This window comes from Pseudonaja textilis, chromosome 3, assembly GCF_049901715.1.
Source record: "Pseudonaja textilis isolate UNSWEBS1 chromosome 3, rPseTex1.2, whole genome shotgun sequence".
NCBI lineage: Eukaryota > Metazoa > Chordata > Lepidosauria > Squamata > Elapidae > Pseudonaja > Pseudonaja textilis.
The window spans coordinates 82,477,350-82,599,245 of NC_141992.1; the positions used below are offsets into that span (position 1 = coordinate 82,477,350).

Consider the following 121,896-nt stretch of genomic DNA (forward strand, 5'->3'; position numbering starts at 1 on the left):
GCACACTGGTGACACTTTGCCGACTCTGCCTTCCCAGGCAGACCCCGGACGGACAGACGATGTTCCAGAGCTACGCTGTTCCGGGCGCCAACATAAACCTCCTGCCTACCTCAAAGACTATGCATGTTCGCATCTGGGGGGAAGGGGTGTTATGTCCTGAGAACTCTAGGAGTTCTCACTCAGGTCCACTCACTTTGAGTGGGCGTTCTTCCCCCTTTCCTCATTGGCTGGTTCTCCCCAGCAGCCAGCTATAAAAGCAGGCTGCGGGGTCCAACCAGTCGCTGATTGCTGCGAGCCAGTTCCTGGCGTGGCAAGCACGGTCAGCCCTTTATTGTTATAATAAAGTATTGTTGCACTCATGCTCTGGTTCAGCCTCTCATTGCTCAAACTTAACAACCACCCTTCTTTTTGCTGGATGTTTCTGCAATTCTATCTGGTCTTTGAATCTGAAATCTTGGGATTTGCAAGCAGCTATCACTAACTGAATCATCCAGCTATGTTTCTATGAAGCAGAGTGCTGCTCAGTTGGAAAAGTGTAAGTCAGGGGTCTCCAAGCTTGGCCTCTTTAAGACTTGTGGACTTCAACTCCCAGAATTAAACTGGCTGAGGAATTCTGGGAGTTGAAGTCCACAAGTCTTAAAGTGGCCAAGGTTGGAGACCCCTGGCTGCTCCTATAGGAGCTATGCATCTATGTTATTTACAAGTGAGCAAAGATTAGTTAAATACAGTGAGGGGAAATTTTCTTACCCCATGCTTTCTGAGTCTTTGTAAAATGCTTTTTCACTTGTCCCTCCTTCTCCTTCTCTTGCTTCTCTTCTGCCTCTTTCTAATTGCTGTGCCAAGAAAGATAACTGCCATTCCCTCAATCAGAATTTCCTCCACACTTGAAAGGAAGAGAGGAATAGACCCAGAAAGCTGCTTATTATTTAAAGTCCACTGTCTGGTATTCAAAATCTGATCTCTTGAGTATGAAATTTGCAGAGCCACAGAAAAAAAATACCAGAATTATTAGAGAGCATATTGTAATATTGTAATAATGTACTGTATATTGTAAAAATGCATATCCAATATCATCAACAATAGTCATATCTCAGAGGCTTTAGGATTATGGCATGGTATTATTACCATAAAAGCTGGTTTTATTTTAAGGGGCTATAAATTAAGTGGGGAAAATGTGTTTTTCAGTTGCATTATCAGATGTGTATATATGTCCACATGTGTACAATCTATGCTGCTGTAATTGTATAAGGAAGATATTATAAGCTACAAAGAAATACATAAAATACAGAGGATTTTAATATAGTTTGGGAAACGATAAGAGAAAAAAGTTCAACAAAAAGCTTTAATAGAATTATTACTGCACTCCTTCTTATTCCTTTTATTCTTTTATTTATTATTCAGTTGTGTAATTATACTTCTGTTATTCGTACAATTATATATTCTAATACTTTCCTTATTAACCATGCTAATAAACTACTTATACATTTGTATATAGTTATTTGGCATTTTATTCTGATCCTTTTGTCTGATGTTGCCAGATATATTCAAGCTAATTTTTGCATTAACTTAAATTTAATTGGAAAATCAACTTGGTGTAGTGATTTAAGGCATCAGGCTAGAAACCAGAAGACCATGAATTTTAGTCCTGTCCTAGGCACGAAGCCAGCTAGGTGACTTTAGGCCAGCCCTTCCTCTCAGCCCTAGGAAGGAATCAATGGCTAAACCATTTCCGAAAACCCTTGCCAAGAATACTGCTGGGATTAGTCCAGGTAGTTACCATGAGTCAAAAACTGACTGGAAGTTACATTTTAGAGCACAAACAAAGGTTATACTTGGAAATAAACCTCAGAATTTTTCCACCTTGCAATTGATATGCCAGATGTGTTTTAAATCAAATCAAATCTTAAAGCTGTTAATAATTTAGTGGGTTTTTTTTTTAAGTTCTGTATCCAGATTAGTGAGTTTACAGATAAGTTCCTTCAGTTATTTAAAATGGATATGCTTTAGTGGCAAATAAAATATGGGCATAGCCAATGGTTACCATTCACAGTCAATGTTTGTTAACAAATGTTATATATATATATATATATATATATATATATATATATATATATATATATATATATATATATGTGGATCTTTGGTTGTTCGGTTTTCTCCGCGTAAGATTCGAAGTATCTAGGCAAGCGTTTCGATGAAGTCTCATTCATCATCTTCAGGCTTCTGTCTCCGGCTCTGTGCTTCTCAGAGTAATGTGAGATTGCAGCTGCTTCCTCCTTTTAACTGCCAGTGGGGGTGGGACTTGATTGGGTGGGGGCTTGGCTGTGTTCTGATTGGGTGGGGTGTGTTCTCATTGGTAGGGGTTTGGCTGTGTTATGATTGGTTGGGGGGTTAGCCGTGTTCTGATTGGTTGAGGCGTGTTCTGTTCAGGTGGGGGCTTGGCTGTGCTCCGGTTAGTCTTAGTTGCTGGGGATTTGAGCTGGTGAGTTGTGATCTTGCTGTTTGGCTTCTAGTTCGTGGTCCTGTTGCATCTTCATAGTGGGTGTCGGTTTGCTTCATGTATGGCTCGGAGGGTTTGAAGTGGGTAGTGATGCAGCTGTAGTGCAGCTTCTGGTCCATGGTCGTGTCTCATCTTCTGAGTGGGTGAGAGTCTGTTTTCTACATGGAAGTGTGGTGGTGGCATCTTGTGTGGCTCTCATGGGTGTGGGTCTGGTGTCCTTCTTCATGTTAGGTACTGCGTCTGTTCATGAGGCGGGTTTCCAAATGGCTGGAAGGCGGGAGGTGTCATCTCGTTTGTTCATGCTGTGTGGGCGTTTTTCTATCTCTATGGCTTCTCTGATTATTCTGCTGTTGAAGTGTTCGGTTTTGGCGATAGTTCTGGTATTTTTAAAATCAATTTCATGTCCTGTGGCTTTGAGGTGTTGGACCAGGGAAGAGGTCGTTTCTTCTTTTTTGATTGAGTTCTTATGTTCTTCAATGCGTGCATTTATTCTTCTGTTAGTTTGTCCAATGTATGTGGTAGGGCAGGCAGTGCAGGGGATTTCGTATACTCCTTGGTTTTCTAATTCGATCCTAGATCTAATTCGATCCTAGATCTAACCAACCACTGCCTATCCAATACATACTTCACCTACAATGGACAAAAATACAAACAAATAGAAGGAGCACCCATGGGATCACCCCTCTCACCTGTCATCGCTAACCTCTACATGGAACACTTTGAAACACAAGCTCTAGAAAAATACGACCACAAACCCAAACTCTGGCTCAGATACGTAGATGACACCTTCATAATCTGGCCACATGGGAAAGAAAAACTGAACAACTTCCTCACACACCTCAACAGCCTACACCCCAAAATACAATTCACCATGGAAACAGAAGCCAACAACCAACTTCCCTTCCTAGATGTCTTGGTATACAAAAGATCCAATGGCTCCCTAGGACACACCATCTACCAGAAGAAAACACACACTAACCGCTATCTACATGCACTCTCACACCACCACCCAGCACAGATCAATTCCGTAGCCAAGACACTCATCTCCAGAACAAAATGCTTAGCCGATGAACAACACCAAAAAACCGAACTACACACTCTCACCAACGTACTTACAGCCAATGGATTCCAAAGAAAGAAGATTACCCACCTAATCCAAAAAGAAACCCCAACCAAAATCCAAGACAGAGAACAAGAAATCGGCAAAGCCCTCCTCCCATATATAAAAGGCACTACAGACAAAATCAGCAAGATCCTCCAAAAACACAACATCAAAACAGCATTCTGCACAAACAGAAAAATATCCACCATCCTAAGAAACCCCAAAGACAAAATCGAATTAGAAAACCAAGGAGTATACGAAATCCCCTGCACTGCCTGCCCTACCACATACATTGGACAAACTAACAGAAGAATAAATGCACGCATTGAAGAACATAAGAACTCAATCAAAAAGAAGAAACGACCTCTTCCCTGGTCCAACACCTCAAAGCCACAGGACATGAAATTGATTTTAAAAATACCAGAACTATCGCCAAAACCGAACACTTCAACAGCAGAATAATCAGAGAAGCCATAGAGATAGAAAAACGCCCACACAGCATGAACAAACGAGATGACACCTCCCGCCTTCCAGCCATTTGGAAACCCGCCCTCATGAACAGACGAGTACCTAACATGAAGAAGGACACCAGACCCACACCCATGAGAGCCACACAAGATGCCACCACCACACTTCCATGTAGAAAACAGACTCTCACCCACTCAGAAGATGAGACACGACCATGGACCAGAAGCTGCACTACAGCTGCATCACTACCCACTTCAAACCCCTCCGAGCCATACATGAAGCAAACCGACACCCACTATGAAGATGCAACAGGACCACGAACTAGAAGCCAAACAGCAAGATCACAACTCACCAGCTCAAATCCCCAGCAACTAAGACTAACCTGAGCACAACCAAGCCCCCACCTGAACAGAACACGCCTCCAACCAATCAGAACACGGCTAACCCCCAACCAATCATAACACAGCCAAACCCCTACCAATGAGAACACACCCCCACCCAATCAGAACACAGCCAAGCCCCCACCCAATCAAGTCCCACCCCCACTGGCAGTTAAAAGGAGGAAGCAGCTGCAATCTCACATTACTCTGAGAAGCACAGAGCCGGAGACAGAAGCCTGAAGATGATGAATGAGACTTCATCGAAACGTTGCCTAGATACTTCGAATCTTACGGGGAGAAAACCCGAACAACCAAAGATCCACATATAAATACCCGAGAACCTCAGAAAACAAATATTGCACCTCTACGGGAGGAAACCCACCATCTGACCAGGACTTATGAAAAACTTGAAGTCCAAAGAGCCTCCATTTTATGTGACCTTGCATTCCTATGCAACTGCCGAGATCAAAATTTAATTCCCACAAGCTTCCAATTGAAATTCCACACCAACACAGCAGCCACCAAACGCATCCTTAAAAGAACAGAACTGGCCCTAATTAGAAATGAACTTCACACGAAAAGGTTTCTCCTAGACCAAATCAACAAAGATCTCCTCACACTCCACCTCAGACTCAGCAACAAGATTCACCCTCTACTTTGGGACAAATCCAAACAACTTGCTGTCTGGAGAGCCGAAACACAGACCACCCTCAAGACAGATACTCACACCAACAAACTCAGGAAACTACAACAATGCCAGAAACCAACCCCCCTCCCCACAGCCACACATGAAACAAACATTGCACAACATCTCAGACAAGATCCTCACTGAAGCTGAAACCAAGGTCCTTTCAAAAGGATTCAACTTTGCTGTCGCTCCCAAACACATCCCCACAGAAACCATCATATGTGGAGTTGAAACCAGCCTGACCAAAACCAACCCTGATGATGCTAACAAAATCAGACTCGAAATCACCAACATCCTCTGCACTAGCAAACCACCCAAAAGCAACTTATCCAAAGAAGAACAAACTGCACTACTTAACCTGAAAGAAGACACCAGCATAATAATCCTACCAGCAGACAAGGGCAATGCGACAGTGGTTATGAACACATCTGACTACCAAACCAAGCTAACCAACCTACTCCAAGACCCCACATACAAACCCCTAAAGACAGACCCCACCACCTACCTAGAAAAAACTACCAAATCCAAAATAAAAGCCTCCCCATCAGTGAAGAAATCCAGCAAGGAATCATACCCAGAGAAAAATCATCCAGATGCCCCAAGCTTTATGGTCTCCCAAAATACACAAAGAAGGAACCCCACTCAGACCAATAGTCAGCTCCATAGGCTCACCTCTACAAAACCTAGCCAAATTTCTCGCCAAACAACTACAACCTTATGCAGAATCCATCAACTCACACGTAAGAAACTCATTCCAGTTCATCGAGATCATAAAGAAACAAAACTTACAACCTAGCGACCTACTAGTAAGCTTCGATGTCATATCCTCTTCACCCAAGTGCCAATAAAAGAAGCCTTGACAGCCATCCAAAACAAATACAACCCCCAAGCACATCCTAGATCTAACCAACCACTGCCTATCCAATACATACTTCACCTACAATGGACAAAAATACAAACAAATAGAAGGAGCACCCATGGGATCACCCCTCTCACCTGTCATGCGCTAACCTCTACATGGAACACTTTGAAACACAAGCTCTAGAAAAATACGACCACAAACCCAAACTCTGGCTCAGATACGTAGATGACACCTTCATAATCTGGCCACATGGGAAAGAAAAACTGAACAACTTCCTCACACACCTCAACAGCCTACACCCCAAAATACAATTCACCATGGAAACAGAAGCCAACAACCAACTTCCCTTCCTAGATGTCTTGGTATACAAAAGATCCAATGGCTCCCTAGGACACACCATCTACCAGAAGAAAACACACACTAACCGCTATCTACATGCACTCTCACACCACCACCCAGCACAGATCAATTCCGTAGCCAAGACACTCATCTCCAGAACAAAATGCTTAGCCGATGAACAACACCAAAAAACCGAACTACACACTCTCACCAACGTACTTACAGCCAATGGATTCCAAAGAAAGAAGATTACCCACCTAATCCAAAAAGAAACCCCAACCAAAATCCAAGACAGAGAACAAGAAACGGCAAAGCCCTCCTCCCATATATAAAAGGCACTACAGACAAAATCAGCAAGATCCTCCAAAAACACAACATCAAAACAGCATTCTGCACAAACAGAAAAATATCCACCATCCTAAGAAACCCCAAAGACAAAATCGAATTAGAAAACCAAGGAGTATCACGAAATCCCTGCACTGCCTGCCCTACCACATACATTGGACAAACTAACAGAAGAATAAATGCACGCATTGAAGAACATAAGAACTCAATCAAAAAAGAAGAAACGACCTCTTCCCTGGTCCAACACCTCAAAGCCACAGGACATGAAATTGATTTTAAAAATACCAGAACTATCACAAAACCGAACACTTCAACAGCAGAATAATCAGAGAAGCCATAGAGATAGAAAAACGCCCACACAGCATGAACAAACGAGATGACACCTCCCGCCTTCCAGCCATTTGGAAACCCGCCCTCATGAACAGACAAGTACCTAACATGAAGAAGGACACCAGACCCACACCCATGAGAGCCACACAAGATGCCACCACCACACTTCCATGTAGAAAACAGACTCTCACCCACTCAGAAGATGAGACACGACCATGGACCAGAAGCTGCACTACAGCTGCATCACTACCCACTTCAAACCCCTCCGAGCCATACATGAAGCAAACCGACACCCACTATGAAGATGCAACAGGACCACGAACTAGAAGCCAAACAGCAAGATCACAACTCACCAGCTCAAATCCCCAGCAACTAAGACTAACCTGAGCACAACCAAGCCCCCACCTGAACAGAACACGCCTCCAACCAATCAGAACACGGCTAACCCCCAACCAATCATAACACAGCCAAACCCCCTACCAATGAGAACACATCCCCACCCAATCAGAACACAGCCAAGCCCCCACCCAATCAAGTCCCACCCCACTGGCAGTTAAAAGGAGGAAGCAGCTGCAATCTCACATTACTCTGAGAAGCACAGAGCCGGAGACAGAAGCCTGAAGATGATGAATGAGACTTCATCGAAACGTTGCCTAGATACTTCGAATCTTACGCGGGAGAAAACCCGAACAACCAAAGATCCACATATAAATACCCGCGAGAACCTCAGAAAACAAATATATATATATATATATATATATAAAACAAATATTTTATAAAATATAAAATAATATTATATATTATATGTATGTATGTATATGTGTGTGTGTGTGTGTGTGTGTGTGTGTGTGTGTGTGTATAATTTTATTTTTTCTTAAGTTTTCGCGGGTACTTACATGTATGGCATTCAGCTTTGTTCGGGTCCTGCCCTACATAAGAGGTACTACAGACAAAATCAGTAAGATACTACACAGGCATCACAGCAAAGACTGCCTTCAAAACAGACAGAAAAATAGCAGCCATCCTAAGAAACCCCAAAGATAAAATTGACCTGGAAAACCAAGGCATATATGAATCCCCTGCGCATCATGCCCTGCCACATACATTGGACAGACCAATAGAAGAATAAGTACCCGCCTGGATGAACACAAAAATGCAATAAAAAAGCTGGAACATACTTCCTCACTAGTCCAACACATGAAAGCCACAGGTCATAGCATCAACTTCAATGGCACCAAAACCGTAGCCACTATAGAAAACCCCAGCTACAGAATTATCAGAGAAGCCATAGAGATTGAAAAAAGACCTGAAAGCATGAATAGAAGAGATGACTCCATCAGATTGTCAATTATCTGGAAGCCTGCACTCACAAAAATATCTCCACACCACAAGCCAAGCAAACACCTGCGCACACAGACCCCCTTGATACCTCCAGCCTGAACACACCCCAGCCAGCCACCCAGATAAAACCTAGCTTCCTAATAAATGATAGCCAGCCATTCACTCAAAGCCAAGCCGCGCTAAAAGCTCCCAATACACGAAACACAATGTTGCCAGCTAATCAAGACAGAAAAACCACTACAAAATAGACAGAAGATATTAGAAACACCAATCAAGCAGGACACAGCAAACTCCAAGACCAATAAACACAGACCAAGACTCCCAACCAATTCAGGATGAAGAAAAAAACCATTCTAACACAGCAGTAGGCTAGCACCAAATTTAAAACAGAAACAGCTGTGAAAGCCTGACTCACAGACGAACACAATACAGAAGCTTGATGATGGCAGATGAGATTCTGCCGAAACGTTGCTACAACTGTAAAAGCACAACTATAATGACGTGGGAAAATACCTGAACAAAGCTGAATACCATATGTACGTACATACATACATACATACATACATACATACATTTCAGCAAATATTGGGTTGGTCACCATCAGAGGGCAGCAAAGGTTTGGCATTTTCTATATTTCTTTGTTACAATTTAGTGGGCACCTAGATTTTTGTCACCTGGAACACATTGCTCCATTCAGAGTGAAACTCTGGAGCAATAAAGATAACCTAAAGATAAAGATATAATTCCAAAATGATCCCTCTTACTGCATGGATGTTACTTTTTCTTCTTTGCCTAACCCTTCTGTCAATTTGAACAGAACTCAGACATGGTGAGAGCAAGAGCATATTTTTGGTGTTTTTTAGATTAAATTCACAGTTGTTAGCGGTAGTTGCAGACCAGAAATAAGACTAAACACTAAATATAGTTTCTATTTTTTTGCTGAGAAATACCAATATTCTTCCTGCACTCAGGACTTTCCTGAAAAAGAATAACAGTCCTTCTAGTACCAGTAGATCATTATCTGATCTTAACAGAGTGTTTTTATCAATACTATGGTCAAATAAGCATTTTTGGAGAAAAACCGCTGATGTTGTAACAGCCCAGGTTTTCACTTTTATGAAAAACCTTGGACATTTATCAAGATCCTATGTACGAGTGACATGAAGGGTTAAGGTTTTTGTAAAACCTATATTGTGGGGATCAGGCTGCATCTGTTAAAAAGGCAGGAGGCTGACAATTCCTTGAACCTTAAACAAACAAAATAGACTGCCAATATTACAACATCAAGCAAAGGTTTCCTTAATAAACAGGATTTTTAGTTCCTGGAAATTATAACTGCATACACTGTGTTCTCTTCCTTCTTCCTTCTTCCATAGTTATTGCCAGTAATGAGTTTCTGTAGCATCTTCTTTAACTGTTGCACATTGTAAAATATATCTTTTATTTTTCTTCAGAAGTCAGTTTTGTATCTGTCTCTTATCAGGGGCTCACAGTTGACACAATTTTCCTGTCTCCGTTTTCCCGAACATGTTACCTCCTTAGCAATTTCTACAATAAGCACGATCTTCGGTCAAGCAAATTATGGCAAGGGAGTCTCTATAAACAGAACATGGTTAGTGCAGTGCTGCACAGATTATTCTGCGCAAACCCTGCTGAAAGGAATGGTTGCAGAAAACTAAGGATTGTTATAGCATATTTTTTTAAGTGAAGGGTGGGAGTAAGGAATTGGAGAACTTCTTGGACTATTGGCCTATAAATTGTAAGTCATGAAATCTTGCAGATGTAATCTGCAGATAGGGGTTTGCTGATCTACTAAAATCAATCCGTTTTACAATCTGTGTTAGTATGAGATCTAGTCTGCTTCATTTAAAAAAACATATTTTTCTTTAAAACTCTATAATCTGTTTTCTTTCACACTATTTGGTAATATGTATATAAGCATATGTAATTTGTATATGAACTTTTTCTAATCCAGCTATCCATAAATGTAAATTCCCCAAAAGAGCCCTGTTTTTAAAAATGCAGATTTCTCTGATATCCTTAATAATGCAATTTTATCACTGAAATTTCTTCTTTACCCTTTTTTGTTCCCAATTTACAGTGACATAGATTCTTTTTCAGTAGCTCACAAATTGGGGAGGAGTTATTTTTTAACCAAACAATGATGGTTACATTCAATGTTGCCATTGGACTGAGGTGGGGGTACATTTTGGCAAAACTGCTGCATATAAAGTAAGGAACACTTTGTTTAGCTTGATCAGCTGAGGTTAGGGGTCTCCAAACATGGCAACTTTAAGACTTGTGGATTTCAACTTCAACTTCAGTTGGCTGGGGAATTCTGGGAGTTGAAGTCTACCAGTCCTAAAGATGTCAAACTTGAAGACCCCTGACGTAGGCCAAGAATCATATAAGCGGAGTTTTTCTTTATTGGTTCTGAGTTTCAGGGCATTTCTTTAAGTTTATGCACTAGTGACGTGATGGCAAACCTATAGCACAAGTGCCACAAGTGGCACGCAGAGCCATTTGTGCAGGCATGTGAGCCCCAGCCAAACTTAACTGCACTGCACATGCACGTACCTCCCAGCTGGTTTTCGGCCCATTTGAGGCATTTTTTGGCCTCCCAGAGGCTCGAGGGAGGCCTTTGCCGCCTTAGGAGGCTGAAATATGGGCCTGTTTTTCAGCTCCCAAAGGCTCCAGAGGCTCCCCCAAGCCCCTGGGAGGGCAAAAATGGCCTCCCCTGGGCTCCAGAGGCCCTCCAGAGCCTGAAAATGGGCACTTCTGGTATTTCCAAAAGGCCCATTTTTCGGCCTCCCGAGGTTGCAGAGGCTTCCCTCGAGTCTCTGGGAGGCCAAAAATCAGCTGGGAGGTGTGCGCATGCGCAGTGCAGGGAAGGGGGTGAGGGGGTGTTGTGCGCACATGCGCAGGGGTGTGTGTGGCGCATTGCATTGTGGGTGCCAGTATGCGTGTGTGCACTATTGCGTGCACACACGCTTTCGGCACACCATAACAAAAAGGTTCGCCCTCACTGCACTAGTGTATGCTCATTTCCCTTGTACAGAATCTGATAAGTGCTTTTTATAATACTACGCAAATTAACTTCATAATATACTATTTTATGTACATGTTTCCATAATGTATAATTTTTAAATTTGAAAACTTCAATATAAAGCTTGAAAAAGCATTAGTTTTGTCATATAGCATTTATTTAATTCATTGAGTTCCAGGAGTCCTAATTACACAAAATTACATCTTACTTTAAATATGCATCTAATAAATTTCTCTGCCTCACTTCTATTCATCTATGCTTATGCTCTTAAAAAAGAGGATTTTTTTTTCTTTTTTGAAATGGGGAATTTTAAAATATTTTTACATTTTTCAAAAATTCTAAAATTCCAGGGAAAGCCTTTATCAAAAAGGCATCTTAGAAATACTTAGTAATAAATGATGCATTCCCTCTCCCATGACGTGGGAAAACCCTTAGTTCAAAGTGAAAGTCTCTTTCACTTAGATACTTAATTTTCCTTTTGTTGTCTTTGTTCTCACCACTTTAATCTTTGGAGGGATTTCCTCTGAAATATAATTGCCAAAAAGGATGCAGCTTGTTTAATAAAATAGTTAAGAAACCATCCTGTCATCCATGACTGAATCTCCTGTCTAAATACCTTTCTATATAAGGAATTTTATGAGTAAAAAGAAATTTAAAAATATCCAAGGCGGCAAATTTGACCCCACAACAGCTTATTTATTTATTTTTTCAAATATTAAAAGAAACAGTTATTCCCTATCCATCTGTTAAATCCATCTGTTAAAATACTGAAGTTTGCAGATGACACAACAGTGATTGGTCTCATTCGAGTCAACGACAAATCCGCATACAGACAGGAAGTTGTACAACTTGTCTCGTGGTATAATCGGAACAATCTGGAACTGAACACACTCAAAACCATAGAAATGGTGTATTCCCGCAAGTGCAGGGGTCCACTTTTCGGATCATCGAACACCACTTTGCACAGTCAGCTGAGTCTCTAGGGTGCAGGCCTGAAGCTTGCATATTTTTGTTGATGGTGTCTTGCCATTTCTGTTTTGGATGCCCGCAAGGTCAGCGGCCATTGACTTCTAGTTGGTAGGCAGTCTTGGCAACAGTGCTGCTCTTAGGACATGTCCATACCAAAGGAGCCGGCCTTCTCTCATCTTCTTTATAATTGATGCCACACCACAATGTTGTCAAATGGTGTCATTTGTGATGTGGTCAAGATTTAAGTATTGATTTAAGCATATCCTGGTCATTTACATTTCTCCTTTGCTGGGCCTTCGTTTTCTTTCCATAAACAAAGAAGAGATGAGAGCACTACAATAAATGTCAGAGAACAACATTACATAAGAAATATGTGTGGCTAATTGCAAGTAAAATAATGATAGATCAAACAAAAGAAACAAATAAAATAACCATTGTGCAATAACTTAGGCACCAATAATACACTCATGTGATGGGCCTGGAGAAATGCTGACAGACAGGAGAAGGTCTACTTCAAAAGAAGACAGCCCTGGTGATTAAGACCAATTAAGTAGGACTTGTTAAAATTACTGTTAGAGGTGAGCATACTTTTAATTCTTATTGCTTCCCACTCTTAAAAGTTGGTTTGGGGGCCTGACAAATTACAGATTAGCCCAGGAGAGTAACATAGATTATTTTCTCCAAGAGCTGGTATTTCTGCTGTGCTTTGGGATCAGAATGCAAAAAACAATATTGATAGGATGATGGGAAAGGCATTTGTGGCTCATTAATCTTGTAATTAAGAAACTTGTTTCTTGTTCTACTTATCCTTCTGTTTCAGTAAACTGACTATTTGGGAATACTGCAATAAAATCTTTTTCTACATTATAAAAATAAAAGATAAATGGTAATGAATAGAACATTTGGGTAACTTTCAGGGGTAGGATTCAAATTTCTTAACAACTGGTTCTGTGGGCATGGCCTAATTTGTGGGTGTGGCTTGGTGGTCATGTGACTGGCTGGGCGTGACTTGTATGTAAATATTGTAAATATATATGTAAAGATTGATTTTTTTTTAAAAAAAGAGCAACTTTTACCCAAAATCAGGCAAAGAAGGCAGGCAGATTAAGCTGCTAGCAGGCAGATTAAGCTGCTAGCAGAATCACAGCTTCACTTGCAGATCTACCTTTCTGCAATCTGCTGCCTGAGTCTGCACTGAAAAATAGAAGCTTCAATCCTAAGGAAGGTTTAGCTCTGCTCTCAGGCCGCTTCTCCCTCCCCCAACCTCCTGAATACCACCCCTGACTGGACCTCAGGGAAGCCTCCTGGGTGGGGTGGGGTGGGGAGGGAGGGGCCAGCCAGTGCCGGTTCTCCGAACTGCACAGAATTGTAGCAACTGGTTCTATAGAACTGGTCCGAACTGGTAGAATCCCACTCCCAGTAACTTTATATAAGCTATTCTTTTAGGGGGATAAAACAATTTGTCAAGCAGAAACTCTGAGCTTCCCCATTTTGACTGTCTACTAATTAAGAACATTGAAGCCAACTTTCTTGTCAAGTGCTTTAAAGCAAAGGGTGCCGTCATAATTATCTTTTTAAAAAATCTTCCGTAAAGAGAATTCATTTATTGGGTATAAACTGCATTCATTTTAGCTTCAACTGCAAAAAGTACCTCTCAGCCCTCATTATATTCAGAAAGAGAATGAAACGGAACTTAGTATGAATCAAGCAGCTGCACGTTTTAGAACATGATGGCATATTTTTATATGCAATTAAGTAAAGAAAGAAAGTTGAAAGTTTTCTTTTTACAGTAAGCAACAGTAAGATCAAGAGGCAAAAAAACTAGGAGTGTTGAAAGCAAATTTCTAATCATTTGTTTCTGTTTCTGCTGGTACTTACACTAATAGACAAAAGTAGCTGATACTTCTGACAATAAGAACATTCTTTCTCTAAAGAGAAAACACATTTCAAATTACTTTTGAAGCCCTCAAATACTAATCTGACATGAAATCTGATTTTAGATTTTAACTACGGGTAGTCCTCAATCTATGACCATTTGTTCAGCGATGGTTCAAAATTACGTTGGCGCTGAAGAAAGGGATCTAAGCTCCCTCAAAACACACAGAGAACGCTCAATGAATGGTAGACACTTGCCTAAGAACCTGGTGAGTTGAACTGTGGCTGCTTCAAAAATTGACAGTCACTTCTGGGATCATGTGATATATACAGTCCAGGAACAGAGTGGCCTGCTGTCCATCTTTAACTCTGGAGATCTTCGAAAGGTAAGTGTACAATGGGTGATGTGGGATGAGGAGGAGGGTGTGAGGCCCAGTGAGGTGGGAAGTATGCCCAAGCATGTGGTGACCCTATGTGTGGCAATGAGAGGATGAGAGAGGCCACTGCAATGTCCATGCAGTCAGTCATAAGGGCAAACAGCTATAGCTTGGCCATCACTTTGAAACAGGGTTTCAAATGGCTTATGGGGATAAGGGATCTGTCATGACCTGGACTGATTGGAGATGGGCTCAGTGTTATACAATTTTTGTTACACGGTGGGTGAAAATGTTTGATCTGCTACTGACACACTTTGGTCCTGCCAATTAACAGCTGTCAGCATGTTTTTAAAGGAGCCATGCCTTCTTCTGAGTTCATACATTGGCCATGGGCCCAGGAACTAAGGAGGTGCTGCAGGGTGTGGTGCCATGTGACTCCACTCTATTGCCCCCTCCTCCCCTGATCTTGAAAAGATCTGGTTGGTTTGATCAACCTTGTCCCCTAGAAAAATATCTTACTTTGGGGAGTAATAAAAAGCCTACTGCTTTCATCAGAAAAGGAGTGATCTGCATCAAAACATTTACATGAGCAAGCTACATTGTTAGGAGAAATTGCAGAAAGCAGAGGTTGGCAACTTTAAACACTCAAGGAGCCACAATTTCCTAACCGGAAGCCCCCCGTTCAATTCTGCAGTCGACCAGAAGTCTGGTTCCCCCACCATAGCCTCTTCCTAGCACAGCGTCCTTTTTCCTCTATTTGTCCTAACCAAAAGCCCTATCAATTGTGGAGCTGACCGGCGACAGGGAGCTACAGCAGAAGGATGAAAGAGCCACATGCAGCTCCAGAGCCGCAGGTTGCTGACCCTTGGCATAAAGCAAGCTGTTAAGAGACATGGACGACTGGATGTGAATTTTAATTCAGTCTAAAAAGAAAATAATACATTAATGCAGATAGTCACTTCTTCCTTGTAACTTCAAATCCCATCAGGCTTAGACCCGGATGACTAGAGCATTCTTAAAGGAGCCAAATAAAATTTCACATGCAAAATAAATGTTATATAATATCTGATAGAAATTGAACTACCTTTAAATGGTTCAGCAAAGAACCTAGTCTCTTAAAATTTGCTGGGGTTTTCCCCCCTCCAGTAAACTGATTAATAAGTATGATATTTAGCACATTTTCTGCAGTGAGGCAAGCATGAACATGTCTGCTTAGCAATAACAGCAGTCAGGCAGTAGAATCACTTCACTACAAGTGTTAAAGCAGAAACTGGATGACCATCTGTCAGGAATGCTTTAATTTGGATTCTCTCCTGAGCAGGGAATAGCATTAAAAGGCCTTCTGGCTCCGTAGGTCTGTGCTTCAGGTTACATTGATCAGAATTTTCCTTTTTGGAAGGTCATTGTAACAACTGGAAAACAACAACTTAATAACAATGGCATATTTTAGATAATTCTGTTTCTACATTTGTTGATTATTTTTAAAAGGAAAAAGAAAAATGGCTACAAGTCAGTTTTTAAAACTTAATAATCGTGGGAAATGGGGCACTGTTATGTGTAAAAAGCAATGCATTTCAAATAAACAGAATATTCCTCCTTGGGTGTGTTGCACTGTTGCAGCAGGAAACTAGCTCAAAAATATGTATGCATTATATACTTCTGCCATGGTTTCCTTGATCCTCTACTGGTTTTCTGTTCCTCCCCAGATCCTGCTTAGGGTCTCCTCTAAACCTTAAGTGCTGGGTCTCCAAGGGAATCATTCTCTCGTTTGCACCAAGACTGCTGAGTGCAAAATCATTCTCTCTTTGCCTCTGCCTCTCCCCCTCCTTCTCTCTTTTGAATGGTTTTGTCAGCACTTCCTCAACGTGCTGGGTCTTCCGTTTATTTTGCTGGAAGGGTGTATAAAAATTGTATCTTCTTGCCCCCCCCCCTCTTTCTTCCCACACTCTTAGAAGAAAGTCACAGGTCTAATCTGGAAGAGAATCGCTGTGCTGAACCATTGAAAAGTGCAGGTGGTGGTCATTTACCCTCTTCCTGCTTTCCCGGGTCTTTGATTGGGGGTTTCCTCTGCAGCAAAGCAGAGAGCCTCTTCCAGTGAAGATTTCTCTGTGTCTTCTAATTTTTTTCCAGAGCAGAACAAAAAAGCCTCTTCCTGTGAAGGCTTTTCCAGTTCTTTATTCTGATTTTCTCCAGGAGCAAAATAAAGCATTTTCCAGTGAAGCCTTCCCTGTGTGTTTATTCTGATTTTCTCCTGGACTGGAGCAAAATTATCTGGTGGCAGGCTTTCAGTAACAATCCCACACTTATTTTACTCCGTGCGTGGCCCACCCACTGTTTAATTTATACTTCTGTTTGTGCTTCTTGCCCAAACTGTATACTTTTCTCCCCCCCCTTCCTCCCCCTTCTCTCTCTCTCTCTCTCTCTCGCACACAGAGGTCCATGGTAAAATTATCTTCCATGAAACCAGTCCCTGGTGCCAGAAAGGTTGGGGACTTCTGAATTAGACTATGCAGGAGAGCCCTTTTAAGGATTATGTATTAATAGAAAAGTAACTAACTCAGCTCTGATCCTAAACCAGGGGTCCCCAAACTTGGCAACTTTAAGACTTGTGGACTTCAACTCAAGCAGAGCTGGCTGAGGAATTCTGGGAGTTGAAGTCCACAAATCTTAAAGTTGCCAAATTTGGAGACCTCTGTCCTAAACGCTAAAGCTGCTTCATAAAAAAAAAACAGAGGAACTCTGATTACTATCACAGCCACATTTTGGATCTGAGTGGAGTTCCTGGGAAAAGGTCAGAATAACACTTAGAAGGGATCTTGGGGGGGGGAACCCTATACCACTTCAGAGAAATGGCTGTCCAGTCTTTTCTTTAAAATCTCCAGTGTTGGAGCACCCAGAACTTCTGGAGACAAGCAGGTCCACTGGTTAATTGTTCTTACAGTACATTGTTTCTCTCTTTGTTCAGTTGCCATCCATTGCTTCTTGTTTTGCCTTCTGCTTCTTTGGAAAATACATTGCCCCCTTCTTCTTTCTGGCAGCCCTTTAAAAGCCTGTTGCCTATCACACTCTTGGGCAAAGCATATGAGCCATTTCCTCCTTTCAGTGGTCCATGAAAGTACATCTATAGTACGTAGATAATAAAGTCAAAAAAAGGTGAAAGATAAGTTGAGGCTGGGAGGGGCCAGGCGAGGCACCCCTTGATGTGAGTGACATTGAGTTGGTCATGCCCAGCCAGTCATGTGACCACCAATCCATACCCAGCCAGTCACGTGACCACCAAGCTAGGCCCACAAATCAAGCCAGGACCACCAAGCCAGGCCCACAGAACCGGTTGTTAAGAAATTTGAATCCCACCCCTGCTAGGAAGAGAGTTTAAAGGAGAACCAGTGGGAGGGATGTTTGTCGGGAACGAATGTTGAGTTTATCTTGTGTTGGCTTGTGTTATGAGTTTCTGGCATCCTCCCAACTGGTTTGATTTTCTGTCTTGTTACTTCATTTCTGGAACTCCGAATCCTGCTCTGCTGGATTTATTACCTTATTTTGCCTTGTTGGATTTATGGTTTAAAGTTTTCAGTTTACAATGTTTAGACTGGAATATCTGCAGCCAAAGGCTGGTGCAGGTTCATGGGAGAGTTTTTCTCCAGATCGGAAGGTAGCCAGGTAAATGGGGGCAAAGTTGGAGCTAATAAACTGCTCAGAGTTGCTGGGATTTGGACAGTATATACATTTAATAAATTATTATTATGGCAGGTGTCGTATCTCTCATACGAACAAAGGACGCGAGTCGGTGACTTGGTTCAGCTCATTTATTGGGGTAAAAACACAAGTGGGGGAATGGGGAAAGAGATGCGGCTTAAAAGCACTTTTCGCCGGGCGCTGCGGCCAATCGGGTCGTTTTGAATCGCCCGCGATCGGCTCAGCCAATCGCGGCCGATTCCTAACGACCAATCAGTGTTGCGCACTCAGCCAATCCGGTGGCCGTGCGCTTTGGCCAATCCGGGCTGCCGGATTTCGAGTATGCAAATGTTCGTACAGAACACCCCTCCCCTCTTGGATCGGTCCTACGTGACGTAGTCCCGTAAGTAGGCGGGGCTCCGTACTTCCCGACTGGACCTGCGCAGGTCAGTTGTTTCTTGCTTGTCAGTTGGTTCGGTTGGGCTTCCTGTCGCTCTCCGCCTCGTTGATGGAACCGCCTGGAAGGGTGAGTCAGGCCTCTCGCCGCGGCTCCCTCCTGGTCTCCCCGGGTTGGTCGAGCTGCTGGCTTCGCTGCTCCCGCTCGGGCTTTCCGGGCTGGTTGAGCTGGCTTGGCTGCTCCCGCTCGGGCTTCCGGGGCCGGTTGAGCTGGCTCGGCTGCTCCTTCCAGGTGAGGCTTCGAGTGGGTCGCTCTCCGGTTCTTCAGGTGGTGAGTACTGCTGGTTTCTTTTTGGGTGGGTTTGTTCTTTTTGTTCTTTGGGGTCTTCCCTCCCCTCTTGGTTGGTGTTTTGCCGGTTCCCTTCTGTACCTGGTGTTTGCGTGTCGGTTGTATTTCCCGCGGTGGTCCTTGATCTCAGTTGGTTGATGTGGCGTTTCCACGCTCGTCCGTCAGTTGTTTGAAGGCGGTACGAGTGTGGGCCTGTTGCTTGGGTGATCGTTGCTGGTATCCAGAGGGGGTCCCCGGTAAGGTTTCTTGCATAGACCCTGTCTCCTGGTGCGAATGTTCTGCGTTTGCTGGTGGAGTCAGGGGGTCTTTCTGGGTTGTATGTGGGGTGCAGGCGGTCGAGCGGTGATCGCAGTTTCCTCCCCATTAGTAGCTCCGCTGGGCTCTTGTTCGTCGTAGTGCTCGGGGTTATGTGCTGAATTAGCAGCATCCGGTTTATCTTGTCTTGTATGTCCCCGGTTTCGATCTTTTGAATGGTCTTCTTTGTGAATTGGACCATTTTCTCCGCCCTTCCGTTCGCCGCCGGGTGCGCCGGTGCCGTTAATGCGTGCCGGATCCCTCGTTCTGCCAAGAATTTCTCGAAGGGTAGCGCGGTGAACTGGGGCCCGTTGTCTGACACGATGACATCGGGAAGGCCGTGGGTTGCGAAGAGCTTACTGAGTTCTCTGATGACGGCGTCTGTGGTAGTTGTCTTCATGTTGCTTACCTCCAACCAGTTGGAGTAAGCGTCTACGGTTACCAGGAAGGTGTGTCCTCTGATTGGTCCCGCGAAATCTACGTGGATTCGGGACCATGGCCCCCTGGGGGTTTCCCATTCTAGGATTGGGGCGGCGGGGGGGTTTGGTCTTGATTCCTGGCACTGCTTGCAGGAGGCCACCCAGGCTTTGATCTTCTTGTCCATCCCTGGCCACCAGGCGTGACTTCTGGCCAGGGCTTTTGTCCTAACGATGCCGGGGTGCCCTTCGTGCAGCATGCTCAGGACTTTTTTTTGCAATTTTTCTGGAACTATGACTCTGTCCCCCCACAGTAGACAGCCTTTTTGCGTTGATAGCTCTGTTTGTCGGCTCCGGTAAGCTCTGAACTCGTTGTCCACGTCCCCTTCTGGCCACCCTTTTCCCACCCATCTTAGGACCTGCGCCAGACGTTTGTCTTTATTGGTTGCTAGGGCAATGTCTGACGCGGTCAGGGGTAGGTTGGGTAAAGTCTCGATGCTCAGGGTAGATGTGGTGGGTGCTGGGTCAGCGTCCAGGGTTGGCAATGGTGTGCGGCTGAGGGCATCCGCGTGCGGGATTGACTTACCGGGGCGGTGGATTAGCCGGTAATTGTAGGCGGCGAGAAATTCGGACCACCTTGTCATCCTTGGGGAGAGGATGATTGGGGTGGCCCGGTCTCCTGCCAGTATTCCCAGCAGCGGTTTGTGGTCCGTGATAATGAGAAAGTCCTGCCGTAAAGGTATTCGTGGAATTTCTTTACGGCTGCGACGATTGCTAGAGCCTCTTTGTCCAATTGGCTGTAGTTTCTTTCGGGTTTTGAAAGGGTCCTCGAGAAAAAGGCGATGGGTGCTTCTTTTCCGTCGGTGAGAGTGTGGCTGAGGACGGCTCCTACGCCGAAGGGTGATGCATCGCACGTTACCGTGATGGGGAGTGTCTTGCTGTACTGGATGAGGACAGCGTCCGATGTGAGAAGGTCCTTGGTTTTGTTGAACGCATCCTCTTCTCGTCTCCCCCACGTCCAGGTGGCTGCCTTGTCGAGCAGCCTATGCAACGGTTCCGCCACGGTTGCCTTTTGGGGCAGGAAAACATTGTAGAAATTAATCAACCCCAGGAACGCTTGTAACTCAGTTTTGTTTCTGGGTCTCGGGCTTCCTTGACGGCTTTTATTTTGCCCTCGGTGGGGTGGATTCCGTGCTGATCTAGTAGGTACCCCAGGAATTCGACCCGTGCTGTGCGCAGTTGGCATTTCTCCCTCTTAACTTTTAGCCCTGCACTTTGGAATCTTTGCAGTACCTCCCTTAGGCGGCCCTCCAATTGTTTCTGGTCGGCCGCGGCTACCAACACGTCGTCAAAATAGGGTACTACCCCTTTTATGCCCCGGAGGAGCCTCTCCATTAGGCTTTGAAACACCCCTGGGGCTACGCTGACTCCGAATTGGAGTCTCTTGCAGCGGAATGCCCCTCGGTGTGTGACTATGGTCTGCGCTTCTGCGGTTGCCTCGTCGACCAGCAGTTGCTGATAGGCTTGGGCCAGGTCGAGTTTGGCAAAAACCCTGCCCCCCCCCCAGTGAGTGTAGGAGGTGTTGCACTACTGGGACGGGGTAGGCGCTTTGTTGTAGCGCACGGTTCAGGGTGGCCTTATAGTCCCCACAGATTCTCACCGACCCATCTGGCTTTATCGGGGTGACTATAGGGGTCTCCCATCGGGCATGGTCCATTGGCTCGAGAACTCCCTGCTCGATGAGCTTATTTAATTGCTCATCGATTTTGGGGCGGAGGGCAAAAGGCACTCGCCGGGGTTTGAGGCGGATAGGGGCAATGGTGGGGTCAAGGCTGAACGATATTGGGGGCCCCCGGTACTTGCCTAGGTTGACGTCGAAGACCTCTTGGAACTCGCGCATGAGCTGCTCCTCCCAGTCTGCCTCGGCGACGTGGTTGGTGCCGGTCACTTCTATTCCCAGCGGCGCGAACCATTGAAGTCCCAGGAGGCTGGGGCGGTCTCGTTCGACGATGGTTAGGGGAAGTATTTCGGTGCGCCCTTTAAATGCGACCTTGAAGTGCCCGGTCCCTACCACGGGGATGCGATTCCCCTGGTAGTCCTTGAGGATGAGCTTCTGGCTCTCCAGCTCGTGCCGCTTCATGGAGGGTACTAGCCGCTTAATTTCCCACCACGCGACCATGGATAGGTAGGATCCGGAGTCGACTTCCATCTTGCAGGGGCGGTCTTCGATGGCGACCTCCACGTGGACCTTCCGGCCATCCCAGTTGGAGGAATGGCCAACGATGATCGTCTGGTGCGTTTCCTCGCGCTGGCGGTTTTTGTTGAAACGGCGGCTCTTCGCTTCCCGGCTCCAACGGCTTTCGCTATCCCGATCGCGGTTCCTCGGGCGGGTGTTGTCGCGTCTGGCGTTGTCGCGTCTCCGTGGGCTGCCGTCTCGGTGGCGGGGGCTGTGGTTTTGTTTGAAACGGCAGACCTTGGCGATGTGGCCCCGCTTGTCGCAATGCCGGCATATTGCATCAAAGAACCGGCATTCCGACCGCGGGTGTTCGCCGCCGCAGCCGGCGCACTGGAACTTTGATTTTCGGTTCCGTGGCTCGCGCCGGTCGCGTCCCGTCTGCAGCCGGTGGATGTCCTCCTTGTCATCTTCTGAGTCGGAGGGGGATTCGAGATCGCCGTGGTGCGTGGAGGCAGCTGCTCGATGGTCGAATCCGGGCTGGTTCTCGGGGGTCGCGGTCGCCTCGGTCGTGGCGGGTCGCTCCGCGGTGCTGGCTTGCCGCAACTGGGCCGCTGATCTCCGGGTTGCCTCTGGTGCGGTGGCTTCGGCAAGAGCGTCGGCGAGGGAGATGTCGCCCTTTGCCATGATCCAGCTCTGTAGGACGGGGTCCCGGAGACCGAGGACGACGCGGTCCCGCAGGGCTTCATCGAGATCGGTGAACCCGCACAGGCCCCCGAGGTCCCTGAGGTCGGCCACAAAGTTGCTGACGCTCTCACCTTGCTTCTGGTCGCGGCGGTAGAACTCGTGCCGGCGGATGAGGGTGGGCACGGCGGGTGCGTAGTGGCTCCTCAGCAGCGGTTCGAGATCGGCCCAGTCCATGGCCTTTACGTCGAGCGGCTTGGCGAGGGCTTTTGCCATTTTAAACACTGCGGGCCCGCAGTGTGTGAAAGCGGCCCGTTTCCTCTGCCCATTCGCGTCCTTGAGGTTGCTACTCTCCAGGAACATGAGGAATCGGTCTATGTACGATTCCCAGTCCTCCGTAGCTTGGTTGAAGGGGGCGGGTGGCACGTTGCCGCTGGCCATGCTGCCGGTTGCGGTTCCGTGGGCCACGTGCGGTGTGGGACTTGTTTTAAGATCCCACCCTCGTCGCCAGTGTCGTATCTCTCATACGAACAAAGGACGCGAGTCGGTGACTTGGTTCAGCTCATTTATTGGGGTAAAACACAAGTGGGGGAATGGGGAAAGAGATGCGGCTTAAAAGCACTTTTCGCCGGGCGCTGCGGCCAATCGGGTCGTTTTGAATCGCCCGCGATCGGCTCAGCCAATCGCGGCCGATTCCTAACGACCAATCAGTGTTGCGCACTCAGCCAATCCGGTGGCCGTGCGCTTTGGCCAATCCGGGCTGCCGGATTTCGAGTATGCAAATGTTCGTACAGAACAGCAGGTCACACCATCAGCCAGATGTTTAACTGGATTTGACATTTTTGCATCTATTGCCTACTTCCTAATGACCTAGTATTATTATGTGCAGGTAATCTATAGCCAATTTCAAAGTCCAAGAGTTGTGGAAACAACAATTCAAGTCCAGACTAAGCATCTGAGAATTATGAAGGTAGTGTTTTGAGGATATAAGTAGTTCCAAGCAACTTTTTAAAACTTTTTTAACTTTTTTTTTTAAACTTTTTTTTTAAAAAATTAGGGTTGTCTGGTTCAATAAATTCAATATTTCCAAATATCAAGGGAATCCTTTAGATCAAGGGTTGCCAACCTTTTGGACCTCAGGGACCACCAAACTCATAATTTTAAATCCTGTGGACCAGAGACCCTGGGAAAATCCCAAACAGTCTGCAGGAAAATTCCCCACCCCGTTGTCCTACTGATCAATCATTCTTTATTTGGGATCACAGGATACTGTCTCCAACTCTGTTCTCTGGGGAGAGTGGGGCAGACTTTTGGCTTCATGCAAGGAAAGCAGCAGAAATCTTTCTTTCTCTCCCCCAAACTCTGCCAAAAATGAGTCTTTGTGAGACTTGTCACCCGGCGCAGCCTCTTGCAGCAGGATGCTTTGCAGGGTCCCAAAGACTCATTTCTGGTGGAGTTTGGGGGAGAGAAAGAAAGACTTTTGTTGTTTTCCTTGTGTGCAGCCAAAAGCAGCAGAAGAAAGAAGCGGGAAAAAGCAGCCCAGTGGCCAGACAAAGCACGTGGGGTGAGTGGGGCAAGTTCCCCCCTCTGCCCTTCCCCCCTCCGCTCAACTACAATGCAAGCAATGCAATCCTTGTGTTCCCGTGGGCCATGTGGGTGGGGCAGCCTTGTGTTCCCGCGCAGCCTGGATTAATTGTTTTGGGGGGTGCTTGGGGGGTGATATTTCTCTGTGGACCACCAAAATTTTCTCGTGGACCACCAGTGGTCCCCTGCCCACAGGTTGGCGACCACTGCTTTTGATATTGCTCTGACAACTCCAATCACTCTTATTATTACAGCAGATTTCTTTTTCCGTAAGAGTTCAATTTCGATCCGAAAGTCCCAATATTTTTCAATTTTTTCAGATTGATTTTACTCAGTCTTAGCATCTCCCAGTATCAGAACATCAATGAACTTTTCAATGTGTGTTATACCTGGCTGCGCCCACCTGCCAGAGCTCAGCTGGCCACGTCCACCCAATCACATCCACCTGGCTGCTGTGAGTCATCATAGACCTGTTATATCAAGCATGTTATGATGCCTCTCTGTTTGGATTTTAAGCTCTTAACCTTCCCATTTTCCAAAACCTTCTGAATTTGATGGTCCCTGTTCTTGCTACATTCAAATCCAAACCTCTGGCAAAGCTTCCAATGAATAATTCTGGCAACTCAGTCATGAGACTGCTAATAGTCAGTTTGTGAAATTGTGCAGCAGCCCCTAATTAAATGGCCATTTTTAAAATGCTTTTCACTACAAATTATTGTTATTATTATAATATAGACAAAAATGTGAAACCACAGCTTCCAGTTCTTTAGCTAGAGGGGTTAGCCTCCATACAAATCGAGTTCTTTCCAAGAACCTAAGAGGTTGTAATGTATTGGTGTAGAATATCCAAGTAGTGTAGCCTTTTGCCATTGACATATGGACATTTTATCAATGTGCAAATTTTTAAGTGCTGTCCAAGTACTCCTAGTATTGCCACATCACTTTATTCTTTTTAATCCTAATTAAATCTGGTAGTTATAGCCAAGATTTTATAAGTTCATATTCGGAAATCCTACAGTAGTTTCACCTGCTTATTTTTTACCACTTTTCCAACATATTCCCAACAATATTTCATTACTGGCACATGATAACTTTTACAGATGTTCCAATGAATCATTTTGACAACTGTGTTATGTCATGGCTTACAAGCAGCTTTGTGCGGTCTTCTGGCATGAGCACATAATTTACTGTTTCTTCAGCTTCTTTATGCAATCTGAATATTCTGATTATTATTTTTTTCAATTCGGGCCCCGATTGCATTAGTTTGAATAGCTTGCTCTTGCTCTCAAGACTGTATATTTTTAGATTGCTTATCCATGTGTGCATAGCTAGTGCTTTAGCGGGAAGGAAAAATAGACCCTCAAGTATGAATGCTAACAGCATGATAAGGAACATGGACAATCAAATCTTGTAGACAAGCCAAGTGAATTGTGACATGAACTGCTATCAGTGTGTTTCCCTTTCAAGAGGGATGTTGTCTGAGCATCAAAGATGACCGCCCTGGAATTCAGATGTACATATTTGAGGGAAAATGCTTGGCATGGCAGCATCACCCTCTATCAGAAAGCAGGTATTCTTTGGAGACAAAGAAACAAATAGAAACAGATGTGATGTGCGTCTAGAACTGCTTGTATACATAAATTTGGGAGGACTGTGTATATGCAAAATGATTTTGAAGGAGATTCAAAATAGCAGATTGCTATATTTCTCCTTGAAGGCTATGCGGTTCATTTGGAAATTCTTCCAAAGAATTGGCAATGCCATGATTTGAGGCCAATTATATACTTTTGAGCAAAATAACAATCTTTGTGTTAATTTTTCAAAAGTGAAATAATTTTGGACAAGTATTTGTCAGAAAACTGGCCCTTCTTTTCTTATTGAGGTCCAAATTTGCTACTGTTTGAAGGTAGAGAGACTAAGACCTTGGAAAAATTAAAGAAAAAAATTCCATCAGGCCCAAAAGGTATATGTTGAACTAATGATTTTTCATATCATCCATTGATAGCTGAAATAAGAGAAAACCTGTGCTTATTACTATTATTGGCACAACAAAATATAATTGTTTTAGAAGATGCCATAAATCGTTGAAGGGGAAATAAGACATTAAATAAGAATGAGTTAGAATTCCAGTGAACCAAGGACACTTCCTATTATTGAATGTATTGAATCGTCCTTTTCAAAATTGTTACCAAGACTTGGTTGAAAACATTTTCAAAGCATCAGAATTTGTGTTCTCTTTTCCAAGATGGTGAACAAGGTAATTGCTTTTTTTTCTGAGTCTTCATATCTGTTCAACCATCTGAAAATCTTTTATCATCCAGCTTAATGAAACTGCAAATTATGATCTAATAAACAAGCAACAACATACAGTCAGTAAATTGAAAGAGGCAATTTAATGTATGAAGACTAAAAAGCTCTGTTTAGTCAAGAATCTTAATTAATCACCCCAGGCAGATGTAGCTACAACAGACTGCTTGTCATATTAACTATACAATAATTACTTATATTATATCTTCCATTATCTTTTTCAAAAAATAGAATAATCAACCCAGGAATACTCCCATTTATAACTTTACTTTTGTTTCCTATATGAAGAAATCTCCACTTGCCTCTGTTAATTTAACCTATCAAGACAGTTTTGAATGATGTTTCCACATTTTAGAATATTAGCTATCCTATCCAGTTTTGTATTACCTGCAAATAAGAGAAACGCTGCCTTCACCACTTTATTAAGAAAACAAAAATGACTAGAAGACCCAGGACTGATCTTTGTGGTATCCTCTCTCAGATTTGATAAAGAACATTTTCCAAATATGATTTTGAAACCAGCTATGTCTCCACTTAATGTCATGCCATCCTGCTTATACTTAACTAGTTTGCTGATCTGTATATCATGGGATTCTTGGTTAAATGTTTTCCTGGAGGTGTTATATTTGATCCTAAAGGCATTCCCACGCTCTACTAAGGAAGTTATCCAATGAAAGTATGAGTCACGTTAGCCTTGCAAAATTTTCATGTTTCTAATCTGTCCTGTCATCTGGTCAATATTCCCTTGTTGCAGGATGAGTATAAATCAATGCTTATTAAAAAAAAGGTTGATCTTACCAATCAAATAATCTTGGAAAGATTAATCTTATCAGTTTTCAGTGTCAAACAGAATTGTTCTGCAGTTTATTTTTCTCAAGGCACCCTGTCCTTCACCAGAGGAAGTACAGGTACTCCTCAACTTGGGACCACAATTGAGCCCAAAATTTCTATTGCTAACTGAGACATTTGTTAAGTGAGTTTTGCCCTATTACACGACTTTTCTTGCCTCAATTGTTAAGTGAATCACTGCAGTCATTAAATTAGTAACATAGTTGTAAAGTGAATCTGGATTCCCCCTTGACTTTGCTTGTCAGAAGGTCACAAAAGGTGATCATATAACCCCCAAGACACTGCAAGCGTCATAAATATGAGTCAGTTGCCAAATGTCTGAATTCTGATCACATGACCACGAGTATGCAGCAATGGTCATAAATATGAGAAACAGTCATAAGTCACTTTTTAAAGTGCTGTTGTAACTTTTAACGGTCATTCAGTGTACTGTTGTAAGTCATGGATTACCTGTACAGGATTTCTCTAAGACAGGGGTGTCAAACTCAAGGCCCACAGGCTGGATCCCGCCCACAGGGTGCTTAGATCTAGTCCACAGGAAACAGTGAAGGACCAGCCTGCGGTGTCTCTGCCAGCAAAAATGGACCTCGGGGGGCCACGCAATGGCCTCTTGCCAGAAAATTCTGTTTTCGTTGGCAGAGTGCTTGGGCCTCCATAGGCATCCCCCAACACGAATGACGTTGAGCTGGCCACTCCCACCCTTCCCCACCCCCTGAATTCCACAAATGAAATTCACCTGGCCCCGGAGATGTAATTGGATGGTTGTCAACTCATAAAATATTTCTATGGTCTTTTTAAAGTTGCCAACAGAAAGGGAGGGGGTGGAGCAGTGGGCAGCTTGCGTTCCATAAATGTTTTCAAAGATAGTTTCTAGGTGACCGAAGTTTATGCTGTGCAAAATTCTAATTGGAGAGTATGTTTGATGACTCTTGGCGATGGAGGCATCCCATTGGAGAATATGAATTGTGATACACCCAAGGGGTGGGGGAAAACCAGGGTCAAGAGTGACAATGAATGATGTGTCTCAGAGTCGGCTACACCCAGGCACCGCCGGCATGTTTACTCCTAATAAATCTTCTTTAAGTTTTGGAAGTTGGGCTAGAGACTCATGATTAAAATGGGGGTAACTGTCGGAGCCCTGACAGTGGTTTCAAATAAGAGCAGGCCAGTGATCAGCCTTTGTGACTTTCTGCATTTCCTCCTCATTTGACAGCACCTATATCCTCTTTTACGTGAGAAATCCCACTGTAAGATAGTGAGCAATTGCATGTACATTTCCCCCCCACAAGGCAAACGTGTTTCGGTTTCCAGGTGGCTTTATAAAATCCCCTGACTTTCGCAGAATGTGAGGCGCTGGTTATAATAACACAGGATGATGGATGATGTTTTGCTAAGGTTGCTGTTTGGACATAGCAGGACAGTTAGATCTTGAAAATAAAGTATTATTTGGGAGAAAAAGTTCTCAACAAAGCACTTAGGCAGCCTTTGAAAATAAATAGATGAGAAAAGAGCTTGTTTTCAAAACTGAAATATGGTATATGAAAACAATAACAACCCACTGTTCTGGAAAGTAAAATCCTTCAGAAGAGGCCATATTTTTGCCCAACCATCTAAACCCCACATTCCTAGTGCCTCATGACTAATGCTCCATCTTTTAAAATTGATTGAACTTCAGTCAAACAATTACATTATTTATGTTAATGACATTATAAACATTGCTTTGCAGGCCCTAGTCTTCTTTCCTTCCCCCAAACCTCATTCTCCGCTTCTTTCCATATTATATTATATACTGTTTCCTCCTTCTTGTAATAACCGATTACGATCATGTTTCATTAAAGGGAATACTGTAGTCCTTGACTTACAACCACAATTTATGTTGCTAAGTGAGACATTTGCTAAGTGAGTTTCTCCCCATTTTACGACCTTTCTTGCCAAACTCGTTAAGGGAACCACTGCAGTTGTTAGTAACCTGATTGTTAAGTGAATCTGGCTTCCCCATTGACTTTGCTTGGCAGAAGGTTACAGAAAGTGGTTGTTAGGGATACACCCTAGCAGAATCTGCATGGGAGTCAGGCAGGCAGGCAACATATGTGAGATAAACGTTTTTGTAGCTTACACTCAGTAAAACAGATACACTGTGCTAGTTAAATAGTTTATTCCAGTAATAGTTTTAGCATAGTTAAACAGTCCATATATCATTCACTAATTCAGTCCGTCCGGGGATTATTCAGTTGCAAAGTCCAGTGTCGAAAAAGAGGTCAGTAAACTTACAAATATCAGTCCAGTAATATATCTCCTCGCAGTAGAGATATGAAAAGTCAGACCTCCTTTCTTCCTTCAGCAGCAGGGAACACGCAGTTAGCAAACCATCAATCAGGCAAAACAGCAAGCGTCAGCAGCGTCAGGTTCTCTTGCTCCCTCTTATGGCGGTTTCACACCGCACCCAAAATTACATGCTTTGCAGTTTAAAGTGACACACACTTAAACTTACTATCATAGTTTATATGTATTATTTTACCCAAACTTGTTATTCCTAACAGTGGTCACATGACCCCAGGACACTGCAACCGTCATAAATACGAGTCAGCTGTCAAGCATCTGAATTCCAGTCACATGACCATGGGGATGCTGCAGTGTTTGTAAATCTGAAAAACAATCATAAGTCACTTTTTTTTCAGTTCCATTGTAACTTCAAACTGTCACTAAATGAACTGTTGTAAGTTAAGGACTATCTGTACTTTCCGATTACACCACTCCCCATTCCATCCTCTGAGGATCTCACCCAACCATCCAGGGAACCCATGTATTTCATAGCTATGCACTTAAGACTGCTCACCAGCTAGGCATGAGATCTCTGGAAAGGGATGGTTTTCTACTTAGAGAACTTTCCTGATCTGAATGCCCAAGGCTAGTTTAACAAAAAAAAGTGTTGCATAACATAGTTTTGTCATGGATGGAAAGCAACAGTCCTGAAGATATAGGATAACAGATAATCAGAGCTGGAAGAAACCTTGTAGATCATCTAGTCCAACCCCCTGCCCAAGCGGGAGACCCTACACCATTGCTGACAAATGGCAGTCCAATCTCTTCTTGAAAGTCTCAAGTGATGGCGCTCCCACAACTTTCGAGGGCAAGCTGTTCCATTGGTTGATCGTTCTCACTGTCAGAAAGTTTCTCCTTATTTCCAGGTTAAATTTCTCCTTGTTCAGTTTCCATCCATTATTCCTTGTCTGGCCTACAGGCACTTTAGAAAATAGCTTGACCCCTTACCTCCCTGTGGCAGCCCCTCAAATATTGGAAGACTGCTATCATGTCTCCCCTGGTCTTCTCTTTACTAGACTAATCAAGCCCAGTTCCTGCAACTGTTCATTGTATGATTTAGTCTTCAGTCCCCTAATCATCCTGGTTGCTCCTCTCTGAACTTTTTCTAGAGTCTCAACATCTTTTTATAGTGTTTTTTTAGTGTCTTTTTTATATCACTTGCTGTCTTGCTCCACCTAATGGTAGCACTGGCCCTTTTTCACTGGCAAGCAGGAATATGGAAAGACAGCAAATGCTTTTAGGAGGAAAAACATACTTGAGTGAGGTGATACAGAATGTGTGCTTTGTGGTTCTGCCTTCTCTGTTTTAATTTATTTATTTCTCAAATTTATTTTTTTATATAAGTTTTTATTTTTCAGTTTCAAAAATACATACATTCCATTTCTTTCCTCAAGCAGTGTGTCATCCAGGCACAAGCTCCTTTGTGCTACATTTTCACCATTTACAACTTCTTCACGTTCACATTAAAGTTATTTCTCTAAACTTAGAATTAAGATACATCAAACGGCTAAATGTGCACTTATACATGCCTCTTACAGACCTCTTAGGAATGGGGTGAGGTCAATAGTGGATAGTTTAAGGTTAAAGGAGTGGGGGGTTGGAGGATGTAACAACAAAGTCAGGTAGTGCAGGGGTCCCCAACCACCGGTCCCTGGACCGATACCGGTCCGTGGAACAATTTCTACCGGGCTGCTGGTTTGCTGGGCACCGCCATCTTGTTTTGATGAAAAAGTGCTTCCGGTGAGCTTTTCCAGGTAGAAAGCGGCGTTTGGGTGCTGAAAGAATCCTCGCGCCTTAGTTTCATTGGGGGCGGCGAACAAAACTAAGGCACGAGGATTCTTTCAGCACGCATGGCAAGGCGAGCCGAGCGACCGTCCCGAAGCCGTCGCGAAGCCCATCGACACAGGTACAAAGGAGTTGAAGGTGGCGGGGAGAAGTGGGGGACGGCTGGCTGGCTGGTCGCTCGGCTCACCTTGCCATGCGTGCTGATGCCGGTACCGGGCCGCGGGTGATTTTGTGATGCCGGTACTGGGCTGCGGCACAAAAAAGGTTGGGGACCACTGAGGTAGTGCATTCCAGGCATTGACCACTCTGTTGCTGAAGTCTTACTTTCTGCAATCAAGTTTGGAGCGGTTAACATTGAGTTTGTATCTGTGGTGTGCTCTTGTATTGTTGCGGTTGAAGCTGAAGTAGTCATTAACTGGTAGGACATTGTAGCAGATAATTTTGTGTACCACGCTTAAGTCCAACCGTAGGCGGCGTAGTTCAAGGTTGTCCAAGCCCAAAATTTCATGCCTGGTGATATAGGATATTCTGTTGCAAGCAGAGGAGTGTAGTACTCTTCTCGTGAAATACTTCTGGACTTGCTCAGTTGTATCAATGTCAGAGGTGGTATTCAGCATGTTCTGACCAGTTCTGGAGAAATTTTGAGTAGTTCAGAGAACCGGTGGTAACCTTCCACCTGGAGTGGGGAGGGAATGGAGATTTTACAGTATCCTTCCCCTGCCACGCCCACCAAGCCACGCCCATAGAACCGGTAGTAAAAATGTTTGAATCTCACCACTGATTAATGTCCTAACCTTAATATGATATTCTGGCTCTTAAGTAGCTGGGATATCCTTGGCCTGTGTGAAACAGTGAGTTTCAAAAGATATTAATTGGATTCTTCAGTGAGACCATTGTAATGTTACAGTATAATTCCTCCCTCCCCCATGCTCCACATCATATTCATATATACCCTGTACAGATCGTCCTTGACTTACAACAGTCCATTTAATGACCGTTCAAAGTTACAAAGGCGCTGAAAAAAGTCATTTATGATGTTTTTCCCCACACTTACCACCATTGCAGCATCCATGTGGGTCACATGATCAAAATTCAGATGTTTGGCACCTGACTCATATTTAAGACAGTTGCGGTATTTTGTGGTCATATGGTCACCTTTTGTGACCTTCTCACAAGCAAAGTCAAGGGAAATCCAAGTTCACTTAATAGCCATGTTACTAACTTAACAACTGCAGTAATTCACTTAACAGCTGTCAAGTGCAAGAAAGATCTAAAATGGTCAAAACTCCCTTAACAATTGTCTCGCTTAGCAACAGAAATTTTGAGATCAATAGTGGTCGCAAGTCGAGGACTCCGTATAACCTGCAGTCATCAAAGAGTGTACAGAATGAATACGAATATGAATGCCATTGTGCCCATAATTAAAATATGACCAGTATCCTTTGCAATACTAAGGGCTATAATCCAAATGTTTAAAATGGACAGGGCTTTTTCTAAGTGAAAAGGTGACAAATCACTAGAACAACACCTGAAGAGGGTTCAAATGTGTTTATTATCTTTATCAAATAATATAACAAATATAATTGCTTTCTGCCCTGCGCTACAAGCTACAAATGCTAATAGGGTTGATTTTCTTCTTAATGAAAGAACAGAAACAGCTTTATTATCCTCTTCTGCTCCTGAGCCTATTCTACAAGGCTCTGTAGCTTAAATGGGCCTTCTTTTTGATTTATGCTATTGACTTCACTTAGTAGATCGTGACTATGTCAGTATAATGCATGATTACTTCTGATTGATTGGATGGGGTCAATAGTAATTTAGTATATAACCATCCTGGCTTGTTTAGAACAGCACAGGTACGTTTGAGCTCTGATTGCACTTATGGGATCATAATATGTCAAAAGAGGTATGGCTGTAATTAAGATGGTCAATGCTGTTTATTCTTTATCTTATGTAAATGCCTCAACTGATCAAAGCTGTAATAGGCAGGAAAAATTAAATATTCATGAACCTACTTGCTGACTTGGAGTATGGAATATAAAAGGAATAAATGATAAAGAGCATGAATTAATAAAGTTAACTAAATTAGATTCTTCATGTGTTTGTAAAATTAAGAGAAAAGGGAAGGAATTAATAGATCTGAACACGTTTGCCTGATTTTACGGAGTTCAGCTAATGCATGTGTGCAAGAAAAGGAAGGTGTAGGTTTAATCATGAATGAAAGGCTGAAATGTCTACCAGAAAGAATGAATTAAATCTCATGATGTAGGTCATTCTAAGAGTGTAAGAATTCCTAGAAAGGTAACAGTTGTGATTTCTGGTTAAGGTTCCATGATTAAGTAGATATCTCTGAAGGCACGGGGATGGCATTGTGGCAGAGATTGATGACCTGGAAAGAAACGTGAGATTGCCCACCTACACTCCGGACAGTTGCTCCTCAGGAGGAGACCACAGAAACAAGAAGAGAAAGGATCAAGAGTGAATGGGGGCTGAGAAAATCTGAATAGAAGAGTGAGTAAGCAGTATGAAAAAAGTGTATTGAGATGGTTTTGCCATACAAACACAATGAACGTTGCTGAACGATTTTACGAAAGAAGAGTTAATGGAAGGAAAAATGAGAAGTTTGGCATTTAAAGAACAAAAGTCTGTACGGATGGTTTGCAAAGATGGAAAGCTATGGAGAGGTATAATGAACAGTGCTACTTCTACAAAACTACGTTTAATTAGAGTTCAATTTTCTTTTATCTCCTGCCTTTAATTTCTTCTGCTTATTACTTCCTACTCTTTGCACATTAAATAGAGCTGCTTGTCCTGAAAGTGCACAGCTTATGAGTACGGATGAGTGTCGGACCTCACTTAAAATAAAGCAGAAGGCAAATGCTTTGCTTTCACCATTGATTTAACAAAATTTAGATTTTTGTGTTGAACAAGTGTCCTACTCTCTTAAATGTAATGCTTCGTGTTTTCTTTTCCAAACGTTCTCTTATCGCATAATCTTTGGTAATGTTCCATTGTTCCTTTGAAGTTGGGCTATGCTCTTCACTCCACTTGCCCTGAGATGAGAGAAAATGAAGTTTTCATTACTACTTGTCAAACGCATATTATATAATGCTGTGTGGTTTGTCCAAAACAGGTACTTTCTATATTTACCTTTTTGCATGCATGTTTTACTATTAGCTTAAATTTAAGAGATGAGGCAATGGACGCTTCTCTCCTTTAGGACATAAAAATGCAAGTATTTTTTAACATTTACTGATATGCTTGAAACCACTCTCTGAAGCTTAGGATTGTTCCTCTCTATCAAATGCCACATTCACAATGAAATATTGGCACTATTTTGGCAAATATTTATATTTTTCCACAGTCAAGAAGGATCAGTAATCTTATAGCATTATCCCATGCATGTCTACACCAATGTTTGTGCTTATAGGAACAACTATCTTTTGTAAAATGCTTCTTGCATTGCAACAAATTGCAAAACTTTTATGGGGAGGTACTATTTAAACTCTAGTTTAAATGCAGTAAATTTAGTATTGAAGAGAAATTCAAATTGAATTTTACACTTCACAGGGTGATTTATTGTCCAGGGACCATTGGGTAATATTTCTCTCTTTCTTGATTAAATTTAGGGCTAGCTTTCCTTTACAACAGGTAGTCCTCAACATAGGACCATAATTGAGCCCAAAATTTCTGTTGCTAAGTGTTAATGTTGCTAATTTGTTTATGAGTTTTTGCCCCATTTTACAGCTTTTCTTGCCACTTTTGTTAGGCGAATCACTTCAATGGCTAGTAACACGGTTGTTTAAGTATGGATCAGTTGCCAAGCATCTGAATGTAAATTACATGACCATGGGGATGCTACAACAGTTATAAGTGTGAAAAATGGTCATAAGTCATTTTTTTCAGTGCTGTTGTAACTTCGAACGGTCACTAAATGAACCATTGTAAGTTGAGGATTACCTGTATTTTGACTAGCAGATATTATGTAGCAGGAAATATTTGGAATGCTATCATTTCTCACCTTGGTTCGTATATTTAATGGTGTTCTATGGGACTTTTTATTTTACCTTAATATATAATGAGATGGATATAATGAAATGGATCTGAATCATAGATAGTCTCATTTGCTTCTGGGCTCTAATATATATATTTTAAATAGAACTGCTAAGTTTTTTTAATTAAGACATTTGAATTAAGATCCTGATACATTGAGCAAATTGGATTAACTTGTATAGGAGATACATTTATCAGACTGTTTCTATCTATCTATCTATCTATCTATCTATCTATCTATCTATCTATCTATCTATCTATCATCTATCTATCTATCTATCTATCATCTATCTATCTATTATCTATATATATCCCAGAAAAAGATCATGTATTTAAATTTTGTTTTATTCGATTGATATGGTTGTAAGATTAATCAATTAATAAACTATAATGTATTATACTGTACCATATTATACCACAATATACCATACCATACTGCTGTGACTGTACATAGTTCATCAGACATAAATTTTATTTTTTTCTTGATTATTTACTAAAGAGGTTTTAATCTTTTCTTTCTCTTCACTATGGAAGTTTTTAAAATGTAATGGCTGAAATTTGTATATTTGTTTAAAATAGCACCATAATTACGTTACTATAGTGCACAATCTAAGTTTTTTTTCCCACAGCGATATGCAGTATAAATGTTTGGAAATTTAATTTGACACAGGTATAAAAACAAGAAGAACAGCATCATGTTATATATAAATCATGTTTAAAATAAAGTTTTTTTTTATTTTTTATGAGTAATTCTGTAGAAGTGCACCTTAGTGTTAAAGAAATTCAGGTATGTCATTAAATATAACAAAATAGGACATGGATGATACCCAGCATGCCTGCATCTGAGGTCCTGAACCCATTTACTGCAGAAGAAAATCTTACTGAATTCGAAAAATTCTGAAGAAATATTATAGGACTATACTTCATAGTATTTTCTTCTAATGTTCCTTTTCAAAGTTACAAAAGAAAATTAGTATGGCCTTCCTCATCTTGGTACTTCTGAGAATTAGGGAATTATAATTCCAGCAGCCAAGTAGGGATAGCATACATCAAGATTCTCAATCAGTACTTCAAGTCTGTGCTGGTATATGCAGTGAAAATCCGAATTAATGGTTTATATAGGAACTACAACCGGATGCCCTGCAGATGTGATGAGACCACTTCTACCTTTACAAGTTATGAGGTTAATGAACACTTGATTGGGGAAAGTGCATTGATGCTATTCTATTCTCTTCTTCACATATTTTTCCTTCATGGAAGTTTCAGTTCTGACATTTACCTGAGCCATGAAGACAGACACCTTTATTTTCTATGATCTTTAACTAGCAGACAATCAACATTATTGTTTCAAAAGTATTACAAGAATGGCTGCAGCAAAGAGCTCCCACAGTCCACAACCAAAATATGGCATTTCTCATCACATAATATAGCAATGGTGCCCAGCTTGGACAGATACAAAAGTGTTCTTAATACGAATTAATGAAGTATAAAACTAGTAAAGCTTCCTGGTATAGATGGCTATATATTACCTCTAGCAAATGGTGGCAGGAGGTTTCTCATTACCAGTTGCTAGGAAACCAAGGTGGGATAGTGTATTGTGCTCATATCTCACTTATTGACTTTCTACAAATACCTTGTTGATTAGTGAGAGAAAGAATCAACAGGGCTTTGATCTGACCAGCAGATCAGTATTTTTGACACTAAAATTGCTGTAAAATATAATCATTAGGAGGATATGATTTCATGTAGGTGTTTAGACATCCCCAGGTCAAATTGTACATCTCAACAAAGAAAGTTACTGACACAAAATGAAACACAAAACACATATAATTTTGCAAATATAAATGCATGCATATTATTTATGTGCATCTATTTACAGAATTGGAATAAGGAAACAATGACGATGATGTATTTGGTTGCTCTTTGAATTGCTTCCCTGTGACTTTTTTCTGTCTTTTTAATGTGAACGGAATGGTCCTAAAAGTTGAGTGATTTGTTAGGTCTATTGTTAGGACTTAATTCTTACAAACAGAGAAGAAGTGATAGAGGGAGTTGAAACTGCAGGAACCTTGGGTGAGAGTGACCATGTCATACTAGAATTCAACATAACACAAACACAAGCAATAGAACATAATGACACCAGAGTCTTGGATTTTAAAAGAGCTGATTTTAATAAACTCAGAGAGAACTTGGGAAAGATTCTATGGATGAAAATCCTAAAGTGGAAAACAACTCAAGAATCTTGGGAAACTCTGAAATGTATGATCATAGAAGCCCAGACCAGCGTAATACCACTGAGAAAGAAAAACAAGAAATCCAAGAAGAAACCAGCATGGCTGCACAAAGATCTCTCTGGCAAATTGAAAGAAAAAAAGGACAAGTACAAAAAATGGAAAGAAGGACATACAACTAAGACAGAATATCAGCAGATAGCCGGAATCTGCAAAGATGAAGTCAGGATAGCAAAGGCTCAGAACGAACAAAGACTTGCAACAAAAATCAAAGATAATAAAAAACTATAATAAAAAATGTTTCTTCCAACATATAAATAACAAGAAAAAAATCAAGGAAACAGTTGGTCCACTATAGAGAGAATATGTCAAGGAAGTAACAGGCAACAGAGAGAAAGCAGAACTGCTTAACTCATTCTTTGCACCCATCTTCACGCAAAAAGAAACTATAGCTCAACCCACCAAAAACATAACTGTAAAAGACAGACCAGAAATAAAAGTTAAAATAAGCAAAAAACATAGTAAGAGAACACCTGTCTGATCTTGATGAAAACAAAACACCGGGGCCTGATGGATTACATCCCAGAGTTTTAAAGGAGCTGGCAGAGGTAATCTCAGAACCACTACACCATATCTTTCAAAAATCCTGGAGCACCATGGAACTACCAGAGGACTGGAAAAGAGCAGATGTGGTTCCCATCTTCAAAAAAGGAAAAAGAAAACAGATCCAGGAAACTATAGACCAATCAGCCTAACATCAATACCCAGGAAGATACTGGAAAAGATCATTTAAAAAAAAAACCAGCTCTGCCAACATCAAGAAACAAGTAAAGTAATAGCTAGCAGTCATCACGGGTTTGTTAAGAACAGATCATACCAAACCAATCTTATTTCATTCTTCAACAAAGTAACTAAATTAGTAGACCAGCAAACTACTCTTGACATAATATATTTAGACTTCAGTAAGGCATTCGACAAGGTAGACAGACCACAACCTACTTCTTAGTAAGCTAGAAAAAAGTGGGATAGCACCACCACTAGATGGACTGGCAACTGGCTGACAAACTATACTCAACGAGTAGTACTTAATGGGTCTAATGGGTCATGGAGGGAAGTAAGCAGTGGGGTGCCACAAGGGTCTGTCTTAGGTCCTGTACTCTTCAATATCTTCATTAACGACTTAGATGAGGGAATAGAAGGGGAACTTACCAAATTTGCAGATGATACTAAGCTGGCAGGAATAGCTAACACCCAAGAAGATAGTCTCAAGATCCAGATGGATCTTGACAGACTAGAACACTGGGCCGTATCTAACAAAATGAAATTCAATGTAGACAAAAGTAAAGTCCTACACTTAGGCAAGAAAAACCAAAAGTACACATATAGACTGGGTGAAACCAGGCTCACTAGCAGTAACTGTGAAAGGGATCTTGGAGTCCTAGTGGACAACCAGCTAAATATGAGCCAGCAGTGTGCAGCAGCAGCCAAAAAAAGCTAATGCAATCCTAAGCTGCATTAACAGAGGGATACAATCAAGGTCAAGGGAGGTACTAATACCACTCTATAACGCCTTAGTAAGACCACACCTAGAGTACTGCATCCAGTTTTGGTCACCACATTATAAAAAAGATGTTGAGACTCTAGAAAAAGTATAGAGAAGAGCAACCAGGATGATTAAGGGACCGGAGGCTAAAACATACAACAAACAATTACAGGAATTGGGCTTGGCTAGTCTAGCAGAGAGAAGGACCAGGGGAGACATGATAGCAGCCTTCCAATATTTGAGGGGCTGCCACAGAGAGAAAGGGGTCAAGCTACTTTTCTAAAGTGCCTGTAGGCCAGACAAGGAATAATGGATAGAAACTGAACAAGGAGAGATTTAACCTGGAAATAAGGAGAAACTTTCTGACAGTGAGAACAATCAACCAATGGAACAGCTTTCCCTCAGAAGTTATGGGAGCACCATCACTTGAGACTTTCGAGAAGAGATTGGACTGCCATTTGTCAGCAATGGTGTAGGGTCTCCCATTTGGGTGGGCAGTTGGACTAGATGACCTACAAGGTCCCTTCCAACTCTGATTATCTGTTATCTATTCAATAGCAGTTCTATAGATGAATAATCCCTCTGAACCACCTAACCTGTCTAATTGTGATTGTTAATTTACTTTCAACAAATATGGGTTCCTCTACATCAGGGGTGTCAAACTCACAACCGGGTGCATCACATTTTGGCCAACCCCACCCCCTTTTTAGTGAAAGGGGGAAAAGTCACAATACATCACGTGATGTTGTGAGATTGACAACCCTGCTCTACATATTTGAAAATGAAGATCATTCATTCATGTAAAATAAATCTGAACGCTTTCAGTTACCAATTTTAATAGTGATAAACTCAAGAAATCTGTGCTTCAACTGCCCCCAAACTGGTTAAATCTGCAAAGCAACTCATTGCAAAAGACCTTGAAAAATCCACAGGTCCAACCAACAATGTTGCTTAGACAACAGTGAGTGAACTATGTGGGAGAAATGACAGGTAAGATCTTGTTTTTCTAACCTCGTCCTTTAAAATCTATCAAAGAAAACTTTGATAAGCCTGAAACAATGTTTTGGATTCACTGTTTTTATCCTGAAACTAAAAATGGCAGCCCATAAATAGTAAACATGCATTCATATTCTCATAAGGCTGCTTGTGTTTTCTACTAATTAGAGGTTGAATCAGAACATGTTTATCTAGAATTTCATTTAAACCAGTGTTTCCCAATGTTGTCCCCCTTAAGATATTTGGACTTCAACTATCCAGAATTCCCTAGACCTCCAGAGTTGAAGTCCAAATATCCTCAAGTGATCAGAAACACTGATTTAAATATACAATTTAATCAGAGGTGCCTAAACGTTTGCATGCAATTGAAGGAGACATTTGTTACCTATTTTGGAAGAATCATGAAAATGACGTTTGTAAGTTAACATATATGGAAACTTTAGGCTTTCTCAACTAAGACTGTACCATAAGCTAGAAGGAAAGAAAGGATTTTATGGATCATGTCTATCCTTTGAATTAAAAAAAAAAGCTTGAATATCAATAAAATACAGTAGCAGCAATAAAAGGTGTTTGGCATGCAAGTTTGCCTGTGAAAATGACCTGCTGGAACCCATCAGGGGTAAATGTTACTGACAGAAGCTTTAGGGACAATACACCTGGGAGGGAGAATTAAGTGTTCCCTCCTTTGCTGAACTTTGTGTAATACAAATGGCCCCATCATAAGAACCTTGGCAACTGAATATAGACTGCAGTAAGATGCTGAGATATGGCAGAAACAAAGCATATCATTTCCCCTGAATATATAATGAACACACGGTCAAAGATAATTATGAAAGGAAAGAGTGGAAGGAAATAAGCTGTGCAATGATGTTTTTGCATTCCAAACTGAACTGCAGCAAAGCTAGGCAAACATACCTGGAATTCCAAAAACTTCCAGAAACACTGGATGGCAGCAAAGAGACAAGGAAAAGTTAACTCTTTCTGGCCATTTTCTTAGTCACCTGGATTTTTGCAGCCTAGATCTGGCAGCTTTTAGCAAAGATATTTTATGCCTGAGAATTTGACTCCACCGGTGACCCATACATCTATTTCTGTTAACAGGAGAGACTTATTACTTATGCCAAAGAAATTCCTGGATATATATTTGCCTAAGAAGTTTTTAGATTTCCTTGTTTGAGGCCTGAACTTCCTTTCCTACCGTGTTTCTCATATAATAAGGCCGGGTCTTTCTTTTTTTTTTTTGAGCCCCGAAAAAACGGCTAGGCCGTCTTTTCGGGGGTGACTTAATTCCCGCCCCTTGCATCCTCGGGCAGGCGGGCGGGACAGCTTGGATGTTGACCTCGGCGTTGGTGGGGCACTTTGTATCAGGAGACCTTCCACGACCGTTGCTTTCCCTTCTCCCCATGCTGCCGCGGCATTTAGAGCAACACTGTGGTGCTTGGCGCAGCCACGCAGCATTTGGCGCAGCCATGCGGGGCCGGCCAGGGGTCCTTCCTGCAAATGGAGCCCAGCGGAGACACTCGGCTTCAGGCGCTCCTGTCACCGCCTTCCTGGGCATCGTTCGAAGGCAAAGCCCATCCTTTTAAAAACAACATCCTACTATCGGTACGACAAAGCCTGCCATGCCCAAGAGGGCAGCCCAACCCCACATGGGGAGGCAAATCTCCTGGGGCCACAGTGCAGGATCAGCCCACCCCGGGAGAAGCGCCCAGCCGCCATCCCTGCCTGGCACCGTGCAGAGCACGAAGAGCTTTGCCTGAGGCGCCCAGTGCAGCTGGCAGGTGGGCCCTCCTGCCTGGCGGCGGAGCTCTGGCCAAAGCAGCGAGCGCCTCTCCACCGGACCCTCCACTTATCCCACCAGGGCCGCATCAGAGCCGGGTGGGGTTGGCAGAGCCGGGAAAGTGAGCCACTGGTGCGCACCTGCCTGCCAAGCGAAAGAACCAGGCTGACTTGAGCTTGGCTTCCTTCCCAAGTCCCTCCAGCCTGACCCGGAAGGGGCCACTGGGAGAGGCTACCTGAGGCAGTGATAGCGCTCACCCATCCGTGAACAGGGAGGCAAGGCGACAGCCCGTGCCACGTCCTCCTCCAAGCTGAGCCCCGCCGAGTGAGTGCCTCTGCCTGATGCTCATGCCGCTGCAGCATTTGGAGCTGCCAGTGAGTTGGGAGATGCATGGGGACAGGGAAGGGCTGGGTGAGGGGTGGAAAGGATGGGCGGCTTCGGGCTCTCTCCGCTGGACCTGCCGGCCAGGGAAGCAGCACCTGAAGCCGAGTGTCTCCACCAGGCTCCGGTTGCAGGGAGGAGCCCTGGCTGGCTGCGCGTGGCTGCGCCAAACGCCGCGTGGCTGCGCCAAACACCGCGGCGTTGCTCCAAACACTGTGGCAACCCCCCCGCCATTCCCCCCCATTTCACATGTTTTAATATAAGCCTTAATTTGGGGGGAGGGGCTTAATTTCATTTGATGCCAAGAAAACATGCTGGGACTTCCTATTGGGGGAGGCCGTATTGTTGGAGAAATAGGGTAATAGCTGCATTACCCTTGTTGGGATTCTGACCGTAGCTCTCCATTATCAGCATGCAGCACCTCTCAGTTTGTATCAAAGCCTCTCTTGCCATTCAGCCCAGCTGGAACTGTCCTATATTCTTTCACAGGTTCCTGAGCAAGTTATAAGCAAAAATTTAAGGAGCAGAAGCCTATGGGAAGCCTGGGCTCTGATTTTATTTTTAGTGGGATTGTGTTTGGCTATGGCTGTCTGTTGAGGAATTTTTAAGACAATTTTGAGGCCTTTCCTATAGAAAGTGTTCAAGAATGCCTCTTGCATTTCCGAATATATTTCTTTCTCTTTCTGAACCCTTAAAAACATTTACTTGATAAACTACAATTTTAGGGTTTTCATCTTATTGTTGCAGTTTACTGTTGCAAGTACAAATGGCATTGTCATAAAGGAGATTGCAGTATAAGTAGGGATTCCTTTATTATTTTAGAAAATTGTAATACAAGGCTTCTGAGGTTCTTAATAATAGATTCAGCTGCCATTGCTTCTAATTACATTAAAAAACTGGTGTGGAAAGTTAAGGTTGCCCAAAACTTTTATCCTCAACCATTATTTCCATATACACATACGGTACATTTTCAAGCTGTACGTTTTGTTTAAAACAATTACTAAATTGTACTGGGAAAAAAACTTCATAGTCATTAAATAATTTTCCTTTTGGATCTTTGACAATCACAGAAAAGAAATATGTAAGACAGGGGTTACAGTAATTCATAGCATGTCCCACAAGAGGCTTAATTCTGCAGCCTACTTTCTGTCAAGTATTCCTTGTCTTCTATTCTGGGGGAGGAAAATGATCAGGCAAGATAGAACATTTGAAGTAAGGAAAGAAGAAAAGCAGATGTAGGAGATTTATGCCTACAAAAATAGTATACTCTAATTATTTAAGGGTTGATTTGCTGAATCATAGGATGAAAGGAATCAACCAGGTGGTCAATCCAAGGAATGACTTGTCATCTTTAGATCCACATTCTAGACCTGGGCTACAGATCTAGATTCAAAAGCCATCTCTTGCTCCATATGGTGAATGAGAAACAAAAAGTATATTTGTCACACAATTCCACCTCCTGAGGGTTCTATAGAAAAGTCATAAGTGTAACTTTCCTTTTCTTTCTATCTCTTTCTTTCCTCCCTCCCTCCCTCCCTCCCTCCCTCCCTCCCTCCCTCCCTTCCTTCCTTCCTTCCTTCCTTTTTCTTCTAGTTCTATTTCTGGGATGCTATGTGGAAATGATAGGCGTTTATCTCTGTATCCTTTTCATTATTGTCTATAAGCATTATCTCAATGCAAGAGTAATTCCTTCGTTTCACTTTAGTACTTTGGAGGATTGTTAACCAAGAAAGGAACACAAATATTTTCCAGCTAAGACAAAACACACATGCGTACACACACATATATCCCCAGACCCCATACTTGCTTCTAGTTCAGACATTTATTAGCAATTTAAGTGGCACATGATGCTTGCTTTAGGTTGTATACAATGAGTGAGCGCCTGCAAAATTGCAAAGTAATGTACTTTGTTATAAATATTTATGCTTTTCCCTGCAGTGACAAGCCTATCTAAAGGAGAAATAAAAAAACCTTCTCCTTAAGGAGTTGAAGACTTCCTTTCAAATGAGTCATTTCCAATTGCAACATCCTTCTAGTACTCTTTCATTCAGGCATGCTATAGGTTTTCTTTGGTGATTGCTGAAGTTTTAAGCTCCCTCCACTTTCTAACTTGGTGCTGACCTGTAGTCCTCAGGTTGGAGGAGACACTGTTGGAAGAGTTGTAGAGACTTCTGCTGCAGCTACTGCTACAGTTGTACTTTCTCTTCCACGTAGTATTAGGCGCAGGCAACGCCGAAATTCTTCATTCTTCCAAGTATAGAGCAGTGGGTTGAAGGCAGAGAGAGAACACAGAAGGAGACAGCTGGATAACTGCAGCTCCCGGGGGGCAGGATGAAAGAAAAAGTTCAGGAGGCTTACCCACACCAATGGTTGGGTTGTCAGGAAGAATGTCAGACACAGGAGCAACGCAGAGATGCTGCTCAAATGGCGCTGGGACCGACGGGAAGCTTGGCCAGTAGTATGGAGAAAGGGCAGCTGTTGCAGAAGATGGAAGTCAAGGACACTGACCCGTTTGACACTGCCTTGAACGTGCCTTACAATCCTCATGTAGCAATGGAGCAGGAGAACGGTCTGGCTGAGAATAGCAAGGGCTATTCCTAGGCTTGCATAGTTAGAGCTGTTGTTACTGGTGGCATTTTCAGACTCTTGCTGGATTGATTGCCAGGTTTCCAGTCCTGGTTGGACCAAGGCAAGGAGAAGAGCAAATATCCAGGTCAAACATATCATCCAAGTAGAATGCTTCCTCTGATAAACAGCCTGGTAGACAATGTGTGGCTTGGTAATGATCACGTACCGGTTGAAGGCCACCAAGAGGTGGGAAAGTAATGAAACAAACAGCCCAAGAACAAGAAGACTACTCTGGAATAAGTGGTAACCTTCTGAATGAGCTGTAGGGGAACCAGAAGGTAGCAATCCCTGCATTGCTTCTTGTGGCATCCAAAAACCACACACACTCAGGTCAGCGATACAACCATTCACAATGAAAGCATTGCTGGTGATACGCAGCTTTCTGGAAGTGAAGACCATATAAATAACCATGAAGTTGGATAAAGTTCCAGAGATAGCCAACAACAAATAGAGTAGAGACAAAGGCAACCTAGTTCCTAGGGAGTCTTCACGACAAAGGAACAATTGTAGGGGTCTGGAGCTCCAGGAAGAAGAGAAGGAAGAAGTGTTGACCATCTTGTTGCACAGAAGTTAAACTTTCTCACACCTCCAAACAAACGTATTCGCTGCTTGATTCTAAGTGATGAAGCCCTTCCGAAATTAAGACATGTCTACAGGACTACACACAACAGACAGCCAAAGACAGATGGTTGGAAAAGTTGAAGGCATCCCCGAGAATGCAGATAATATTTAAGAGAATCAGACAAACTGGATTCTACAGAAGTCCATAAAACTCCCTGATCATTCCAGATTCAGTGTCAGCTATAAGCAATTTTTTTTTAAAAAAAAGCATAGATGGGATTCAGAAAATAAAGTGAAGATGCAGTGTTGTTTGAACCGGCGATGAGTTCCCAAAAAGTGCATGTGAAGTGTGGCAATTGCGAATAAGCAAAACATAAAAAAAACAAAAAACAAATCCAGAGCAAAAATAATAATTCAACCATATAGGTCCCCTTTTAGATGCCCAAGACCTCCTAAGGTAGCAATGAGTACCCTAAGATAGGAAAATGAGGAGCATTCCTCCAAGAAGGAAAAGGAATACCCCAAAATCCTAGGAAGTGTCTTAGCAGTGCATCTGAAGATGTGGCACGTTCTCTTGAGCTTTCCAAAATGCTTGCTGTATCTATCAGCGCTAGAATGTGATGCTTCTGCGTCTGATCTTTATGAATTATTCAGAGATTATAGGAGGGAGAAGGGGAGGGAGAAGAAAATGTCACTTGCTCTAAAAAGGCAGCTATTGCAGAAATGGATATTTCTCCCTCTCCCTCTCCCTCCACCCACTGTGGTTCCTGAGTCACATTTTGTTTGAGATGGTAGTTCTGTTCATTGCTCTTTTTGGCCTTCTCCTACCACTGATGTTCATTCATCCCAAGCTGCTGCTTGGGATCCCAAACGCCTGCTTCCACATATTCTTCTCAACTCTAGGTTTGTGTTACGGTGAGAAAAGTTTTGATGCTTCTCCCAGTTTCAAATCATATGACCTAATTTTATCGTAATTGCAACATTCAAACCCTCCCTTAATTACATACCTTCCTGCTCCTTGGCAACAAGAATTGTTATATTTCTGAGTTGGCCTTCTAATATAATCCCATCTATGTTATGTAAAGTTGTAAAATTAATACGTTACATAACCTTTCAACTTGGGTGTTTGAAATTTTGTGTAATGTATTAATTTGCGCAAAATATTTGCCACTTTTGAAACCTGTATGGAAATGAAACAAATAGAAACTACATATATAGAAATGAGTAACTGAGATGGATCAATATATCTTCCACTTCCTGTAATCTGTTCCATCATTTTCAAGGGGAAAAAAAAAAACAAGGAAAGTAACTGTAGTGAAAACTGGCTGACAGCAGTACTAGATATGGGTGAAGGGTCTAACTCAGAGGTGGGGAACTATGGCCATTTTGTGACTTGTGGAATTCTGGGAGTTGAAGCCCACAACTCACAAAAGGGCCATAGTTCCTCACCCCTGGTCTAATTGGATATGGGACTTTTCCTAGATGAACTCAGGTTTTGGACAACAGTTGGGACTGCTACTGTCGTACTACCCTCCCTTCTGCACAACCTCTTTCCTGATGGAACTGCTGGATTCATTACTGCATTGGTGGTGGACTTCCTGAGGATAGTAGTTCTCAGGGATTTTAATATGCCTCCAAGGGATGTTGAGTCCATGGCAGCTTAGGGCTCATGACCACCCTGACAATCATGCATTTCTTCCAAGTAATCAAAGGCTTGACATATACCAGGAGTTACACTCTTCATCTATTTTGTTTTACACAGCAGTTATGATGTGATGTGTCATTGAAGAATATTATCATTAGTCCATTCCTGCAGACCAGGGGTGTCAAATTCATGGCCTGCGGGCCGGATGCATCACGTGCTGTCCCCTCCCCCGCTCGATTTAGCAAAGGGGAAAAAAGTCCCATTATGTCACATGATGCCGCCATGACACCATGAGTTTGACACCCCTGCTGTAAGCAGAACTCTTCCAATTTGATGTCACCAACCCTCTGGAGAAGGCGGTCATGCTAGGTTGGTCCATCCCAGAAAACTAAAAGACCAATTTGGATTCTAGATAGAACTTGGGATTTTCCCTGAGGATCCGGTGAACAATGTTGCAGCTTTGGCTGCAGCCTGGAATAGGGATGGGATAGAGCAGGAGTGCCAAACTCACGGCTTGTGGACCAGATACATCATGCGCTGGCCACACGCACGGCCAGTTTAGCAAAGGGGGAAAAAGTCATGATACATCACGTGATGATGCCGTGACGATGTGAGTTTGACACTTCTGGGATAAAGGCCATGGACTACAGGTGGTCCTTCTTTAATGACCACACATTCAGTGATCATTCAAACTTATGATGGCACTGTACTAGTTATGACTGGTCCTTGTACTTATGGCTATGGCAACATTCCCACGGTCAAGAGATTGCAATTTGTGGCTTTCCTTGCTCGTTTTCCACAAGCAAAGTCAATGAGGAAGTCAGCAGGATGGTGCAAGTCATGGTCACATGAGATACTTGCTTAACTACCTGCATAGTGCTCACTTAACAAAGGCACCAGGAGTTGACAGAACTGCCATTACTAACCAGTAGAATCAATTTTTTTTGACATAACCATATTGCTTATTGACAGAGTTTCTGGTCACAATTAGTGTCATTAAGCAATGACTATCTGTACACTATTCCTATGTGGCCTCTTGTGGAACAGCAATTCTGGGACAGCATCCCCCTGGAGATATGCACAGCTTGCACTTTGCAAGTGTACCACAAGTCTTTGAAAGTTGGTTTTGCTCCCAGACCTGGGGTTACGTTGTTGCCTGATGATTTTTTTTGAAATGTAATGACTGATTTTGTCCGGGTATTACATGTCTTTTTCTCTTTTAATCGTTTTAATGATTTATTTCCTTTGTAACTACATAGAAACATAGAAAACTGATGGCAGAAAAAGGACCTAGTGGTCCATTAAGTCTGTTTGTTTTTGTTTAATTATTGTTTACCATGTTTCTCTGAAAATAAGACCCTGTCTTATAATTATTTTGCCACCAAAGGTACCAGGTCTTATTTTGGGCGGATGTCATCCACTCACCTCACTTGCGTGCATCACCCCTGGCTTCCTTTTTGCTGTCAGAGGCCTTCATGAACTTCTTTTGTGGCCGGCAAGGCTTGGCAGCCTTTGTTATCAGCTAGAGGCCTTCAGGAAACCCTTGCCAGCACAGAAAAAATGGGTCGGCAAGGCAGGTGTCAGGGTATGTGAGGCCTGGCTATAACTGTCCAAAGTTAAGTAGAAGGGCAGCTCCACACCCCCATCCCCAGTCTAGTTTAATTTTTACCTATGCACTCTGGAGTGGGCGGGATCTTAATTAGGGCTTATTTTGGGGGGTAGGACTTATATTGGGCACATGTGTAAAAATCAAGCTTGGACTTACTTTTAGGGTAGGTCATATTTTCAGGGAAATGGTATATTTATTTCGATTTTATGTTTTAATTTTCATTGGACGATGGGCATGTGTTTATTCCAAGTATGTTTACATTCAGTTTCTAATGATTGATCCACTACCTCCAATGGAAGTGGTTCCAAGTTTCAGTTACTCTTTCTGTGAACACTTTCCAACATTACTTTTGAACTTCCCTCTGGTCAGTTTAAGGTTATGCCCCATGTTCTTGATTTTTGCTTAATATCTTGATTTTTGCTTAATAGCATAATTTATAAACTGCCTAGAGGCACTGGAAGTTGGACAGCTTTCAAAACTAACTAAATAATAATTATGAAATAACACATGCCACTTTGAGTTCCTAAACAAAAGATAGTATATAAAACTAACAAATAATATTTCCCATTGTCACTATTACTGATCCTAGCATAGGACAGAAATAAAAAAACTAATTTTTGTTTCTCTAAGTATTAAGTATTGCAGACAACATATTATTGATTTGGGATGGCAGTATAGACATAGCTTTAGAGAAATAATTAGATAAAGATTTTAAATGCTACTTTAATCTTATCCATTTTTTAAAAAATGATTTCATAGGAACTCAACTTACAAATTGCTGTGTAGAGAATGGCAACAACATATTTGAAGAACAGAAAAGAAGTAAATTTTTATTACTCTGATATAAAAATAAACATTAATAATTCCAAATGTTTTATAAGAAAGTGGTAAAAATTGCAATTCATGAGACAATATAAAATGGATTCTTTAAATAAAATATAGATAGCATACTTCAGAGAATATACACTGAAATAAGAAAGCATAGTTAATATTGCTTACCAATTAAATCATTTAATTTTTTTTAAACTAAATTTTATGTTCAAATATAGATTACAGTTGATTTCCCCCTATAATCTGCATTACTTTCAACATTTCTTCCAATTCAAAGAGCCACTTTGTATGCTTTGCTTATCCACTCTAATGCTGTTCTCTATAAGGAAACATATTCAAAATGCTCAAAATTATTCCTATTATAGATACAAAAATTACAGAAGAGACCAAGAAGGTTCATGGTTGTAGCATGTCAATAATGAGACAACAAATGGCTGGTATTAACAATAGTATTGTATTTCATAATTTCTGCTTAAAATAAAGAATAAATCTATGTATAATTTTGACATTCATTAGCATTTATATTTCTACATTGGAAAAATAATACATCTGTCTCATAAGTAGTCTAATAACAAAATACATCTCAAATTTTAGAGGTAGAAATTACCTTAGAATTTGCCTATTACTCACTCATACATATAGTACATTTGATGTACATGTGGTAAAATATTGCATTCACTAATTAAAGCAGCAGATAATAAACACAAAACACAAAACAATGCAGCCATCATAATTGGAACTATTTCCCTCGCCTATTTAAATACCCAATCCTTGTTAGCTGATATGAAATGATCTACCAATCTTTGATCTCCCCTTGACATAATTCATCAAATTAACAAACTTCCAGTTAACTGGAATTGTGCATTTTGTTCTAACTTGAAAGCCGAAGTTGCCAGATTCAGAGCAAACCATTAACCATATTTAAAATGAGACTATATTTTATCCTAACTAATCTATTCTAAAGCAATGAATGATAATTTTCTTTTTTAGATTAAATAAGAGTATTTTGACTAACCAGGAGGATCTGTGGTTTTTATTGTTTGCCCAAGGAAGGAAAGACTGAAATGGTTGCATAATATGTATTTTTTTAAAAAGTGTTTTTTCCTTGGTAGCCATTAATAGGGGAGCTTTCTTTTGATCATAATACAAATGGTATGTGAATGTTACCAATTAGTGCACCCAGAATGGCACTAAATTAGTAGTACAGACCCAAGACAAAGCTGTTTCAAAAATAATTGTGAATGGAGGCAGAGGAGGTTTTGCAGTCAGAGCGCTGTACTTCAATTTTCATTATATTTTGCTGTATTAGAACCTCAAGGTCACTTAGCCAGTAACATAGTAAGATCATTAGAACAAATAAAGTCCACTTTTATCCTTTATGAGAATGAAACTAAGGAACAAGAAAGAAGTGCTACACCTTACAAAAAGCTTGATGGACATGTTCTGTTCCTTATTTCACAAACTAACAGCCCCGCCCAGAAAAGTTAATTAGTTGAAAATTGGCATTTTACTCTCAAACTGTAAAAAAATGTTCTAGGGGAACAAAAATGGGACTGGGGGCTATTCGCAGCTCATGGTCATCTGCGTTAAGGTGAACTGAGAACTAAATGTTCAAGATTACATTAGCCCCTAGCTACACAGCATTTGCAAAGAATAATATGGATAATATGATTGACTGTATAAAAATTGTGGAAAATAAGGAGCTATGTACAGCTTTAAAAACATTCCTGCAAACTGTAATTAAAATGTGATTAAAAGACTTCCTGCCTCTTGGTCTCAGTTTATAATAAAAAGAAATGTCGTCTGACTTATTTCACTGAATAACCCAATGAAAATCAGATACCATTGTAGTCTTACAAATTCAATCAGTATATTAGATCTTCCCTGCTATGACAACCTTTTTCCAAAGTTCTAATATTATACAACTTGTAGACAAGGCTATATACAGAAAGGAAAACACAGGAAACCTTTTGACATACAAATTATAGAGCACAATTGTTAAGAAATACAGATGTAATTAAAATTAGTTTCTCTTTGTAATTAAAGATGCTAGGGCAAGTCTATGTCACAGACTTCCTTAAGACCTTTAAAATGTGAACATTTCAAACATTAGCATCTGAAATTAAAAAGGGTCCGACCAATATAATTTTTCCACTAGTAAAATTCTAAAAACCTAAAGCAACAGTGATCGATACAATAAAGACAACAGGTAGCCGGACTGGTATGGCCAAGATCAAGAGATGTACAATTTTGTTTCCAAATCTGCAGACATAATTGAGCAGATCGTTGGGGTTTCTGGAGTCTTAACTCACAAGGTGTGTAGTACTAGCAGCCATGCTGCCCCAGTAAGTCTGCAGATGGACAGGTTTCTCTGGATCTTGGCTCATGTTTGAAGTATAAAACAATAATTGAAAAATACACATTTTTGGTAAAAAACAAACAAACCCCACCCTGAATTCTAAACCAAAATATACTATATTTTTATATAATATACATATTTTTGTGTACACCTGGACACACAACATCTTTTACTCAATACATATACATTATAATACTGAACCCAGAACCATCATTAAAAACTATTGCTACAGTTCATTTGAAGTATTCTCAATATTAAAATCTTGATCTGTACACAAAATTGTAATATTCAGAAGTTCAATTACAACACATTTGTAGTAGTCACTACTGAAGTCCCTGATTATGCAAAGATTTGGGGTTTAAGTTCTAATCATGTATGAAGAAGTATTTCTCCAGTGAAGTGTCTCCTTCAACATTCTTCCTCTTTGAAGAAAAATGATTTTTAAGAGATGTCCAGCTTTCACCGAAGCAGTAAGGCTTTAGTACTGAACATATTCAGACTGAAGGGACTGTGTAGGTAAAAACAAAAGCTGGTATTAAGATTCAGTTAGAAGGACTTCAATTTCAATCATATGAACATTTTTTTTTAGTATCAGACCTTTGCTGCACAAACAAAAAACAGTTTTAAAGGATTTAACACATATATCTTCCAAATGTACTCTTCTTATACCATAAAAAACACACGACAGCCCAGAAGCTGTGAAATACTTATCTGAAGCTAATCCCAAGCCACAGTTTAAAACTGTAGCTATAGTACATACATTATTCGGTGTATCATTCTTTTGTAAGGCCTTTCTCCCTTCCTATTAGAGGTAAGCCTGGTGTACTGATGTAACCTTCTCTTCAGATAGCAGAAACATCAGTAAGAGCTGCAAAGAAGGACATCTTGGCTCTTGATCTTTTCATTAAGAAATTTATTTCTTAACAGAATTAACAATTCCTGTTCATTTTACCTCCAGGTTTAGAAAGCAACCTGCAACTATTGGGAAGTATTGTCATAAGCTCTTTTTCTGTGTCATGAAAATTCAAATAAAAAATATATGGAAAAGAACAGAACATTTGGGTAACCTTATAAAAACTGTTCTTTTAAGGCGATAAGACTGTTCCTGCACAGAAACTGGGCATTCAATAGATCTTTAAATTTTGTCTTCATTAATTAAGAACATTCCAGCTGCCTTTTCTTTCAAGTGCTTTGAAACAAAGGGCACAGCCTTAATTATCTCTAACATTCACTTCTGTACAGAAAATCTGCCTATTGTATCTTAATTATATTCATTTCAGCTTCAACAAGGAAAGCATTCTTCAGTTTCATTTTGTTCAAATATGAATCAAGCAGGAATACATCTTAAACGTTAGTGACATGCTTTGTATACGTTTGAGAGAAGAAAAAGGAAGAAATAAAAATGAATACACAGTTAATGTAAGCAACAATAAGAGGGACAGGCAGAAAATTAGCAGAGTTTAAAGCTTGCCATGAAATCTAATTTCTAATAATTTGAGTTTTTTTCTGCTGATATCTGTAACAAATATTGATTGGTTCAACTGCTGATACTTTGTCTGCAAAGGAAAAGTAAATTTCCACTTAACTTTTGTCGCTCTAATAGTAGTGTGACATGGAATTGAAATGATTTCAGTATTTTTAAATAAGCTCATTTACCTGGTAATAACTTCCAGTAAAGACAACTGTTAAAGAAACTGGAAGAAACTCCTCTATCATATATACCAGCAAATGATAGATTTCACTAGATTGCCTGGGTGACCTTACAAAGCCAGTATACATGCAAAAAATAGTACGCAAATTAGTCTAGTTGTATAACAGAATTAGCTTAATGAAGTAAAACTTCAATTGTGAATACTCAAGTATATTTCATCAGTATTGCCTATTTTCTCTTTCTATTGCTCCAACTTTTCAAACATTCAGGATGTTTCCTGGATTTCTCTTACTGTGTGATATTCCAAACAAAACAACTGTGAACTAAATTCTGAAGGACTTTCTATTTTCAACATGCTCTTACCTTCCAAAACAACTTACATTTTATGTACTATGCTGCAGAAATGTATCATAAAAACTATCGGAATGGGACAGCTCTCCAAGCAGAAAGATATAAACAAGGACAAAACTGGTCACATGGTGCCTCCTGGTGGTCAAGGTAACTGAGAACACCACATAGGATACACACTGCATAAAAGTAGATCAATTTTCCCCTCCCCCCAAGCGGGATTATGTCATATACAATCCCATGCTTGGGGCCACGACATAATGTAACAACTGTTTTGTTCTGCTCTAAAAGTTTAAGGGTAGATAGATTATATGTATACCATTCGGATAACTTCTGAGTATTCCTTCCTACAACCACTGAATTGCAGGGCCTGGATAGCTCCTAAAGCTAAAACAATGCATGAGGTCATCCAAAAGATCCAGAGTTCAATTCCCAGCAGAGGATTTGAACTCCAAAGAATAAAAACCTGGCTCCCCACATCTGAAGCATCCCAGTAAGGATGACAACGATCATGTGTTGCTTTTCTGGTAGTCAATGTAACTAATTATAAAAATAAGTTCTCGGGTGTGGAAAATATACTTTTTGTTGTTGTTGTTTTTAGTAGCGACTGGAACGGACTTATTTTAAAACATGTAAAATAATTTAGTTTCAAATTTGTGCAATATATTATTTTGCCAGAAAAAATATTTGCAAGAATTCTTTTTAAAACAAAGTAACCTATTTGCCAGATACTCTCAACGAAAGATCTCATACTGACCAATAAAACAAATACAATTTATAAAAGCCTTAGTTCTTTTATTTTTAGTATTTCCATGCTATATTCAAAAGATGATGTAAGAGATAAATCTTACAAGTTCAAGTAGGTAGACAACAGCTAAAATTCAGAATGCTACAATTTCTTGCTGTTGCCACAAAGGCTTTTCTATATTCTATGTAGAGGAGATAATAGTCCCTGCACAAATGGCTTAAACTGCATCTTAGGACATTGGGTTTTTGGGGTATTTCCCTTCCAAAAGTTATGTAAAATGGTGATGCTACTTGTTTTATCCATTTCATTCACACAGAGGACATATACTAAAAGAAAACATAAGGCTAAATTTAGACTGAGAACTAATACTGATTTTCCCCCACTTTTTCTTTATTATTTTACAGATAATCATCACCTCACGACAATAATTTGAACTGGAATTTTCATCACTAAGTGATGCAGTCATTAAGTGGAACGTGCTGAGATCAGATTGCGTAGTGATGGCACCTGCGGCAGTTCTCACTGCTAGTTAAATAAAAAATGTGGGTCACTAAGCAAGGACCTCACGTGATTGTGACTTCCGGCCAGCTTCCCACAAGCAGAGTCACTGGGGAAGCTGGCTGGAAGTCATGAGTCCTGGGTGGCTTGCAAAGAAACCAGTGGGCAGATGCACAGTATGGAATGAGTTGAGGAATTGCAGCAATGAGTACATGTAGGTTAGGTGAAGGTTCCTGCAGCACTGTGTGAGTGTGTGGGGGCTAGGGAGGGGATGTTGAAGTACAAGTGCACTGTGCGGTATAAGATCTCTTGGATCTCACATTCTGTAGGTGACTCCACAGGAGAAAAGGTTGCAGGAGCAACTTGCAACCTTCCCTGCAGGCTTCCCCAGTGACTTTGCTTATAGGAAGCCAGAAGGGAAGGTAATCACAGGATAGCAGGATGCTGCAACCATCATGTAAACTGGTTGCCAAATGTTTGTTTTGCAACCCTGGACTATAGGGGTGCTATAATAGCTGGAACTTTGAATTTTGAGGACTGACTGTAAGTACCACTTGTTCAGCACTGCCACAACCTCGAACACTCCCTGAATGAGTGGTTATCAACCAAACATTACCTTTATAAATGTAATTAATTCTTCTAACTTAGACAATTCAAAACCCTACTGAATCTCTCCATGCTCTTTGTATGTATCTTTAAAAATGTAAAAAGAAAACCTGGTACCGACATGAACATCTGACACTTTCAGTGTTTCATTACAATGAATTAAAAAGGATATAAAAAGAAAGGTGCGCTCACGGAAAACATTACAAAAATTAGGAAGCCAAACAATTATCGTTCTTTCCCGTAGTGTCAAAAAAAACACACAACAAAAAGTAGCTGACTGGTTTTGGTTGAGATAATAAAGATACAAGTTGCGCAAGAAGAAGAGATCATGAAATGAGAAAAAGACCAGAAAGGAAGGTCTAAGAATTGTTAGAAACTTTGGAGAAAGCTCTGATTGAAGGGAAGTTCTACAAGGTCTCTGAAAGGGCTGCTGAACTGTGAACTTACAGGAATCGATCGACTCAGGTATCTTGCTGAAGAAGCAGCGAGCCCCGTAAAAGATCTGAAGGTGTTGTACTCCTCTGCCAGGACGTTGGAAGAATTGACATAGTTGTTGAGGTTGGTAGTGCTATTGCCTCTCCTGTTGTACAGGTTGTTGTTCAGCTCATGATAATTTCCGGCAGGCAACAGTGCACTGCCATTCAAATGACTGGAGAGTTGGCTTACAGAATAACCTGTCCTAGAGGATGATAATGTCAGTTTGCTCTCAGCATCATCTGAAGCAGCATGCAGGTTCCCTAGAGAATTGGCTAACCTGGAGTTTATGGAAAAGCTGAATGGAAAACACATGTGGGGTAAAAATACACACAAAATGTATGCACAGGTGATGATCAATGCAAGACATGCTTTAAAAGGCACTTGGAGGAGGAAAAAAAATCACTTTCTCAATATTAAATGATGGCAACATACAGCTTAATTCTTTCGGTAAATTATGGGGAAACCATTTTAGGATAAAGAACAATTGCAAAATCATTGCAGTGCTTTGAAGAAATACATAGGTGTAATCTCCAGTGATCCTGGAACTTGATGCAATGTTTTTCTAGCATTTGTTATTTAAAGGTGGTTTCCTTTTGGTTTCTAATCAGCTGGAATAGGCCAATATGGGATAAATTATTTTGAAAAATATTGTGGCATGTAATTTTTTAAATATGAAATCAATGGGATGATATAAATGTAATTTTATAAGTGCTCATAGCCAAACTATGATTACTATACAATTATTCCTATAGTCAAACTAAGTTATCAGAAGCAAGTTGGTAAAGTTACATCAAAGGCATTCAGAATACCTTAGATTTCTTACACAAGAAATCCCAATTGCAAATGAAAAATAAAGTATTTTGTCCCTATACTCCCTCTTCCCAAAAGATAAAAGACATAGCAGAGTAAAAAATACCTTTTAAAATTTGGAACTGAGGATGGAGCATGCCTATTTATTCTCTTTGCTGTGGGTGATGCCGAAACGATAACTTTGGTGGCCTTCAAAGGAGACATGGATCCTTGGGAGAGAGCTGCTGTATTCAATCTGAAAGTACACCAATAGGAAGCAAAAGTATGTTCACACAATTGGTACAACATTTATTTTTCTATCCATTTAGTTTTCATACCAGGATCTCTGAATATACATCATTATATAAATAAAAAACATTAAAACATTCTCAGGGTTTTCATGTGATGAATTATATCTTCTACAACTGGGATCTAAAGATGTCTGGACACAATCAAATCTTATGGAGGAACAGGACAATAATTTATTCCGCAGGTGTATTTTATTCTATGGGTGAATCACAACATCGTGCCAAAGGATCTCCCATCCTTTGGGTACTTTTCAGAGGTCATGTTTGGTCTTGGACTGCAAATGAAATGTTGACGTAATTCGGGAGCATCTCTAAAGAAGAATATGACTGAAAAAGTCTTTCATGTTTGAAGAAAACTACATATGAACCCTTGGGTAGAAATTTCAAGCAGTGAACAGCATGGAGGTTTATTGCATAAGTATGCTTCCCATCCCCCAATTGTTGTTTTGAACATTAGTCATTTAAAATTGCTTACATAGTAAAACATTCCTAAAATATAAGCACATATGTAATTATTTTTCAGTACTGAATGCAAATTTTGATTCCAATGTTTTGATTTTTCCTAATTACTTTTATATATATATATATATATATATATATATATATATATATATATATATATATATATATATATATTTTTAAGCCACCCCCTCCTCCCAAATCAGAATGTTAACAGATACATCCCTGAATATCCATTTAAAAAGTGACAACTAATGGATTACATTCATGTTTGAAATTTAGCGCCAAATGATCAATTTCTTAATTTCTGCTTGTTTGCTGGTCCACTAAGGCACTGCTGCTCCATATTTTTGCCTCTGTAAAGAGACCCTTTTAATCATCTCTGCCATTTAGGTTCTGAATGAAATCATTTAAAGAGGTGGGAGAAAGTACCATTAATATGCTGATAATCTCTCTCCCTCCCTCCCTCCCTCTCTTCTCCATTTTGTAATGAATTCTTTGGAAAGTAGTGGAAACCTTAACATAGTGTAAATGCCAGTTGAATTAGGATGAACAAACTGAAACCTATGATCCTCAAAATGGATGAGTAATGGATTGAATTATAGGCTGTGTGTAGAACCTGGGTTGTTTTTTTTTTTTAAAGACTTAAATCCATAATTTGGGCATGCTTTTTCAATTCTGTAGTAATGGAATTTAATAATAATAAAATAAAATTTACTATTAAATTTAATAATTTAATAGAGAAAGTGGTTAGAAACATATTTTATATTTCTAGTTAGCCAACTGCATCTCTTCCTAAAAAAGATGGTCTGAAAATCATTCAGAGATTCGGAGCAAACTACCATAATGCAGTTTGCATGAAAGCACCTTTGACTGAAAGAAAGAATCTGTTATTGGATTCATCAGGCTTGTTCTGAATATCTAATTCCAAATCCATAACTTCAGTAGACAATTGAGAAAGCTGATTTATATACCTTTAAACTGCATTGCATCCTTAAGGTTCCTTAATGCTGTCATTTCTATGTCAGCTCAAAGCAGGCATTTAAAGTGGCGCCTCCCACACAACGTTTACTTTTAAAATTGCTGCCAATAGTTTTCAGGAAAAGAGCTCTAAGGGACTGCAGGCAAATGACAGACCATGCAAATCTGCTTCCTCTGAAGCACTTTTTTGGAATTGAATCCAAAACAGAGGTGGTATTCAGCAGGTTCTGACCAGTTCTGGAGAACCAGTAATGGAAGTTTTGAGTAGTTCGTGTTAGGAATCTGTCCACCAATTAGTTGGGTTGGCAATATATAAACCAACAATGTATGTTTGTAGCTTTAACATAAAATCACCATATTGATTCCGATTGATAGATTGTATTGTGAATTGCCGTAAGAGGGAGCTAGAGATCATGGCTTGCTCTCTCTGACATTCTGTATCTCTGACATTCTGTTGCTATCAAAGGTTCTCTGTTGTGCTTATATTTTGATATCTTTGTTTCCTGTAAATGACAAAGGCAACCGGTAAGAAGACTTTGTAATTGGATATTCTTTGGACTGTTAAATGTATATGACCTGGACTGTTTATTGTACTGTGCTATTTCTTAAAGTAAACTTTAACTCAATTTAGTGTACGTATGTATGGCTGGATAATTATTCATAACTATTCTCATAAATGTTTCCATGTGCATATCCTTGTTACTCAAGGGTTATTCTGTACATATCATAACAGTTCGGAGAACTGGTAGTGGAAATTTTGAGTAGTTCAGAATACCACCTCTGAATGGCCCTGCCCCCATCTATTCTCTGTCTCCTGAGTCCCAGCTGATCGGCTGAGCCTTCTTTTGTTGCCCCGCACAGGAGAACGGAGCCTGAAAGCAGGTTAGTGGAGTGGGGAGAGAATGGGGATTTTACAGTATCCTTCCCCTGCAAAGCCCACCAAGCCACGCCCACCAAGCCACATCACGCCTACCAAGCCACACCCACAGAATGGTAGTAATTTTTTTAAATCCCACCACTGATCCAAAGTCCCATACATCTTCAAAAGATAACTTGCCCCATGGACATGTGTCAGTGCGACTATACTGCAATAGTGAATCAGGCTTTAATGAGATAGATCAATTTGCTTTAAATATTAGTATGGTTATATCTAGGAAGAATTACATATCAAGCTATGAAACCAAAGGCTAAGCAGCTTTCCAAACTTTAATTTTTGCCCACTGAAGTTTCAAAGAACAATAAATAACAGATATGTGTCCTTGCATGCTATATGTGTATGGACCCAGTTTATCTATAAGCAAGGTTGCATGGGATCTTGGATGTCAATGTTTGCTATTTCACAACCTTATTATTAAATGAACTACAAAACCATTCTTTGATCTACAGCTTTAACATGGAGAACAGCTTGTACATTCTATCACAGCACTGTTACTATTAGTAACATTTAGTAATTATTAGTAATACTATGTATGTAATTACAATTACAACAGCAATTCAGAAGATAAAGGTTCCACTCGCACATATGTGCTAGTTGTTTCTGGCTCTAGGGGGCAGTGCTCATCTCCATTACAAAGCTGAAGAGCCAGCGCTGTCCGAAGACGTCTCTGTGGTTATGTGGCCGGCATGACTAAACGCTGAAGGCGCATGGAACACTGTTACCTTCCCACTAAAGTGGTCCCTATTTTTCTATTTGCATTTTTACATGCTCTCAAACTGCTAGGTTGGCAGAAGCTGAGACAAGTAATGGGAGCTCACTCTGTTACACGGTGCTAGGGATTTGAACCACCGAACTGCCGATCTTTCTGATCGACAAGCTCAGCGTCTTCTTTCTAAACATTCAAAACAAATACCTGAAAGGCTGGGATATGGATCTGACATGTGTTTTCATATCTTCTAACCTGAAAAGGCAATAATATTTTACATAAGAAGCATTGAACTGAAAAGGTTATATATTACCGAATTTATATAGCCAATATTTACTCTTCCAACAATCTAATATACTAAATTAAACACATATCCCACAAATTCAGAAAAGCAGTTAAGCAAGCAACCAAGCAGGTAGGCAGGCAAATCAGTAAATGTATCAATGAATATATACATAAATAACATAAATAAATACTGGAACGTTGCTCAGATCCCCCTCCCTGAATCTAGCAGATGTCTTCCTTGAAAGGAAATTATTTCTACCATTGTTCATGAAGACTGGATGTTGGCTGAATCCATCTCTCTGTAGAAGGAACTGGCAAGCTATGTGCCATCGACAAAAAATCATCAGGTTTGTGCTCGCATACTGTCCTTTACATAGCCTGGTACTGAAAATAGGATTCTCTTCAATGACCCTAACACGAAGAAGGTCATACGTGCAACTAAATTACAATTCCCATCTTCCCATAATTTTATTTTGCCGGCTAGTACAGTAGAGTTCAGAGTTCAACACATTAGCCATTTCTAGGATATGTGATAGGAGTAGGATAGGCTAGGATAACAAGTCAAGAGTACAGCACACAAGGTCTTCATGGACAGGTTCAATCACTAACACCTTCACATAAACAAAATGAGGGACATATAGTAAACTTTGGTTAGGATTTAAGGTTTTAAGAAAGGATTGGGTATGTCTAGTTTAATGAAAAGTAGGACGAGGGGTGACATGATAGCAGTATTTGAGTATTTGAGGGGCTGCCACAAAAAAGAGGGAGTCAAACTTCTTTTCCAAAGCCCCAGAAGGCAAGCCAAGAAACAATGGATGGAAACTAATCAAGGAGAGAAGCAACCTAGAACTAAAGAGAAATTTCCTAAAAGTGAGGATAATTAACCAGTGGAACTGCTTGCTTTCAGATTTTTAGATGTTCCATCACTGGAGGTTCTTAAGAAGAGACTGGACAATCACTTGTCTGAAAGGGTATAAGGTCTCCTGTTTGAGCAGGGAGTTGGACTAGCAGACCTCCCAAGGTCCCTTCCAACTCTAGTCTGTTTGATTGACTGATAGTACTTCACAGGCCAATGTATTGCAACATTCAATAAATTTCATAAGGATTTAAATGATCAATTGGCAATAGAGGCCTGATAATCTTAGGGACAAATACATCCCTTTTTGACATTACAGGCAGTCCTCGACTTACAGTCACAATTGGGATCACTAAGCGCTGTGTTTAAGTGAGTCACACCCAATCCTTTTCCCCATTGACTTTCTTCTGTCCGTCCCCGCTGCCCCCCCACACCAGGAATATTGTAAATAGTCTTCAGATGACCCCAGGATGTTGCAAGCATCATAAATACATGCCAATTGTCAATTGCCCAAACTAGATCATGTGATAAGTCACTTCTTAAAGCATGTCATGATTTCAAAGAGTCATTAAATGGTCATAAATCAAGCACTACTTATATAGCAAGCAGTAGCCACTTCTAGTATGCTTTAGCAGCTGGTCAAATTTATAAAAGTACTGTGGAAGGATGCTATAACCATACACTAGACCAGGGCTGTCAAATTCGCAGCCTGCGGGCTAGATGCGTCACACGTTGGCCAAGCCCACGCCTGCTTTAGCGAAGTGGGGGAAGTTGTGATAGATCAGGTGACACCGCCATGAGGATGCAAGTTTGACACTCCTGCCTGAGACCATTAGAAAAGTAAAAATGTCGGTGTGATTTTTTTTTTTAAAATCAATATTAGAACAGAATCTGAATAACTCACCTAAGAGCTCCTGTTGTAGCTGAACGTGGCTGCCTCTGAAGTTTTAAGGCACAAAGTTGATCTCCCTGGGTCATGTCATTCTTAGCTTCTGAATCTTCTTCCAAACCATTCTGGAAAACAATAATTTAATTAAAAAAAAATGTTTTGAGAACAAATCTGTGACACAGGAATCACTTTAGATGTCAGGATTCCGACAGTTTCTATGGTCTTTTTAGAGTTGCCAATAGGTTTTTCTTCTCCTCCCTCACATTTATCCCTTTAAAAATGTTTTAAGCACAAAAGGAATAATATAATAAAAGCAAACTTAACTGTAAATGTGTACACAATATACTGAAAGGAAATATAGGTAGTCCTCCACTTACAACAGTTCATTTAGTGATCGTTCAGTTACGGCACTGAAAAAAGTGACTTATGACTGTTTTTCAGTTACAACCTTTGCAGCACCCCCATGATCATGTGATCAAAATTCAGAGGGTTGGCAACTGGTTCATATTTATGACCATTTGTGTGCCCCAAAAGGTCTGTGATCCCCTCTTGAGACCTTCTGACTAGCAAAGTCAATGGGGAAGCCAGATTCATTTAACAACTGGGTTACTAACTTATCAACTGCAGTGATTCCCTTAAGAACTGTGGCAAAAAAAAAAAAAGTTGTAAAAGGGGGCAAAACTCACTTAACAATAGAGATTTTAGGCTCCATTGTGGCCGTTAAGTCACAAACTTTAATAATAAAATACTGGACATGGAAGCAGCGAGGAGTTTAACTTGGACGAAGGTGAATAAAACACAATGTAGTGTGAGCACATACACACTTTCCTTCTTCTAACAAGTTGGCCAGGTCTCTATAGTTAAAGTGCTGACTACAAGTGAAAAAAAAAAAAACCAACTGCAAGTCCTCAGCTGATCACAAGAATTCTGGATGACCATGGCTCAATCACTTTCTCTTAATCCAAGCTACCCCACTGTTTGTATGCCATCTTAAACTTCAGAGAAATGGTGATAAATTTCAGAGAAATATAAAATAAATTTACTAAATAATCACACAGGCTCTTTCCAGACCTCTAAGGTTTGCCTCTAATAAGAGGCAAACTTTTAATATTTTTCTCTTCTATTTCAGGGGTGTCAAACTCGTGGTCCACAGGCCGGATGTGTCAGGCATTGGCCTTGCCCACCGTTTTTGTGAAGGGGGGGAAAAGTTGCGATACATCACGTGACGATGCGTCATCGCGAGTTTGACACCCCTGATCTACTTCCTCATCTTGCTCCTTAGAGTGAAACTTTTGCCTTAAATTAAACCAAAGTTATATTAGATCAGAACCAGAAATCAAATTACAAAGGAGAAAAATAAGTCATGATTGATGCAATGATTCTAATTAATTTTCTTAGGAAACATAACCCCTAAAACACTTATTTTAGACAATAGTTTTGGCAAAGAGCTATTGAACCCATCATATATCTACATGGGATTCCATTGCATTCCATCTTGGCCATTATTCTTCCTTGGCCCAGCCGTGTAATTTCCAATATTCCAATAATCATACTGACCTCTTTTACTATAAGCATTACAACACAAGTAATACTACATATATATCAAACATTTTGAATATATTACGCTGCTATTTAAACTTTAAATATTTTATTTCTGAAATTATTGACATATTCTTCAAGTGTGGTTGGAGATTATTCCAGTGCAACTTTACCTCTATGTATTTATCCAAATTGTCAATTCTATTTGAAGTTCCACTGATAGAAATGTCATCAAAGTCCGATAAAACTTTGCTGAAACTATCTTCTTCTACTTCTTTTGTTTTCTGTTTCGTTCGGAATATGTCTCCATGGACCCACAATATTGACTGTTTTCTGTTCAATAGTACCAAAAATAAAATTAGTATCAGTGGCATTGTACAAATGAGGTGTGGCCTTCTTTTAAAATATCTGCCTTTCAAATCTTTAAATCTATACAATTTCACACAATTATTGGATGATCTAGTTAGACTCCAATTGGTCCTTATAATTAAAATATTTATTGCTAAGAGAATATTTGTAGCTCAGGGTTGAAATAAGAATTACCATTCTCTGAGCTTGGTTGTTTTCTTGCAGATATTTTATTACCCAAACTAGGTGACATCATCAGATACAACAATACGATCAGGCTCCAAGAGAACCAAGAACTTCAGTGCACCCTGGCATATAGTCATGCCAACCACATGATCATGGAAGCATCTTTGGACAATGCTGACTCTCTTAGCTAGGAAACGGAGATGAGCATCGTCCTCTAGAATTGGACACGAATGGCAGGGCAAATGTTTACCTTTTTGTTTTATTCTTATAGAATTAAATATATCAGTAATAACTTTTTTCTTTCATTTTTTCCCCTTGTCTTCTTATATGTATGTGCTAAATTTTGCTACTCTCATTCATAATCAATCCTTCCCATCAATTTTACCTAACTGGATAATTAAATATAACAGCTGCAGCAATAGGCAGAAATAAACAAAGTCGCCCATATATTTCAATTCAGACAAAAATTCCTGTTGGGAGATTAATGACTATGGAATAGAACACTGAAAACAGTATCCATGCAAGGAAGCTAACGTGGAATATAATTAAATGAGGCAAGCTCCTAGAAAAAATTGCTGACTTGAGTATCATAAACACATAAATCAGGAAAAAAAAAAGTCCTTGCAAGAATCAGTGAAGTTTATGCTTGCTTAGAATGGTGGATGGAGACACCTCTTTCAAAGTTAGGTTGGAGAGATTATTGTTAAGATGACTTCAAAGAACAATTACATAGTTGTTAATCCAGAGCAATATCACTTAATGAGGAGCAGTATCACTGTTTTAATTGCAAAGTATCATACGCCTCAGTCCAATTTTTTTTTTAAAAAAACACTCATCTTCCTTAATTATTCTTTAAAACCTCTTTGATAACTATCACCAATAACAAAACAAGGTGCCAAGGTACTCAATTTCAGAAAATTAGAGAATTAAAGACATAGGCAGACTGAAGTAGCATAGCAAGGAATACAGAAACTTCAATGCAAAAACCCAAACCATTTCAGGTTCATATATGACAAAAACAAGAAGTACGCAGTGTTTCAATAATTATTTTGAATATAGGATTTTCACTACCCTGTTAAGCATGAAATAACAGGAAGCAACACTTGAATAGTTTTGAGGCATTCTGCCCAGATCATGGTTCACTTTGTACAATTCCTAGTGATTCACTACAAATGTATTTTTGGGACATTATACAGAATAGCTGGGTAATATAGAGCTACGGTACTGATATAAAATCAGAAATCCTTATGCAAAATGTCATCCTTGTATTTATAGCATCTATGTGCACCCAAGTCCCACTGTGGGGAGGATTCTGTATTTTATTGACCTACTAAATCATTTTTTTATCACTAAGAGCTAACAACCAGATGTTCATTGCCACTGTCATAAATCCCATAGTGAAAACCAGATGGCTTGATCTAATCTTTTCGACAACTTTAGCTACTTTTAGTAGTAGAAATGGATACATTTTCCCCTACTCTCCATTATATGATTAATGTAGTTCTCATACTTACTCTTCAAGGAAGTGTTGCTGGGGTCCAATAATAGAACCTGGCCGACACATTCGTATCCAGGCAATGGCTTCAGAATGGGTGAATTTATAGTGTTTGATTATGTAACAAGCTATTAGTGTTCCTGTTCTTCCTAGACCAGCTACATTAATGAAAAAAAAGACATAAACACTGAGTTTTAAGAGATCCACACTGCTGAATATTTGGCACTGAGCAATGCCAAATATATTCCAAATGTTTGTTTCTAGGTCTCAGGGTTTTACAAAATTCACAGCCAAACTAGATGTGAAATGTCATCTGTCTATTAAAGGAAAAATAACCTTCTATATTCTATACAGCTTGATTGATAAAGGTGAAAGTTCATTCTCTGAGCTTGTGGGTTGGTTTCTGAACATTATCAGGCTAGGTAATAACTTCAGCAAAGTTTAGGGTATGTCAGTGTCAGTGTTCTTTCTTCTGTTTATGCTTGATTTATGTTTATTTTAACCTCTGAGGCCTTTTCTATTCCTGATAATTTAAAACATTTCAAAGTATATTGCTTTGTTCCTAGTGCTATACAAGCTATCCAGAACACAGATGTAGCCATAGCTCCTGTTGGTTTCATCAAATTGCCTCAAGTCCTTTTATCATGGCCTTCTGAGATATATCCATGCACCAGAAGATACTTCCAAAATGGAGTAGAGGTACTGTAAGCATTCCATACTTTGACTTGATCCTCCAAGAAGTTGATTTGGAAAGGTAGTTTGATTACTTCTCAAGTTATCTTCTCAAGGCTTTGAATAGCCCTATTTCCTACATATGACAAATCAAAAGCATTTGCAGAGCTAGATCTGTATGGATAGTCCTCAGGTTGCGACCATTCCTTGAGTGACTGTTCAAAGTTATGATGGCACTGAATGAGGAGGACTTACAACGGGTCCTTGGAATTCCAGTTGTTGTAGCATACCTGCAGTCACATAATCATGATCTGAGTACTTATTGCTCAGCTCATGACTACAATGTTGCAACAAGCCACAGATATGCCACAGATATGTACAAGCCACTGATATGGTAATTGCGATTTCCAACTTTCCCTGCCAGCTTTCCACAAGCAAAGTCAATGGGGCAGTTGGTGGATAGTCAGCAGTTGTAGCCACATGAGGTCCTCGTTTAACAACTCGAATGGTCTTCATTTAACAGTGGCACCCAGGATTGCTGGAATTAATATCACTAGGAGACACAGTGACATGATGTCACACTTTACAACTAGATCACTCAGTGGTCTTAATTGCTGTTGTAAACCAAGGACTATCTTATCTTCCTTTTAATATGTGAAACCTTTTACAGGATGACAATGTTAGAATATGAATTAAATATATTATATGTCATTAACTAACACAAATGGAGGCAGGGCATGCAGTCTGCAGTTGTTTTTAATAGTCAGACAAAAGGTCATGAAACATTTAAGTTCATTATTTTTATTTTAAAGCATGATTTAATAGCACTTCAGCTTCCTCAGACATATAACCATAGAGACAGATCCTTCCCATCAGTACTAGGTAAATATGAGATTTCTTGATGGTATGTTTCTGAAAGTAGTAATGGGGTCTTGCCCAACTGAACAAAAATATCAAGTCGACTTTGCTGACTTAGAAAGCTAAACAGGATCACCCACGGTCAACATAGATGCTAGGTCATCTGGGAAATCCTGGCTGTTGCCACAGTAATGTCCTGGCAGGAAACAATGACAGCCACATTTATAACATGTCCATAAAACTACCTGGATGTAACCATGTAGGAATTTAGTCTGAGTTTCCCTTTTAATGGAGGCTTGATGATCAGTGATACAAAGGAACAAGCTTCCATGAAGCCAGGGTAATCTTCAGCTAACAAGCATTGTAAGACTTGACTGATGCTATAAACCCTTCCACAATTTTACATTAGCCCAGTGCTGACAAACTTCCTTTCGTGAAATGCCCTTTCTTGTTAGCCTTCAACAGCAAAACCAGAAGCAGTATGGTTATCAGATTATTTGCTCTTGTTCTACAGGAACATAAATATTAAATTCAGACAGGCCAGGGAGACTACAAAAGAGGCTGTTTCTAGATTAGACTATCTGCCAATCAAGTTGTTTTCGACTCTTAATAACCACACAGATATATTTTCTCCATGATGATCTGTCTCTATCCTAGTCTTTCAGGTTTTCCCAAAAGCAATGGAAAAACTGAAAATGGATAAATTAATTAAATAAGACAGGTGAGTGAAAAAAAGAAGTGACACTGCTTCCTCTATATTTTCAGGTTTTCCAAATGAAATCATTATATTTAAAGAATGTGGAATAAAAGATTCAAGAAGTTAAGGCACACTTCACACAAATTATATGGAAGTTCATTACTACTCTTACACATGCAAAAAACAGAATCTTCTAAAGAACACTAAAGAGAAATCTTTACAAAAAAAAGGCAACAGCATCACTCAGTGGAATAAAAATGGCTCTGCATAGGTTGGAAAAATCAATGCAACATTTTAGCTAAGGCAAGAGTTTTAAAACATGTAATTTGGAATAATTTATACAAGTCAGTATATATATTAGAATAGAAATTTTAATTCTAATTTTTTATTTTTAAGTCGAACAGATTTAGTATTGCAATTCAGACTTACCTTTACAGTGTACCGCAATAGCGCCTTCTGCTTCCTCACAGATGTTCAAAAACTGTTGCAATATACTGTCACTCGGGGTGCTTCCATCGATGAAGAATAGGTCGTAGTGCTCAAATCCACCATCTGTGAAGCGTTTTGCTTCATAAATCTTTTTGTTGAGTCTTATAATGGTTGTTATGTTGTGCTTCCTAAAGTATGGGAAATAGGCTTCGGGTGCATGAAGCGGGTAACCTACAACAAGCAGAATGAGAATACTTGGATGTTTCCATCTCACCTCCAAGTAGCAGAACCATTAAGAACACTGTATGATGAAAATAAACTATTTTAAAGTAATACAAATATTGAGGGGTCCTAGTGCTCTCCGAGTTTGGTTGGTTGGTTTCTTGCAGACCTTTCATTGCCTAACTAGATAATATCATGATGTTCTCTTCTATTGGTAAATCAAATACTATTAGGCAAGTCTATTCAAAGTTGCAAAGCTAAATGCTTTAGTGTTATAGCCAAAAGATCTTAAGCAGGGGTGGGACTCTACCAGTTCGCACCCTATTCACTAGAACCGGTTGTTAACATTGTAAGCAGTTCGGAGAACCGGTTGTTAGAAGAAATTATTGGCCTAATCCTGTAAGGAAGGCAGGAAGGAAACATTCTGGTGTTGCTTACAGAAACTGCCTCTCTGTTAACCCTTATTACCTTCTTGGCAGGACTAGACTTCCTGTCTCAGGAACTTCTCTGGAGTTTTTTTTCCCCCTCCTTTGCTGGTACTTTGCTTGTGTGGTGTGACCATTAAAGTTACAATGGTACTGAAAAAGTGACTTATGACCATTTTTCACACTTATGACTGTTGCAGCATCCCCACAGTCATGAGAGGCCAGGCGAGCCTCGATGTGAGTGATATTGAGTTGGCCACACCTACCAACTAAGCCACGCCCATAGAACCGTTTGTTAAAAAATTTGAATCCCATCCCTGATCTTAAGTATCAACATTACAGAACATTAAAGGGTTCCAGCTGATATTCTAAGAAGCCATTTCTTCTTGTTAATTCTAAATCAGAAGAAAGCTTTTTTTGTGGAATCTTCATCATCATGAAAACAGATCAATCAGAATAGAGCTGGAAGGGACTTTGGAGGTCTTCTAGTCCAATCTCCTGCTTAAGCGAATGATGGCGTGATGGCAAACCTATGGCATGCATGCCACAGGTGGCATGCAGAGCCATTTGTGCCGGCATGTGAGCTGCTGGCAAACTTACCTCACTACACATGTGTGCGCATTACAGCTGATTTTTGGTCAATCTGAGGCCTTTTTCAGCCTCCCAGAGGCTTGAGGAAGGCGTCTGCAGGCTTTTCAGCCTGAAAACTAGGCCCATTTTGTCACTTTTTGTTTTTCCAAAAATACCGGAAGTGATGAAATGGGCTTAGTTTTTGGCCTGAAAAGCCTGCAGAAGCCTTACTCAAGCTTCTGGGAAGCCAAAAAAGGCCTCAAGCTGGCTGAAAATCAGCTGTGAGGCGCAGTGCAGGTAAAGGGGCAGCAGGGTGGGAATTGTGCGTGCATGCATAGGGGGTGCACATTGCCTTCTGGGTGCTGGCACACAAGCACGAGCATGCAAGCACATGCACAATTTTTGGCACAGGAGCCCCAAAAGGTTAGCCACCACTGTCCTATACCATTTCAGAAAGGAGGCTGTATTTTCTTAAACACCTCAAGTGATGAAGCCCCTACAGCTTCTATATATTTGTAACTGCAACTGTAAATATTTCAGAGAGATTTGGCATTGTTATTTTGACTGATTTGCTATTTCTTTCTTTAAGTAATTATACCCAATACTGTGAAATTTTACATGCATATATTTTATGTTTATTTTCATCACTTCTTTTTTATACAACTTCTTAAAGTGGTATCAAAATGAAATTGTTTAAAATAGATATATATTTAAGGTAATATTCACTGATTTTATAAGGCTGAGATAAAACTGATATTTGGTGTAGCATCAATATTTAGGGGCAGTGTCCACGCAATTGCAGGTGCATATCAACTATGGGTTCTAAACATTAAAAAATTAGCAACAACCTTGTAATCTTTTATTATGCTGCAGTAAAGAATTTTGTACAGATTTGCTACACTGCCTTGCGTCCAGTCCTTGGAAAATAAAGAATCCTCATATGCAAAATCAAAGTTCTAATTACCCTTTTGAAGTTTACAAAAAAAAATCTTTAAACTTATATTTAAAATTTCTTTTATTAAAAATTAAAGGAAATTCACCCTGCACTTTTAGATTTGTTGATCCAAAGGTTCCTAATAGTTGAAAAGCAGTTAAAAACCAATTTCTAAAAGTGATTAGAAAAGGTAGCATACGAACCTAGTGTTATTTGAAGGTTCTGACTGTGATTATAACAAGATGGCTATTCCTTTATCTCCCACAGCTCTAAACCCACTGAAGATCATTATCCTGCAGTCTCCTCATGAGGAGCAAATGTGAGCAATCTCAAATCTTCTCCATACACAGAGAGAAATTACAAAAATCTGGTCTACTAGCTGGCTTTTCATTTTACCACGGTTGTTGTCTGTATCTCTTCAGTTTACCATATCTTTCCCAGAAGTCCCAAACTCACTTCCTAATCACTTTCAAGACTATTCACCTATTCACCATTTTCAAGGTTGTTGGTCCAAAAGTCTTTAATAGCAATAAAATGGTTAAAATGTTTTCATCAGGTAAGTTTATCTTCAACTCTGAACAAAAGAAAAATCAATCATAGGTTTAAGAACTTAAATAATTTGAATAACAAAACTCCAAGAGCTAAATAAGCTTTTGATCTGAGGAAGTCATACCTGGATGAAAGGTCCAGATAAATTTGACTTTTGCTACAAGATTTTGGAATTAGCTATAAAAAATAAACAGTTTCTTCTGGGAAACAGATGTATTTTAGATCTCCTGAACAGTGTAAGTCATAACAAAGATAAGTGCTGATTTTAGAAACTGGATACAGAGGGGTCTGAAAATTACAAACAAAAAAAATGGGATTTTCATTACAATGAATGGCTTTAAAACGATAATTAAAATTTCAAAAATGTATACTTGGATAATGTGGATTTAAGAAAAGAAATTCAACTGTGTTAAGGGACATCGCTGTTCTATATTCTTCACAGAACTCAATTCCACATTTACTCAAAACTTATCCTGGAAATATGAGGGTATTTCTGGAGCAATTTTTAAATGGGAAGAGGTAAACAGTTTTAAAAGTACAAAAGACAGAGCTTGCTACCATAAGCAAACTCTCCGTAAGTGAGTTTTACTTGTTAAGAATGTTAAGTTGCCTTCATACTAAAAAATAAATTTTTCAGTATTGGTAAAAAAAAAAGTTTCCTGAACAATATAATTTCCAAAAACCTGCATACACCCAAGGCCTTCTTGTGCATGGGATTTCTTCCAGGATTTTAGTATTAACCAAAGTTGTTGCTCAGATCTATTATCAGAAGCTGCATTTGTCAAAACAAATCTTGTGGACAGAAATTACTTAGGTAAACTATAGCAACTCTGGACTATAGTCAATAACTAGCCATAGGAAACAAACCAAAATTCTACCCATCCACCACCACCCCTCAAAAAAAGAAGAAGATAAATACCATTTTCAATCTTGGTCTTCGGATGTGGTCCACTAAATGCTAAGAATTTTCCAGGGACAATCCAATTGAAGTCACCATTTTCTACCCTCTATGGAAAATGAAAGGAGAATATTTTTTTTTGAAAAAAAGATCTCTTTTCAATGTTTGAACAGTATTTTGTTTTGAAAAGTTCATTAAAATGTAGCTTTGCATTAATAGCTGACTAATGTCACTCATGAAAAGAAAATTTACTGAAAGATTACCTGGCAATTTGCTAGTATTAAAAAAAAGTTCATCTAATTCTACTGACAAATTATCACAATGACCAACAATTACTGTACTTTTATTTTCAGAATTCAGTGTAACCATCATGTCGTCCTGGCTGGGAGGGCTACGCTGGTTTGCAGGTTTGCGCTTGGCCAAAGGGTGGGGGCCAGTGGGTGGGTGGGTCATGTAGGCAGTGCAGCCTTGTGTTTCCGTACAGCCTGCATTAATTGCTTTTGGGTGGACATTTCTCTGTGGCCCACCAAAATTTTCTCATGGCCCACTGGTTGGTGACCACTGCACTAGAGTAATGAGATGTCTAAGTTTGGGAATTAAACAACCAATACTTTTTCCTAGATTTGTAGCAACTTAATGATTTTTTTAATGAATGACTTCAGTACCATTAAATAATATATAAATTAGCTTGTTCATGTATCAGATAATGCTAGGGCTGTAACTTAATCTTTTATTCCTTTTCCTTGATACTTTTATCAGGGAGAAACTAAAAACATATACAACTATTTAAAAATCATCACTACTACAACAAATGTATATAAGTGTCTCAAGTAACAGCAAATTTTTATAATTTCTTATCTGTAAATTAGCAACTTCATCATTTAAAATATATACAAACCTCGTAGTGTTCATATTCATCTGCATCAAATGTTTTGAAATCAACAAATCCATGTTGTAAGGCCTAGAAAAAAGCATATCAAATTCTCATAAAGCTGTTCATAAAAAAAGAATCCAGTCCCTTCTGAAATAATATAAATGGAATTAGTGCTTATTTTACATCTTTAGAAATTGTTTTATGATGTTGACAGTGTTACAATCAAGACAAGCTTGTTACTTGTTGTAGAGTTTGTGACTTAGCAAAACCAAAACTATCTTGAGTCAAACTTTCCATTTTGATCCAGAAAGAATAGTTAACTAAGAGTGATGGGATGAAACAGACTGTAATAGAAACAAGGAACATATTGCTAGAAATGCTACCTTTTATCTCTCCCAGTGATTAAATTCAGAAGATAATATGTGCTTCTTTCTTAAACTAGCAACTTTTTCTTGTAACTCTCTTTAGGACGCTTTGAAATTATCCATCAAGAGGTGTGGCAAAAAAAACAACAACAATCCAGTCCACTTTCTAAAAAGGTTTAACATCTTCTTAGAACATAACACCTAAGAAATTGGAATTTTATTGGGTGTCATTGTTTTTCATGGTAACCCGCCCCCCCTTTCTCACTAGCAGCCTAAACAGACATAAGAAAAATAATTATTTTAGGATTTATTTTCACTACTCTAGATACTGCATGTTCTTTGTTCTGTCCCAGTCTGATGTTCAAATATTGTTAATACTGTGAAGCAACATCCCTCCCCTCAAAATGGAGTAGAGACAAACTGGGGCTGCTTCAGACAAAGTACCCCTATTGGTTTTATTTGTTCATAGGCTGGAAAATGTTTTTAAATGGACATTTAAAAAGGCTTAGCCACCTGCCCTCCCAATCTATGTTGCTTTTATTCTTAATTATGTCCTCAAAGGTATTTAAACTGTGTAAAAAAAAGAAAATAATAAAAAACACCCAACTGAACCTTCTGAAAGATTACACTTGACTTGAAAAATGAATGGCAAACTAGGGCTGATCATAGCCTACCAGTGTCCTGTGTTACATTCTTGAAAAATATCTAAGAAGTTATTTTCTTGCCTCTGAGCACTGTAAGGTTACCTTTTTTAGTCCTTGCAGACAGTCGAGAATAGATAGATTATATGTACAGTTCCCAAATGAAGCATCCCTATGGAAAGAAAATATTAGCATGTTAGAGGAACAGAGAGCAGTTATGTATCACAATAACACTGAAGGGAGTGATGTATGGGCCCCAAACAAACAGACTTCAGAGGATAATTAGGACTGCAGAAAAAATAATTACTACCAACCTGTCTTCAATCAAGGACCTGTATACTGCATGAGTCAAAAAGAGGGCTGTGAAAATATTTACAGACCCCTCACATCCCGGACATAAACAGTTTCAACTCCTTCCCTCAAAACGAAGCTATAGAGCACTGCACATCAGAACAACTAGACACAAGGATAGTTTTTCCCCAAAAGCCATCACTCTGCTAAACAGATAATTCCCTCAACACTGTTCAACTATTTACAAAGTCTGCACTACTATTACTATTAATCTTCTCATCACTCCTTATCACCCATCCCCTCCCACTTGTGACTGTATGACTGTAACTTTGTCGCTTGTATCCTTACGATTTACATTGACTGTTTCCTAATATGATTTGATTGCTTACTGTACCCTATGACTATCATTAACTGTTGTACCTTATGATTCTTAACTCTTGACAAATATATGTTTACTTTTATGTATACTGAGAGCGTTTGCACCAAGACAAATTCCTGTGTGTCCAATCACACTTGGCCAATAAAGAATTCTATATTCTATTCATTAAACCTGTAATATCCATTTTGTAATTACAATTAAAATTACAATTAAAAACATAGTAATGTACTATTAAAAGTGTTCTATTTCATTGGATTGCTGTTAAGAGGACAATATATATATTGTCCTGATAGATAGATAGATAGATAGATAGATAGATAGATAGATAGATAGATAGTCCTCTTACATATGTATGTATGTATGTGTGTGTGTGTATGTGTGCATCTGCTCTAATGTATTTGTTATACATATTTTTGCATATATATCAGTCCCCATTCCTGTGACCTCCAGTTCAACCGACTTCTAAGAAATGATCTTCACAGAAAGAGTATACGCAAGTTCTCTTTAACTTATTAAACATAGTGTTGTTCCTATAAAATAATCAATAGTAATATGAACAAGGCATATAATTTTCTCCTGTGAAAAGAATCTCAGTATTTACAGTTTGTTCACTGAAAAAGCAGAAACCATTTTTTTTTAAAAAAACAAAGCAATTTCTTTGTTAATTAAACTTGCTTATAAAAGGAAAGTTTGAAATTTATACATGGGAAAAGCTAGGCAAAAATACAGTTTCTTCCCCAAGGCTAATGAATAGAATATAGAATTCTTTATTGGCCAAGTGTGATTGGACACACAGGATTATTATTCTATTTAATAATTCACCATTCAATAGAGCTTTACAATGTTTGAAGCAGTATGATCAGGATTAATAGCAAAGGCAATGAGTTATATTAAACTTAAAGATTTTAACGGGGCTAAAGTACAAAACACTACAATATATAGTTGATTTCAATCAAACTGAAAACTCCATAATGTTTTAAAGGAGATGTAAGTTAAAATCAGTTCACATGGAATAGCAACTGAACCTTGAGTGCAAGTTTTAAATGCCTGTCATCTAAGTACTAAGTGTGTGAAAATGATGTACTGCCAGATGTGCTAATTAAAGTTGACTAGTCTAATGTTGTAACAATAAGCTATAATAAATTAAATATGATCGGAGAAAAAGAATCTATTCTCAGAAAAGGTACAAATAAATTTCACGATCCCATTATTATAAAAGATACATTTTGTATAATGGAAGGGCTAACATACCTCTAATACATATCTTATTTAAGTACTTTTCTTTATATTTAAAACCCCCACAAAAACCTGTTTAATTCATTGATTAAAACAAATATTAAATAATATAGCCCAAAGATTATGATTAGAATTTCCAGCTACAATCTAGGTAAACTTGAAAGTGTCAGTAAACTAATTTATACTTATATTTTATTTCTGTGTTATGCAATAAATATCTGAACATTTTCAATTGTTATTTCTACATCAATCTAAAAAAAAAAGGATAGAGGCTCCAACTTAAAAAGGATTTTAGCTAATACTCTTTGCTCAATACCCATTTTGCATGTTTAGTCCACCTTTATAATAGTCCAAGCTGGAGAATTTACAGTCAAAAGCACCTTCTATAGTAGTGTTTTATGGATGCAGAGGATGTTTAGTAAAGGTCGGGTATCAAGATATGGTTAATAAAAATGTGTAATTTTCTAGCTCTTCAACTAATACCAGAAAACAAAGTTGTGAAGTAATATAAATTTGCATAAATAAAATTAAGTTTTCTTGATATGCAGTATAAAAAATTCTGGATGTGAAAATTCCTCCTTAATTGTAAGGGTAAAGCACATATCTCTCTCCTTACCTAAAGCAAGACAATATAAATGATGTATGCCTTGATGTTGTGAGTTTCACCCAAAAAACAACTGAATTAGGAAATATTTTTATGGTATGCAAATTACTGATTATAATATATCCAAATAATTTCAATTATATCCAAACTGCTCTTTGTGTAGCATCTGAAAATTACTAATTTTCTTCCAGAGCCAATTTTTCTGAAACTCTGTTTTTGGATGCAAGTATTCCCATCTTCCTAAAATACACAGAACAACTTTACCCCAGAAGCAAGTAGTCCTTTATTCACGTTCTCTTAAGGATTTGATATAGCTGTCCAGATGTCAAATCTAATTTTATATTGCAACAAATTATCCGTAGCAAATTGATATTTCTTCATGCTGATATTGTTCATCTTCCATGTCAGAAATCAGGATGAATGATTAACAAACAACTATGTTGCTCTTAGGCAACATCAAGATGTTTGATAATATTTAACTGCATACTGCGATTCAGTTGCTAGGTATTTTAAAACAAACAAACAAATAAACAGAACATCTGGGAGAAAAGATATGGAAATCTTTCAAAACACACTGTAGTAGATTCTGTCAGGGCTGAGACCTAACACAACACACAATCTGATTCAGATAATGCTTGCACAATTCAGAAGCCATTTAAAAAATCAAATTTTGGCACGTCCCCATTCAACTATCATTGAGAAATCAAGAAACAGGAGGTTTAAGTGTAGCAATTATATTTAATACTGCTTGACAGATTCTGTTGCCTGTTATGGAGAGAGAAAAAAATCCCCTATTGAGAAAGCAGTTAAAGGGAATTTTGTGCAAGAGGAATTTTGGGACAGTTTCATTAAGAATTTGCTAGCTGTCCCAGTTCTATATAGGCAGGGCAATTGTTATGAAAATAACTTACTTGACAGGCCAGACTTCAGGGATAATTCATACCAATTTTTAGTATAGACTTATTCTGAGCATTTAGGAGTAATCTCTACAGGTAAGTCTCAATTAATGCTGTTACTACAGTATTCTGCTGTGATTCTTCAAAACAAGCCTTTCCTTTTTTTGAGCCTTCCTCAAATAGACCCTTCCTTTTCTCCATTTTGCACAATTAGCATCTACAAACCCAGCACAACTGTGCATGTGCTAGCATCAACCATACACACACTAGCCTCACGCTAATTGCATTTTGAATCATATTAAATAAAATCTGGTATCAATTTTTAAAATCATACTAGATCAAATTTCACATTTTGGACTGGCACGATCGCAACCTACTGTACCTTGCAGTCTTGGTGCTAAGTAAGGTATAAAAACAGGATTCAGGGTATAAACAAATTTATATTTGGTAAGTTTCCTGCTCAATTGAGCATACCGAAGACACAATATTAAGTGCTTCATCTTTAAGTTAGTGTGATATAATTTTATTTGTAAAAAGTCATGCAATGTTGAAATTGTACATGTCGTATAGGATCTCTCTCTCACCCTCTCTGCCCCTCCCTCCCTGTAGTGTTTTCAAAGATATCTTTCTATTTTTCATGGGCTATTTCTTGTGTTTCTGACTGTGGACCATTTATAGAGTGAAATACCCTTCTCTTTCTTTCCTGTATTACATTTCAGAGACATGATCTTAGGACACTTTAATGGCCTCTATTTAATGACACTGTTTTACTTCACTGAGATTTGGGAAACCAGGATTCAACCAACTCCAGTTTGGGGGAATAAGGAAGGTGCTTGGTACACCAACTTGAGCTTCTGGAAGAAATCTAAAAAATAAAATAAATTCAATTTCCACATCTGGTGAACTGAGCAAAGAGACACACATTGGAATGTATTTTAACAAATTTCTCTACAACCTCATTCTCAGAGCACTGAAAGGTTTGCAGAAACAGCTTATGAAGCCACAGCTAAGGAGTTGGTACTATAAATCTCTAGAAGTGTATCTGTCTTTCAAAATGAGGGATCCTTATTTTTATTTGTACAGGAGAGAAGCATGTTCTGACAAGACCAGAATATATTTGCAATACACTATTAACAAAGCGTTCACTGTATAATATATTCTTTCCCTAGCAACAAACATCAAGATGGGCCACTCACTCATGTAAACAAAGAAACATTCTTCAGTGTCAGATATGCTTTAAAGCTCTAGAAATTGTATATGTGTGTAATACATTCTTTAAAATCGTTCTTCCACTATTTCCTCTAATGTATTAATTACATTTTCGAATTATTCTTTGCTCAGAGCCATATGGATTACTGTAGTGTATAGCACTGTTTCATTGTTGGATAATTTTTCATTAATGAAACTCATTCAAAGTGAATAGGTTATCCAATTTAACATACCTATGGTATAATCCAATCACCAAAATTAAATTATTAATTATGATAAGTATGCTATCCATTATATTTTTGTTCAGATTGAATGTTTGGGCTATTGAAGTGGTACATGTCAAAAAGCATACATATATATTTGGCAATTCAGGCATGCATGAAAATGTTTTCCCTGGTTACTAGTGATGATTACATTTAAGATGTAATAATCTAGTGATTATTATGTACATTCAATTTACAGCACAATAATTGAAAGATCATATCTGCTCATACGCTTTTAAATAAAAAGATCATTCAAAATTAAATCAGATTATTTAAAATATTTTCTCTACAAGATTCAAATACATAACACATTAACAAAAATTCATTTCATTATTTACTATGAATAATGTTTATTTATTATATGAGAAATTAGTGTGCCTTTTTATTACACAACAGCACAGGAGTTTAAGGAGAGCATTTTTCTGTAACTTTTTCATATGTTCTAGAGATGAATTTCAACATAGCATGGTTCAAGAGAAGCCTTACTAAAATATATGAAAACATATTGCCGTAGGCTTTTACATTTAGAGATATCCCTGTATTATATTGTCCAATGACGAATTCTTCAAAAATAAACCAATCAGAAGTCCCCCTAAATAATCAGCAGGCAGGCACAAAGATAGGAACTGTTATTCTTTAAAATTTCTTCAAAATAGACCAATTGGACAAGGAACCAATCAGGAATCAGCTTTCTTGAACGATGTGACATGGCTCACTCAGATATCAGCTTGCCAGGTTCAAATACAAGAACCTCGTCATCCCAGTTCAGAGGCCTGTGCTGCTGAAAGTACATACAAAACAGCTGATTCTGCGCATGCCAGCCATATCAGTATAAAAGAAAACCATTCATGGTCATTCAGCCCCAAAGCTCCTCAATACAGTGAAAACTTGTTTTAGCAGACTGATGCAACGGACTACTTGCTATAGATCCTAACGTCATTACATAAATAATGTAAATTGATGTAGATAACATACTAGCATCATGTATGATGATCTCAATGCATATGACTCACACTTGTGATGTCCCATGATTCAATTCAATGAATAACTCAACTGAATTCCTAAATAACAGATATACTTCTTCTCACCTAACCTATAAGACTTAGGTTTTTTTATATGCGCTTACATTTCTTACATTTAACCATTTAAAGGAACAATATTTTGAAATTTAGTGCCTGTTGGAAAAAAATTAGAGCCATGTCTGATAAAGCTAATAACAGAATCAAGAAAACATTGAGCTTTTTCCATTCCAGAGGCTACAGGTTCATCCCTGCTGCTATAAAACTGTTTACACCTAAACCTGTTCCTCAGATGCTTTATGGTTTACAAGTATGCAAATATAGTACCTTTAAACCCGTAAATATTTTTAGTCCAAGTCTTTGCATGCTCTCGTCAAGGTTCTATGCTTTGTTTTAAATGCTCTGATATGTGTGGAATCAAGAAAAGTTTTCCTTGGAGAAATAACCTGCATTTGTCACTTCTCTCACTGGTTAAAAATTTCCTTCACCTATCATGACCTCTGTGATCATATTAAGAGCAACTGCGTTCTTTTCGCTGATGATGTAAAGCTGTTCAATACCACAGACAATACTGCTACCCTTCAAAAAGATCTTGACTGTGTATCAGAATGGTCAAACAAATGGCAACTTCAAATCTCAACAAATAAATGCTCTGTCTTACATATTGGCAAAAAAAATCCGAAAATAAAATACAAGCTGAATAGTCAAGATCTTGTTGATGATCCAAGCTCTGTAAAGGACCTTGGAATACTCACCTCTAATGATCTAAGTGCTAGAGCCCACTGCAACTACATAGCCAAAAAGGCACTAAAAGTTGTTAACCTAATCCTATGTAGCTTTTTCTCTGGTAATATCACACTACTAACCAGAGCATACAAAACATTTGCTAGACCAATACTCGAATACAGCTCATCAGTCTGGAACCCACATTACATATCTGATATTAGCACAATTGAGAAAGTCCAGAAATATTTCACAAGAAGAGTTCTCCACTCCTCTACTCGTTGTAGAATACCTTATGCCACCAGACTTGAAATTCTAGAACTAGAAAACCTTGAATTACGCCGTCTTCGGTCTGATTTAAGCATGGTATATAAAATCATACATTGCAATGTCCTACCTGTCAATGAATACTTCAGCTTCAACCATAACAACACAAGAGCACACAACAGATACAAACTCAAGGTTAACCGCACCAAGCTTGATTGCAGGAAATACGACTTCAGCAACAGAGTGGTCAATGTCTGGAATACTCTACCCGACTCTATAGTTTCTTCGCCAAACCCCAAAAACTTTAACCTTAGACTGTCTACTATTGACCTCACTCACCCCTTTCCTAAGAGGTCTGTAGGGGGTGTGCATAAGCGCACCAACGTGCCTACCGTCCCTGTCCTATTGTTTCTTTTATTTTTCTTTTATTTTTCTTATATGTACCCATTTCATGTATTCATAACTATGTATACACTTATACTTATTATTTTGTAAACAATTGACAAAAATAAATAAAATAAAAATAAATAAAAATAAATAAAATTTGCTGCCTCCCTTAATTCTGACAACTCCCTTTCGTGATAGAAGACAAACATTTGGCTGACTTGCATTTCTGGCATCCCCTCAGTTTCTGTAGACAAAACCAGAGCAGATATCTGCTCAGTGAGCTTATGATGTAGCATGGTGGATGGACGTATGGATTACTGGTGACTGCCATGGGCGAATTCCGCCTTGTTAAATTCAATCTCACCTCTACAAACTCGACAGAGTCTTTGCCTGGCCTGTTTTGACTTTCTTCCCCAACAACAATATTGAAGTGCCAAATAAATAAATAAAACCTTTTGTGGAAAGAGTTTGTTCTTGTGATAAGAGTCTGTTTGATTTAGTGATTAAGGCAGTGGTATCAAACTTGCGGCATCACATTTTCATCACATGACCTATCCCAACTTTTTCCTTTTCACTAAAACAGAGGTGGGTGTGGCCAGTGCATGATGCATCTGGCTCGGGGGCCGCTAGTTTAATACCCCTGGGTTAAGGCATTAGGTTAGAAACTGGGAGACTATGAGTTTTATTCCTGCCTTAAGCATGAAATCTAGCTGGATGTCTTTGGGTCAGTTACTCTCTCTCAGCCCATGAGATGACCCAGGGTGGGATAAAAATGTTAACAAAATCCAAAACATAAATAAATGTCCTTTAATGCCTCCAACTTGGCCCCGGCATTCTATAATACTCAGTTGAAGATAAAACGTACTCAAAAATAATCTTCAAAAGAAAGCAATACAGTCTGAATTTAATGAGTAGATTGAGGTGAAATAAAAAAACAAACAAACTACAACGGAACAGGAGAAGTATTTACCAAATTCAAGGAGATAACAAGGCACAGTTGCCAACCAAGATAACTTCAGACCAAAATAAAACACGCTTTGTTTCCAGCGTCTGCCAGTACACAGGTCCAAACTCTTATTCAGTTCTCATACCTGTAGCCCAAGAAGAGGATCAAGGCCCTCCTCTCCTGAGGAGACCATGTCTCTCCCTTATCCTCTCCTCCCTGCATGCCCTAGGATGGATAGGGGATGGGCCTGGGTCCTCCTCTGACTGCTCAGCCGACCTCTGCCCTTCCCCCGCCTCCTCCACAACCTACGGAGCCACACTTCCATTCCCTGTCGGCTGTTCCTCCTCTCCCTCAGAGTCAATCTCCACCAGGGGCATGACAGCCCAGTCATTTCTTGGACTTCAACAAGGCGTATTTTAATAAACTCAGACAATAAGTAGAATCTACAGCAGAGAATGCTAATGAGAAAAGGAAAACAAGATGGTTACAAGTTCCTAAAGAAGAATTCTAACTAGGAAAAATAAACAAACAAATAACTGCAGAAGAAACCTATGTGCTCACCCGAAAAGTTTAATGAAGATCTGAAAATAAAAAGATAAATGCAAGAAATGCAAAAGGGGCCAGATCACAAAAGAGCTGCAGAGAGATGGGAACTATAAAGTTGATATTAAGGAAACAAAAACTCTGAAGTAAGGTTAACAAAACAAAAATAATCAGGATACCAGTTACTCAGTGAAGAGGGGAAAATGTTAATGTGCAACAAAGAAGAGACATAGACTTTTCTGACCAAAAAAAAGTATGTTGCTCCAACCAAGGAGCAAGACTGAAGTTTAAGATTAAGAGAAATCTAATACAGAACCCCTCTTTACTTTTGAATGAATTTAAATCTCCAGAACTGCATGAACTGCATCCTAGGAGCTAGCTGGTGGTATGGCTAAATCATTTTGCTAAGGGATCATATGAAAAGGGCTGAACCAATAGGGCTGTGAAGGTGGTAGGTATGCATGCATGCAAATGCATCAATTAAATTTTTTTTTTGAAGGCAGCTGTATTGTATGTATGGCATAGATTTATTTACATTTGATTTCTAATTTCTGATTCACCTCACACAGGTCTGAAAGTGACAGGCAAAGGGCCAGATAGGGCCCAAGGGTTGTAAATTGCCCAGGATTGATTATGATGAAATGCCAAATGGATCCTATTCACAAATGGGGGTGGAAAAAGGAAGGTTCAGCAAACTATAAGCCAACTTCATTGAGTTCGATACTTGGAAAGATCCTAGCATATCACAGAGTTTAATCTGCAAGTAAATGGAAACAATACAGGGAATTCAGGCTACAGCAGAGATTTATTGTAATTCTCGTCAGATTACATTTATCTCATTTTTAAACTTTATAATAGATTGTTTGAATGTGATAGACATTAAGTACCTTTACTTCACCTACAATATTCATTGCTGGATGAAAAAAATGAGCATGCTCGTGTTTATTTACATAACTATTTCAAAGAAGAGAGGATCCAGGAAAGAAGAGAGGAAGGGCGTTGGTACTTACCTGATACGCCCGTTCTCTGTGAGCTGTGAAGAACATCCAGAAGTGGGAGGTGCTTCAGTCTCTTCTGGAAAGGTTGGGCTTAAAACTCCAGGATGCTCCTCCTCCTCCACGGGACACCTCCCCAGCGTCCCCCAGTTTTGCAAAGACTGAGTGCCAAAGTCCGGAACTCATCACCTAATTTAGATCCCTGACTGGAATGGAACCCCACCAGAAAGAAATGGGTGGGGCTGGATGCTCTTCACAGCTCACAGAGAATGGGAGTATCAGGTAAGTACCAACATCCTTTCTCCCATGAGCTGTTCAGAGCATCCAGAAGTGGGACATACCAAAGCTTGGCCTGTCCTTAGGGAGGGACTCCATCTGGATCGAAATCCACTCCTAAACTCTGTGGACCCTCTGCAGGACTCTTCTGCCAAATGAAGCATCTGCTGAGGCATAGACATCAATTTTATAATTTCTGACAAAGGGCGATGATGAAGCCCAAGTTGCCACTCTGCAAATTTCGTCTATGGAAACCCGTGTGGCCCATGCTGCTGATGTTGCCGCACTCCTTGTTGAGTGGGCTGTAATGCCCTTAGGAACTGAGATGGACTGGCATTCTTAACTTTTAGCTATGGTGGCTCTCAACCATCTACCAATGGTCGTCGACGACACCTTGTGTCCTAAAGTGGATGGGTTGAAGGATAGGAATAGAGCCTCAGATTTTCTTCTTCTTTTTTAAACAAATTTTATTGATTTTCAAAGACAATACACAAACAATCAAAACATAAAACATCTTTTCTGAAAGCTGCTTAGTCCTGGGTTACATCTCTTCATACAGACACAAATTCAAATTCATGTTCATTTTATATATCATTCCATATCTTATTACCATTACAAAAGACAGCTTCTCCAGTCTTTTAACTTTCTTAGATTTATTTTATCTCGTCTTAGTTCAGATCATTATGCTTATTATTCTTTGTCTGTTCTGTTTCCAGCTATCTATTTATCTTTTCTCCTTAAACAAAATTTCTCCTGTACACTAATTGGAGTATGACACCTTTATCTCTTTCCCCTAAATAACACTTAGTGTAGTACATAACTTCCATTTGGATTCTGCTTAGTACATTCTAAAGTTACACATTATATTTTAAAGAGAATTTTTTTTTATAAATATGTAATATATTTAAAACAACAATCCATAGCAATTCAAATCTATCATTAATATTAATATTCATTTGAATCTTAAATATTTTACACATTAGTTTTCAATTGAATATCATGCTTTTATGGGAACACTTATAAACTTTCCATAATTATTTCCCCCCCACTTCACATCACTTATATTCTAAAAACATTGTATCATTAAAATGTTCCCATTCCTTCCTACTTCAATTTTCTCATTTATTTCACTGCCTTCCTTTTATTTACAAAAATTTCACTAAGTTACACTGAATATTTTATCCCACTTTTTAATCATGTTGTTTCCAATTTTCTAACATTATTTCTAAGTACAAATATAACAATACAATCTTATGTACCTTTGCAGAATCCCCCCAATTAAGTTTTTTTACCCATTATCTCTAAATGAATCTTGTTTCTTTGCATCTTGCTCCACACCATTGAAGCTTCTCATCCCTTCCTTCCTCCCTTGCTTCTTCTTCTCCCTGCCTTTTTACCCCCTTGTCTCTCCACTTCCCTTTCCCTCTTCTGTACTCCCCCTTTCTGTTGTTTTCTAACATTATATCCACTTTTCATCTTATTTTTCTCTTTTTTGGTTGTTGTTTTTTTAAATCTTAAAGTCTCCTTTTTCTTTTCCTCCTTTTCCCTTTCTTCCCAAAGTAAAGTTACTTGTTCATCAAAGATGGCTTCTTCTTTGTCCCAATCATCTTGTTGCGCAGTCAGTTTCTCGTAGGTGCAAACCGCCATTTCTAAAAATGGAAAAAGAGACTCAAAAGAGCCCTTCCCTTCTTGTTCCTCTTCTTTGTATTTTTTGAATTCAATTTTCAGTTCATCCACAAGTGATGCCATTGTAAAAAGATTTTTTTTCAAAACAACCACCCAAGTGTTTTTAGTTCTTCAAAGATAATTTCCAAATGTCCCAAGGTCACCAAACAGTCCAAATAAGCTATTTCTTTTAGCACTTTCTTCTTTCTTCACTTTCTCTTTCTGGGGTTACAGTTTAGTTACAGAAATTCCAGTTAAAATGCATCTTTTAGAAGCCTTGTTAGTATTTAATGATTCTTTAAAGTTCTAGGCAATCTCCTCCTTACTTCCAAACCCTGCTCAAGTTCTTTTCCTCTCCCTTCCCACTTACATCAAAAAACATTTTTTTAAATGTTCAGAAATCCTTATTATCCCTTTGACATTTAGTTGTCCAGTTTAGTTACCTATTAATCCAAAGTGGTTTTTTCCAATTTCTTTCTGTTCGCTGTCAACGTTAGGAAGGAGCGTGAAAAAAAGGAACTTTCCCTTTTAACTTTCATCCGCCGCTTGTAAATCTCTGGGAACGATGTATCTTTTGCAAATTTTAAGTTCCAGGATATCTTCATTGTTACTTTGCCCCAGTCAGCCAAAAAACTTTCACTTCCTGACTTCCTCCTGCACTTTCTTTCTCGGCTGAGCACTTCTTTGTGGCGGCCATTTCTGATCACCGTTCATACCGCTTTCAGAAAAGGGGGTTTAGCCGGCTAGGGAGGAGAGGTGCGATCCTCTCGACTCTGCCAGATCCCCCGTCTTCACCACCTTCTATGGAGGTGGCTTAGCCCTGAAGCCGGGTGGCTCAGGGCACTCCAGCGGCGAGCGCAGGCAAAAACCGCACATGATCGCGGATTCCTGCCTGCCCCGAAGCGCTGCAAACCGGAACTCTCCAGAGCCTCAGATTTTCAAAATGCCGATGTGTGGTCTAGATAGATGCTTAACGCCCTTCGAACGTCAAGTAGATTCCATTGATGCTCCAGTCTATGAGATGGTTTCGAACAAAAATTTGGAAGCACCAACTCTGTGGAAGACTGAATTTACTTTAGGGGTGAACAATGGATCCAATCTGAGAAACACTCTGTCCGCATGAACCACGCACAGGTCCTTTTTCATCGACAATGCTGCCAATTCAGAAATCCTCCTTGCTGATGTGATCGCAATTAAGAAGACCACCTTATATCTCAGGAATTTGAGACGAAGTCAGGACATCGTTCTCTCTGATGCTGAGCAGAACGGACTGGAGAGTAGTCATCTTGAATTTTCGATAAACCAATGATCTGTTCAGACATTGGAGGTCCAGAATTGCCCTCCAGCCCCCCGAACTCTTTGGGACCATAAACAATAGAGAGTAACAGACTTGACCCCGTTGTTCAGATGGGATCTCTCTAATGGCTTGAATATGCAGAAGATGATTGATAGCCTCCTGCATCAACGCTCTCTTAATGGGGTCCGTGGACCTAGGGCTCCTAATTAAAAAGTTCGGGGGAGAGGATTGAACTCTAGTGCCAAACAAACGTAACAGAGTCCCTGGCCTCCCCGCTGACCTCTATCAGAAGATTCCGACCTATCCTGTCTAAAACTGGGCCTGTAGCCTGATGTTCTCTGTGATATGGGAACGTATGGGCCTTGATAGTAGGGCCGAAAGGAACCTCTTTGAAATGACTGGGGCACTCTGTTTTCAGACCTCCGAAAAAGAGGGGGAAGCACTTTTCTCTTGTTTCTATTCTCAATAAGCAGGGGCTCCAAGATACTGCCAAATAATTTATCCCCTGATATTGGGGCTGATGCCAGCTTGCATTTATGCTTGGTATCCGCCTGCCAATGTCTGAGCCATCGCAGTCTCCGTGCTGATACGTGAGATGCTATGGCTCTAGATGAGAATTTGACTGTGTTAAATGTGGCGTCGGTGGAGAATTCTGCCGCTGCAATAATCTTAGCAATGTCCTGGTGGGTTCTGACATTTGACGCCGGCAATATATCCCTCAAGTGGAATAGACATCGTAGGGAAGACCGTGTAAAAAAGGACGCAGCTGTAGCTGCCCTAATGGCCCAGGCGTCAGAAACATGCACCCTACGGAGTGCCAACTCTGCTCTCTTTTCCTCTGGTCTCAGGGCTTCCTCGGCCTTGTTGGGAAAGGTTGAAGAAGAGGCCAGTGCCACAATGGGCTCATTCACCTCCAGTGTTTTGAGAAAATTTGAAAACTCTGGTGCCAAATTATAATATCGTTTATTGTACCCTGTTGGGACTGGGTAGGATGCTGCTGATGCCCATTGATTTTGTACTAATTCAGCAAACATACGAGGGACAGGAATAGTTTCTGCCTCATTAGCCGGTTGTGAGAATATTAGATCCTTGGATTCGTTCTGAGACCCTGTTGACAATGGATGAGGGCTTGATGTGCCTAGTTTAGCGGTGTTCTTTGCTTTGAACAGTAAAGATTTAAAGAGGTGCAGACAAAAAAGGCCAGAAAAGGTAGGTTGGTCCGGAATGAGGCCTTCGTCATCTGACATTCCTCGTTCTAGTGGGTCAGCCTCTGACAACCCCAAGTCCATCTGATGGATCGACCCTACCTCCATGGGAACATCCTGGTCATCTAATTCCACCTCCTCCCGAAGACCCTGGACTAGTATGTCAGGAATCCTGAGGAATTTGATGATGTCCCATATGCGAAATGATCGAGCAGACAGGGATCCCGCTTCCGAAGTAGCTGAAAAGTGACTGGTCTGGATGGATTGCTGTACTCCAGCCGCAATGCCCTTTTGTATGGCGATCTCCATCCATTGCCTCATTTTGATGGGGATAGTCTCAGGTAATCCCTCCTCCTGTCTTAAACCGGCAGCCGTAGTGGTGAAGGTTGCCTCTGGGATCCATTGAGCAATGCTCATTGGAGGAGATATGCATATGGGAGACTGTCCAGAAATAGCCTGTTTCGGCTGGGTGGATAAGTCCAAGGGCCCCCAACAATGTACTTGGGCCCTGACCTGATTGTTGTGTCATAGCCATCTTGTCCGCCTCCCTGGCCCGTTTCTGCAACTGCCTTTCCAAGGCTTGGTGCCGTCTATGGGCATCCTTATCCGTCACCTTAGAGGCCTTTTGGGGGCCCACTAACTTATCTTGGGACTTATTTGTCTTGGAGCGGAAGACGTTGTCACCTACCATTGTAGAGGACTGATTCTCGTGCCTCTAACTTTAATTTTTTAAAAAAATTATTATTGTTATTGTTATTTTTATTATTGTTGTTATTGTTGTTATTATTATTATTATTATTATTATTATTATTATTATTATTATTATTATTTGTACTTAGGGGTGATGCCTACTTTTGTGGTTGAAAGTAGAATGCTTCTCCAGGAGTGTAAGTCTATACACACACACACACACACACACATATACATATACGTGCTTATATCTACATGTAAAACTGTGTATATGGGAAACAGTATCTAAGGGTCCCCAACAAGGGAAACCCCCAAGCGCTCCAAGCAAGAAATATTCTGGATCCCTGGTCCCCAACAAGGGAAACCAGCTATACAGGGCCTGGATGGATCCTTTCCTGTCAAAAACGTCCCGCTGTTTGAAAAGGCACTTGTGGCTTCACTCCAATGTAATGATCCAAAAGCAATTGCAAAAAGAAAAAAATTCCTGTTTAAGGACTAGCCTGCTTATCCAATGCCAGCAAGATAAAAGAGAAACAATGCCAGGGAAGTGGAGTGGGAAGGTACCTGCCCCGGTCCCCAAGAAGGGAAACCAGCAGAGAATGGCGCCTGTGATATTTAGGCGCAAACTTGAAGCCAGCCATTGAAAATGGCAGGACGGCAGAATCTCCTATGTTAATTGCCTGAGCAGTTTAATGAGCCGCTGCTGCTGACTCTCTAAATTGTCAGATAAATGATCCTGTCAGTCAAAACAGCAAGGAGAAGTGAGCCACGGCTGCGAGTGCTCTGCCAAAATCACAGAGATAAGACATTCGGGAGATTAGATAAGCTAATTGCCTGAAGCAGCTGTCTCAGGGTGCCTGCGGAGGGGCAGGCTCCGCCAGCCACAAAGAACTGCTCTCAAACTGATCGGGGGGATGACCTAATAGAGCCACAAGCCTTGAAATCGCCAAATTAATTGGGGGAAAATTTCCAAGCCGAATTAACCCAAGAGCAAACTTGAATTTAAACTAGCTGAATCAGAAAACCGTTCCGGTCAGGGAGTGCACAACCTCTTACCACGAAGGCTGAGCTAAAACTGGGGGAGGCTGAGGAGGTGTCCCGTGGAGGAGGAGGAACATCCCAGAGTTTTAAGCCCAGCCTTTCCAGAAGAGACTGAAGCACCTCCCACTTCTGGATGCTCTGAACAGCTCACGGGAGAATGAAAGGTTTACGCCTGCTTTCAGGATTTCACAAGATTAGGTGTGCTCAGCTTGATTCAAGGTCACCATCAAACTTGGTGCATTCCATTAAAGGTGCCTTCTGTAATTGGCTTTTAAAGTTCCCCAAATCAAGGAAAGCTCAGATTTTTAGTTCTATTTTAGAAAAGAGTAGGACTTTGAAAAGAGCAAAAGTAATTGCCTATAATTATATTCGGTACTGGATGGGGAAGGAAAAAGGAAGGAAATATATGTAAACCTAATAGCTTATTACCTTAAAAATGGTAAAGTAGCAGTGAATGGGATGTTAATGTGATCCTTCTTTATCTTAAGTCAAATAGTTTTTAAATGTATATTATACATGATCAATTTCAGGAGATGGCAGTAAGCTGCAAAATCAAATGATTATTTTTTTCCCCTCCAACTCCAATACAAAGATCATATATGAATTCTTGTTTGCAGTTTAATACAAATACATGGGTTGTACAACCCAGCAGGCTTTAAAGTAACTTCCCTATCACTAATGAACTGTCTCTATTTTAAATACTGACACTTTCTATTCAGGGTACATTCCTGAGAATTCTCTAAAACTCTAGGTGATTACAAATAGCTTTGGCTGACAAAGCTTTGATCTTAGCATTTTTCCAGGTTCTTCAGGCCACTGAATCAGCAATTATTTTGCATTATTAATCAAAAGGTTTGTTGAGAAATTCCAACTTTATATAACAATACTTTTTTTTTAACCAAGCATTGCAAAGTCATTGTGAAAAAAACAAAGAAATAACTTTCAGTTACAGTGTATCCATATTAAGTTTCTATCCTTTTTCATATCCATTTCAATCCTATAATTGCACTGAACTTCTAAAGGCAAAAAGCCTTAAAGAAACTAAACTAAATACAAATAGTCCTCAATTATGATAATTTGTTCAGCAATCATTTAAAAAAAATGAAGAAAGGGAGATCATTTGGCACTAAATGGATAGAAAGTCTGTTGCCTCACAGAGTCACTTGATTGAGTTGGACAGCGATAGAAATTTAATTATCTTTACCAAGCAGTAAAAATATTCTGAGTACTGTAAGTGGTAAAAGAGAGAAGCTACAAGAGTCTTTGTGTAAAGAATCAAGATCTGTATGGGTAATGAAGAGCTGAGGTTTCACCTGTGAGGGAGCCACTTAGTCCAGACGTTTTTACATTTTCTCAATTCACAATGCCTGTAGCATCTCAGAAAAATTTTCCACGGCATCTCACAGTATCCAAGAAGCAAGTTCACAGAGACACTGTGGGATATTTTAAATTTTTGAAAGAAGCACTTTTTTGAGAGAGAGAAGCAATAGTAAGCTAGTAGTTTGTGCTCTGTTTAGAAGATGTTGGGTACTGCTGTGTTTCCATTAAATATATGAAATATTCCACAGTCTGAGTTCATTTTATCACCATGGCACACAGTTTGGGGACCATGGATGTAAAGCAGGGCTGTCAAACTTGTGGCCCACAGGCCAGATGTGTCACTTGCTGGCCACACCCATGGTCTCCCTTTATCAAAGGAGAAAAAAAGATGTCAGTTTGACACCCCTGATCTAAAGGATTTGGCAAGAGATGAATTGAGGTTTGGAATGCCAAGAGGAGGGGAAGTGAAGAGAAGGAAATGAAAGGTGTAGTCCATAAGAAGGGAAGAGAGTGAGAGAACCGCTAGATAAAACTGCATGTCAAAGTATTTACAGTGAGCATATTGGCCTAATAAGTAGGGAAAGCTAGATTGTTTAAGGATGTTTTAGGTATCAGAAATGTTAAATGCATCTTTCAAAGGAATCGTTCAGACTATTGTATGAGAAGCCAATAGCTAACTAAGTTTCACTGGACAGTGTTATATATGCCCCGTGGAAAACTCGGGAAAACTGTAATGTGTGCACAGCCATTTGGAGATTAGTTGCCAGCTAATGACAAGTGAAAGGAAGAAAGGGAGTAAACATACAAGGAAGAAAGAGGGAATATGTTACCCACCCTTAAGCATTCAGGTCTTTGTTTGGATTAAAGAAGCATGTACATTGGGGCAAGTGACTAACACTTTTCTTCCTTGTTCAATCTTGCAGAGTTTTATGTATTCATGTATTCACCCAACTTGATACCTGTTCCTTATCATAAATTAAAGATCTTATATATGAATTGCATAATGTCAGATAGTATCATTCAACCCATTAAGAAAATTATCAAAAGATTTGGAAGATTTGGAATGAAAGTTGAACTCTTTAAGGCTGTTATTAATTGCAAATATGCCAAATAAATGACTAAATTAGAATGAAGGATGAAAACAATTAAAGATTAGGAAAGTAATCAAGACCTGTACATTTTGTTTAATAGAAGTATTTTAAACATGAAAAAGCCAGATGAATTGTCAGCTGTATAAGGAACAAGATATATTACTTTTATTTGGTATGTAATAAGACATATTTCCAAAATAATAAAGGAGGTGATTGAATAGTCTGTTAAACGTTACTCAAGACTATATAGTAACATGATCTGGAGAAATCTAGAATGTATTTGAACACAACCTACTTATGAAATTTATTGGCTTCTCTCTCTCAGCCTAACCAACCTCACAGGGTTGTTTTGTGGGAAAATAGGAGGAGGAAAATGTATTACATATGGTTGCTGCCTTGAGTAATAAAAGTGGGATAAAAATCTTAAATATTAATATAGTCCATTGGTGATCGTCTGTAATAAGCAGCATATTACTATGGGATATAGAGGAAAAATTTGATCCAGACTTGTCCTCTCGTCTCATTATTACATTTTCATTTTTATAATGATGAAAACTCAAATAAATTTGCTTAGTGGAGAACACATTGTATATAATACAAGATTTATGTCAGTAAAATATGAAATAATCTCTTCACGATGACCTGAACTACCAAATTGCTTTCACTATCTTTAAAACATTTTTAATATTTTAAAGCATTATACAAAATTGCAATTATACCTAAACGGAAGATAGGGTGGATTAGACCCAGATAAGAGTATCCGATAAGCTTCTTCTGGTGTTTTCTTCAAGTAAACTACCTACAAAAATAAAAACAAACAATTAGAAAATGCATACTTACAATTGTATAACTCATAATATCAACATAAAGTCTGAATAGAACTCAATGAGACTATGATTTCATTTTTTTAATTCCTAGAATTAATGCTTCAGAATCAATGTATGTTGATGCTTCAGAAAATTGTTTTTATTCCAAGCTTAAAATGTGACTCCATACACAACCAGGAAGTTTACCAGACAGCTAACAGCCATGCTAATTCTTTCTCTCATATTTTTATTGCTTTCATAAGAAAACAAAACAAAAACATTTTTCTGCATCTAGATGTGTTCTCCATTCTGAATGCAGATAATTGTTTATTTTCTCAAGGGCAAAATAGGAAGCACTGATAAAAAAAAAATGATTATGCATTTAAACAAATAAATCCATAGATATATAGATATATATAGAGAGAAAGATTGAAAAAAGACCTGAAAGCATGAATAGAAGAGATGACTCCACCAGATTGTCAATTATCTGGAAGCCTGCACTCACAAACAAAAAAACCTCCACACCACAAGCCAAGCAAACACCTGGGCACAAACAGACCCCTCTCCCCGATACCTCCAACTCAAACACAACCCAACAAGGCACCCAGATGAAACCTAGCTTCCTAATAAATGATAGCCATCCATTTACTCAAAAGCCTCCTAAAAGCCTCCAATATAGGAAACACAATGTTGCCAGCCAATCAAAACAAAAAAAATGCTACAAAACAGACAGAAGATATTAGAAACACCAATCAAGCAGAACACAGCAAACTCCAAAACCAATAAACACAGACCAAGACTCCCAACCAATCAGGATGATGAAAAAACCATTCTAACATAGCAGTAGGCTAGCACCAAATTTAAAACAGAAACGGCTGTGAAAGCCTGACTCACAGACGAACACAATACACAAGCCTGATGATGGCAGATGAGATTCTGATGAAATGTCACTGCAACTTTAAAAGCAATTATATATAATATATATAATATCTATATATCTATATCTATATCTATCTATCTATCTATCTATCTATCTATCTATCTATCTATCTATCTATCACAGAATGAACAACAGAAATCAACTTGTAGTAATGAATTAACACATTTTATAAAAAGTATCCAAGTTTTGTTCTCATCCAAAAAGAAAGACCCTTCCCTAAATATTATACAGTATATAAATATACAATTATAGAGAATTTCAACAACAGTATTATTTAGAATCTGCACTTTCAAAATGGTTTGCTTCCATATGATAAACCTATTCAATAACTGTTTTAAAACAGTTCCAAGAGTTCAGTTATTATAGTCTAACCCTAACCAGTATACTCATAATTCTCTTAAAATAAAAACACTTGCCCACCTCAAAATCAATTACTTTTGTCTTAATAAATTTTGCACTCAAGACTATATGATATGCTTGTAATATTAAGTTGAAAGATTCCTCAATGAAGAATTCTGATAAAATAAAGCATAACCATGTAAATGCAATTAAAAGATACTGTGTGAATGCGTGGCTTCATTCTCATCACCTGAATTTAATTCCTAATTTCTATATAATATGTACAGACTTTCTTAGAAATGTTTTTCCAACCCCTTTTTCATATCTAAGCATCCTAGAATCAGAATATGAGTTTGAAATTCCAAAATAATTACCTAATCCAACATTTATTGCAGGAATTCCTTGTAGGAAAACCTTCAGTGAGGGAACTTTAGGCAGATTGTTCCATGTTTAATAACTATTCCTGTCAGGAAATTCTTCCTACTATCCAGCTTGTTGCACCTCATTTAGTTTCATCCAATTGGGTCTTGCCCTGCTTAAAAGTTTCATCAGAGAAGGGTTTGCTCAGTCTGCTCCCTCCAACATAGGACAGTGTCTTAAATATATGGAGACGATTGTCACCTCAGTCTTTCAGACCTTTATCATTGTAAAGCATTCCTCTGAATCCAATCCAACTTTTCCATGTTCATTTTAAACTGGACATATTTTCAAGAGCAGTCTGATAAATGCAATGTAACTATTATCTCCCATGATCCTGAAACAATTATTCTCTGAATGCATTGGCCTTTTTACCTGTTATATTTGGGGCAAACAACCTGATATCTGTCACCAGGATTGACCTGTACTTATATATTTCCCAGAAGGAACATTCACATATACTATAACTCAGTGGTGGGATTCAAATTTTTTACTGCCGGTTCTGTGGGCGTGGCTTGGTGGGTGTGGCATGGTGGATGTGGCTTGGTGGCCATGGCAGGGGAAAGATACTGTAAAATCTCCATTCCCACCCCACTCTAGGTGAAGAATATTGTAAAATCTCAATTCCTTCCCTATTCCTGGGGAAGGTTACTGCAAAATCCTGTTCCCGCCCCACCCTACTAACCTGCTTTCCAGCTCTGTTTTCCTGTGCAGGGCAATGAAAGAAGACCCAGCCGATCAGCTGGGACACGGGAGGCAGGGAATAGATGGGGGCAGGGCCAGTCAGAGGTGGTATTTGCTGGTTCTCTGAACTACTCAAAATTTCCACTACCGGTTCTCCAGAACTGGTCAGAACCTGCTGAATACCACCTCTGCCATAAATTGCATATTTTATCTGTGCCTAACTTTACTGGATCAATACATCTGACTTTGCCTTCCGAGATGCAGAGATTCTCAAGAGATTTACAACGGTTTATATCATCCTACTGAATTTGGCCCAACATTCAAGTATGCTAACCTAATTTTAAATCATGATTTTGTCCAAGTTATAATCTCACTAAACCTGATCTTATCTTCAAAAATGATAAAAATCCCTTCCATTCTATCCTTCAGATAATTTACAAATATTTGAATAGCAAAGGGTCTGGCCTGGGGAACTCATCCAATACTACCTCCAGGTGTTGCGGTATCATTTGCCAAGCAATTTTTATAATTTGTTTCACTTAAAACCTAACTTTTCTTAAAGCTCCTTTCTTTCATGCCTCCAGGCTTATCAGTAAGATAAGACTCTTAACATTTCTGTCAATTTTCTTATGTCATGAGAATTATTTATACCCAACCTTTCCTCATTATTTCTTTGGTTTATTTATCCTTTACATTTTCAGTACATATTATACAGATAGTCCTCGATTTACAACAGTTAAGGTAGTGACAGATCAAAGTTACAACAGGACAGAAAAAAAGTTATTTATGACTGATTTTCACACTTATGACCCTTGTAGGATCTTCATGGTCATGTGATCAAATTCAAATGCTTGGCAACTGGCTCATATTTATAACAACTGTAGTGTCCCAGAGTCATGTGATCATATTTTGTAACCTTCTGACAACCAAAGTCATTAGAGAAGCCAGATTCACAACTGTGTCAGTAATTTAACAATTGCGGTGATTCACTTAACAACTGTAGCAAGAAAGGTTGTAAAATGGGGAAAAACTCACTTAACAATTGTCTTGCTTAGCAATAGAAATTTTGGGCTCAATTGTGGTCTTAAAGCTGAGGACTAGCTGTACTTCTATTTTTAATCTGAATTCAAAAGAAGGGGCTTTCTTGAAATCCAAAGAATGTGACTGATTTTTCCCCAGCTTTTCCTTCCCTACTTGACTGCCAACATATTGTAGTTGCCTTACTCAAAGTGACTGAGACCCTCAACTTAATTCCTATGTTAGTCAAGTTTAAATTCGATAAGGGACCTCCTTCCTGAAATGTTCTCTGTGACACGCTGTAGCATGATTCCACTATTAGAAACAAATGTATTGATATGCGACTCTGTTTTGCCTAATACTAACTTACATATCTGGGGAGACTTTCAGAACTGCAAAATCTACAAAGTAAAAATTCATGGATAAAACTAGACTAGGGTATATAACACTTAGACATGACAAAAGTGTTATGAATGGGATATCATATTCTTTAGTATCAAATGTGTCGATAAGAGCACTGTCCTTATAATAATTGGGTGAAACAGGAAAAAAGAACCCTTGGTAACATTTTTATTATATTACGAATAATGACAATAATTAAAATGTAGGTTTCAGAAAAAATTAGAACAGACAGCCATCACAAGGTCTATTTGTAGCATTTAATCTAGTATTTACCAAATCTCATTTGACACAATTGTTTAGCATTAAGGCAGTACAATAATGCTAACTAAGAATAATATATATGCAAAACAAGTATCAGAAAACTGTTTACCAAACAGAATGATTATGGCAATGCTGCCAGTTTTTAATTCAACTCAAGGTTATCGCCACAAGTGCATGTATGTTGCAATTCTGTTTTCTTCAAAAAGGAATGCAATATATATACTATGATGTAGTTGTAACAATCAGTCTTGTAAATCAGCCAAAATTATTCCTTGAAAAATGTACAGAACTCACCCAATCTGAGAAGCAGGATTCTGCTTGTTGGTTGGGAATACTGGTCCTACTACAAGATTATCTTGCATCTACACACTGCTTGCAACATTTAAATTGGGCTACATGGCTTTTGCTCTGCTTGCCAGAACAATAATTAAATGATATCAAAAACTTGCACCTAATTTCTGCTTGTTGCCCGCATTAGGCTGTAAAATTAGAGGTGAGTCTAGTTTTTTTAAAAAAAGTTTATTACATCACCGACAAGTAATTAAATGGTAATTTAGCTTCCTAACTAAAAAAAATTAAATTTAGCTTCTTAACAAAAAAAAAAAAAAAACAGTGCAAGAGGCCACAGCATGGGAAGAAAGAACAGAAATATCTAGAAAGAGCAGAAAAATGTCTACAATGTATTTTTAAAATGTTTCAATAAGAGTGCACACAGTAATTTACTATGATGCAATGAGTGCAAGCATAGCACTGAGCTAATTGAAAGAAAGTGATGAATTAATTAATAAGAATATATTTAAGTGTAGAATAGAGGGAGTTTTCAGTTTAAGAGGGGAATGGGAACTGGATTTGCCATTGTTAAGCAATGTGGTTATAAAGCACAACATTATGTGATCATGGTTCTTAGCCAGGCAGTCTCAGTTGCCATTGTTAAGTGAGGATCGTGGAAGTCATTAAGAGAGGCCTTCACAAGATCATGACTTTTGACTTCCTGCTGGATTCCCCAATGACTTTGTTTGTGAGAAGCCAGCAGGATCATTGGAAATTGCACTTATGCAACCACGGCTTGTTATGATGTTGTAATTGCAAACCAGGTGCTGAGCATCCAGATCATGGTTAGATGACTGCAGGCACATTGCCAGGTCAGAAACTCCATGTAAAGTCCTAACTAACACTTGTTTGGTGTCATTATAAATTTAAAAGATTGCTGAATCAGTGGTGTTTAAACTAAGACAATCTGCAGCGAAATTTTACCTATCAGTTTTTAATTTTCATATATGACTAAGAATCTACAATCAACTTTGAAAATGATCTCCCTATGATTGAAAGTATGGATTTTATATAACTCACTGCTGTTAAGCACAAATTTTCCCTGAATAATCAAGGAAACCAAAGTCTATGGCTTTTGCATGCTGCATCAGCTGTCGGAAATGCCCTTCAAATGTTCTTCTAACTGTTCACATGGGGAAACAGAGCTAGTCTTTCAGGACAATTAAACATTTACTAGGCATTTTAAAAATTAGTAGAGAAATGAGTGGTAAAGCATTTCTCCCAGACATACTGAAGCAGATCTTTAAAAACCATCATATTCTAGCAAGAGTTTCAAACATAAACTTATGGGGAAATTGCCAAATCTGAATTGATTAGAAAAATTTACTCTGAATATGAATGTAGATTCTATAGATAAGACATGCTCTTCTTTAATATTTATTTGGATTATTCATCACCAGCAGCTTTTATTGTGAGGAACAAATCTCAGCTATACTGATTTAGTGTTTGGTTAATTGCCTGGATTCTGTATTTGCTTATTCTCTCTACATTACAACATCACTTGTAAAATATCCTCTCCAAAACACCCGATTTGTTCACATCCCTGAACAGCAGCTAGAGATATCTACTAATACAGAAGACTGTACAGATTTGTTAAAATAGAGTAAAAGCTTATCCTAAGTGTTTCACTTTTTAGGGTGTCCTTTTATTGTATTTAGTATTATTTCAAATTGTATGCACTGAATACAATACAATCGAGATCAAGTGAGGTACTAAAGTGAGTGTCATCATTTGAGACTTTCAAGAAGAAATTGGACTGCCATTTGTCAGAAATGGTGTACAGTCTCCTGCTTGGGCGGGGGGTTGGACTAGATGACCTACAAGGTCCCTTCCAACTCTGATTATATGTTTACATCAATAGTTTTTATAAATAAACAGGAGGAAAAACAATATTAATATAGATTAAAATTGCTTTGTTATTGTTGCTATCAATGTTTAAATTAAAATACTTAGAATTTTCAACACAAGGATTTAAATTAAAAAAGATACAAAATGCTAGTAAAATTGCACTGTGTTGTGTTACAGTTTGCAACAAAAAAGCAAGACGCTGCTCTGAAGATATGGCCTTGGCCTAGTTTATCTGAAGTGAAAAGGTTTCCTGTAGGAGGACTAGAAAAAAATCTGTACCAGAACCCTTAAATAACCTGGATGAAGATTAGATGCTAAAGAGGATAGACAGCTTACTCACACAACACAAGACCAATGAGTGAAACTATCTCATCTGACTTTTCATTGCGAATCATTTTCAAGGCAAACATAGTTCTCATACTATTATTCCTTGCTTTCTTAAATACAAAGATAGAGTAGAACTTCAATTTTGTTCTTTGCTTGCAACATGCTTTGCTGCTTCACAATAAGCTCATTTATTTCAATTAACAACATGATTATCTTAAAAGGAAGATTAAGAACGTGAGTTATTTATATAAAAAGTTATTCATAATTCCATTTCACTTCATTCAGTCAACACAGAGGCATCATTTTGTAGAACATTTATTTTATTATAAATACAAAGCCAACAGGATATATATGTTACCTATTTAAATTAACAGCACTGTATATTTATAAAGACCTACATGAATGTTGTAAAACATAACACAAAGCCCTTAAATCACAAAATACTAGCTTTTGTTCAAGTTCTACAATTTTGATCATTCATGTAAAAACACCTCCCAAAGAAAGGTTTCATTTCTCAAAATAACTTTTCTTAATTTTAAAAACGTAGGTAAAACATCTACAAGAAAACAAAAGCCAAAGTTGTAAGAGTGAGCCTGCAGGCCCCAACGGTCCTGATGCTATAATCTAGCAAGAAAACTTCATCAAAATTCAGCAATAATTTGCCACCCTATGTTGATAGCATAATCTCCCTGCTCCCAACTACACCCTTCAAATCTCTCTTGCAACTCTCTAAATGGCTGGGGGGATAAATGATGGGAATGAATGTGGAAGCCTGTGGGAGGCAGATCATGTCCATTCCCTCCCAAGTAGTAATTTAGGCAACACTTTTATGGTTGGGAGCAGCTTAAAAATGCAAATGGAAAGAACTGCTTCTTTCCAGAGCCTTCTTGCTCTTAAGAATCTTTCGGGATTCTTAAAATCCTGAAAAAGCAGAGATGCTAACTTTTGCTGTATCTATTTAGAGACTGAAGTGTCAGCAACTTCTCATTAGAAATGCACACAGCTATTGATACTTACTGCGTATGCACCTATTAAAAATGCTGCATTTGCTCTTTTCCGTTGGTCAAAGCTGGTATAATACACAATTTTCTTTCTTGATAGACTGAAGGACTGTTTAAGATACAAATAAATAAACAGATTAGGAGCAGACCACAAAATTATGCCAAATGTCTCAGCTCAGTGACTCATCAGTTTAAGAGACTTCTGGCAGGTTAAATCAGGTTATATCCTGATCAAATTTAAACCAAAGTATAAAGAAAGTGCTCCCTAACCCTCCCCCATATAATGCAATTCTTTAATCCCTCTGTTAATCTGAATCTTGAGGTAGTGAATCAAAATATCCACCCACTCCTATCTCATGAATTCTAAGGCAATTCTTCCTTTAAGATTACCGTGCTTCATAATTAAATGTCTAAATCATAGGCATCCAAATTTTAGCTTATCTAGGTCAGGGGTCCATAACCACTGGGCCACACCCCACTACTCAGCCGTGGCCTATCCTGAACTGGGCCACGTGAGTGGCAGACTGCTGCACGGGCACGCAGCTCCTTGCACAAGTAGTGGGCCGGTGCACCTGCACACCTGTGCGCAGCTCAACTTGCAAATGTCGAGCTACGTGCATATGCACACCAGCCCACCAGTCACATAACCCAGTTCCCCTCCATCCCCAGCCGGGCCACCAAACTGCAAAGGTTGGGGACCTCTGGTCTGGTCACATCAAGTGAAGATGTGGGTGAGATATTATACATATCTTGTTACATATAAAATATATAACATAGTTAATGTATATCAATCACATAATAATGTTAAATGTTTACAATCTTGTGAGAATTCATTATTAGCTGTCCAGGGCCACATGCGTCTGTGGGTTGGGCATGTCTGGTGTAAATCATCTGCCTGCCTGCAATTTCAATTTGTTCTTTACTATATAGCAAATTATCCATGTTGAATCTTAAGTCTCTCATACTAATAACAAGTAGGACAATGAAACAGGTAGTTGTTTTTTTTAAATCTACCCAACATTAACCAAAGTATATTAGCAATAATGTTAAAGAAATGAGTATTCAGAATAAGGAGGAATAGGCATTAATTCTAAACACTGGTCTTGATAGCAATAATTTATCCAGAATACAGGTAATCCTTGACTTACAACAGTTCGTCTAATGCCTGTTCAAATGATGTTCTAATGATTGTTACCCCAGCACTAAAAAATGTGACTTATGACAGTTTTTCATAGTTGCCACCTTTGTAGCATCTCCATGACCATGCGATCAAAATTCATATGCTTGGCAATTGGTTCATACTTAAGACTGTTACAGAGTCCCATGGTCATGTGATCACCTTTTGCGCCTTTCTCACAAGCAAAGTCAGTGAGGAAGCTAGATTCACTTAGCAACTGGGTTACTAACTTGTCAACTGCAGTGATTCACTTAACAACTGTGGCAAGAAAGATCATAAAATGGGGCAAAACTCACTCAACAAATGTCTCACTTAACAACAGAAATTTTGGGCTCAATTGTGGTTGTAGGTTGAGGACTACCTGCATGAGAAGCAATATATGCCTCAAAACAAGCAAATAGGAAGAAGGATGCAATTGCACTCATGCTTTGTCAGTGGGCTTCTCACAAGACGGTGGTATCAGCCCTACAAGACAGACCATAGAACTCTAGAATTCTATTTCATTGAAGCAGAATATAGTGAATTTTGCAAGTCTCCCAAATCATCCTGTGTATTTCACATATAATACACTGTTTTTCCAGTAAGTAAGATGACTTTTATTCAATTCTTTTGAAAAACAGCTTTTGTAACAATGGAGTTCTACATCATAAACATCATGCATATAGATATTTAAGAGTGCTAAGCATGAATTTGCATGATACATTATTTTATTACTTACTAGTTTTCATGCTTAAATCACTGCTGATATGAAAACTGAAATTCTATGTTGCTTTTATTATACATTTAAATAACTTCCTTTCTGGCCTGGTGCTTTAACTACTAGACCACTACTTGTGACCTGCCCTACAGGTTCCCCAGAAAGAAAAACAATGGGGAAGCCAGCAGGAGGCCACAAATCAGAAAGTTACTCTCATTGCTTTTTCTCCTGAAGAGTTCCTGGGGGATTATGGGAATCTCATTCTCTGTAGTACCCAGCTGCACTTAGTGCTTGCCCATCTGTCCATACACTGTAGTGCTCACCATGGCAACTGGCCACACGGTCATACTCCATAGTCCATCACCCTGCTTTCCTGGGATGCAATTTCATTGCCTCTTTCCAAATTGTGGTCACATAGGTCCTTGCCTAACAAACTGCATATAATGATGGCATTAGGGACTGCTGGTATTACCAACTACCATCACTAAGGGATGTAGTCATGGAATGTCATACATTAGGACATAGTTTAGTGATTGAAATTCCATTCCCAATTGCCATCATAACCTGAGGACTACCTTTTCAACTTATTTTTAGGTGGAAAGAAGAGAAGAAATTACATACATTGTTTCACACAATCCCTTATGAAGGAAAATCTTTATATTGCAGATGAGCAAACAACAAGGTGAGAATTTAATTTAAGTATGATTTTAAAGGTGGACGAGATCTTAACTTTATTAGTAAACATACTGTTCATATCATCATTAAGAGGATCTAATCTCCACATGAAGCAATATATTGAACATTTAGTTAGCATGCAGCCAAATCCTATTTACTATTTTTATCTAGAATTCATGGCACAGTCCCAAGATATTTGTGTAGAACTGCACTATATGCCCAAATAAACAAAACTTTGTACAGCTTTAATATTTCAGTGAGGTAATAAATGTAAATCAGTTCTTTTTTGTACCACAAAAGTCTGTTGCTTTATTTAGAAAAATTAAACTTATCTGCTCAGAATTTTATCCTGAATGATCTCAGCTATGGTATTTCATACATCTTTAAATGATTAGATAGGTGGTGAATATTTATGATGGAACATGTTTACTTATCACGTTGCTTTCACACATGATGCAGGAACTGGTCAGAACATGCACAGTTTGTTTTGCTCCAGCAAGTTCTTCTAACAGTAATTAACCAAGCTCACTTTCAAAATAAGAATTAACTGAAGTTATGCAGAATTTTTGTCTTATTAGGCAAAATATGCAAACTTTGGGCAGCACTAGAGATGTTTTAAAAGTTTTAATATATTCCTAGAACAGCCTCTCCCACTTTCATTAAATGCTGGACAAACCACAGCTTCTATTAGAGTACTATAATATTGGGAAGGCTCCACTAATTACAACACAAAATATTGATTGAAGTTTGGTAGACAGACTCTTTACAAAACCATTTTAGCTCACCCACCTTCACAAATATAGCATGCCATCAGTCACTTATTTATTTATAACAGTGCTTCTTTAATTCATCTGGGTATTATGATACAGAAGCATATTAATTTATACAGGTTTGATATTTACTGTTGGGGGAAAGACAAATCCTTAGCAGAAAAACTTTTAAATACAAGTTTAGGGACTTAATTTTTTTTTAATAAAAGGCAAAAAGGTGATGAAAGATCACAAAGGAACTAAGGGTCCAGATGGTTTTGACATAAGAATCTTCCTGTTGGAAAATACTTGTTTTAAATTTTTAAAAATAATAGTACAGACTTTGATGGTTGGACACTAAAGGGAACCAGAAGGAACCAAAGATTATAATGAAAGGAGAAGAATATTTAAATTTGACTTACAAATATAGAATGAAGCAGAATATTCTAACATTGGATATATTGAAGTTCATATTTGAAGTTAAGAAGTTAAGTGTGTCTGCTACTCTAGACAGATTGTGTTTAAAATACCTTATGAGAAGCAAGTTTTACTTGACCAGATTAAAGCTGATCTGAAAGTGGTTTTAAAAATCACAGGCTACAAAAGAAACCAGCTGATGTCTTTATAATTAAAGGAGATATACAAAGGACCAGCATAGAGAGTGATCTGGACAATATTCTTTTGTTTGATTTACAAAAAATATTGTTAGAAGTTTGAATAATTCTGTGAGAAGGAATAAAAAATATTGGAAAAAAATTAAGATTTATGACCCTATTTGAAGGACTTAAAGATCAATAATCGTTAAAAGGAAGGAGTATAAAATTAGTTTATTTGATTAAGGGTGAGCTTTTTTTGACAGAGAATAGAAAGGGCGGCTTCAGCGAGCGTGTTAGGACCGCAGTAGCATTATGAGCAGGCTACAATTTCTAACCGAAAGTCATTGACTGGAGAATCTCAGCATTTCTGCCTAAAGATGAGAGCCAATTGTTTTGCCATGTCCCTTTAGGGGCAGAATGAGTCGTGAACTGGGAAAGTGACAGTTGACAGAGGGGTGTAGTAAAAAAAATATGAAGGACTCAGTCTCTGGGCAGAAAGGCATGTATCTACCTACATGTGGATTCTCCAATCGATGTGCTGGAGAAGAAGGTAATGTTACTAAAATTGTTTATACTTGTTATGAAGGAGGAAGTCATTTCTTTATATATTTCTTTTCTATATTTTTTCATTTTTCTTCTTTTCTGCACTTTTTACTTTTTCTTTTTAGTTTGTATTGGTTTTTATTATTCAGTGTAATTTTTATAAAATTACTATTTAAAAAATCAATTACCAAAGCCAAGCACTCACCTCCACCTCTGGAAGCTTACAGAGATTAACAAGATCAATAAAAATAATAAAAAAGGACATTCTTACCTTTAATTTTTTGTTTAATTTGCAGCAGAATCGATACACCAGAGCCAAGTTTAAAGGTCCAAAATCTGCATAAAAACTAAAACATATATATCTACATGAAACACTGTTCAAAGTAATTTTAACAGGTAATCAAATCCTTCTAAACACAAGTACTTTTATTAGATAGCTACATTGCTATTGACATATTTTATAAGGATACTGGATAGCAGCATTACAATTAGAAATGTGTCACACTGTCCACTAAATATTTTCTGCTTTATATCACTGATTCTCAACCGCAGCTCTATAAAAAAATCTATTGGAAAATCAAAGTACGCAAAAGATACCTGCGCCATATAAATTTAGGCCATCTCTGATGAGAAATAGTGATTAGCCAAGCAACAGGTTACTGCATTTTTATCACAACATTTTTAGGATTTTTATGCATAATGTATAATAATATACAAAATGTACAGATTCTGTACATTCTGTATTGACCTATTATCTGTGTTTGCAATTTATAACCTGGATAATGTACAATGCATATAATCTGTTCTACAATTAGATGAAAGCTCAAACTCTACCTTTTAATTTTGCTGATTAAAGCCCACCTATTCCACAGTTCAGAAATAAGAAATAAATACATCAGAAATACATTAGAATTAAAATCTTTATATACTTTTCTATTTTGGAAAATGTGACAAATGCCTAAAATTGTAATGATGGACAATATTTTGTAGAGAGGGACTATGCTTAAGAACTGAAGAAATGGCTGGCTGGGCCTGAAGAAATACAACATAGTCAACATATGAGCCTAAATGTTACCAGCAATACCGATAAACCATTAGGACATTCTAATTTATGATTTTGCTATATGTTGTAAAGAAAATGTAATAGCTTCATTGACTATTTGGGCAATTTGCTTAAATTTATAATGAATATGGATTTGCAGCAATAGCTTTCAACACTACAGATTCACTTTTTAGTTCTACATTTTCACTTCAAATCAGAGGGATATTCGGGTGTAATACCATTATGGTATAATAGTTTCAAGTTATTCCACTATAGATACACTTATTTACTAATAAATTAATCAAGAATATTTTATTGGTAACAGTCTATAATATACGCTAGCAGTTTGTTTTTTTGTGGCTCACTGAAATGCCATAAGAATAAGTAATTTTTAATAGTGGGGGGGATCTGGCAAGTGCCATGTTCTAATACCTCATGCGGTACATTGTCACATAGTATAGAACAACTAAAAGCAACTAAACAAAAAAAAAAAAAACCACAACCAAAACATTTTCAGAAGGAGTAAGTCATATTTTACTGAGGTAAAACAAGCTATTTCATATGGAAACAGTTACAGGCCATAAAAAATGCTAAGCAAATGAAAGTCTATTGTGAATTAACAACTGAAGTGTGACATGATCATCCTAGATCCCCTTACAAAGAATTGAGTAAGAGCTAACATTCCTCTTAAATAATCCAATTACCAGTTCCTAACTCATTAAATAATTAGAAGGCTGACTAATTCAGCTCTGTATCAACGAATAATGTTTTCCTGTTTTAATTTCAGCCATTCTAATAAAGAAACAGTACCTATGAGTAGGACAAAGAACTACTTTTAGTTACTTGTAAAGCTTTCTTTACAAAACATCTGCCAATTAATTTGATTTTCAACAGGTAGCACTTGAATCCTACAATTGGCTGGTTTGGCTTTTTATTTCAACTAGCAATACACTAGCTCATTCATATTTTTTGGCACAAGTTCTAGTGTTTAATTATAAAGTATTTAAAAAGGCTTGGCATACATGTTGAGAGTAAATGGCATTGTAATAATGACAGCTTGAACCTACATCATCAAAACAATGCTACCAAATAGATGCAATATATTGCTGCAGTAACAATAACAAAAATTACAAGTAAACAAACAAGACTTCAATCATCAAATTCTGGTCCATGGATTTATTTTTCACTTTGTTAAAAAAAAAACGATTCAAATTATCACTAAAAGCATAGTAGCATAAACTTGATTTGACATTCAATCTTTGAAAATAACCTTAAAGACAAAGGATCTAATACAGTGATAAAAGTGTATGTAATAATAAAAATAGTATCAGTCTTATATAATCTAGAACAGGGGTCTCCAACCTTGGCAACTTTAAGACTTGTGGACTTAATTCCCAGAATTCCTCAGCCAACTTTGCTGAGCTGATTCTGGGAGTTAAGGTCCACAAGTCTTAGGGTTGCCAAGGTTGGTGACCCTTGATCTAGAAAACCAAAGTTTTACAGTTAAATGTGCACGTCTGTATTAAAGCAAATCTTGTTTGTAAATTATAACCTTAGGAGGAATGACCTTGAGGGATGAATTGAAAGGAAGCTGCCTAGGGAATGATAAGGAGGAGCCACAGATACTTAATGATCAGATAATTAAAACTACAGCACATTCATAGAATAACTTTGCAATGGAAGTTTGTTGTTTGTGCAACAAATGAACAAACTCCCTAATCTCTACAAGTGAGTTTGCTTCAATAACTTAGGGTATATCAGAAATTCTGACCCAGAAATAATAACTCATAGTTCTACTATATCCAGAACAAAATTTTTGGATGAGTCCAGTATAAAAATAGACACCTAGAGTACTGAATGTGACCTCACTTTATATTAATAAACTCCAATAAATCCAATAAAATTATAAATCAAATATACCACATAGTTTTACTGTAATATTTATGAAACTCAGAAGAGAAAAGAAAGATAATAGCAACTGGTTGCCTAACGACCATTTGAAGTTATGATAGTCTTCAAAAAAGCTTCTTACAAGCTGTTCTTGGATATTATGACTGCTGCACACCTTCCTATGTGGTCACATGATTGTAGGCACTGGCAACCAGGTCGCAACCAGGTCTGCTGCAGTGTCATAGAGTCATGTCAACAAGATCTGCTATGTTTTTTGCTTTTTTTTTTTTACAGTAGAATGCAGCCAAAAAGTGCTCATTAGATGTGGCTGGATTTGCTTAACAATCATGTGGTTTGCCTAATGTCACAAGTTTCTTAACTACTGAGGTGACTTGATTAATAATTGTAATGACTTACAACCCAAATTCTAGGCTCAATTATCACTGTAAGTCAAGGGCTATCTGTGTGTTCCTGAAATGTCCGTGTTAGGTTAGGATTAAAAAAAAAAAGGCAAGATGGCAGCAGCAATGGTGGGATCGAAGCTCCACTTATTTTTCATGTTTGCAACCACTCATTTGTCTCATTCTCTTTTAGTTGCTCTAACAATTGAGATGATTCCATTGTTGAAAGGCCTCAGATATCAATATAATACAAAAGTGTCATGAAGCTTTTGTACAGAGTACTGTGCAACAGATGAAACTGATGACAGTCCTTGAAAGGTCATGTCATAACAATTTTCAGGCATTTCAGCTTTTTATTTTTGTTGCAACAACTTACATGACCAGTCTTCTGGAAATGATACCGTACATATAGACAGTCTCTGATATGCAAAACCTTCCAAGTTCACAGTGGAATGGTGGATTAGGCTAAATCTCTATTCCATTTTAATCCTGCTGTGAGCAGAAGTACAGATCAACTGTAATCTCCAATTGGATCAGCGCCTCTAAAGAAGGTGATTTATTTAAACCCAAATCATATATAGGATCTAATCAGGATAGAAACAAATAAATTACTTAGAAACATAAAGTAGTTCAATAGTATGTTCAGAAAATTGCTGTAATTTAAAATAGAAAATTTTTTTGAATGTGAAATAATTTTAAGTATTAAAATTATTAAACCAGTAAACCTCAGCACTGAGAATAGAGATTTATAATTACTGAGTCTTGAAAAAATCTTTACCATGAATTTAAACAATCATAACAAAATGTGATAGAATGGCATATATTTTAAAAGCTGGTTTACAAAGATAGTGCACATACTCTGGTAAGGTAATCTAAATTGATAAAGCTAAATAATTATTTCACTAAATAAAGTCAAATCTCTTAAGTGTTACATATATGATATATATTTAAGAGTAACTAATAAAATAGTCCTATGTGTAGATACATCAAATTATTCAGCATGATAAAATCAGAGTGGCAGAAAAAGCCCTGAAGAACTGTTTTCTCTAAAGTTGCCTGCTTGGAAGTAAAATGAAACTGAAATTTCTAGTGACTAGTGAGTGCAATGTGATATACATCAAGCAAAAGATAAGCATAATTATAGGGAATCTACACCTGGTAGATTCTTTCAAAAATTACAGTATACTATGCCAGGAAGGAAATTTAACACTGCAAAATTAATAATCCTACTCAAGCCTAGTTATCATAATGTTTATAATACTGAATGCCATTCTCAAGAGAGATTACAGTTTGAAAATATACAAGATATATGAATATTAAAATTTACTGGGTTGAAGTAGCAATGCTTGAATAACTAGCCATCTTTCATTCAGACAAGTAGTGGTAACCTTATGACTGTTCATTTAATAACCATTCAGTTACACATTGAGAAATGTGACTTACAACTGTTCCTCAAACTTATGACTATGGCATCTTTCCCACGGTCACATGATAAAAATTCTGGTGCTTGGCTACTGGCATGTTTTTATGATGATTGCAGAATCCCACCATCACCTGATCGCCATTTGTGACCTTTCCAAGAGGCTTCAGACAAGCAAAGTCAATGACAGAATCTGGATTTGCTAGATGACTGCATGATTTGCTTAATGACCATGACAAAAAAGGTCATAAAATTGGCCATGACTCATATTCCTGTCACAGATGTGGCCATAAATCAAGGATTACCTGTAAAACACAGTGACTAACAAGAGTGTGAAACATTCACAGAGGGACTAAAAAACGTTTTTCCCCAAGCAGTAGAATTTGAGATTATCTAATGCCATTGGGGACAAAAAAAATATCTTCCCTTGAAATGAAAGCTAGCTGGTGACTTTGGGCCAGTCACTCTCTCTCAGCCCAACTTACTTCTCAGGGTTGCTGTTGTGAGGAAAACTGGAGGAGGAGGAAGTATTATGTATGTTTGCCACTTTGAGGTATTTATAAGGTAACAAGGGTGGGATGAAAATCTAAAAAATAAAAATATAAGAAAATAATTGAAAGTAGAGGCTTCATTTTCATAATACTGTATGTAGCACAAGATTACTTTAATGAAATATAACAAGAATTCACTGATAACCATGACTAAACTGCTATTTGCTTTAAAAGCTGTAGCAATGTGTCACCAACAAAGGCAGTTTGCTACTGATTACAAGATCCTGGGGGCAGAAAATAAATATCTAATAGTGTATTTTCTTGAAGGGCTCTCAAGAATAGTTAGCTGGTTGACTATCTCCTTGAGAGAAGGCAATCAGTCATTTGTAATCTAGCACACAATTTTGGTGTAACACTATGGTTGAATAAATTTTAATCGTACAAGATTGCCTTGTCCTCTGACAAAACTAGAAGAATGCCTACCTACAGTAACCTCAGCAGTCTATTATGTATCCATACAAGCATCTTAAACAGACATTGTTCTCTTTCAGGCAACAAAACAAACTTCAGAGTAGAGGAAATAGCATGGTTATCTCCACAGGAAGATTTTGCATAGAAAATAGGGACTGAGGAGACTACTGTTGACCTGGTAAAGAAGACAAAGGTTTAAAAAACAAAAGGTCTGTTAGGAAGGGGGAACTGAAAAAGGTTGGAGAGATGGTGGCCCAAGATGAATCTGGACAGTATAGACAATTGTTGATTTTAGTAAAAGAATAAAGATGGCTAGTGAACCTAAAATGGGCAGGGCAGTGTTATACAACTACACGTTGGTTCAAGGGGAAACTGAAGTCTTCTGAGTGGACCTGGGGGGAACTTGGAGAAGACCGAACAAAGATCCAAAGAGGAAGCATCCAACCCCACCCCATCCAATCCAACATCACTCAAAACTAGGCACGCACACCCCTAATTACCTCTATCCCAACCACAACTGGCCTTAAATGCAAGCTACTCAATGCAAGAAGCCTTGTAAATAAAATACCTGAATTTCTCCTCTTACTAAATACGGCTAAATTCGACATTATATAAGTCTGTGAAACATGGCTCAACGCATCTCTCCCCGACTCCATTACCACAGTAAGAGACTATCATGTTTACCAATCAAATCATGAAATCCATAGAGGTGGTGGTGTTGCTATCTTCTATAAAAAGTCCCTATATCTAAAAAACATCCAAGTTACCCAGGAGCTTGCTATTCCTGAGACCATGCCTGTGAGTGTCCTTAAATATCACATTTCAGTTCTTACTATGTTACAGAGCCCCTGATTATGACATCGAACATGCAAACAAGCTAAATACACTACTAACATGGGCAGCATCCTGCCCACACTTCAATTTAACTCATATTAACTGGACCCTTAATGAATGTACAACTGAACCCACACATGCAACCTTCTACAATGCAGTAACAAATCTGGGACTAGAACAATTAGTAATCAACAACACTAGACTTAACAACTGCCTCGATCTCATTTTCTGCAATAGTTTGAATTCAATTTACGGAATACAAATTAAAGAACCCTTTTCCAACAGTGACCATAACATGATTTACTTTTGTCTCAACATACGTCCACACAAAAATCATCACAACGACGGAATCCCCAATTTTAACTTCAAAAAAGGCAACTATGATCTTATAAACAATGATCTCTTATCCCTTGATTGGCAATTTCTATTCACTGGATGCAATACTGTAGAAGACCATTACAACATATTTTTACTTGAAGTCAAAAGAGTCATCAAACTATATGTACCATTAACAAGTCCCAAAACCAGAAAAAAACAAATTACCCATAACAATAAGGAAGCTTCAATCCAAAAAGAAATCACTTTGGCGGAAAAACAAATCTGGTCACGTTGCCAACTTCAAAAGCCGATACAAAAATTTATGCCACCAGATAAAAACTGAATGCACCAATTATCACATTAAACAAGAAGAAAACCTTCTATGCACCAATTCCACCCGCGCTTTCTACAATTTTGTAAACAACAAACTAAAAGAATCAAGGTCCATGAAAGGACCTAATGATAAAGACTGCAATGGCGACACTATTAAAGCCAATCTCTTTAATACATTCTTTGGCTCAGTATTTGTAAACAGCAATGGATCATGCCCAGTATTTCTTAGCTGAGCCACAGACAACTACAATGATCTAATACATATAAATTTTACAGAAGACAATGTTGAAAAAGCACTATGCAATCTAAAACCATCTCTATCTGTTGGACTGGACAGAATATGTGCCTACTTCTGAAAAAAGCTATCCACTGCCATAGCCGAACCTCTAAGCATAATCTTTGAAAAATCTTTCAGGACCAGCTCCTTGCCTAACCTATGGTCACAAGCCACGGTCATCCCCATCTTCAAAAAGGGAGACCCCAGCCTAGTTGAAAATTATAGACCAATCTCTTTATGCTGCATCACCTGTAAAGTCATGGAATCAATTATTAACCAATCCATCATCCTCCACTTAGAAACAAACAACCTACTCTCTAATAAACAATTTGGTTTTAGGAAAAAACTATCATGTAATCTGCAACTCTTACACTGCAAAAACATATGGACAACACAACTCGATCAGGGCAAAGCAATAGACACAATCTACATAGACTTCTATAAAGCCTTTGATTCAGTGGTACACGACAAACTACTCCTAAAACTAAAATCTTACATCATCTCTGAACACCTGCATAACTGGATAGAAGCATTCCTGTCAAACAGACATCAAATGGTCAAACTTGGGAGCGTCCCATCAAATTCTGTACCTGTCAACAATGGTGTCCCCCAAGGCAGTGTTCTAGGACCAACTCTTTTCATGCTCTACATAAATGACCTCTGTGATCATATTAAGAGCAACTGCGTTCTCTTCGCTGATGATGTAAAGCTGTTCAATACCACAGACAATACTGCTACCCTTCAAAAAGATCTTGACTATGTATCAGAACGGTCAAACAAATGGCAACTTCAAATCTCAACAAATAAATGCTCCGTGCTACATACTGGCAAAAAAAATCAGAAAATAAAATACAGGCTGAATAGTCAAGACCTTGTTGATGATCCAAACTCTGTCAAGGATCTTGAAGTACTCATCTCAAATGATCTAAGTGCTAAAGCCCACTTTAGGCGTTAAGAGTTGTTAACCTAATCTTACGTAGCTTTTTTTCTGGTAATATTACACTAATAACTAGAGGATACAAAACATTTGCTAGACCAATACTCAAATACAGCTCATCAGTCTGGAACCCACATTACATATCTGATATTAACATAGTTGAGAAAGTCCAGAAATATTTCACAAGAACCGCTCTCCACTCCCCTACTCGTTGCAGAATACCTTATGCCACTAGACTCGAAATTCTAGACCTAGAAAACCTAGAACTACACTGCCTTTGGTCTGATCTAAGTATAGTATATAAAATCATACATTGCAATGTCCTACCCATCAATGAATACTTCAGCTTCAACCTTAACAACACAAGAGCAAACAATAGATACAGAGTCAAGGTTAATTGCACCAAACTTGATTGCAGGAAATACGACTTCAGCCACAGAGTGGTCAATGTCTGGAATACTCTACCTGACTCTGTGGTTTCTTCCCCAAACCCCAAAAACTTTAACCTTAGACTGTCTACTATTATCTCACCCCTTTCCTAAGAGGTCTGTAGGGGCGTGCATAAGCACACCAACATGCCTACCTCCCTGTCCCATTGTTTCTTTTAATTTTTTAAATTTTTCTTATATGTATCCATGTATTCATAACTATGTTTTTACTTATACCTATTATCTTGTAAGCAATTGACCAAAATAAATAAAATAAAATAAATAAAGTAGCACTATGGGTCCTTTTTTACTTTTTTCAAAAGATCTCTGTGAAAGACTGAAGCAAGCTAGGAAAAACCAAGTTCTACCAGACACAGTTTCTGGTGTGTTTAGTTTCTTACATCTCTCTCTCTTTCTCTCCCTCTCCCTCTCTCTCCCCCTCCCTCCTCCCTCTCTCTCTTAGGGCAAATGTTAAGGTAAACAACAGTTTGCAAATATTTTCAGTGGAAAAACAATTTGCTTTAAAGCAGCTCAAGCCACTGTGATAATCAGGCATGTGGGCAGACGAAAGAAGAAGCAAAGAACGGAATGTAACTATCCAGCTGGAAATAACTCTTGCAAAGGAAGGTGATGAAAAGTTAACGTAAATACTGGTTTAATTGCTTTCTTAATAAGAAGGGAAAACTCACAAGAGTTTTGTGTTATATTTTGCATCAAATTCCACAAACCCATAGAAGGCTCTGTAAAACCACACCACATATCTAACATATTTCAAATGTTCAGTTGGAGCAAATAAGCGGTACATCAAGACTGACACTAAGCCACAAATTTATCCATTTTGGGGTACTGGCAGTGACTGAATACTTGTCTCCCCTCAAAATAAACTGTTTATACCACTCTGATTTTGGCATATGTACACCACAACAGTGTGCAAGGATGATCACAAGATCCAAATTCCGACCTTGCTGAAAAGCCTGAAGAAAAAAGGAGGGGTGAGGTAAGAATGGGAAAGAGTTAAAAAGGGCCTGAGAAAACTTCAAATATCACAGAATATATAAACATCTGTTTAACAAAAATCCAGAAATATCGATGGATTTGCAGGTTAATTTCAATAAATAAACTTAAAGAAATATTTCAAATCACATTGAATGTATTTCAGGGGAAAAAAAACCTGTATATGTGTGCAACCAAAAGCAGAACAGGCTTACAATATCTGGTTGTCCTTTGGAATTAACTTCAATAATTAGCTAAGGCCAAAGACAGCATTCTAAGACAATGATAGAATTAAGAAGCTACTGTATCAAAGTTGCAAAAATACAGATTGCCACTAGATTTTTTCTGTAACATATCTATATTACAATTGGATAAAAATATACCTAACAATATCATTGTATACTATAACATAAAATCTATGCCAAAGATCATATTGCTTCATCCTGAGTATCTCACAGGTGCTTTTTCAAAAGGCAACTGGACTTTGTTTTTACTTGAAGACGTTTTGTTTCTCATCCAAGAAGCTTCTACAGTTTTGAACTGAAGAAACTTCTTGGATGAGAAGCGAAATGTCTTCAAGCAAAAACAAAGTCCAATTGCCTTTTGAAAAAGCACCTTTGGGACAAACATGACCTGCATGACTGAGAATCTCCATAGTCATTCTTTGACGAGTAGAAAATATTGTCTTTTCCAGAAGAGAAAAGTTTCACAAAAGTCAGTACTTAATATTTGGAATGATGTAGTATCACTTTTCTAATTTTTCAATATAATTCTTTTGGACACCCGCTATGCCCAGCATAACTGCAATTCCTCAAAGACAGTCAGATGACAAAGTTTTGATATAAAGGTAATCCTCCACTTACAATAACTGGAGCCAGATTTTCCACTGCTAAGCAAGGTGGTTGTTAAATGAGTTATGCTGGATTTTACAACCTTTTTTTGCCATGATTGTTAAGTAAATCATTGCAGTTAAGTAAAACATGTAGTCATTAAACAAATCCGGCTTTCCACATTGTCTTTGCTGATTGGAAGCCAAGTGGGAAGGTCACAAATTGTGATCACATGATCCTGGAATGCTGCAACTGTTGTAGATACAGGCCAATTGACAAGTGCCCAAATTTTGATCATGTGACCATGGGGATGCTGCAACAGTTGTAAATATGAGGATCAGTTATGTCACTTTTCTCAGAATCACTGTAACTTTGAAAGGTCACTAAATAAATGGGTGTAAATAAATGGGTGTACATTCAACATCACATTATCTTTAATATTGAGAGGTTTTCCCATATAATCTACCTGTGCACTTTAAAAGACTGATTCCAGAAAACTACAAGATATTACCATACCATATGTATCAATGTTCTTGAAAAGTTTTTTGTATGTCCAAAAGAAAAACTTCTATCCTTTTGAATGCATTCTTAAGGAGTCCAATACATTCTAAATTCAGAGTTTTGATGAAGCAATTTTATTCTCAAATCCATTGATGTCATTTTGACATTATTAAGGACATGCAATCACTGATAACAGCATTAATAGAGAATCCACATGAGTAGAACACCATGAAGGGGTAGCAAAGAGATACAGAAATCTGTACTGCTGCCTAATGGCTGTTTGGGTATTTGTAACCCATATCTCTATTAAAAATAGCAAGTTGTGAATTGGTAGATAGTCACCATTTATATTTGGCAGACTCAAAACAAATAATTAAAAAAAGGCTGTACATACCTTTTTTTAGAAAAAAGTCAATAAACTTGGTGATAATGTGTTAAAGTATGGCAAAGAAAGGATGAAGAGCAATTATTAATCCAGGAGAACTAGATTTGTTAGAGAATAAAAATCACAAAACCAAGTACTATGAAAAATTAAAACTGAAGGCCTGTCTAATTGAAGATTTTTTTAAAAAATTACTGTTGTCAATGAAATTAAATAAAGGGCCTATAAAATAACAGCAGAAGAGGAGAAAACTGAAAAAGAGCAATTGGCTATAGAAGAAGCAAAAGAAGAAAAAGCAGGTTTGCTGTACATTATTCTGGCTGCTAAGATGTAGATAGAACAATTACAAAGTAGAGACATAAGTAAAATCTTCAGTTATACTAAGGAAAAAAATCAGTAACTGCTGTTAGAAAGTAGAGTGCCAAGCAGAGCACAGTTAACTACAGTTGTTGAAAGAACTGAGTACTACAGAAATTATGGTGGTGAGAGATTTAAAAGCAAGGAGGAACCGAAATAATCCTTGACTTCAACATAACCCATTAACTTCGAGCTTCAAGGTGTTAAGCAATCATATGAAATAGGAAGTGAAGAAAGAAGTGAAGTTGCTGAAAAGAAAGAAAGAAAGAAAGAAAGAAAGAAAGAAAGAAAGAAAGAAAGAAAGAAAGAAAGAAAGAAAAGATGGAAGAGTGTGAAACACTGAAGGATCAGAATAAAGGACACTTTATTTATATGCCATAAAAATGACATTCTTAACAAAAAATACACCAGGCTCTAATTGTTTCATAATATGGCCAGGGAACAACTTTTTTTGTGATGACTACATGAAATTCAAGAGGCATGGAGGACAGACTAATGATAAAATGATGTCACCTTTTCAGGATTAAAATAGTGCATTAACCTTAGCAAATGCTCAGCTTGCTTGTTTTAGGCTTGACTTCAATAAAAAAACAGAAAATCATCTCACTGTAGTTCAACAATTTGCAATCAAAGTTCAGTGGTGTAGTTCAATGAGAAGATTCAAATGCTCTTATTAATTTAAATTAGTAATTATAATAAGTATAAAACATGTAAATGTTTTTATTCTCTCTTTTGTATAAATATTTAATATCACCATGTTTTAATTGCCATACTTGTTAATCATTTTGATAGCTTTCTCACAACTCCCTCAAATATAACAAAGCAATGGAACTCAGATTTAATGTAGACAAAAAATATTGAATTTAGAAAGTTGTAGCATCCATACCTAAACATTCTGAAATAGTAACCAATCAAAATTAACATGCTAGGCATGCTTCAGGTGCTTAATCTACAAAAAAAGCACTGAGTTTTCATTAGCATGTAAAACTTTCATCCAAACCTTTAAACATGCTATCTATTAGCAACAAGTACTATTTCTCAGATATATTGAGGGGTTTTTGCTTTTATTGATGCTACAGCTTAGTTTTTTTCCAGTTTGCCAATGAGTTTTGATATATAGGTGTGTGGATGGCACATCCAACCATATTTAGATTAAAATAGACTAAAAATTCTTGTCAAGGGAAATTATATCAGACTTAAATAAATTTTTGAACAAAGAACTTGCTTGATATTATGCTAGCTATTGCACAACAATTTTTAAAAATCATATAGCTAGCTTAGGAGTATATTTAAAAAAGATTCCATTTTTTTATCTGAATTAACATCTAAACAGAAATGTGTAAAATTAAATAATTAAATTTACATTTAATTTACATACAAGTAAATCATACATTTACTTTTAAACTCCAATGAACAAACATCCAAGTGTTCACTTTTTAGAACTGCACAGGAAGTCCCAAGGAATTTTACCTGACCTTGTTTACCTCTCGGCTAAATCATAATATGGATTAGGCAAAAGCATGCACTGTATCTTTCACAAGCAAGGATATTTAACAAACTAGTCTGTTGTGCAATCTTTGAGCTCTGGCCAATTCTGAGAAATACAAGCCAAAGTCTCCGGTACATATAAAACACTAAATAACTTAAGGATAAATCTTTCTATAATACTTCATTAATTCATGGGAGTAACCCAAGAGTACAATCATGTTTGTTTCTAGTTAGGTTGTATTATTTTATATGAATAAACCTATCAATCTAGAAGCTCATTTAAGTCAATGCAACTTAATTTCATGTAAACAAATGGATTTTAAACTGTACTGAAGATGAATGTTAAACATTTCAGATGGTTGAAAGACTATGAGCCTCTGATCATTAAATTCTTTTCCATCCCGTAAGATTTAATATAGTGCTGGTGACCAGTTTTAAACTATTATTATATTAGTAATAACATTACCTCAAATCCTTTCCCTCATTCCACCTGCTCTATATTTTGCATTTTAAGAGAGCTTCCAGTTGGAAAAATGGCCTTGGAGCATGGCAATCTAAATAGTCTTGTAAAAAGAAAGCTAATTTTGTTAAACCCCTTCATAAATAATCTCAAAAGATACTGGCTTTTGTTCCAGAAAGGACTATCACAATTCACAAGTTAAGGAAAAAAAAACACCACATTCCTGTCTCTGTCAAATAATCATATTACCAAGGATGTTATAAACATTCATTCAGCAGAGGTTTTGTTGCCATAAATTCAAATGTAAATGTCATAATGCTATAAAATCGAATGCAAACATACTTTGCTTTTACTAATTTGAGTTTCACATACAGTATTTTTTTAATCTAAAGTGCGCCTAATGCAAACTGTCAAGACATTAAGAATAACTGCATAATACTGTGCAACTGTAACATTTTCTTTTTCCTAAACCTCAGGGTAGATGAAGTTAAGAAGATGAGCAGATAAATGTCTGAAAAGTACTGTATTTTAAATCACAGACCAACCGTTCAAACATAACATCCCTGAAAAGTAGTGTCCCTTTTGCAAAACAAAAATAAAAATAAACCTGGGGCAAAGAAAAGAGAAACATCCACTTTCTAATTAAGAGTTTACAGAGCAATGCAATTAGTCTTAAAAATAGCTCTAGGACTTTATAAACACAATGGCAATGCAGTCTTATATGTGATTTAGGATGATTTGAAAGGATCTCTCTCTGCAAAAAAGAGAGAGAGACAGACAGACAGAAAAGCCCCCCATGACCTACTTCTTCTAATCACTTGGAGACGACAGGAACTAAAACAAACGTTTCTAATGAGAAAACGAAAGTAAAGCAGGGCTATCGGAAGAAGCATGGGGTGGGGAGGGCAAAAAGGAAGAACAAACTTACTTTTCATAAACAAACTCCTCATCCGTACAGAAATAGTGCGTGTTGACTGTGCTTTTGGGTCTGTTCCGCAAAGTAGCAAAATAAAGTCGGTCTGAAATACAGGAGGGGTGGGGGAAGGAGACACAAAAATAATAATAATCAGAGGCGATGAGCTGCTGAAGGATCCGGTCTTCACTTCTCGGCTCACAGCGTCCTTATAAAAGCCACCAACCGGCCACTATAACTTCAACGGGAAGCCTTGGGGATCCATTTCATCGCAGGCATCAAAACACTTCAGGGATCGTCCTCGAGGAAAAGCGCTCGGGTCAGGCTATCCGAGGCGATCGTCACCTCTCTCCCCTCATCCGAGATGTGGGGGGGGAGGCTTCGTGCTTACCTAGCCCGGCCGCCGCGCCTAATACTCTTCCCCCCCCCCACACACCCCAAAGTTTACGCGATTCCAGGGATCGAGCCCAAGTGATCCCTTCGGGACAGCTTTCTTGCGGCGCCCATCCCCGGGCGGGCAGGTGCTTTGCAAACCACGGAAGTCAACAACTGGGGCGGGAGAGTGGAAATTACGAGCCGCGCCGCTACCCCCGCCGCCACCCCAGCCTCTCTCCCGCGCTCACCTTTGAGGAACTCGGAGGCGCCCAGCAGCTGCTCCGAGCCCAAAGGCGGGCTGGGTTCCATCCTAAAAAGGGCGCGGAGGTGCGCAGACGCGCGGGACGACGTCTCGGTACTCATGAGCGCCTCTCGGAACGGCGAGCTCTCCGGTGGCGGTGGAGGTGGCGGCGGCGGCGGCAGGAGCAGCAGCGATGGCAAGAGCTCCGCCGCCCAGCCGGGTTCACCAGAAGCGGCGCCAGCAGCAACGGGACATGTTCGGGGAAGGGAGAGCCGGAGCCGGCTGCTCGAGGTTGCGCTCCAGCGGGTGCCGCTTCTGCTGCTGCTGCTGCTGCTGCAGCCACCAGAGACTCCTTCCCCGCCGCCGCCCGCATGGGATGGGGAGTGAGCACGCGAAAGGAGGAAAAGGAAAGGGCGACGGCTCCGAGACCCAGCGACCCGCGGGAGTGGCGGAGGAACCGGCCGGAGGGTGGGGTGGAAAGGATTTCTTCGCCTCCGTCCCGCCCTCCGGCGGCTTAAAGGGGCAGGACCCGGTTACCAGGCAGCCGGCGCTGCGGTGGCAACCACGTCACCACAGGCTTTGTTACATACGCACCTGGGCTCGGGCCGAGAAGCGACGCCGGATGGCACCTGAGGCCGCTTGGCCTCACCTCTTCTGCCCCGCCAGGTTGCGAAAGAAGAGCAGCTCCCCTCCTCTCACTTTCCTCAGCCTCCGCGCTATTCTTGGGGCGGGGGGTATGGGGAGTGTTAAACCATCGCTTCGTGCCAGAATTAATAGCAAATAAAGGGTTGAATTTTTTTTTACCTATTTACCTTCTCCCGCCCTTCCCCCCATGTACAGAAGATCACTTGGAGTAAGTAAGATCTTTAATGATATTTGCTTCAAAATGCTGAAGAAACTTAGCAGTTCGATTTCCCTGTCTTTCAAAAGCAGGCTTGGCATTTATTTACTCCGTCTCAATACTGTAATAGATGAAATTTCTTCACGCAGTCAGCAAACTGGTTTAGGTTTAAGAATTGGATTCTGAAACATTTTGCGAAGGTGGCATA

General features: G+C 38.9%; 2 protein-coding genes across 5 annotated transcripts; both read right to left on the reverse strand.

Moving 5' to 3' along the window:
* Window positions 1-32,989: 32,989 nt before the first annotated feature.
* CDC14A (cell division cycle 14A) lies at window positions 32,990-121,337 on the reverse strand. Of its 4 annotated transcripts, none has more exons than XM_026700401.2 (16): window positions 120,855-121,337; window positions 120,247-120,337; window positions 105,737-105,812; window positions 101,045-101,137; window positions 93,376-93,455; window positions 74,419-74,485; window positions 73,332-73,394; window positions 72,455-72,542; window positions 68,836-69,066; window positions 66,199-66,337; window positions 64,324-64,483; window positions 62,627-62,736; window positions 60,789-60,836; window positions 57,318-57,446; window positions 56,372-56,696; window positions 50,150-52,581 (listed from the first exon to the last, which is right to left on the reverse strand). In XM_026700401.2, the coding sequence occupies exons 1-16, from the start codon at window positions 120,967-120,969 to the stop codon at window positions 52,552-52,554; spliced, it is 1,845 nt and encodes a 614-aa protein (XP_026556186.1). In that variant the 5' UTR covers window positions 120,970-121,337; the 3' UTR covers window positions 50,150-52,551. The 4 variants fall into 4 exon arrangements, with proteins under 4 accessions (XP_026556188.1, XP_026556186.1, XP_026556187.1 ...); XM_026700402.2 differs by having other exon boundaries at window positions 56,372-56,603; window positions 120,855-121,336; XM_026700403.2 differs by lacking the exons at window positions 50,150-52,581; window positions 56,372-56,696 and adding an exon at window positions 32,990-34,509 and having other exon boundaries at window positions 120,855-121,336.
* Window positions 44,004-46,012, reverse strand: GPR88 (G protein-coupled receptor 88). The gene has a single exon (XM_026700404.2). It carries the CDS (start codon window positions 45,621-45,623, stop codon window positions 44,571-44,573), a length of 1,053 nt encoding a protein of 350 aa, XP_026556189.2. The 5' UTR covers window positions 45,624-46,012; the 3' UTR covers window positions 44,004-44,570.
* Window positions 121,338-121,896: the final 559 nt, after the last annotated feature.

Excerpts from the sequence above, each read along its gene's own strand:
- GPR88 (XM_026700404.2), bottom strand. The coding sequence starts at position 45,623 with ATGGTCAACACTTCTTCCTTCTCTTCTTCCTGGAGCTCCAGACCCCTA.
- CDC14A (XM_026700401.2), bottom strand. The coding sequence starts at position 120,969 with ATGAGTACCGAGACGTCGTCCCGCGCGTCTGCGCACCTCCGCGCCCTT. Across the intron at positions 105,813-120,246 it reads GAGGAGTTTGTTTATGAAAA|TTTTTATGCAGATTTTGGAC; the intron begins GTAAGTTTGTTC and ends TATATGTTTTAG. Across the intron at positions 74,486-93,375 it reads CCACCCTATCTTCCGTTTAG|GGATGCTTCATTTGGGAACT; the intron begins GTATAATTGCAA and ends TTCTTTCCATAG.